The sequence below is a fragment of the Mesoplodon mirus genome (assembly GCF_964341445.2).
Source record: "Mesoplodon mirus genome assembly, chromosome: 5".
Lineage (NCBI taxonomy): Eukaryota > Metazoa > Chordata > Mammalia > Artiodactyla > Ziphiidae > Mesoplodon > Mesoplodon mirus.
In genome coordinates, this window is record NC_138980.1 from 82,230,503 (window position 1) to 82,359,507 (window position 129,005).

The 129,005-nt window shown below is 37.0% G+C and overlaps 1 protein-coding gene across 2 annotated transcripts; it reads left to right on the forward strand.

Annotated features, from left to right (window-relative positions):
• Nucleotides 1–42,392: 42,392 nt before the first annotated feature.
• CEP120 (centrosomal protein 120) lies at nt 42,393–121,543 on the forward strand. Of its 2 annotated transcripts, none has more exons than XM_082620949.1 (20): nt 42,393–42,744; nt 46,644–46,800; nt 48,663–48,777; nt 51,891–52,032; nt 61,935–62,083; nt 70,152–70,349; nt 72,006–72,233; nt 73,205–73,421; nt 74,879–75,056; nt 78,154–78,303; nt 79,056–79,238; nt 81,058–81,154; nt 81,259–81,411; nt 81,973–82,062; nt 85,933–86,025; nt 87,088–87,249; nt 90,714–90,836; nt 98,053–98,151; nt 115,690–115,835; nt 119,690–121,543. In XM_082620949.1, the coding sequence occupies exons 1-20, from the start codon at nt 42,696–42,698 to the stop codon at nt 119,922–119,924; spliced, it is 2,964 nt and encodes a 987-aa protein (XP_082477075.1). In that variant the 5' UTR covers nt 42,393–42,695; the 3' UTR covers nt 119,925–121,543. The 2 variants fall into 2 exon arrangements, with proteins under 2 accessions (XP_082477075.1, XP_082477074.1); XM_082620948.1 differs by having other exon boundaries at nt 42,606–42,744; nt 75,002–75,056.
• Nucleotides 121,544–129,005: the final 7,462 nt, after the last annotated feature.

The following is a 129,005-nucleotide window of genomic DNA, read 5'->3' on the forward strand; positions in this document are numbered from 1 at the left end:
AAAATGCTGAAATCCTTAGCCTTCATTCTCATTGCATACTTGTTTCTCTGAGCTCCTGACTCATCAACCATTTCTCATTTCCTTGGACATGATGTGCTCTTATCCATGTTCTTGGCTGAAACTCCTTCTATATATATATACACCTTTGCCTGAACAACTCCTACTTGGCTTTAAGTCTTACTTTAAATATAGGTCAGGTCCCCCATCCTATGATCTTGTAGCATCCTGTTTTCATGATAGTGCTTATCACAAATATAATTAATTTTTAGTATAGTTCTTTAATGGATCTCTTCTCCACCAAACTATGAGCTCCACGAGGTAAGAGACTGAATCTGTCATATGCTTCTTTGTATTTCCAGCACCCAGCACAGTGCCTGGCACACAGCCGATACTCAGTAAATATTTGTTAAGATGGAAGAAGGAAAGAGTGGATGAAGGTATAGGTAAGCTTGTAGGTCTTAAAATGACAAATTGAGGAAATTCTCATATCTTCTTCTCAGTAAAGTAGGAGATGAGAAAATCTGGGCATGACTAAGAATTTGAAGGTGGAAGAGAGAGTATCAGAGTTTTGAGGATAATTAGAAACTTTTTAATAATTATGGTGAAGAATTGGAGACTTGGCTAAGTAACATAAATATATTTTTTAGCAGTGTGAGGATTAAGGCTAATAGTCATGAATATATGGCAATATTAACCTGCCTAGTGTAGAATTTTCTCCAGCAGAGTGTTGGAATCTGAGTGAGCTTGGTGATGAGGTAGGATGGAAGAACAACTGGGCCAAGGAGTTTAGGATATTGGGAAGAAAATATTGAAGTGTTGGATTATAGTAGCTAAAGTGTGTAAGAAAGAAAGTTGAAGTGTTGATTTTCAGGAGAAAGATAAAGGGTCGAAGAACTGGAGATCCACCATGGCTTTTGAAAAACTGTAGTAAGAAAATAGCTCAAGAAGAAACTGGAAAAAGAGAAGCTTTGTCAGAGCATAGGATACTTGAATTAGTCATTCTGACAGTGGAATATTTTCAGTTGATTATAAGTTCCAAAGAGCGGCCATGGGGGTGTGTGGCCGAAGTGGGATGGCAGAGGTTTTGGAAGATGTGTGAGGCAGGTGTTGAACCACCAGGATATTGAATCACCCAGAATGAATGTCTAGCTTGGGGTGGAGAGGATGAGTGAGCAAGGTGCCAAAAATTTCAGAGAATGGGAGGGGAACTAACCAGGATGTAGGAAATACGGTTCTGGAAGTTACAGTAGTTGAAACTATGAAAGTATGTAAGATTGTCCAAAGGAGAGCTCAGAGCACAAGAAAATGAAAGGTTACCAATATTTACAGAGCAAAGGAAGAACACCAGGTACATTAAAAGGATGGGAAATCATGACCAGATAGGGAAGAGGAAAACCACTGTATTGAAAATAAAGAAAGTGACAGCAATTGGAGTGTGCCTAGAACAGAGCCTTGCATATATTAAAACTAAAAAAAAAGGTCAGTGGATAAGAGGATTTAAAAGAGATGATTATAATTGGGGATCAACACGTTCTTCCTGCTTATTGGTAGTTGTAGTGTAAATGTAAGGCCTCAAGTCCAATATTTAAATTTTACCCTTCTTTCAGATCTTCTGAGAAATACTCAGTTATTAGGCATTGGAAGAGAGGTCTTTTTTTTCACATTAAAGCACCTCTCATCCTTATAATTATGCATTGATTTTAAAATTTCTTAGAAGACTCCATCTCCTCTGTATAGGTTACTGATTTGTTCTGTCCTAGTCACTGTCCCCCATTTTTTTAAAGCTTAGGTTATTCTTACGGGAGCATTGCAATTCAACTGCTTTCCCATTGAGAAATAGTTTCAAATTAAAAAGACAGGGTACTACTATAAATTTGGAAAATCCACTACAGCATTATCAATATTTAGATAGATGTCTTTTGCTGGATATCTACACTTCACTCTATTGATTTTTTTTGCTGTGTGAGTGTGATCTGGCTTGGAACATGTACTATGTTGTGAAATATTTACTCTAAGATTTATGAAGTACATGCATTTTTTTCAAACTAGAAGTGGAGCAAGGTGTCAATCATTTATCACTTGAGATAATATTTCAAATTGGGTGTAATAAGGATTTTTATTTGAAAACACATGCTATATGCACTGTATAGTACTATTTTTTGGAAGCAAAAATATATCTATAAAATGCATAGAAAACAGTTATCTTTCCATTGCCAATATTTGTTGAGTGCCTGCTATGAGCCACATACTGCACTAGGATCTCTGGTTATGACATTGCCTAAGGAAGGCAGAGACAGTGCTGCTTCCAGAAGATTGCAGTCTTTAGGAAAAAGCAAACATTAAACTAATATTATAATTATGAGGACTAATATAAAGGGGGAAATACCTGGTGCTATGGGCATGTGTAATATGGGATTGGAAAGGCAGCCCAAAATGTTAGTAGATGTTATTTCTGAAAATCAAAAAGATTGTAAGTGATTTTGTTTTTTCCCTTGTTCTTTTTTCTTTACCATACTTTCTGTTTAGAATAAAACATTTATTACTAGAAAAGACGTAATGTTCACTGGGTGAAAAACGTCAAGCAAGGCAATTTTGGCTCTGCATCTTGTCTTGCAATTGTAATCAACAACTTCAGAAATTTAAAGCTTATTTCAAAACACACTAAAATGTAAACTAAGACACATTACATATTCTTTTCCTGGATTAGTCAGCTAGAGTTGTTGACTTTTATCCAATCTTGGACATCCTAATAGCATTTGGATTAAAGAATAGATTTGTGGTAAATCTAGCAAAATAAGCACTAATTAAGAAACCCAAAGATTCAAGGCCAAGTTTCATGCTCTGCTTACATAGAATCATGAATACTTTGTGCTTCAGTTCCTCCAAAGGAAGACAGCAGAGACTGAGACTGACCACCAGAGCGTGTTAAGTAGGTTGGGAATCTTATTTAAAGGTACTGCAATCTATGATCACATGTATTGTCATCAAATGACACAACTAAAGGGTAGTTAGTAGAAAATTCAGTATCAGATGGTCTCTGGTGATAATTGGAGAGAAATAACTTTCTCAACTATGTACTATAACGTTTTTATCTGGATTCCAAAATAACTTACTTAACTTTCTCAGACAAAAAAATAAAATTTAAATGAAAACACGGCAAATACCTAGAGTGGATAATGACAACTTGGTGCATGCAGGGCAGGCACTCTAAGAAGAGACTAATGACAATTAACAGTTAAAAACACAGGGGGCTTCCCTGGTGGCACAGTGGTTGACAGTCTGCCTGCCGATGCAGGGGACACGGGTTTGTACCCCGGTCCGGGAAGATCCCACATGCCGCGGAGCGGCTAGGCCCGTGAGCCATGGCCGCTGAGCCTGAGCGTCTGGAGCCTGTGCTCCACAATGGGAGAGGCCACAACAGTGAGAGGCCCGTGTACCGCAAAAAAAAAAAAAAAAAAAAAGAAAAAATATACAGACTAGGTTAGAACATCTATAAACACATGCATTACCTTTCAAAAGGGATTAGCAATTACATGCACTCAACACTAAAAATACACCAGCCATAATATAATATTTGGGATCTTGTAAGCTCTTTGAGTTCATCATTATAGACATCATTTACTGTAGGTATTTGGAAGTGCCAGAGGATAGAATGCTGGGTAGACATGCTTTTGTGATACTTACACTATAAATGTATGGTACAAACTATAAATCAGGGTGACTCCTCATTTTTCAAATAAGAGTAAATTACCACTTTAGCTTGGAAACTGTTGTATTATGTGAACTAGTTGGTTTTAAAAACTAAAAAGGGAATATTTAAAGATACATGCATATATGATATTACATTTTGAGCTTCCTTTAAGCCAAACTTCAAACTTTAAATATGCTGAATTAAGGTACTACTATAAATAGAGCATAATAGAATTGTATTTATTTGATCTTGAGAAGGATATCAGTGATCAGTGAAGGTTGGGCAAAACGGCAAGTGTTTAAGTGGAAAACAGTGTGACAGGGACTATGGCAGGGTGATGGCATTGGCAATTAGCTAATGTCAATGACACACTTAAGAAACACTGTGCAAGGAGGCTAATAAATCACAGCCAATCATCATTAATAATCCATGACAGAAGGAAAAAGAGAAAGAAAGGAGGAGAGAAAGGTAGGAGAGAGGACTCAGTAACAAGTAAATCATACTATCCTATAATTAGAATAATTTATGTTGCCACAGGACCCAGGAAAGTCTTTCTAGTAAATAGTTCAACAAATAATTAGGGGGGTTGCTAACCATTTTGTCAGAATATGAGTTTTTCACTTATTTCATTTCATTTTAACTCTGTGTGTATGTGTGTGTGTACCCTTTAAGGGCACATGGCAGTATACCAGGTAGGCGTAGTGGGATTGAGTTTCAACTTCCTATCTGTTCCAAAGGATATAATAATTCCACATGAAACAAGAGCTAATATATTGCTATCTAGTCTCTGCTGGAAATTCTTAGCTAGATAATTTCCCTATGGCGATGTGTGATAATTACCATGACTTTCAATCACCTATATATGAAGAACTGAAAACTCTTCTAATATCCACTTGATGTTTCCAGTCAATGTTATTATCTTATCAGTGATGCCAGAGTTCATCATGAAAAGTGCACCATCATAATCTTTAAGCACTGACTAGGCTATTAAACCACAATTACAATATGGTGTGTTAAGTGGGATGGTAGGGAAAGTAGACGGTGGTATTTTCAAGGTGGTGACTTTGGAAGACAAGGAAAGTTTCCTGAAGGAAGTGACCTATATTATGAGACCTAAAGAACTCATAAGAGGTAGACAGGCAAAGATAGAGGAGGAGTGAGATGGAGAACGTGATTCAAACAGAGGGATTATCACGTGCAAATCTGAAAAGAGAGGGAGCATGGCAATCTGGAAAACGGAAAGCAATTTCATCTATACTGAGTGTAGATTTTGAGATATTTTTGAGGTATGAAGTGGTGATAGGTAAGCCTGGAGAGATAAGCAGAGATCTAATTAATCATAGAGGTCTAAGACCAATGGACAGGCAGGAGAGTTTAAGCAGGGGAATGGCATGATCAAGCCTGGAGCAATTGCAGTGATCCAGCACAGGATGCCGACGAGCTTGAGAAGTAGTTCTAGTTGTATCAGATGATGGGTAAATGGAGTTGTTGAAGGGGATGGAAAGTTGGTGGAGGCAGAATTGACAATATTTAGCATTGATTTTTCTCAAATTACAAATTCCTAGAGGAATTTCTGATTATTGTTTGACCCCACATTAGGTAGCACAGAGTAAATACTCAATAAATATTTGCAGAATAAATGAATGAATGAAACAAATTCAACCAAATTTATTTTCCTTTTCAACCTAACTTGGGAGAGAAGTTTTCACCTCTGTTTATTATATCGAATTTTTTTCTCCCACATATTTGTCTCTGCTTATTACATTTTATTTGACTCCTACAGGTCTGGACAACAGGCTTTTCCCACCATTTTTAACGTTGGTGCTCCCTGGAGTGTTTGTTTTCATCAAACTGTCCTAACTGTGAAAGAGAAGTTATTTTCTCAAATTTTTATTATGACAATTTGCAGAAATATAGAAAAGTTGAAAGAATATTGCAATAAGTAACCAAATACCCACCACCTTGTTAATTATTTGCACTATTTCCCGTATTTATATATGTGTATATCTTTTTAAAGTTACAGACATCACACCTCACCCTGAAGTATTTCAGCTGCAACTTCTAAGAATAAGGATAGTTTCATGTAAATCTATGATAGCATTATTGCCCCTAAGAAAATTAATATTAATTCCCTAATATAGTCATTTTCAAATTTCTCCAATTATCCTCAAATGTCTTTTATATATATTTTTCAAATCAGGATCCAATCAGGTTTCACAGCTGTCACTGATTGTTAGGTCTCTGAAAATGAGAGCTTTTTCAGTGAAGAATAAAAGTGATAGAATTATCTAGCCTGGAACAAAAGTGCTGAGGATAACTTAACATTCAAAAGAAAGTACTGGGCAACCAGGTTTGTTTCCTAATTGGAAATGCTTTCTTTTTCTTTGGCCAGTGAGTTCAGTTGGCAGTGCATTGTATTTATGAGTCCTAGGTCAAGGGTTCACTCTCTATGTGGGTCTCCTCCCACTCCATGGGGAATCTCTGTCCATGTGATCATACATTGTACTCCATGCTCCAGGTAATCACCTGGTAAAAGATTGGACTTTTGTCACCAGCAGGAACGGAATGAGTGTATATAGATATTTAGGTGAAAGTCTATTATTCCTTTAGAGGGAAAAAAACCCTCAATAAATAATAAATTATTCATTTGGTGGGACATCTTCATATTCAAAATAGTCTGTTTGATTTAAGGTGCTTACATCATGGCATGATTTGCACGGTGCTCCCAATTGAGTTTGTGTCTGGGGACAAATGATAAGCTGAGAGAAATGCCGAACAAAGTTGGGCATTTGTCTCTTCCACTGCACCTGCCAAATCATCAAAGCATTGATAATATTAACAGCAAGTAAGTGACCCTACTTTTAAGGGCTAAGTTTTTGTCCTCCTTTAATTTCCCTTTCCCTCCCCTCCCACTTCTCTCTCTTTAATGGAAATGCCAATAGGAATTTAACAGTGGTGGACAGCCTAGTGGCACCTTAACGAAATTTGCAGGTCTGGTCCAGCATCTCTCTTCTAACTGCACAAGATTGAAAAATGATTATAATCTGCATCTTTTGCCTATATTCCAATGCAGTGTGGTATTCTAGAGTGATGACTGTCTCTTCTAAAACTGTGAAACTTCCAGTTGTTTGTTAGCTCTGTCATTCTGAAGAGGGTAAGTGAATGTTGGTTTATGTGCTCTAGTTTGTAGCAATAGAAAGGCTACTTGAATCTTTCAGTACTCCCTGTGAGCTGGATTAGAAAGGATAGATGACCAAAACAGGAACATTTGCATTCTCTGAATGACTGAGGTAGTTCCTTTATGGGCTTTATCCTTTCTTTTAAAATTTATAAATAATATATACTTTACTACATTATAAAATCTAGTTTTACGTTAAAACAAGCATCCTGATTTTTCTATGCAGATTACTTTTTAAACATAAATGTTTGTCAGGTGATATTAGTGATAATGATGGTAGCGCGGTCATAGTGGTTTTGAAAAGTTTGTGCATGAACAATGGTCCTTTGCAGTTGTACATATCAATATTTCAGGCTTCCACTGCTATCTGTAGAGCCTGGTCTTCATGGTAAGCAGCTGTGTCTACTCTTTTTTTTCGGTATGCGGGCCTCTCACTGTTGTGGCCTCTCCCGTTGCAGAGCACAGGCTCCGGACGAAGAGGCTCAGTGGCCATGGCTCATGAGCCTAGCCACTCCACAGCATGTGGGATCTTCCCGGACCGGGGCACGAACCCATGTCCCCTGCATCGGCAGGCAGACTCTCAACCACTGCGCCACCAGGGAAGCCCTGTGTCTACTCTTAATATCTTTCCTTAGCCTTTGCTTCATGGAAGCTGCCTAGTCTTCAATTGCTCCATAGCAGACTAATCCAACCTCTTGTCTTACAGTACAATTGAATGGCACCAAAAGGCTGCCATGATGCATACTTTAGGCAATCTCTATGTAAGGCATTCTTTTAACATTCCAAGGTCACTAGAGTCAAATAATACTGTACATTCTTGAAATACAGAGGTAAGTAGGGTTCCAGAACCAAGTTATTAGAAATGCTTCAAGAAATTGGCATTTTCTATTAAAGTTGATTCAGAGATAAAACTCATAAAACTGGAAACATCTCCAGATGGGAAATCACCTGGAGGTTAGATATACTTCAAGGTACATTAGCAACTGCAATCACAAATTGTATGGCAGTATGTTCATAGTAGAAAGGATTAATGGCGGAACCGGGGATTCCTCATCACGAGTGTGTGGCAGATTAGTGGGAATGAGGAGTGGGGCTTACAGGCAGCCTTTAGATTCTTGTGTACAACCTGTAGCCAACTGTACTTCTGCTAAGCTTATAGAAACAGTGGGTATATATACTTGTGCATATAAACATTATCCGTCAGGAAAATTCTTCAGAAAAATATAGTTTGCCACTCTCCAGTCCCATGAAAAACTTCATATTTTCCCCAGAGCTTTATGCCTATTAATTTCCTTCTCTATCTGCCATTCTGAACCTCAAAGAAAATGCCTTGTAGGTAACATTAAATCAGTTGATTGCCTCAACTGATATAACACTGAGCTGAGAACATTGTTAACAGTTGGTATTATGGAGAAATTTAGTACTGCTGATGGAAAGTTGTTTAAGGAAGTAGACAGATGTGGCACTATCTTACCAGCAGCAAATAGTTCAGGCTTTTATGGTACTCACATAGTGGCATGCTGAAAATCACAAAAGCATATGGAAAGCTTTACTTTGCTTAGAAAATATATTTACTGGAAGTAGTACAGGAATGTACAATTGCCCCAAAGGGAGCACTGAAAGGAGTCTCTCTCCACTGGTTGCTCAAAGAAGGCGTCAGGATTTCACTAGCAACTTTGCATAACCAAGTACGGAGAATCAGAGTCCTGGGTTGAAGCTGGGATAAGATTCGAGCCCACCCAAGCATGTCTGAGGAGCTGCTGAGCAGGACATTCCTGAGCCAATTTTCAGGAGAATTACTCATGGAAGAGTAGAAAGGGAGTAGCAAGGACAAGGGGTTTTTGTCCTCAGGTATCACTGTTCCCCCACCCAGGGCTTCAAGTGTGGAGCTTATGGGAAAATGGAAGGTAGAAGAGCATGAGGGACAGAAGTCAATTTCCTGAGGCACACAAAGGGTAAAACCTGACATCAGGAGATAGATTCCTTTCCCTTCCAGGTGGAACAGATTTTGGCTTTGGTGCAGTGGGAATCTGAAAACATCTCGAGATGGTACCTTTTGTATGGTGGGACATTAGCCTTGCAATAGGGCCAGAAGCAGGGGAGTCAAAAGATGCCCTTGGGTGGCTTAGGCCACAGCAGAAGAATGTGAGTTTTTTGTGAACTCACGAGAACCATAATTGGAAAATCCTAGAAGTAAATTGGTGAAACTTTACATAGAGACTGAATTCCTGCAATAATAGGCAGAGGAATGAACCAGTGTTCTCCCATGAATATTAGCTCATCTGTAATAATGACCATAGATAGCATTTCTTTTCAGCAGCCTACACGTCCAAAATCATTGATCTATTATTACCCCCGTTTTTTTAACATGAGAAAACTGAGGTACAAAGAAATTAAATAATTTGCCTAAGATCACACAGTGAATTAATGGTAGAGCCCCAAATCAGACCCACCTAGGCAGTCTGACTCCAGAACCCACTCTTTACCCCTGTATTACACTGTCTTGTCATAGGTCATCCCACGGGTCTAACAACAATCAGCTTACATATGTGATGTTCTATTTTATTTTAGGAACATGATCTAGCCCTTGTAAATCTAAGTAAAAATTAGAGACTGCTTATATTACTATAAATGAGTTAATATTGAAAGATTTCTAAGTATAGTTTGATTTGAAAGATAAATGGCTCTTTAACTTAGGGGTGGCTAATCAGTATATAAAAACACTGGAATTGTTTATTTCTTAATTTGAGCCCCCTAGCTAAATACTCATGAATAACTATCAAATAAGTGAAGCAAAATTAAAAATATAAAGAGGTCAGTTGAGGTAACTTGATGTATGGAATGGACATGAAGGGAGAAAAAACAAGTTCCATGTTGATTCCTTTGGCCACACTTTTTACCTCAATCACTTGAATTTCCTATGTGAGAGGTTCTGGTAGGTGACAAGAAAGGAAAGAACTTCAAAAACCTCCAGAAATGTCAATTTATAGCACAGGAACTCAGTACTCTGTAATGGCCTATATGAGAAAAGAATCTAAAAAAGAGTGGATATATGTATATGTATAACTGATTCACTTTGCTGTACACCTGAAACTAACACAACATTGTAAATCAACTATACTCCAATAAAAATTTTCAAAAAAACATCAGAAACATGCAAACACTATTTCATAGTAGTAAGCTAGTTAAGGAATGATGGTGAGAAAGTAGAATAATACCAAACGCTGGGAAATAGGAAGGGCAACCTTCCTCTCATTTAATTATTCTACCTTCAGAAAGTAGATACGTTACAACTTGACAATGGTATCTGCATCTGATGAGAGAAATTTCTGCTTGATCATTAAAACTGCTAGAGATGTTTTTTGGATGTAGTATTTTATTTTCTTTAAGTTCTCATTTTGAGAATTTAGACTAGGGGTTAAGACTTTTTTTATTCAGTCTTATCTGGGCCACTTCTGTGTGTATGTGTGTATGTGTGTGGTAAGAACACTTAACATGAGATCCATTCTCTTAACAAATTTTGAAGTGCACAATACCATATTGTTAACCATAAGGACTATGCTGTACAGCCAATCTCTAGAATTTATTTATCTAGTATAAATGAAACTTTATACCCATTGAATAATGGCTCTTCATTTCCCCAACCCTCCAGCCTCTAGCAACCACTATTATAGTTTCTGCTTCCATGAATTTGACTGCTTTAGATAACTCATGTAAGTGGAATCAGGCAGTATTTGTCCTTCTGTGACTGCCTTATATTTCACTTAATTTCCACCAGCTTCATCCACATTGTCACAAATGGCAGGATTCCCTCCTTTTTTTCTAAAGGCCAAATCATATTCCATTGTACGTATATATCACATTTTCTTTATCCATTTATCTGTCAAAAAAACATATGCTACCAGCATAAATCAGACATATAGACCAACAGAACAGACGAGAGAGCCCAGAAATAAACCCACATATATATGGTCAACTTATCCTTGACAAGGGTGCCAAGAACACACAATGGGCTACATTCTGTTTAAGTTTTATTCTAGGCTTAAGCAACAGATGCTAAAGTGAATTTACTTTTCTTTCTGGCTTCCCATGATAGACAAAAAGGAAGGGATTCAGGGCCCCAAAACATTGCGCAGGTCTAAAAGCTGCCTTAAGCTTGAGCGCCAGCTCACAGGACCTTAGACAAGGGCGGAGATCAGAAGGGGGATAAATCCCAATGACTTGAGGGTACTGATTGGTTACCATATGTGAGGTGCCAAACTTCTGAGTCTTGATATCTCACTTATAAAATGATAATAGCATTATATATTCTACTTACTATATTGTATTATTATTATATATTCTACTTACAGAGTTTTTTGATAATTAAATAAGATGATGTGTATGTGAATTCTTAGAAAACTATGAAGATCTTGTTTTTAGTAAGCAGTTATTGAAATGTATGATTTTATATTTACTTGCTATCATTTTTCATTAATAGTCTTGATTATCTTAATATAATAAGGTTCTATATTAGAGCAAAATCAGGGATTTTACAATGTATTTTAGAAAGTAAAGGTCTTACAACACAACACTCTGCACTCTTATTCAAGCCAAATGACTTTTGCTTTATATACTTTTTATTCTTTCCTATTCTTTTCTTTTCAGTGACTTGAGTTCAGGGAGTATTGGATTTATCTTTATTCTGAAGGCCATGTCACTCAATAAAATATGTGATGCAGATGAATGAAGATGCAACCAATCAGTGATCCATTAATAGTAACCAAGGTGAACACGTGAAGGAAATACGATAGAATTTTCATCAAGTGAAAAGTGTAGATTCTTAAATAAGTTTTGAGAAGACGAAGTTATGGATTATTTGTTAAATTACTAAATTAAATGTCCTCAACTCTGGCTTAATGTATTTAAGGATACAAAAATTCTTTCAGGCTACCAGGGTGCCTTTTAGTTAAACTAAAACTCTCATTTGCTAATGGTACCCTAATGACCTTTAAGCATTAATGAAAACTGCCTGATTTATGCCTGAGGCTAACTCACTCATCAAGTGAAGCCCTGCCCAGAGAACAGAGCATAAAGAGAAACAGGGTGAGGCAGCTGCAGTGGCAAGTGGGCACCTGTCCAGTGCCCCAGGAGGCAGGATATTGAAAAACACATCCGAGAGGGAAGAGGTGTGGGCCCCAATCCTGACTCTGCCACCAGCTGGCTGTGTGAGCTTGGCAGATCAACGCCTGTTCCTTCATCTTGAAATGAGCAGTGGCTCTCAACTAAGAAAAGCATACAGGTAGCATAGATGGCACACCTGAATCTTCTGAACGTATTCTAAGATGTTATCATAATGGTAGAAAGTACAAAACTTTTCAGAGAAAATTTTGTATTTTGGGCTTTGGTTTTTGCTTCTGTTTTTCCTATTATGGTGGGACCCTAGAGCTTGTAGATTTATACCACATAGAGTGTTGAGAACCAATGGAACCAGATAATTCCAGATGCATCTTCCAAACCACAGGTCTGTGATTCTAGTCAGTTGCTGGATGAGTGTGTGGAAGGAGACAAAGCTGGCCAAGAGCCAGAGTTGGTTCTGTTATCATGCCAAAGCCTGCCCCTCCAAATATGAGCTTTCAAAGAGGCCAAAACTGTTTTTGTTCTTTCAGTAAGCAGCCTGCTTATAATAAAAGGAAAGCAGACTCCAAGTTAAGAGTGTTCCACTGCCTACAAATCTAATATACACATCAAATGAATCTGCCATAGACAATTATCATTGCAAAATTAGAAATGATTGTCCCTTAGAGTTTAACCATTTATGACAGGGAACATCTTCAAGGTTACCCACTGTATTATAAAGACAACCACTCTCTTATTCTGTGTAAAATGCTAAATGCTTTTTTAAAAAATCAAATGAGATAAAATGATCATTTTCTACATCTCTTTGAGAAAGAGATCAAGACAGTACGTTCCAATTAGCATAAACAGACAATAGAGATTTTCTTTTCTACTGCAGTCTCAGATCTCTGATAGGAGACATTATGTCTGGCACAAATTATCAAAGAAGGATTAGAAGTATTTTGTAGCATGACATAAACAAAAGCTCTGAAAGCAGAAGGGAGAAGAAAACTGTAACCACCATAGTAATAATGAAACAACGTAACAGTTTGGTAACCTTTCAAAATACCCAAAATTCAGGAGTGACTCTAAACTAGTGAGTTGTTTTGCAGGATAAAATCAGAATCTGAACATTTTCTAACAGTTCTAAAGGTGGAAAGAACAGAAAACATATAATCATTATGAAAACTTACAGTGATGGAAATAATTAGAAATATAAAGGGGGAAAAGAGTCAGTATTTGAAATGACATGGCATTTTATGTATATATATATATGCCATTTTTTATTCTCTATCATAACAAATTTGCCTTTATCTCAAAGTAGACTAGGCTGGCTAATAACTTTTATCTCTAATTTATATGAAGAGGATTATGGAAGAACAAGATTTCTAGAAGTAAACCATTAGCCTATTCGTTAATGTTTTCAGAACTGAGAAGTTTTGCAATATATACTTGTTGGGAGACAATTCTTTGGAGTCTTTCATATTTCTGCACATATTGTAAGTGAGGCACTGATTGCCCTTTGTTCTGGACAATCTCAAGGATGTTTATAAAATGAACACACTTGCAAAGTGGAGAAAGTGTTGCCCTTTGGAGCAAAGGGCAGGTTTACTTACAGCCTTGAAAGATAGGGACAATATCAGCCTCCAGAGTAATGGACAGGCATGCTTAATATTTTGCATAGCAAAGATAACATCGCCCTCCAGAGCAAAACACAGGCATGATCACTGCCCATTATAAAAGATTCTGGCTCTCTAGGCTCAGGGTTCCTTTACTTTAACACACCAACTGTGGGTTACTGCCATCCCCTGGCCCTCTTCCTGTTGTCCTGTGGAGACAGGGGTCAGGGAACCAGCACAAAAATGCTGACACTTTAGCTACTGCTATTGTTGTACTTCATCTCTCATCTGGGGATCTTGTGTTTTCTGCCAGCATCCATGATACTGCTGGCAGGCTAACTTGTGAGCTAGCAGGTAGAATAAAAAATCTCAGAACCTTCACAGTTCTTGACAATACTCATATTGGTAATTACTTTGGAAACATAGTGGTCTCTTCTCTGGAGTTTTGGTAAGTAGTGAAAAAACTTCATGTATTCAGGGGCTTCCCTGGTGGCACAGTGGTTGAGAGTCCACCTGCCAATGCAGGGGACACGGGTTTGTGCCCCGGTCCGGGAAGATCCCACATGCTGCGGAGTGGCTGGGCCCGTGAGCCATGGCCGCTGAGCCTGCGTGTCCGGAGCCTGTGCTCCGCAACGGGAGAGGCCACAACAGTGAGAGGCCCACGTACCGCAAAAAAAAAAACACTTCATGTATTTAAAATTATTTTTCAGGATGTGTACTATAGAGATATGGATATGTGTATAGAATCTGACTGACCAATTCATAAGCCCTTAAGGGTACCAGTACTTGCTGATCCAGAAATTCTATATTGTCTGGGTCCTTAGAGTTGATACAGCTCAGAGGACTAACAAAACTTTTATGAGACTGAGATATAGTCCATAGTGGTGATTTGTTTATTTATATTAAAAAAAGGAACATTTCAAAGCAGATCAGAAGTTTGCCAGAAAAGAAAGGTAAATGCATCTCTCTCCCATATGCAAGTCAGTTGTAATAATCTAAGGGTTAATTAACTGTTCTCAGTGGTTAGTGTCTCGAGTCTGATACATGCATGGCCACTTTAGGTTGTTGAATATTCATACCAGTTAGTCACATTGTTCTCTCTTCTGGATAGTGCCAAATAACTACAAATTTTACCTTGAAGGATTTCCTTTTCCAGAGTCTATATAGACCACTCCTTCTCTGTGAATAGCTTTTTTCTTTCTACAGATTACAATTCAACTGGTTAGATTTCACCTCTGTGTCACAATCACTTTTTAGTAATTTAATCTCATTGAAGGTATGACCTTTGTACCTTGGCCAGACTTCATGGTTTCTACATCATCTCTGTCACACATTTACAGATAAAAAAAGGACTAGTTTTGTGAGTTGTATTTACGTGGAAAAGATAAGATGTTCTGGTGGCACTTATATGAGGAAACAATGACGCTTACTAAGCAGCCTGTGTTATATTGAAATCTCTCTTACTTTTGTTCTTCATACCAGCGAGAGAGAGAGAAACACATGAGTTCCAAAGATACAATGTCTACTTGGGAAGTACATGACAAACCATAAACAATTAAATTGATGTTCTTCAGAATTGAAAATGACATAGAATACGTGATTATATTAACAAAAAGAGTTTTGTGGCTATTAGAGTTTAATTCATAAAAGTAGATGTGTGAACTTTATAGATTTTCATTGACATGACCACGCTCCTAAGGATAAAAATGACCATGTGTTAGGGATTGGTCTTTGTATCAGTTCAGGTCCTCTCAGAAGCAGATGTCACAGTAGGATTAGACATGCAAAGAATTTACACGGGAAATGCTTATGAAGGATAAAGGAGGAAGTAGGAGTAGGTGGGGAGAGCCATCAGACCACAGTGTAGGTCTAACACCCGTGAAAGGTGAGGGGAAAGCAAAGAGGTTTGGAAAGATGTCAGACTGTAGGGACCTAAGCAAGCTTTGCATTCCAAATGGAGTCCTTGAGCAAAATTTGCCTTGTAGATGTGCCCTTCTGCTGGCAGCAGTAGGCCTGCACTAGCAAGTTCTCTGTGCTTAGTCACTGGCTGGGAGCAGCCCAGGGGAAGTGTGTCCTCAGCCCAAACCCTGAGGTGAATCCAGAGGGCTGGGCTGTCCATCAACTATGCACCCTGTAGCAGGAGATCTGAGTGGTGCATTTTCATAGCTATTGGCGTTTTCAAGTGATTTCAAAAATATAAAGGCATAATTATGAAAATACTATATACTCTGTTCAAACTACATAGTTATCAAGACATAGTGGTGTCATACTTCAGATCTTCCAAATCATCTTTCTCATACTTGGAAATTGTTGAAATGAATACAATAAATGGCAACTAAGATATCTTTAAAGGAATTTAGTACTAAGATTTTTGAAAATATAGTTTGAGACCAGAATGTTCTAATGTATCATGTGATAATATAATAGCTTGTATGTATGCACCCAATGTAATTTTTTCATGATTGAAGAATTGAAGGACATCTGGTTGCTTCCAACCAGATTATGAAAAAAGCTACTATAAATGTTCGTGTGACAATTTTTAACTCATTTGGGCAAATACCATTCAGTTTAAGTTTTTAACTCATTTGGATAAATACCAAGGAGTGTGGTTGCTGAGTCATACAGTAAGAATATGTTGAGTTTTGTACAAAACTACCAAACTGTCTTTCAAAGTGGCTGTACCACATTAATGACTTTTTTATAGGAGAGACTATTGTGTGGCCTCTTTAAAAAGCAAAATAATACCTTAGTGAAATCTTACCAACTTCCGTATTAGGGATGCAAATCTGATTTTCTCTTCAGGTAGTAGAAGTCAATAAAAAAGCAGGGAGGACAGGTAGAGGTGTTCTCTGCTCAAGACACCCCCAAACCTTTCTAGCACAAAACAAAGTTTTAATCATAAGTGGGAATTTCTGAAAAGAACTTAGTGTTTATGTCTGTTTTCATCTTAACTTCAGCTATTAATTAACATCCTACTGGCAAGTAAACTTTGAGACTCTGGCCTTAGGTAAATCTTGTATTTCCAAAACTTTGTGAACAGTATTGTTGGTAGTTTCTAAATATATATATTCACAGAAAATAACAGCAGAATGCTGTTTTTGTAGGATGCTGCATTGTAGGAAAGGTATTAATTTTCTTCTCCTAGCTTTTCAGTCAGTGAGGATGGATTTTAAATTCTTTTCCATCCTCTTAAAAAAAATCTCTACAAAGAGAAACAGATGGAGGCAGAGTCAAGATGGCGGTGTGTGAAGACGCAGAGTTAGCGTCTCCCCGCAACTAGGGTGCCTGCTGGCCACTGGTGGGGGACTCCGACACCCAAGGAGATGGGAGGAACCCCAAAGTGAACTGGCAGCTTGCAGGATCTTGGTTCATGAGCCTGGGGTCGGGCTGAAGCTCCTGCAGTGGGAGCTCTGAGTCCAAACCACTGGACTAACAGAGAACCTCAGACCCCAGGGAATATCCATCAGAGTGAGGTCTCATGGAGTTCCTCATCTCAGCACCAAGACCCAGCCCTACCAATAGCCTACAAACCCCAGTGTTGGAAGCCTCAGGCCAAACAACCAGTAAGACAGGAACGCAATCCCACTCATTAAAAAAAAAACAAAAAAATGTCACAGATGAAGGAACAAGGTAAAAACTTACAAGACCAAATAAATGAAGAGGATGTAGGCAATCTACCTGAAAAAGAATTCAGAGTAATGATAGTAAAGATGATCCAGAATCTCAGAAATAGAATGGAGGCACAGACTGGGAAAATACAAGAAATGTTTAACAAAGATCTAGAAGAACTAAAGAACAAACAAACAGAGATGAACAACACAATAACTGAAATGGAAAATACACTACAAGGAATCAATAACAGAATAACTGAGGCAGAAGAACAAATAAGTGAGCTAGAAGACAAAATGGTGGAAATAACTGCCGAGGAGCAGAATAAAGAAAAAAGAATGAAAAGAATTGAAGACAATCTCAGAGACCTCTGGGACAACACTGAACATACCAACATTCGAATCATAGGGTTCCCAGAAGAAGAAGAGAAAAAGAAAGGGTCTGAGAAAATATTTGAAGAAACTATAGTTGAAAACATCCCTAACATGGGAAAGGAAATATTCACCCAAGTCCAGGAAGCACAGAGAGTCCCATACAGGGTAAACCCTAGGAAAAACACACCAAGACACATATTAATCAAACTAACAAAAGTTAAATTTAAAGAAAAAATATTAATAGCAGCAAGGAAAAACAAAAAATAACATACAAAGGAATCCCCATGAGGTTATCAGCTGATTTTTCAACAGAAACTCTGCAGGCCAGAAGAGAGTGGAAGGATATACTTAAAGTGATGAAAGAGAAAAACCTACAACCAAGATTACACTACCCAGCAAGGATCTCATTCAGATTCAATGAAGTCAAAAGCTTTTCAGACAAGCAAAAGTTAATAGAATTCAGTGGCACCAAACCAGCTTTACAACAAATGCTAAAGAAACTTCTCTAAGTGGGAAACACAAGAGAAGAAAAAGACCCACAAAAACAAACCCAAAACAATTAAAAAAATGGTAATAGGAACATATATATCGATAATAACCTTGAATGTAAATGGGTTAAATGCCCCAAGGGAAAGACACAGACTGACTGAATGGATACAAAAACAAGACCCATATAGATGCTGTCTACAAGAGACCCACTTCAGACCTAGGGACACATACAGACTGAAAGTGAAGGGATGGAAAAAGATATTCCATGCAAATGGAAATCAAAAGAAAGCTGGAGTAGCAATACTCGTATCAGATAAAATAGACTTTAAAATAAAGACTGTTACAAGAGATAAGGAGGGACACTACATAACAATCAAGAAATCAATCCAAGAAGAAGATATAACAATTATAAATGTTTATGCACCCAGCATAGGAGCAACTCAATACATAAGGCAACTGCTAACAACGGTGAAAGGAGAAATCGACAGCAACACAATAATAGTAGGGGACTTTGGCACCCCACTTACACCAATGGACAGATCATCCAAACAGAAAATAAATAAGGAAATGCAAGCTTTAAGTGACACCATAGACCAGATAGACCTAATTGATATTTATAGAACATTCCACCCAAAAGTGGCAGAATACACTTTCTTTTCAAGTGCACATGAAACATCCTCCAGGATAGATCACATCTTGGGTCACAAATCAAGCCTCAGAAAATTTAAGAATATTGAAATTGTATCAAGCATCTTTTCCGACCACAATGCTATGAGACTGGAAATCAATTAAGGGGAAAAAAACTGTAAAAAACACAAATACATGGAGGCTAAACAGTGCGCTATTAAATAACCAAGAGATCACCGATGAAATCAAAGAAGAAATCAAAAAATACATAGAAACAAATGACAATGAAAACATGACAACCCAAAACCTATGGGACACAGCAAAAGCAGTTCTAAGAGGGAAGTTTATAGCAATACAATCCTACCTCAAGAAACAAGCAAAATCTCAAATAAAAAATCTAACCCTATACTTAAAACAACTAGAGAAAGAAGAACAAGAAAACCCAAAGTCTGTAGAAGGAAAGAAATCATAAATAAATAAATGAGCAGAAATAAATGAAACAGAAACAAAGAAAACAATAGCAAAGATGAATAAAACTAAAAGCTGCTTCCTTGAGAAGAGAAACAAAATGGATAAACCCTTAGCCAGACTCATCAAGAAAAAAAGGGAGAAGACTCAAATCTATAAAATTAGAAATGAAAAAGGGGAAATCACAACTGACACTGCAGAAATACAAAGGATTATAAAAGACTACTACAAGCAACTATATGCCAATAAAATGGGCAACCATGAAGAAATGGACAAATTCTTGGAAAGGTACAATTTTCCAAGACTGAACCAGGAAGAATTAGAAAATATAAACAGACCTATCACAAGTAATGAAATTGAAACCATAATTAAAAGTCTTCCAACAAACAAAAGTCCAGGACCAGATGGCTTCACATGTGAATCTATCAAACATTTAGAGAAGAGCTAACCCCAATCCTTGTCAAACTCTTCCAAAAAATTGCAGAGGGAGAAACACTCTCAAATTCATTCTATGAAGGCACCATCACCCTGATATAAAAACCAGAAAAAGATATCACTAAAAGGAAAATTGTAGACCAATATCACTGATGAACATAGATGCAAAAATCCTCAACAAAATACTAGCAAAGAGAATCCAACAGCACATGATTAGGATCATACACTATGATCAAGTGGGTTTTATCCCAGGGATGAACGAATGCTTCAATATACGCAAATCAATCAATGTGATACACCACATTAACAAATTAAGGAATGAAAACCATATGATCATCTCAATAGATGCTGAAAATGTTTTTGACAAAATTCAACACCCATTTATGATAAAAACTCTCCAGAAAATGGGCATAGAGAGAACCTACTTCAACATAATAAAGGTCATACATGACAAACCCACAGCAAGCATCATACTCAATGGCGAAAAACTGAAAGCATATTCACTAAGTTCAGGAACAAGACAAGGATGTCCACTCTTGCCACTCTTATTCAACATAGTTTTGGAAGGCCTAGCCACAGCAATCAGAGAAGAAAAAGAAAGAAAAGGAATACGAATTGGAAAGGAAGAAGTAAAGCTGTCACTATTTGCCAATGACATGATACTATACATAGAAAATCCTAAAGATGCCACCAGAAAACTGCTAGAACTAATCAATGAATTTGGTAAGGTTGCAGGATACAAAATTAATGCACAGAAATCTCTGGCATTCCTATACACCAACAACAAAAAATCAAAAAGAGAAATTAAGGAAACACTCTCATTTACCATTGCAACAAAAAGGATAAAATACCTAAGAATAAACCTGCCTAAGGAGGCGAAAGACTCAGAAAACTATAAAACACTGATGAAAGAAATCAAAGATGACATAAACAGATGGAGAAATATACCATGTTCTTGGATTGGAAGAATCAATATTGTGAAAATGACGATACTATCCAAAGCAATCCACAGATTCAGTGCAATCCATATCAAACTACCAATGGCATTCTTCACAGAATTAGAACAAAAAATTTTTCAATTCGTATGAAACATAAAAGACCCTGAATAGCCAAAGCAATCTTGAGAAAGAAAATGGAGTTGGAGGAATCAGGCTCTCTGACTTCAAACTATAGTACAAAACTACAGTAATCAAGACAGTATGGTACAAAAACAGAAACGTAGATCAATGGTACAAGGTAGAATGCCCAGAGATAAACCCAGGGAAATATGGGCACCTAAATTATGACAAAGGAGGCAAGAACATACAATGGCGCAAAGACAGCCTCTTCAATAAGTGGTGCTGGGAAAACTGGACAGCTACATGTAAAAGAACGAAATTAGAACACTCCCTAACACCATACACAAAAATAAACTCCAGATGGATTAAAGACCTAAATGTAAGACCAGACACTATAAAACTCTTAGAGGAAAACATAGGAAAAACATTCTTGACATAAACCACAGCAAGATCTTTTTTGACCCACTTCCTAGAGTAATGGAAATTAAAAAAAAAAAAGAACAAATGGGACTTAATTAAACTTAAAAGCTTTTGCACAGCAAAGGAAACCATAAACAAGACAAAAAGACGATCCTCAGAATGGGAGAAAATATTTGCAAATGAAACAATAGACAAAGGATTAATCTCCAAAATATACAAACAGCTCATGGAGCTCAATATCAGAAAAACAAACAACCGAGTTAAAAATGGGCAGAAGACCTAAATAGACATTTCACCAAGGAAGACATACAGTTGGCCAAAAGGCACGTGAAAAGATGCTCAACATCACTAATTATTAGAGAAATAAAAATCAAAACTACAATGAGGTATCCCCTCATGCCAGTCAGAATGGCCATTATCAAAAAACCTAGAAACAGGGTTTCCCTGGTGGCGTAGTGGTTGAGAGTCCGCCTGCTGATTCAGGGGACACGGGTTCGTGCCCCGGTCCGGGAAGATCCCACATGCCGTGGAGCGGCTGGGCCCGTGAGCCATGGCCGCTGAGCCTGCGCGTCCGGAGCCTGTGGTCCGCAACGGGAGAGGCCACGACAGTGAGAGGCCCGCATACCACAAAAAAAAAAAAAAAAAAAAAACAAACCTAGAAACAATAAATGCTAGAAAGGGTGTGGTGAAAAGGGAACCTTCCCACACTGTTGGTGGAAATGTAAATTGATACAGACACTATGGAGAACAGTATGGAGGTTCCTTAAAAAACTAAAAATAGAACTACCATGTGACCCAGCAATCCCACTACTGGGCATATCCCCTGAGAAAACCATAATTCAAAAAGAGTCATGTACCACAATGTTCATTGCAGCACTACTTACAATAGCCAGGACATGGAAGCAACCTAAGTGTCCATCAACAGATGAATGGATAAAGAAGATGTGGCACATATATACAATGGAATATTACTCAGCCATAAAAAGAAATGAAACTGAGTTATTTGTAGTGAGGTGGATGGATCTAGAGTCTGTCACACAGAGTGAAGGAAGTCAGAAAGAGAAAAACAAATACCGTATTCTAACACATATCTATGGAATCTAAAAAAAACAAAAAAATGGTACTGATGAACCTAGTTGTGGAGCAGGAATAAAGATGTAGACATAGAGAATGGACTTGAGGACACGGGGTAGGAGGGGGAAGCTGGGGCGAAGTGAGAGTAGCATCGGCATATATACACTACTGAATGTAAAATAGTTGGCTGGTGGGAAGTAGCAGCATAGCACAGGGAGATGCTCGGTGCTTTGCGATGACCTAGAGTGGTGGGATAGGGAGGCTGGGAGGGAGGCTTAAGAGGGAGGGGATATGGGGACATGTGTATGCATATGGCTGATTCTGTTTGATGTGCAACAGAAACTAACACAGTATTGTGAAGCAATTATACTCCAATAAAGACCTATTTAAAAAAAAAAAGAAACAAATGGTCTACCCCACCCAGCACATCTGTTTTACTGGTTACTCTTAGACAAAGCTTCCAACACAAAAGACGCCGATTTACTAAAAATCCTGCATAATTATAATATGCACGTTCCTCTACGAAGTGTAAAGGAACTGAAGTGTTTTCTAGTTTTATTTTAAAATACCATTGTCATCAATAAAAGAAGATTTTACTTCAAAACTGAGGAGAGATCAACTGCTTTTTCTTCAAACTATAAAAGTAAAGCATGTTCAGTGTAATAGTTTTAAGAATGTGGAAAAATATTAAGAATGTGATAAAAACCACCCCAGATTTCAACACCTAGAAACAATCACTATTAATATTTTGGGTAATATACTTCCGGGTGTCTTTCAACATATAGGCTTATAAAGTAAGGATAATTTTATATAAGTTGTTCAGTAGTCTGCTTTTTAAAATCTGTGTTATGTTCTATACTTCTTTCCATGGTAAATACAGACGTAATTAATCATCATCATTTTTTATGGTTGCATAGTATTCCATTGCATGTTTATATTATAATTTATTTTATAAATCTCTTATTTTTTTTTTTTTTTTTTTTTTTTTTTTTTTTTTTTTGCTGTATGCGGGCCTCTCACTGTTGCGGCCCCTCCCGCTGCGGAGCACAGGCTCCGGACACGCAGGCCCAGCGGCCATGGCCCACGGGCCCAGCCGCTCCGCGGCACATGGGATCCCCCCAGACCGGGGCACGAACCCGTATCCCCTGCATCGGCAGGCGGACTCCCAACCACTGCGCCACCAGGGAGGCCCAAATCTCTTATTGATTAACAATTAGCTTATTATAATTTCTTAGTTTTATATGCAAATGTTAAATACCTATAAAATATTTTTTTAGGATTTATTTTATTATCTTCTTCAGTTAAATTACTAGCAGTGTAATTATCAAGTTAAACTTTTATAGTGTATTGAGGTTGCTATATTTTGCCAAACTGCCCTCCAAAAGATTTGTACCAGCCTAACTCTTACCAACATGAAAGAGTTGGCATTTTCTCAACAACTCACCAACCATGGGCATTTGATAGGTTAAAAAAGTACTTATAGGTGAAAAATTATACTTCAATGATATGCCTACTTACATTTATTTAAATTTGAAGTGAAGCATATTTTCATTTGCTTGTTGACCATTTGTTTTTTGTTTGTTTGTTTTTTGGGTTTTTTTGAGGTATGAGGGGCTCTCACTGTTGTGGCCTCTCCCGTTGCGGAGCACAGGCTCCGGACGCGCAGGCTCAGTGGCCATGGCTCACGGGCCTAGCTGCTCCGTGGCATGTGGGATCTTCCCGGACCGGGGCACGAACCCATGTCCCCTGCATCGGCAGGCGGACTCTCAACCACTGTGCCACCAGGGAAGCCCATCTGACCATTTGTTTTAATTTTGTCCTTTGCCCATATTTCTATTAGATAATGTTTTTCTAATTGAATGAAGATCTCACTCTATATTAAACTAAGCAAAATGAGTTTATTGAATTTTTAAAGGAGCTGCTTTTCTTACATTTCAGTCCGGAAGCCTAAAATTTTATATTTTATCCCTAACTGTATAGGCAAATTACTAAAATTCTGCTAAGAAAAAAAAATGCATATCGCTAGGACAAAATGATTCAAAAGGCTTTCTTTTCTACTCTCAAAAGAGAGTTCAAATGAGAGAGAGTTGTAAAAAAGTAATTTCTAATAGTCACTTTCTGACAAATTCAGTTATTCACTAGCAGTGAAAATCAAGGCAAACCAAAGAACACAAAACTAATTTATGTATGTATATACACCACTTTCAGTGTATGGTCCCTGTGAATTCTTTTTTGCACTCTAAAATGATAGCATGTAATGTCTACTCTCTGTATCACTTACAGAAAAGAATTGGAACTCAAGAAGTACATTAGCACGAGAGCATGCTCCCTTTGTGAAAATCACAGAGCCACCTGTGTCCCCAGTTATGCTTAATTAGGTACTCCACATCACCCCCAGGAGAGCAATCCACCATAAATTAATGCTTCTACATTGTTTCCTGAGGAACATGGTAAATTCAGACATCTACTCAACTAAGTCTCCAGGTTCCACATTATTCCAGGGGCCCTAAAGAATGTGATGTACAGGCAGATGAAAGCTTTTCTTATTCGCTCTGAGCCTAGAAAATAAGTAGGTGCCATCCTCCAAGGTCTCTAGAGAAGCGTCAAAAAGTAGAGAGCAGAAGTATATCATATGTGGGTTTGTTGCCACTGGATGGATTTTTTGGTTAGTTTTTCAACCTATCAAGGATGTACTACAATGTATGCAGATTTCCTGTCTGTATAGAAGTATTGAGTAGAGATTTAGGCTTATATTCTGGGTTATCAAGAAACAGATCTACAACAAAATTTCTTAGCCTTTATTAAACGTAAAAGAACACACCTCATGGAGACAGGAAGCATCTTATTCAATCCGGCTCTGTTTTTCATCCCTTTCCAGTAGAAAAGATGAGCTGTTTACTCAGTGCGTATGCATAGGATCATTCTGCTCTTGAAAAGCAAAGGATCATTCATCCTGGTCAAGCCACAAGTAATACAAAATTAAAAATGAAACTGTGAATTTCTTCTTTCTCTAATTGTCTTTTAGAGAAAGGATGTGTGGAGGAGGTGTCAAACGTTTGTATAAAATCAGAAAAAAGAAGTGATTTGTGTGTTTGTGTAAAAGCCTGTCTTATTCATATGTTCACTCTTGGTTTTATGAGAATTTCTTATTTCCCAGTTAGATTGCAAACTCATTTTGGGCAGCGACTTTATCTCATAATTTTCTTGTATTCTCTCACAGCATATACAATGAGTACTTGCTTATAGATTACTTTACAAGGCTTTGGGAAAATGAGCTAAACATGTCTACAGTTACGTGACAGAATTTATTCATAATAAAATAGTATCTTGAAAAAGATATTATAAACTCTATAAAGAAGTCTGCAAGACAGGGTGTATCTCAAAATAATTTAAGGGCTTCCCTGGTGGCACAGTGGTTGAGAGTCCGCCTGCCGACGCAGGGGACACGGGTTCGTGCCCCGGTCCGGGAAGATCCCACATGCCGCGGAGCGGCTGGGCCCGTGAGCCATGGCCGCTGAGCCTGCGTGTCCGGAGCCTGTGCTCCGCAACGGGAGAGGCCGCAGCGGTGAGAGGCCTGTGCACCACAAAAAAAAAAAAAAAAAAAAAAATAATAATAATAATAATAATTTAAAAAGACATATTTAATAGTTTTCGTAGACTATAGTGAATCTCCACTGAAAATAGTCCATTATACATTCTTTGTGTATGTGTGTGTCTGCATGCATTCCCTACCATGGTGTAAAATCAATTTTAATCCCAGACATGATAAATAATTAAGGATAGAAACACAGCATTTTATAAGTTTGATTCCTAGGTAAAAATACGTTATTGAAAACCTTTATTTTTCCTGCAAAAACAGCAATCAAATAGAAAACTGACTATCAGCTATTTGTTCTTCTATAAAAGGCTGCCATTAGATATATCTCTAAAGCCAAACTGGAATTTCAAGTTTCCTTAGCCTCTATCTTTAACTACAACCCTTTATATTCAAAGGACCCAAGAGCGTTTATGTTCCTGAAATATACACCCACACACCTACACTTGCTTCTAGATAACAGGTGATTAAATGACATTTTACTGCATGCGTTTTTCAAACAGAAGTGTTTCATTTAGATGCTTATATAAATCAGTCATAATATGAAGTTTTCATAATTATTTGCATTCATGTCAGGATCCTATATGGACAATTAATAATGGGTAAAGATGTGGAATGCTCTGTTAAATACATAATAATTTAAAAAATATTTTAATACATTTTTATGCTGTAATAACTATTTTCAATAAATGTCTTCATTAGCCTACATAATGAATTATGAGTTAATTTTGCATAAAATATGTTGACTAGATTTGAACACCAACATTCTAAATTAAAAATAATAGACTATGATTCTTATAACTAGTATAGTATAATATGAGCATTTCCAAACATAAGTTTTGGTGGTCAGGATTTTTTTTTTTAATGGAATCTACAAGGCACACAGAAAAAAAAAGGAGGTAGTAATAATCAGTGATTTTTTATGATCTGCTTTTGCCCAAACAGTCCATTCTCTGTCAATTAAACAAACAGATTCCATGTTTCTGTTATCTTAGAATAATTATAATGATATTAGTCTTTACTAGGCACTTATGTGCCAGGTGCCATGCTAGCTCACTGAATCCTTAAAATAACACTACAAAGTAGGTATTACTATAACTACCTTACAGGTGAAGAAACGGAGGCTTAGGAAGGTTAAATAACTTGCCCAAGGTCACAGAGCTGGTGAATGGGACACCTGAGATTCAAATCTAGTTGCTCTAGCTTCATAGCCTCTGCATTTAGCTCTTATTTATTACTTCAGAAAATACTTCTTGGGCATATACTATGTGTCAGGCACTCTACCATATACCATATAGTCAACTAGAAAATTCCTGATCTCAATGGGGCTTAGCAGGAGAGACAAACAATAAAAAATTTTAAAGCCGAATGACTAAAATAATTACATTTGTGTGAAGTGCTGTAGCACAGGTATATACCTCCTGGGAATGAGGCATTGCTGAGTTAGATGGTTTTCCCTAACATAACTGGGACATCTAGTTTATGCAATAGCAACTCTTTGATATTCTGCTGTCCTGCACTGTCTCCATTCTCAAGGAGGTTGAAGTAACAGAATACAGAAGAGTCTTTAATGTGGATTACTCACAAGTCTATCAGTGGCACTATCTCTCCAACCATAAGGGAAATTAGAGGAACATATGCCTGGATGGATGATCCACATTTTATATCAGAAGTTTGCTGCCAGCATCAGGAGTCACGCCACCCCTCAAAGTGTCCAGAGTGGGTCTCAGATCCACTTGGTAGACTGGGTCAGACTTTTTAAGTTGTACACCAGGACAGATGGCTATCACTCGATGGAGACAACCCAATTACTATCCCATTTATGGCTTATTTTATGATTTTATGGAGGCCTCATTTTGGAATAAGTTCCAGTTGCATCTTTTGGCACTTCTAAGAACACTGTCAGTCACACTCATGTCTCCGTTTTTACCTGAGACTCTTTCCTCACTTGCAGTACACACCTCATGACATACCAATACACAGGATTGCTTTTAATCACTTGACTTGAATGGGTCCCTTATATATGTATTACTGGAAGTCTCCTTATCATAAGTTTCATTAGTAGCCTTAAAAATACCCATTACCACCCAAGGAAGCAAATCCAAACGTTTTCCATATGAGCTCTAGACCTTAGTACCTTTGTGATATTTCAGGAAACAAGTCAAAGCAGTTGTACACAATTCACCTCTTGAATTTTGTACCACTAGGAAGGTGTATTAATTTGCTAGGGCAGTCCTAGCAAAGTAGCACAGACTGGGTATGACGGAAGTTTGTTTCCTTACAGTTCTGGTGGCTAGAAATCCAAGATCAAGGTGTCAGTACAGTTTGTTTCTTCTAAGGCCTCTCTCCTGGCTTGTTGCTGGCTGTCATGCCTCTGTGTCTTCACGTGGTTTTGTGTGTGTGTGTGTGTGTGTATGTGTCCCAATTTTCTCTTCTTATAAAGACACCAGTTATGTTGGATTAGGGCCCACCCCTAATGACCTCATGTTAACTTAATTACCTCTTTAAAGGCCCTATCTCCAAATATAGTCACATTCTGAGGTACTGGGAATTAGGACTTCAACATGTGAACCTGGAGGGGGAGGGGGCCACAATAGAGCCCATAACAGGAGAGTTTACAAGAAATGAGAGTGAACCCAGTCCAGTCTACCATTCACTTACAGGGTATAGGGGTTTATGGTAACTCCTCAACTCCTAATAGCTCCTAAGTGTGGCCTAAGAGCAACACGGGGATCCTCTCCCTACCCCTTTACAGAGGGCAGCTTCCCCTAGCACAGTGCTTGCTAGAGAGGCATGTACACTACTGGACAGGAAGCTAGGTGGTATAAATAACATTGAATCACTTTGTGAAAGTGATTTCATTCCCTTGCAGTTCTTCTGAAGAAGTCCATGGGCAGTCTGGGTTTGTTGGTCATGTTTTTAACAATTGCTAATTCCTCCCTACCCACTCCCCACCTTCTTTTCCGTACACAAACAGAAATCAGGCCTCAGGCTCAAGAGCCTTTGGCAAGCACCAGTATCTAGCCCTAACTAAATACTGTTTTTGTTGCGTATTTGTTTTCAGTGAATTCATGAGGTCACCCACCATTGCATTTGTGGCAAGTGATTCTGTTTTCCATTTAAAATCATGATATGTGTTTTATTTAACATAAAGTAAGTTAAAAAAAGTGAGTCAGTTCAAAGAAAAATATTAATGATAGCACAGGTGGTAGGCAGATATGAAAAAACCATGAAGGTGGTCTACAAGAGAACTAAAGTCTTAGAAATGTGACTCTAACATGTAAGATAAGCAGAGATATTGGTCTTACCGACTCTTGAGTTGTTCACTAAGGGACACTCCTTAGAAAAATGGTAATTCTAGCTCCACCCTGAGCCTCCACTGCCAGTATTGTGGTCAACCCTTGCTGCCAGGGGCCTGGTCCACTTTCCAAAGTGACATTACTTCTCCACCAGAACCCAAGAGGAGACAGGGTGGGACAGAGCTACCTACCTCTTTGTGTCTCCTAGAAACTCCTCCATATCTAGCATCTACTCAATCTCTACCCACAGGACTGAGGTTCAGTCTCTGGATCCTTTCCCTTTTACTTTAGTTCCAAACTTGATGTAAAGCCCTCATCTCAATTAACGAGCAGCTAATAACAGAAGTTTCCTGCAGACACATGTAGACAAAGTATTTTTGACTTAGATTTGAAAACTTCCAGGAAATTCCAGTACATATCTGATTCATAATTCTTTCCCATGCTTGTTTCCTCTGTCACACTTTTGTTTTACAATTTGGAGTTTCATTCCTAGCTTTCTATCTGGATTTCTGGTTTAATACTAACTTTAAGACTCAGGTAGCTCATATAGGAGGCTAGGCTTATGTTTGTGTTGGACATTCTAGCTTTGTAAACATTTGTAAAATGTTTTATTTGCAAGAGTAAACTATCTGCCCACTAGAGGCTGCTTAAATGATCTATCGTGTAACTATATGATGGTTTTAGAAGAATTATTAATACATGGGGGAAGTGTTCATGGTATAATAAACAAAGAAAGCAGGTTACAAAAACAGCATTTCTGGTAAAGTACTACTTTTTAAAAGCATTATATATACATATTACAATTTATTCATCTATAATTGGAAGACTATGCTGTAATGTTATCAATGGTTCTTTAGCTAGAGGGATTATGAGGATTTAAAATTTTGTTCTTTATATGTTTCTATATGTTCTTAGTGATTTTTTTTGGACTATACTTTTTTTTGCAATTTTTAAAATTGAGGAATAGTTGATGTACAATATTATGCAAGTTTTAGATGTATAACATAGTGATTCACAATTTTTAAAGGTTATACTCCATTTATAGTTATTATAAAATATCAGCTATGTTCTCCATGTTATACAATCTATCCCTGTAGCTTATTTATTTTGTACATAGTAGTTTGTACCTCTTAATACTCTACCCCTCTCTTGCCCCTGCCTTCTTCCCTCTCCCCACTGGTAACTGCTAGTTTGTTCTCTGGATCTGTGAGTCTGTTTCTTTTTTTTTTATATTCACTGGTTTTATTTTTTGGATTCCACACCTACGTAACATCACACGGTATTTGTCTTTCTCTGTCTGACTTATTTCACTTAGCTTAATACCCTCCAAGTCCATCCTTGTTGTAGCAAATAGCAAAATTTCGTTCTTTTTTATGGCTGAGTAGTATTCCATAGTGTGTGTGTGTATATATCTATATCTATATCTCTATTTATATAGAGATGTAAGTATATATCTCATATTCTTTATCCATTCATCTCTTGATGGACAGTTGGCAATTGTAAATAATGCTGCTATAAACATTGGGGTACAAGTATCTTTTCAAATTAGTGTTTTCATTTTTTTCAGATATATACCCAGGAGTGGGATTGCTGGGTCATATGGTAGTTCTATTTTTAGTTTTTTGAGAAACCTTCATACTGTTTTCCACAGTGGCTTCACCAATTTCCATCCCTACCAACAGTCTTTGAAGTTTATATGGTCTCAATTTTCTGCATTGAATTTTTATTTTGTTTAAAATTTGAAAAAGAAATCATTAAATTTTAAATTAGCTCACATAAAAAAATTCTCCTATTCAAATGTTTCCAAGATGAAGTCTATACAATGTAAAAAGGTGAGCACTGCTGGTCAGGGCTTTTTGAGAAATTATTTTTGCCTTTTTTTTTTGAGAAAGGGATGGCAATGCTACAGTTACTCCTGAACCATCCTCTACCAAAGAGGATACAGTTTTAGGTGAGATACAGGGTCAACAAAACAGTCTTAGGTGAGATACAGGGTCAACAAAACAAAACAAGTTAGGCTGCTCTCCTTATCACTAGGTTAGGTGAAATCTGGTTATTTGCCTTTTTCTTTTTTTTTTTGAAGAGATTTTTTTTTAAAAACCCAGTAATAGCCTTTATCACAGGATTTCTGAAACCAAAACAGCAAGTGAAAAGAGGCTGACATCAGGATGAAATATGAATAACCAGCTACGTTATTTTATTCCTTTACAACCATTTATTTTGGCCCCTCACATTAAAAAGTTTTTTCTACAGCCATCGTTCTCAATAATTTTAATGTCTTCATCCATCAGATCCAACAAGGCTCCCAAGAGTAACTAATTTTCAATGGGACAAGGAAGAGAGCCTCATACAGGTGCAAATCAGAATAGGGAGGGGAATTTAACTTCAATAAAAATGGTTTTAGATGCTTGCAATATCCCCCTACTTGGATGATTACCGCTTTATATTGTTTTGTTGCCTTTAACTGAATATTTAGTTCAACATCACAGGCAATTACCTATTTAAAAAAAAGCTTTATTCTGCGAAACATTGTTAATGCTACTCCATTCTCCATTCTCCCTTCCTAACTGTATCCTATCTTGCTGTCCTGTCTCTGCAAACCATGTGCTTCAGCGAAATGTGACTTCATCTCCAGCCTCCGGGCTATGCCTGGCTGGTTTAAAGCTAATCTCAAACTCTTGCAACAGTGTCTGGTTTAGGAATAGGTTGTAGACAAGTCAACTGTGGCATTCCCCTGGCCATAGGATCGTTCAGAAATGAGCCCGAGGGACAGTGTGAGCCCATGAGATTCCAGCTGCTTAAAAAGGAATGTCCTTACTGTTAGGAGAAAGGCCCCTCAAAAAGATGCTGTTTCTCTGGAAATCATTCTGTGTTGTTACAGTCTCTCCCCAGGGAGGGATACTGACCTGAGGATGAAATAACTCAAAATGAAGAGCACAGGTGATGGACTTGTAGGGATTGCACGAACCCTGAAGCTCTCTCTACTTCTAAAGTACCAAGTACGAGCATTTCCTTATGCTATAAACCAGTTGGGGTCAAGTTTTCCACTTCTTGAAGCTGAAAGCATACTGATACTTATACAACATATGGAATATTGAAGAATTCCTCAACATATTGTTTTATAATTTTAGTGTGAACTGTTTCACGTCATAGGCTGGAATAATAGGGAAAGAGAAGCTGCTTGAGTCTCTGTAATTATCGATTTAAGTTAATCACTTTAAATAGCATTTGAAATATTAATTCTAAAAGTTTCCATTAAATACAGCATAATAATATGGCTGGTTATAAGAGATGAGGGCTTTTAACAATCACAAAATGCCAAAGATCTTAAAGCAAATCTCAGTAATAGGATTTGTGCTTAAACTGTTTTACCTATAATGTCCTTGAGATCTAATCTTAAAATATCAATGCTGATAAGAAGTGATTAAGATACATCTCTTCCTGAATAATTTATGTACCACATCATCAAGTTGAAGAATTACATTGAAGAGGGTGTTCAATAACTATTTATAGTATTACAAAAATAATCCTTATGTTTTTAAAAAGTGGTCCCTTTTCAGATAATTCATTCATTCCTTTAACTTTATTGAAATATTTAAAAATAACATAAAAAATAGAAGCAAGTGACCTTTAGAAGTGAACTTAACTTTTTCCTTCTTTGGTGAGATTTCATGTTTTGTTCCATAGCTCGGATGTCTAGGAAATCAGTAGCTTTAAGGGTATGAGGAGAGGGGGAGGTGATAAAAAACAGATGCAAGGTAATCCACATGATTGTTTTCTAGCCGAAATGTAACTGCATTGAAAATATATGTTTTTGAAGATAACTTAGGTGCCAAAATAATTGTGGAAAACTTGTGTTGTATTTTGATAGAAAATCATCTGCCCTTCAAAGATGCTTATTTTGAGGTTTCTACGTTCTCTCCATTAAACTCAGCAGTATTTATTCTGCAGACTACAGATCCATAGGCTCTTTGACATCCACCCTCCATTATTTACTTATACTTAATCTGTTGGATTCATAATTCCTACATATTATAATAGCATGTGGCCACAGAGGAAATAAAGTATTCAAGCTAGCTAAATACTGATCATCTAGATTTAAATTGATTTCTATTTTGCTGATATAAGAAAGTAGAAAAAAAAGATAGAGCTTCATCAAAAGAGAAAGTTCTCAAATTAAGGGAAATGTATTAAATTAACTCTCTTCTTTTTTTGTGTTTGGTGGTTTATGTATGAGATTTTAGAATGGAAAGCAGTATCTGATAAGGTACAAACAACTAATATGAACAGATTTGTAGGTTCTGTTTCCAAAAACCTGTAACATTTTAATCCAATGAGATTTTGTTTTGGGGGGAGGACTTGTAAACAAAATGTCCCAATGAGTGAAATTTTGACCAAAGTAAATAATGCATCTGGATGTTATTATCTTTGAATATAACCATGGTTGATTTGTGGAGAGGGAGAGAAAAAAAATGTATGGAATAATTGCCTCATTACCAGGTATCAGATTAAATTGCTTGATTTAAATGGATGTGAAGGTAATGAATACAAGGAACTGCTATGAAGTTCCACCTTTTCTTATCAAAATGATAACATTAGGCACCCATACTCATGAGAACCAGGCTGGGTAGGGAGAAAGCTAATTGATCTAGGCAGAAACCCTTCAGGGGAAAGGACGAGAAGAAAAGAAACCTGGCCACCTGTGTAAGATGAGCACTCCCTAAGCTCTACTCTGAGAAGTGGTAAGTTAGCTATTTGGATGGGCAGATAATTGGGTCCTTTGCAATGCATTTGTTATACCATTTAATACTTTTTAAATGGAAACAAATTCAAGCCCTGGAATCTCTGCTCCATTTTCCTAAAACTTAGAAGCTTACTTTAATTAAAAAAAAAATCACCAGTGAACTTGACTGAACATAGATATATGATAAATTTATTCAATTCTTCTGATTAAGTTCAGAGGTAAATTTTCCAAGATAGACGGCAATGTGAGTTTGGGTATTTGAAATTTGAAGAAACTCCTGGGAATCTTATGGTTCTATTTTGGTCAAGGTAAGAAACAGGAGAAAGTCCTTGAAAACTTCTGATTGCTACATTAAAAAAATTGAAGTATAAAAGTTTGACAAAAGTAAGCTACTAGCTAAATATAACAAAATAATATTATAGTATTTTATTTGGAAGAAATGAATATTCCAAGAAAATGTTTAACATTTTGATAAATTTATAATAGAGGATAGGTCATGTCACGTTAGGTTTAGAGTCCATCTACTGGCTAAAATCCGTTGTAGTCTTGTCCATTCATTCAACAAATATTTATTAAATGCCTACTGTGTGCCAAGCGCTATTCTAGACCCTGGGGATAGAAAGTAGAACAAACAAGATCCTGTCTCATGGAACTTAATTAATAGATTGTACTTCATTGGCATGTGTTCTACTAATATAATGACTTGTTAATTTAAACAAGGATTTGGGATGTGCTGTATCAAAACAATGTTAACATTCCTGACAAGAAAATAATAGCAAACAAGTAGTAAAATATCTTTTTAACTTCTCCCTGCTGAATAGACATCATTTTGGCATGTACACATTCCTTGATAGAGATGACAGAAACCAGTTTGTTAATAAACACTGCTGGATGGTGGCCAAAACTATAATATTCCATATCTTGATACAATGCATATGTTGTTTAGCTAAGAATTATTAGAACTGGTTGATAAACACATACTTTTTCATACTTTTTAAAATGTATTTTGAAAAATACAACTCGTTGTGTCTATAACTATCGATTTAAATTCTACAGAAGTCTAGATTTTGAAATAGTTCTTTTTTCTTATTTTAAGTATCCTTCTCACTCCCTAATGGAGTAATCCTCTTTCCTTGTCAGGCTTCTTGAGAACACTAATGAAACATAGAATTTAATATTATATCTTTTTTTCCTTTTCTTCAAATTTTCCTCTTTCCCCTCTTAACACGTGTAGAATAATCACTTTTTCAAGGGTAACTCACTCACTCTCATCCCTGACGTTCTTGCAAAATGATCTCTTTATTGTCATCTTAGCCTTTGAGCCTTTCCCAAAGCACCACTGTAGGTCTTTCTTCTCTCCTGTAGTCCAATAAATCATTTCTTTTCATATTGTTAAAAAGTTGTTGAAACTAAATGGATTACGCAGTGCTATTAATATATCAGAGAATGGTTGGTACAATCTGATCAAGAAAATTTCACAGCTACATTTCTTGAGCTGCACCGAATTATGTATTCACCTCTGTCCTCTGCACATGTACGAATTACATCTCTATTACTCTCTATAACTGATGCAGATATAATTCTATGATTGTTGTAAATTTGGCTTGTTTACTCAATAAGAGTCTGTTGAGCCTCTACTACAAATTTACTCAGCACTCTTCCAGAACTAGCAATAGGACAATGAACAAAATAGACATGTTTTCTAACTTACTGGAATTTACATTTACTGGTATTTGGAAGATGGTATATTTCTGGTTAACATTAGGATAAGCCACTCAACGTTAATGTTACAGTTTTTAGCCAAAAAAATTTTTTTTTAAATCACTGCTTTTTACTTTGTAGTCAGCTCTCATCTGGGACATTAATTATTTTTATGATAAAAAACCAATTCACAATTGTGAAAATTAACAAAGTGCACTAATATCACACTCAACTATCCTAAGAGTACCTCTCAGCTGAAAATGTCCAACAATTTAAATCTGGCGTAACTAGAATATCAAAGTCAACCTTCCTAAGAACTTCATTCACTGCATTGAGATAACGATTTCAACATATAATTAGGACGACTTTAATCTTCTCTAACCCCACGAAGTGTCATGTGGAAGTAGGATATTACTTCCCCTTGGACATTGTGTTTCCTCCTTTCACTATTGCAAACAGCTTTAAAGATGAATCTAGCTCAAGAATGTAAGTGAGGGGCTTTTCAAAGGGTCCACTAAATTACCCACTAACTGGAGAGGAGGGTTAACATGGACAGAGTCTGGGTGGGTGGAAGGCTGATCGTGTAGTCCAAAACAAACTTCTTTGAAGTGTTATGTTCTATCTTTAAAAATCATGCAAAATGTTTATTGTATCCATATAGTTTCATGCTTGTTTTAATATACAAAACATGTTTTCATTTCTCACCACTGATTAACATTGTTGACCCACAATGTGATATAGAAATTTCTACTCCAGAGTTCTGGCACAGTTCCATGTTCCAGGTCATATGTGTACCCCAGTTTGAGAATCACTAGGGTAGCTTAACAGAAGCACTCAGAGGACCTGACCTCTGATTGTTATCAAATTGTTCAAGTTATCCAACTTCAGATTTTCCTATCTGTTGAAAAGTGGTAAAAACCCTGCTTTATTCTCCATAATGTTGCTGGAAAGATCAGAAGAGTCAATAGAATATTATTATTATCATCATCACCATTATCATCATCAAATGACTGGTTTGTTCAGCAATCAGAACTTAGGTCAGGGTACAAATATGAAATGGTTCCATTTTTCTCCAGTTACTGCTTTCAACTATGCAGCATTGAGTTTCCTTCTCCCATCCCTTTATGACAGCTTAGTCAGACCCCACAGCTTTCTGATCACTTTCAGCTATTAAAATATCAGTTCAGTCCAATTTATTTCCAATTGAAAATTTTACCGCACATCTGTATGAAATCTCATCTCCTCCCGCCCTCCCTGTTTCAGTGAAGTTTCCATTTAAGTAATTTAGATTGGGAGAGGAATGGGATCAACTGTTCTATTCCCTTTCATCTCTTCTTCCTCTCTTTTCTTTCTCCAAAGAATTGGGATCAAAGATGGAGAAAGACTGCAAGTATCCCTAACTCAGCAGATACAGGTGTGGTCCTCCCTTCTCTGTTGCTCTTTCTTGGTTCAAGATCCATCCATCCCTGATGCCCTCTGAGTGGCTCCCGGCTCAATGCTGAGTTTCTCCTGGGACACATGTGTGAGTTCTTGTTATGCTCACTAGAACCTGCTTGGAAAAGTACACATTTACGCAAATAAAAAGTATTATGTTGGCAGCAGGAACACATGCAAAAATTCGGGAAGTATAATATTGTGATTTATGCAAAATCGCATGGGATAACAGTTTTGTTGTACCACTCATGAAATGGTGTGATGCAGCCTGCTAGCTGCTGACTAGGGGAGCTGCTTGTGCTAAGGCTTAGGGATGTGGGTGAGAAGTTAAGGGAGGCTTCTGTCTTCTCTGAATCTAGGCCATATGTTTAGAGCCTTTCTCTTAATTTAAGGGGGGGGGAGCTGTAATTATTTTTATGTAATTTGTTGTGGTTGGTTCACTCTAACACAGTGAGGTAGGGAATAGTGTTATATGCTTCAGGTGTACTTGTAACATCAGCATTAAATAGAACTCTTGTGCCAAGGATATCTTTTAGCACAGAAGACTCTGTTACCATTTAGTGGGGTCAGACTTCTATGGGCCAAACACTCACCCAGAAGCCTGGGGAATTTCTCCACCAGACAGCTGAGTAGGCTGGCACCAGCTCTTCCACCAGTATTGGTTTCAGTTTTTCAAAAGGGAGCTTTTTAGAGAAAAACAAACAAAAACAAACCAAAAAAACACATCAGACATTACATAATAGGTGAAGCAAAGTCCCACAATGTCACATAATGTTTCTCAATGTCAGTGTTACTGTGGTGGGTCTTTCATCCCAGCGTCTACCATCTGTTCTATCCTCTACCCTTAAAATGGACCCCTGAAAGTCTGTTGCCCCTACTATGTGGGCACTGTACTGCTGGCATAGTCTTTGCAAAGCAAAACTGAGCAGCATTTTCTATTGGCCTGCAGCCCTTTCCACAGTTCCAGGAGTGTCTCCAGCTCTTCTGTCTCGAGTAGGGGGCATTCTCCCACCTTCTACTCTACACCTTGCCTCAGAGAGAGCCACTGTGACAACATACCATGACAGAGTGGCTCAAAGCTCATCTCAGCCTAAAGTAACCCCATGAAGCTTACTCCACATAGGAGAGAGTGCCAGAAATGTTGCTTTTCTTTAGACTCTTAACTTCAATCCGAAGCTCCTTTCAACAGCAGAAATTCCATTTCAGTCATCATTGGAGCTCCCCTCATCCACGCACAAAATGTTGTGCAAAGGTGCTAAGGTTCTTACACCGAGTAAATATTGAGGAGGCCTTGAAAATTTTTGCCCTTGCTGGTCACTGCTCAGCTGTCTCTCATCCAAGCCCTTGAAGTCTAGTGAATTTGCTGATTCTATGTGAAATTAGGGGCATAAGAACCTGTGCCAAGGATGATAAATTGGGCCCTAACTCCTCACTTCCCTCCCCATTTCCGTCCCCTCCTGAGGGGTTGCCAAGAAGTGGAATGTGGGTCCCCACCACGTTCCCCTTCACTCCTCTCCTTCCCAGCCGAAGGCAACCTCTTCTCCTTTCCTTACCACTCTCTTTTCGCTGCCGGTCAGGGACAGCTATTAGAACCACCTGCATGAATTTAGGTTGGGAGTGGGGGATGAGGTGTGGTGTTGGTAACTAACCTGTGGCTGGCAGAAGTTTTGGTTTGGCTCCTGCAGTGGGTTGGTTGTTTTTTTTTTTCTTTTTCTTTAAACTGAAATTAGTTACCACCAGCATTTAAAAATTGAATCGGTTCACGTAAATATCTATAATGCTAGCTTCTGATGGAAATTTGGAAAACCTGACTTTTACTGCATGACAATACCCAGCTGGGGCAGAGAAGGGCTGTCCCTGCTTCTGCTCAGGCCAGGCCCAGCCCACTGCACTAGTTAACAGCACCTGCCTGACATGAGGAGTATCTGACTTTGGAAGGTTCCGCTGTGGTCTTTCACAAAAGGCAAGGAGAGGGGCTGTATGGGGGGATATTACCCCTAGAACATAAATATAGGCATAGGTGGGGGGGGATATAGAGGATCTGGTTATTTCTGAAGAACCAGAAAAGGAACAAATCACAAAATAATAGCAGAGTAAATTATCCCTCCGCATTCACAATAAAAATAGCTACCATATTCAGAGATTTCATCACATCCTAGGCCCTTAAAAGAGGCAACGCCATTTAATCTTCACAAAAACCATGTGAGGTGAGGACTACTAACCCTGTTTTACTGATGGGAAAACTGAGGTTCAGAGCAAAGTAATTTTGGCTAAGGCACAAGGCTGATAGGTTGAGAAACTTGGAATGCAGGTATGTTTGACTCTTTACTATGGGGCTCCATTGTGTCCACTACCATAGATATTATTGGTCCTTCTTTAAGGGATTAAAGGCACAGAAATTAATGACCAAGTTTAATGAGATCAGACCCTAGATTGGAAGTCACCTTGACACTGAGTACTAGTTACTAGGTCTATTCCTGCTCCCTCTTCTAGAAGGAGGCTATTTTCTAAGCACGTCTTGAAGGTCAGGGTGGCACCATGCTTTTACAAATAGCAGTTATTCAATAGATATGTTAGTTTTATCAGTCCTTGGAGCTTGCCTTCAATTTTACTAAGTGTGAAGTGTGAGTATGTGGGGAGGGGACAAGAAGAGGCAAGGGGCTGAGGAAGGGGAACACAGCTCATCCCTCCTGTGGTGGCCACAGAAGTGTTGATAAGAAATATAGAGACATACTACTAGGAAAGTGGTTTGCTGGAATGTAAAATAGCTACAGAAAAAGAAAAGCTTGAAATGAGTCAAAATGCTTTGTTTGGTTCTGGGAAATCCCTAGAAATAGAAAGCTACCTAATATGATAAGCTTTTAGGTTGACAAACATGATTTCAGAATCAAGGATTTAATCAAACTTGTTAGTTTGAATTTGCATGTTTACAGTGTAATGAATCTCACATTTTGTAATAGACACAAATTTTATATCTTATTAACACTTATGTATTTTGAAAGAGTATTGGTACTTTATAAACTTATAACAAAATTTTCTCTCATGAATTTAAGCTAAAATATGATGATTTATGCAAGAACTGAAGTTATTACTGCTAAATATCACATATGAGAGGAAATTAGATTGTAGAATAACAGATAAGGAGGCTCTAGAGGCTGATAGAATTATAATTCCATTTCTAGGTGGGATAAATGAGAAATTTCATGTCATTAGTTTTGCAATTGTAAAAACAAAAAAACCATGCCAACTGGTTGATGACTTTTCATTAGCTGTGATGAGGTGATTTTAGAAGTAATAGTGTTGTTTGGGGGGAAAACCCAGAGAAAGGGAACCATGTGAAAATTTTACCATGTGAAAAAGTTTCTTAGTTTAAGTCGATGATTTGTCAGATATTTTTCTCACCTGAGATTATTCTCTGGCATTCAGCAATGGTTTACAATCCAGGTTTTCAGCCCTGGTGGATATCCTAAAGCAAAACAATGAGGTATATTGATGGCAGTTCCTAGTTCTTTTACAGCTACTATTTAAGGTCTGAGATTGTTCATATAAAAAGGTAACAACTAAATGGCATTTACTACATTTAAGTCCTGAACTAAGGCATCATCTATGCTACCACTGTATAGCTGAAAGTGAGGCTAAAACAGATAAAGTGACTTGCTTAAGGTAACCCAGCATGTAAATTGGCAGAAGTAGGTCCCAAACTCTGATCTCTTTCCACTGCAGACCCTTAGTCTCATGCTCTGACCTCCCTTTTTCTAGAGTTTATGGCTAAGTAGTGTTTTACACCACTGATAACCTTGTATTTTGCTTGTTGTTGTTCATCTGTTTGCTAATATTCTTTGAGTATTGTCAATGTGGACATATTTATTAGACTGCTCAACAGAGGATATGTTAAATAACAACATTGGTATTGCATCAACAAAATTTTGACAGTGGTAAACTATAAAATTACGTGGCCAGTTTCCTCAATGAAGAGTTTCAAGGGAAAAAAAAGTGGAGGCAAGTACCTACAGATTAAAAGTGGCAAGAGATAGATCAACCAAATACATTGTGTTTTGGAACTTGTCTGGGTCCTTATTTGAGCAAACCAACTGAAAAAAATTATGAGACAATCAGGGAAATTTGAACAGTGTATATTTAATTGTATTAAGGAATTATTGTTAACTTTTAAGGCGTAATAATGCAATTGTGGTTAAGTATCTAATATTTTAAGATACTTAAAAATATCTTTTAGAGGTACATATTGAAAGAGATGAATTGATATGACCTTAGGGATTTCCTTCAAATCCCTGCTCCTCTGCAACAGATGATGATTGGTCTTTAGCTGACAATTTCTGAAGCTGCGTTCTGAGTACCTGCTGGTTCATTATATTATTCTACCTACTTTGGAGTCTGTTTGACATTTTCTGCAAGGGAATGTATTGTTCAGTGATGAACCCAAAGTAGATCACTACTTTGATTTTATTTTGCATAATGCTTTATATCAGGGAGGGCTCTGAAGGGGTCTGAAAGGGTCTTAGAAGTAGTGTGGTCTCTACATCCTCCTTTTCTTTGGGGCACAAAGCGGAGGTTGGGGTTGAGGGGGGTGAAGGAGTGGAAATTGTTCTCTCTTCCTCCTCCCTCCCACCTATCCCGCCCAAGATCCAGTTTCAAACTAGGTGCCCTCCGAAAAATTTCTAATGTTTCCTGAAGTAAAGGTTGAAGTTTGTGGGGAAGAAGGGGTAGAAAGGGGAAAATGTCGGTTTGCAGCTTTTAGATGCCTTCTTTATTCTGGACTTGACTTTGCTCATTACTTTGTCGTCAGGGGGTAGAAGAACTTATACCTTTTAATTCCCCGGCCCACGTGACAATGTTTTTGTTTTAGGGTAATTTTTACTGGACAGGAAATTCTCAGAGAGCTTACGTCACCGCCAACAGTTTACAGCAATTACCGTATTGACGCTACTTGTTTACAAAGCATGGAAACTTGAGCAGCCGCGCGAGGACAATTTTAGTTGATTTTAGAGTTCAGACTTAAATCATTATTTTTCTGTGACTTAACTTTTAAGCAGTCTTGACAATGGGGGCCTGAACAGAGCTAGTTTGTTTTTTGTTTTTTGTTTATTGTAATCTCTATTGATATATTTCCCAGGCTGTATCTAGGGCGTAAAGCAGAGAACAAATCCACTTTCGTTTCTGGGGAACTTCCGGAAGCATTTACTGCAGTTGTGCGCCTGCGCAGTTGGTTTCCACCAAATTGCCCGCTTTCCTCCGTCCGGCTAGCAGGGGGCGCTGTGAGGTAATGGCTAGTCTTCTCCTCAGGGCTCTGGAGCTTTGCGTAAAACGGTAGGAGGCGAAGCGGGCTGAGGGGCGTTCTATCCTCGACCGCCCTGGTTTCTATGACCCTTTGTCCTCCAGCCTCGCCCGGGCTGTGGGCCTGCGGGCCTGGTTGCTAGGTGGAAGCGGGGGGCGGCGGCCGCGGCGGCTACCCGGGCGTTTAAAAAGCTGCTACGCAGGCGGCAAAAAGTCCTCAGGCGGCGGACTGGCGTCTCCCTGGAAACAGGCCGGGCCGGGTGGCAGAGCGGCTTTTGAGTCGGGGCCGGGTTGCGGGTGGACTGGCGGCCCGGGGCCGGGGAGCCGGGCGCGCTGCAGGCGGACCGCAGAGCGGGGTCCGGGTGTCCCGGGCCGCAGGCGGGTGGCGGGAGCCTCGGCGTGAGTCCAGCCGGGGGTCGCGGGCTGCCAGCCACTCACCCGGGCTCCTCTTCCTCGCAGCAGACCCCGCCTGCGGGCCGCCGACCGCGACCATGGTCTCCAAGTCCGACCAACTGCTCATCGTCGTGTCCATCCTAGAAGGTGAGTGGCCCGGGGCTTGGCGTTTGCGACTGCTGCTTCCTGAATTTTAACAGAGTAGTATGGGACCGAGGCTTTGTTAACCTGAAAAACCCTGTCATCTTTGCTTGTGCCGTCCCCAGAGAGTTCTTCAGAGTTGTACACAGTGAGGTCTGTTGGCCAGTTGATTTAAAAATCCCCCAAGGGAGTATGAGAGCTCTTAGGGATAGGTGATATTTAGCGTGACTGGCCGTAGACCCAGAGAATGTTGGAAAAACGATTTCCATCAGAGGCAGCACGTCGATGACGTATATTATGAGCCGAAAGTGTGCCTGGAAAGCACGTTCTGTTCAGCAGTCTCCTGTTAGTACCATTGGTGAGAACTTTACTTTGACTCAAATACACGTTTCCTGCATTTTCAGAAGTGTTGCGATGGCTGTTCCCTTTACAGCTCTTGACGGGGTACGTAGAGGACTACAGTTGTCGAGAGGGTCTATTACACATGCCTCGAAGTTTGGTTTGTTGAATGAGTGACATTTGTTTATTTGGAGACTCACTGAGTGTCAGGCACTGTGCTGGGAATGGAAGAGTAAAATAGTCCTGGTTCTAAAAGCTAAGGGAGTAGCATGGAGAACAATAAACAATTCAAATAATTCCTCATGATGTGGAAGAGAGAATGACCACCTCTGTCTGGGGAAGCTGGGAAAGGTTTCCCAGAGGTAGTGACATTTATTTGGCTCCTACAGGATGATTAGAAATTTGTCAGGCGAAGAAAAAGGAAGGAAGGGCATTCCAGGCAAAGGGAAGAGCCAGTGGCGTGTTTAAGGTATAGAAAAACAAGGCATGTTCTTTGATTGCTTGAATTCAGTGTGGTTGGAGAGCAGGTTGCAGGAAAGTGGAGTTGATAGGTAAATTGAGGATAGGTTTTGAATAACATGACGCGAAGAGGTCATCTTGAGTGGTGAGAGGAATGGCTGGGGACCCCTGCCCTGCCGTGGGAGGTATCTTGTGGAGGCCTGGCACCATTTGGGTGGTGAGAGGAAAGAAAACATTACAAACCCAAATTTTGAGTTTTGGAAGAGAAGACTGACCAGAAGCTTTAGTGTTGGGGCAGATTTAACTGTTAGGTTACTGACTGTTTAAAGACATAGGACTGAAATCCCATTGTAATTTGGTGAACATAAGCTTTTGGACTTGGAACTGTGCCCATGCTATGAGGTAACAGAAATGTAAAGCACTCTCTCCCTTCAAGGTTGTAGGGTTCTGTCTCCTTGGGGAGATCAAATTAATGTGCAGGACATATGTTGGGATGTAATATAAATAAAATAAAAATAAATGATACGGGCTGTAAATGCACGTTTTGGAGGTGGGAGAGGATGATGGTTGAAGTGCCTTGAGTGGTAGGTAAGTTTTAGATAAGCAAGGATAGAAGAGAGTCATTCCGGGAGATTGGACAACCCAGGCCACTGTGGGATTGAGCATGGTGGGTGGAACAGTGAAGAGGTCAGCAAGGTGACCAGACCCAAGGAAGGTGAATATTCAGGAATATTGTGGTAAGAAATAAGCTTGTACAGATAGAGTGAAGAGCCCTTGGAGGATCTTGAAAGCCAAGGAATTTAGGTTTAATGTTCTAAAAAATAGGGAGCCAGTGTATATTCCTAAGTAGGAAAGAGGTTTTTTTGGCAAATGTACTTTAGTAGCAGCATGCAGGGAAGAGAACCTGGAGTCAGGAAGGTCAGTTAGGTGTTGCTACAAACATATCTGAAACTGGCCCACGGTCCTCCAAACTGTTCCTCCTCTTGTGTTTGTATTTTCATTCATTGTAACCATGCTGTTGCGTCAAGCCAAGACCTTGGGAGTCATCATCTTCCTGCATTCCCTCTCCATCCCCAACTTATAAATGGTCACTGAGTGTTGATTTTATTTTTAAAATAATAGTAGGTGCTTCATATAAACTTTTAAATGAATGAGTTTCCATTGTGGGTGTCTTGTTTTGGGGCCGTCATTATCTACCTCATCTACTGTAGTAATCTTCTCAGTAGTCTGTTTCATGAATGTTTTCTTTTCAGAAAACACTTAGTGTCCACCTTACTGTCTGGGGAAACCTTTCTGAAGTGCCAATCTAATTTTCTTAAAATCCTTCGGTGTGCTGAGGGGTAAGGTCTGTACTTAAGAGTGGCGTACATGGCCCTATATGGTAGACCTGTTGCCTATCTTTTCAGCCTCATCTCCCCTCCTGCCATATGTTCACGTGTTCCCAGTCCTTCAGCTATATTGAGCTGCTTGCAATTTCTTGACCACATTTGTAGAAATGCCCTTTATTCAAAATAAAATGATTGGGTTTCTACTATGAGCAAACTTTGGGCCATTTACTGGATTCCAAGGATGAAAATGACAGCGTTTCTGTTCTCAAGGTATTCATTGTCTTTGGGACGAGGCAGGCACCTGTTTGTTCTATTACTTATCCTCTATTTTCAAGCTTATTGGAGGTTGTAGTTAGGATAGTCTGAAAATACAGGGGTTTTTTTGACATATATGAAATTCATTTGGGAAACTTAGTGATCTTGCAGAGCAGCTGAAAATGAGGTCCAGCGAGAGGCCTCCAATTAGCACTAATTGGGAGAGCCATGCCATATGTGGTAAGACTCTTAATAGGGAGTTTCAAATGAAAACATCAGGTTGAAACTCACAGGTTTGCAATCAAGCTCTTTCTGGCCAGCTTAATTCCTTACTAAGTGGCTTGTAGCAGGGTGAGTAGCAGCAGGGATGTATTTACTTAACAGTGGTTAAAACTCCCCTAACTGAAATCCCGCTCACCAAAATCCCCCTCACCAGACCTGTAACCATGTTGGCTGTAAGATTCTTAGTGCTTCTTTCTTAGTTTTTTAGCTTTCTGTTTTCAGTGTTTTAAGTTTGTCTCTTTCCACGAGACCCTCAATTCCTCAAGAACAAGTACTCTGTTTTACTCTTTTTGCATCCCGTTTTCTGGCGTAATACCCGACTTTGAATATGCCTTCAACAAACAGTAAAGGAATGAGGTCAGGCAGTACAAATGAACAGTAATGTGTAGGTAGAATATTTTAATATTTCTTGATAATATACAACATTGTCCTTGAAAATAACATGAATGAATAAATGTGTTTATTTTCCTTTGGCTAATTTGTAAGGTATTCTTAACTGTGTTAGCAGGAAAATTAAGATGCAGGTAAATTTGTTTTTGCTAATTTATTTCTCAACTCTCCAGATGATTTAACTGTTCGGTATTAAGTACTGGTATCGTACTATCTAAAATTGGTGTAATCACATTTTTAACTCTTTAATTCAAATGTTATTAAGATCATTGCTGCTCACAGTGTGAACCAAGGACAACACCATGGACATCTCCTGGGATCTTGTTAGAAATGCAGACTCTCTGGCCCACCCCAGATCTACTGAACCAGAATCTACTTTTTTTTTTTTTTTTGCTGTACGCGGGCCTCTCACTGTTGTGGCCTCTCCCGTTGCGGAGCACAGGCTCCAGACGCGCAGGCCCAGCGGCCATGGCTCACGGGCCCAGCCGCTCCGCGGCATGTGGGATCTTCCCGGACTGGGGCACGAACCCTTGTCCCCTGCCTCGGCAGGTGGACTCCCAACCACTGCGCCACCAGGGAAGCCCCAGAATCTACATTTTAACAGGGTTCCTGGGTAATACATTGCACATTAGTGTTAGAGAAGCACTAATTTATTAATTATAGCTTTCAATTTGATACATGTTTTTTATGAATCATGAATTTGAGTGTATCTGTGAGTATGTGCTAGTGAGGTAGTTTATGGACTATACAAGTCAACCACTGTTAACATATGTCAGTTTTTAAAACACATGCTAAATGATCATATTTGATTTTTGTACACTTGTGGTTAACCTGTACGGTCTTTTTTTCTAGGTCGCCATTTCCCCAAACGTCCAAAACATATGCTTGTAGTAGAAGCAAAGTTTGATGGAGAACAGTTGGCTACTGATCCTGTGGACCATACTGACCAGCCAGAATTTGCTACTGAGTTAGCCTGGGAAATTGACAGGAAAGCACTTCATCAGCACAGGTGACTGTTATTTTCAATTTGTTTGGCTCTTTTTCAGTCTGTTATAAATAAATACATATAGATCTCTAAGTAGATAATAGTAATATTTGTTGAGTGGTTTTTTAATGTGTTAGGAAATTTGTAAGTACTTTGCAACAGTAATTCATTTAAACATCAGACTAACCCTATGAAGTAGGTATTATTTCCCCCGTATTACAGATGAGAAAACTGAGGCCTAAGAGGTTAAGTAACTTGCCTTAAGTCAGTCAGCTGGACAGTGGTAGAGCCCAGCAGCCAGTTCAACTTCAGAGCTAAGCTTTTAACCACTACACTTAGCTTAGCTTGCTTTTTTCTTTTTTTTTTTTTGCTAATGTCTGAGAGAATAAATATTCTAGAAGTGCCATCATGATGCCTAGCCACTATTAAATGTGGGTTGGAATTCACTGTAATTTTTTTTGTGTGTGTGGTACGCGGGCCTCTCACTGTTGCGGCTCTCCTGTTGAGGAGCACAGGCTCCGGATGCGCAGGCTCAGCGGCCATGGCTCACGGGCCCAGCCATTCCACGGCATGTGGGATCCTCCCGGACCGCGGCACGAACCCGTGTCCCCTGCATCGGCAGGCGGACTCTCAGCCACTGTGCCGCCAGGGAAGCCCCACTAATTTTTATTAATAAATTTATTGTATATTTTACCTGGCTTGCCAAGGGTATATAGATATATATATGTAGTAATTATATAAGGTATTCTTTCTAATTTTACACTTGATTTTAGACCTTTAAATACTTTATTGGTATATAAAACATATTTAAAATTATAGCTTCTTATTATTTCATGAACTATGATGACCAGAGCAGGCAAAAACACTAATATTTTATTTTAAAAAGAATTGAAAATATGTTTCCTCTGGGGAACATAGAATCTCTTTAATATTTGTTCTTTCTTAGTACTAAATGAAATAAAAGTACCAAGTTTAAAAAATGAAAGCAAGGAGAAATTTAATTTCTTCTATTGTTAGATTAGTCCATGGATTTATTTGAAAGGGTATCAAATTCCTAGAGGATATTAGAATTTTGTGTTTCATCTCAGTGACTTCTGGAATATCTGCTCAGACGGAGACTTGATATATTAGTGCCTGCCTTGGTGGTTGTGTATCTAATTGTGTTAGTGCAGAGTGGTACCACTCTGTATTTTGTAGACTGAGAAAATAACACAGATAAATTAAATATAGAAATGATGATCTCGTGCCAAGTGTAGGTTTCATAGTCATTCCATTAGATGACAGTGATGGCAAAATCCAATCAGCTTACTATATGAGTGAGCCAGTATAGGGGTTCCAGACTCAAAAGAAGCCATATTATACCAGTGAAGGTCATGCTTATATGACCTTATCATGTAATACATTGAATTGTTGTTAACTTAATTTTAATAATTTCTGATATTATGACATTTGCTTCTTAAGTTTATTTCATTTTTTTAGCAACAAAAAGAGCTATAAGCATATGCGCATGTGTATTTGAAGCTTTATGTGTGTGTGACAGTCTAAGACAATTTAAAATCAATCTTGAAAATTCATTTTTTGACTTTAAAAGAGTTTTGTATATTACAGAAGTTTGAGAAACATTGATCTAGATGTTAGCTTCTTTGATGAGAGAGACTAAAATTTTTGACATGTTTTGTATATTACTTTAGTTGGTGTATAGATAAGTAGACATAATTAATAGTTCATGCCAGTTGAAGAGTTTTTCAGAAAGTATAGAATAGATATAGGCTATCCAACAAAATTATAATTGTCTTGATAGTAGTAGGCTGCTTTTTCAAAGCTAATAGAAAGTTCAGTATTAAGCAAAAGCGATTTTATTTATCACATAAATTGTTATGTTGCAGGCTACAGCGTACTCCTATCAAACTCCATTGTTTTGCCTTGGATGCTACATCTTCAGCCAGGGAAACTATAGGTTACATTGTTCTAGACCTAAGAACTGCTCAAGAAACAAAGCAGGTACTGACCTTTTGATGTTTTGTTACTGATTATGTAAACAGTTGGTTATATTCAATAGATAACAGATTGATAGAAAGGACATGGAATATTGGACCTAATAGATAATGGGCTTGAGCCAATATGGTAGTTCTTAGTTCTTATGATGAACTTGATTTAGAGAATCCTGACCTTTTGGTCATTCTTTTGGCCTAGAACCATCTCTCTCAAAGAAACTTCTCTCTGAGTTCAAATCTGTGTTCAAGTTGCTATTACCTTTAACACGTTCAGCTCCTGCACTTCACCTTCAAAGGTGTGCCTCTTTTAGAGTTCCTTGCTTCAGTGGATGGTCACCACCCTCCTACCAGTTAGGCGAGCTAGAAATACAGAAGTCTTCCTTGACCCGTCCCTTTCCTGGCCTCCTTGGCCACCCTTTGCAGTTGGTTTTCCCTCCTAATCCACCTGCTATTCTGCATTTTCACACTGCCATCTCAACTTAAGCCACTATCTGTCCTTCTTACCTTGGCTGTCTTAATAGTAGCCTTCTAACTGGTTTCCCTGCCTCCCGCCCCTTGCATTCCTTATGTAGTTGTTAGAGGAAGGGAATTTCTTGAAAAACACTTGTTATGTAAATAGTACTCCCACCACAGGAAGGAAGAACAACTCAGGGTCTTGATTCCTGTGTTTTTTGTTATTGAAAATGCTTCTTATGTCTTTTAAAATATCTTAGAACCTTTTTTGTATGTTACTGACTTTAGAAATTCTAACTTTCAGTTTTTCCTAATGACTTTTCTTTGGTCCAACTTTCTTAAGAAAATAAAGTAAAAAAAAATTCTTTTATTTTAGAGTCCTCAATTGATTTGAATCTTAAATTAGGATTCTGTGAAGAAAAATTTACCTAACATTTTTGGTACTGATAGCAATGATAGAGGCATACCTTGTTTTATTGCAGTTCACTGTATTGTGCTTCACAGATACTTTTTTTTTTTTTTTTTTAAACCAATTGAAGGTTTGTGGCAACCCTATGTCAAGCAAATCTGTTGGGGCTGTTTTCCAGCAGCATTTGCTCACATTTTGATAATTCTTGTAATGTTTCAAACATTTTCATTATTATATTTGTTACAGTGATCTGTGATCAGTGATCTCTGATGTTACTATTGTAAAAAGATTATGACTCACTGAAGGCTCAGATGATGGTTAGCATTTTTAGCAATAAAGTACTTTTTAAATAAGGTATGTACATTGTTTTTTTAGGCATAATGCTACTGCACACTTAATAGACTACAGGATAGTGTAAACATAACTTTTGTATGCACCAGGAAACCAAAAAATTTGTGTGACTCACTTTATTGCAATAGCCACTTTATTGTGGTGGTCTGGAACTGAGCTTAGAATATCTCCAAGGGTATGTGTGTATTTGCAAATGAGCCAGTCAACCTGGCCCAAATTTGGAATTTTTCAAAAGAAACTGAACTGCTTTAAAAGAGGACTTGTTTCTCCTCCATCCTTAGGTACTCATCACCTCTCTGCCCCCAAGTCCTGAAAAAGGTTTTCCTTCTTTAAGCTTAGACCCTGAATACTTCTGCAGTTGCTTTGGTTAAGAAGAAGGTAAATCCTTTTAGGAGGAGGATATCTGAGTTGAGATCATGCCTCTAAATGCTTTTGGTGTTCCTTTTCCCCTTGTCTAGTCCTTTAGGGCAGTTTGTCATCGTATTGGTGAACAAAGTTAAGGAGAAATTTTGTTTTTTTTTTTTGCGGTACGCGGGCCTCTCACTGTTGTGGCCTCTCCCGTTGCGGAGCACAGGCTCCGTACGCGCAGGCTCAGTGGCCATGGCTCACGGTCCCAGCCGCTCCGCGGCATGTGGGATCTTCCCGGACTGGGGCACGAACCCGTGTCCCCTGCATCGGCAGGCGGACTCTCAACCACTGCGCCACCAGGGAAGCCCCCGAGAAATTTTTTTTAAATTATGTTAGTTTTGGGAAAACCAGATATTGTCTTGTTTAATGTCTTCTGTTTGCCAGCAGAAGAAATATTTGAAGTTGAATAGTAGAATATTTGAATTTCAAGATAAATTGATTCTCTATAAATAAACACAAACAGAAGAGCCTAGATTTATTTTTCTGAGTTAATAACAAAAATATATTAAAAATCCTGTGAACAGCTAAAAATTTTTTTTTCCAGGCTTATACTTAAAAGTAGAAAATATCTGTCATAAGAAATACAGCAACAAACTGAGTTTTTGCCTTTAAAAAAACTTGGTTGTGGATTTTTTTTAAATACCTGTGGGCTAGTTCACTCTGTTTTACTTACAAACAATTTGAATATAAAGCTGCAGTTTTTGGTTTTGATCACTATAAGCACCAGTTCCTATGCCTTTATATTACAGTGGTCAGAGTAAGAATGCTGTTTACACGTATTGAAATGGTGCCCCTTCACTAATGATACACGTGGTCTTGGGCCATGAGATTTTGATTTCGGTATTAGAATTCTTGAGGTCACCTTGCAGTTTGGGGGAGGAGGTGGCTATTCAGGTAATTTAGGACACCTCATTCTGTGAGAAACCCTTTCTATTTCAGTATCAGTCAAATACATGGTTCATAACCCAGAACTCTACCATTAGACCTTACTTAAGTATTTTGTTAGCATTTTTATTAACACTAAGCTTTTCATTTTCTGATTTGATATAAACAGAACAAAGCAGAAATGTGGCAGGCAGAAAACGTATAACAGAAAAAGTGAAAAATTAGGGGTTAGGAAATGGAAAATTGATAGTCTTTGTTGTTGTTGTTATAAGGGATGAAGTGAGATTAGGGATATGAGTGAAGATAGAAAGAAATACACGTACTGGGTTTCCTCCTCTTTAATATATTATTACCTGTTGAAACAGGAGTAGAAACAAGGAAGGCAATCTAAACTTATACTTAATTTTTTCACGAGGAAATTCAGTTAGTTACCTAAGCAGGATTAATTTCTTTTGAGGAAAATGGGGGGAAAGAAAATACTTTAAAAGAGGAGAAAGTACTGAGAAACTACAGGAAATATATTTAGAACCTTATAAAACATTTCCCACTACTGTATATTTCCTATTAACAATTAAGGAGTTTTGCTTTTGTTTTGTTTTGTTGTTACTCTCTAGGCTCCAAAATGGTACCAGTTGCTGAGTAATAAATACACCAAGTTCAAGTCTGAGATACAGATAAGCATTGCTTTGGAAACAGATACAAAGGCACCAGTGGATAGTTTTAAAGCAAAGGGAGCCCCTCCTCGAGATGGAAGAGGTTTGTACATCATCTCTAAGGTTATTCTCTGAGAAGTTATATCTGTGCACTAGAACTTGAGGAAGGGAGGGGAGGAGGTATTATAGGAAGATAAATGCAGGAGTGTAAACTGATCTTACTCTAGAGCAGCAGACACATGTTGGGACCTTGTTACACATGAACACTTGTTGCTCTTATCTCTTGTTTACAAAAATTAGAAATAGGGAAAGATTGTCTTTTCTTTATTTGATATGTGTAACAGAACAAAGCAGAATTTTATATTGTTTATAAAAATTGCTATTTAGGAAAATTTTCTTCCTAGGATGAGTGCAAGGACAGCCAAAAATGCTTATGCTGGTCGCTGTTAACTCAGCTTTAGTTTAAGAAAACCTTTTTTTTCCCTTTATTTTTTAATTAATAAACCTTTTTTGGGGAGCATTTTTTAGGTTCACAGCAAAATTGAGTGGGAAGTACTCAGTGTTCCCAGATACCCACATAAACACACAGTCCTCCCCACCACTATCAACATCTCCCACCAGAGTGGTACATTTGTTGAAATCGATGAACCCACATTGACACATCATTCTCACCCAGTGTCCATAATTATTAATATTAGGGTTTGTCCTTGGTATTGTACATTGTATAGGTTTTGACAAATGTGTAAGGACACATATCCATGATTGGAGTATCCTACAGAATAGTTTCACTGCCCTGAAGATCCTCTATGTTCTGCTTGTTCATCCCTCCCGCCCCTCTAACCCTTGGCAACTACTGATCTTTTTACTATCGCCATAGTTTTGCTTTTTTCAGAATGTTGTATTGTTGGAATCATGTAGCATGGAGCCTTTTCAGATTGGATTTTTTCACTTAGTAATATGCATTTAAGTTTCTTCTGTGTCTTTTTGTGGCATGATAGGTCATTTCTTTTTAGAGCTGAATAATATTCCACTATTTTGGATGTACCACTGTTTATTTAAACACTCAGCTACTGAAGGATATCTTGGTTACTTCCAAGTTGGGGCAGTTAGGAATAAAGCTGTTACAGACATCTCTGCAGGCTTTTGAGCAGACCTAAGTTTTCAGTTCATTTGGGTAAATACCAAGGAGCGTGATTACTGGATCCTATGGTAAAAGCATGCCTAGTTTTATAAGAAACTGCCAAACTGTAAGAGTATATGGTAAGAATATATTTAATTTTGTAAAAAACCAACAAACTGTCTTCCAAAGTGACTGTACCATTTTGCATTCCCACCAGCAATGAATAAGAGTTCTTGTTGCTCCACGTCCTTGTCAGCATTTGGTGTTGTCACTGTTTTGGATTTTGTTCATTCTAATAGATGTGTAGTGGTGTCTCATTGTTTTAATTTGCGATTCTCTAGTAATAAATGATGTTAACATCTTTTCATGTGCTTAGTTGCCATCACTATATCTTCTTAAGTGAGGTGTCTGTTCAGGGCTTTTGCCCATTTTTTAGTTGGTTGTGTGTTTTGTTTTGTTACATTTTAAGAGTTCTTTTTATATTTTGGATAACAGTCCTTTATCAAATGTCTCTTTTGCAAATACTTTTTCCAGTCTGTGACTTGTCTTCTCGTTCTTTTGACATTGTTTTTAGTAGAGCAGAAGTTTTTAAATTTTAATGAAATCCACCTCATCAGTTCTTTCATGCATTGTTCCTACAGTGTTACATCTAAAAGGTCATTATCATACCCAAGGTCATCCAGGTTTTTCCTATATTGTCTTTTTAGGATTTAATAAAGTTTTGTGCTTTACACTTTGGTCTATGATCCATTTTGAGTTCATTTTTGTGAAGGTTTTAAGGTCTGTGTCTGTATTCATTTTTTTACATGTGGATGTCCAGTTGTTCCAGCACCACTTTTTGAAAGAGTATCTTTGCTCCATTGTATTTCCTTTGCTACTTTGTCAAAGATCAGTTGACTGTATTTATGTTGGTCTATTTCTAGTCTCTCTGTTCTATTTCACTGATCTTTGTGTCTGTTTCACCAGTACCACACTGTCTTGATTACTGTAGCTTTATACTAAATCTTGAGGTTGAGTAGTATCAGTCTTCCGACTCTGTTGTTCTTCAGTGTTGAGTTGCCTGTTCTGGGTCTTTTGCTTCTCCATGTAAACTTCGGAATCGTTTTGTCCATGCCCACAAAATAATTTTCTGGGATTTTGATTGGGATTGCATTGATTGTATAGATCAAGTTGGGAAGGACTGACATCCTGACAATATTGAATTGTCCTATTAGCATAGAATATCTCTCCATTTATATAGTTCTTCTTTGCTTTTATTTATCACAGTTTTATAGTTTACCTCATATAGATCTTCTATATGCTTTGTTAGATTTATTCCTAAGTATTTAATTGTTTTGGGTGCTAATATAAATGGTATTTTATTTTACTTTTTGATGGTACATTTTTAAGAAATTTTTATTTTATATTGGAGTATATTTCATTTACAGTGTTGTGTTACTTTCAGGTGTAGAGCAAAGTGATTCAGTTATACATATACGTATATCTGTTCTTTTTCAAATTCTTTTCCCATTTAGGTTATTACAGAACATTGAGTAGAGTTCCCTGTGCTATACAGTAGGTCCTTGTTGGTTATCTATTTTAAATATAGTAGCGTATATATGTCAGTCCCAAACTCCCAATTTATCCCTCCTCCCCACCATTCCCCTTTGGTAACCATGAGTCTCTTCTCTAAGTTTGTAAGTCCCTGTTTTGTAAATAAGTTTATTTGTATCATATTTAAAAAATTTTTACATATAAGTGGTATCATAATGCAAATGGCATTATTTCATTCTTTTTAATGACTGATATTCCATTGTATACATGTACCACATCTTTTTTATCCATTCATCTGTGGATGGACATTTAGGTTGCTTCCATGTCCTGGCTATTGTAAATAGTGCTGCAGTGAACATTGGGGTACATGTGTCTTTTCAAGTTACGGTTTTCTCCAGATACGTGCCCAGGAGTGGGATTGCTGGAACATATGGTTGCTCTATTTTTACTCCATTCGTTTATTTTTGTTTTTATTCCCATTACTCTAGGAGATGGGTTGAAAAAGATATTCCTGTGATTTATGTCAAAGAGTGTTTTTCCTATGATTTCCTCTAACAGATTTATAGTATCGGTCTTACATTTAGGTTTTTACTCCATTTTGAGTTTATTTTTGTGTATGGTGTTAGAGAATGTTCTAATTTCATTCTTTTACATGTAGCTGTCCAGTTTTCCCAGCACCACTTACTAAAGAGACTGTCTTTTCTCCACTATATATTCTTGTTTCTTTTGAAGATTAATTGACCATAGGTGCATGGGTTTATTTCTGGGCTTTCTATCCTGTTCCATTGATCTATATTTCTGTTTTTGTGCCAGTACCATACTGTTTTGATTACTGTAGCTTTGTAGTATCGTCTGAAGTTGGGGAGCCTGATTCCTCCAGCTCTGTTTTTCTTTCTTAGGATTGCTTTGGCTCTTGGGATCTTTTGTGTCTCCATATAAATTTTAAAATTTTTTGTTCTAGATCTTCAAAAAATGCCATTGGTAATTTGATAGGTATTGCATTAAATCTGTAGATTGCCTTGGGTAGTATAGTCATTTTGACAATATTGATTCTTCCAATTCAAGAATATGGTATATCTTTCCATCTGTTTGTGACATCTTTGATTTGTTTCATCAGCGTCTTATAGTTTTCAGAGTACAGATCTTTGTCTTCTTAGGTAGGTTTATTCCTAGGTATTTTATTCTTTTTGATGTGATGGTAAATGGGATTGTTTCCTTAATTTCTCTTTCTGATCTTTCATTGTTAGTGTATAGAAATGCAAGAGATTTCTGTATATTAATTTTGTATCCTGCAACTTTACCTAATTCATCATTGAGCTCTAGCAGTTTTCTGGTAGCATCTTTAGGATGTTCTATGTATAGTATCATGTCATCTGCAGACAGTGACAGTTTTACTTCTTCTCTTCCAATTTGGATTACTTTTATTTCTTTTACTTCTCTGATTGCCGTGGCTAAGACTTCCAAAACTATGTTGAATAAAAGTGGTGAGATGGAATGCTTTCAGCTGTTCATGATTGTGAATGGTTAGCTGTGGGTTTGTCATATATGGCCCTTACTATGTTGAGGAAAGTTTCTTCTGTGCCCACTTTCTGGAGAGTTTTTAATCATAAATTGGTATTGAATTTTGTGAGTAGCTTTTTCTGCATCTCTTGAGATGATCATATGGTTTTTATTCTTTAGTTTGTTAATGTGGTGTATCACACTGATTGATTTGCAGATATTGAAGAATCCTTTCATCCCTGGGGTAAATCCACTTGATCGTGGTGTATGATCCTTTTAATATATTGTTGGATTTGGTTTGCCATTTTTTTGTTGAGAATTTTTGCATCTGTGTTCATCAGTGATATTGGCCTGTGTTCCTCCGTGGGTTTATCCTGCCTGGGACTCTCTGCGCTTCGTGGATTTGAATGTTTCCTTTCCCATGTTAGGGAAGTTTTCACCTATGATCTCTTCAGATGTTTTCTCGGGCCCTTTCTCTCTCTCTTCTCCTTCTGAGACCCCATGTAATAAGAATGTTGTTGCCTTTAATGTTGTTCCACGGGTCTCTTAGAATGTCCTCATATCTTTCCATTTTTTTTCCTTTATTCTGTTCCGCAGCAATATATCCACCATCTGTCTTCCAACTCACTTATCCATTCTTCTGCCTCATTTATTTTGCTATTGATTCCTTCTAGTGGATTTTTTATTTCAGTTCTTGTATCATTCATCTCTGTTTGCTTGTTCTTTAGAACTTCTAGCTCTTTATTAAACATTTCTTGTATCTTTACAGTCTCTGCCTTCATTTTTTTTTGAGATCTTGGATCCTCTTTACTATCATTACTCTGAATTCTTCTTTATGTAGATTGCATATCTCCACTTCACTTAGTAGTTCTTCTGGGGTTTTATCTTGTTCCTTCATCTGGGACATACTCCTCTGGCATCTCATTTTGTCTAACTTTCTGTGATTGCGCTTTCTGTTCCACAGACTGCAGGGTTGTAGTTCTTGCTTCTGCTTTCTGCCCACTGGTGGATGAGGCCCAACTAAGAGACTTGTGCAGGCTTCCTGGTGGGAGTGACTGCTTCCTGCCCACTTGTGGGTGGCCTGGGTCTTGACCCTCTGGTGGGTAGGCCTGTGTCAGGGTATTTGTTTAGCGGGAAGCTGTGGGCTCAGAAAGACTCAGCCTGTCTCCTGATGGGTGGGGCTGTGTTCCTACCCTGTTGGTTGTTTGGCCTCAGGTGTCCCAGCACTGGAGCCTACAGGCTGTTGGGTGGGGCCAGATCTTGGGGAGAAAATTGCAGTCTCCAGGACAGCTCACACCAATGAGTACTCCCCAGAAGTACTGCCACCAATGTCTCTGTCCCTGCAGTGAGCCATAGCTGCCCCCCGCCTTTTCTGGAGACCCTCCAGTACCAGCAGGTAGGTCTGGTCCAGGCTCCTATGAGATCACTGCTTTTTCACCTGGGTCCTGGTGTGCATGAGACCTTGTGTGCACCCTCCAAGAGTGGACTTTCTGTTTCCTCCGGTCCTGTGGATTTCCTGCGATCAAACCCCACAGGCCTTCAAAGCCAGTTTGCTCTGAGGGCTCCTCCTTCCCATGCCAGACCTCCAGGCCAGAGAGCCTGACATGGGGCTCAGAACTTTCACTCCTGTGGGAGAACCTCTGTGATATAATTATTTTCCAGTTCGTGGGTCGCCCACCCAGTGGGAATGGGATTTGATTTTACTGAGTTTGCTCCCCTCCTACCCTGTCTTTGTGGCTTCTCTGTCTTTGGATGTAGGATATCTTTTTTGGTAGGTTCCAGCATTTTTTTTTGTTGATGGTTGTTCATCAGTTAGCTGTGATTTTGGTGTTTTTTTGGGAAGAGGTGAGCTTACATCCCCTACTCTGCCATCTTGTCTCCGTGGTGGTTAATTTTCTGTAAATGGTATTTTAAATTTCAAATGCCACTTGTTTATTATTGGTCTGTAGTGAAGCGCTTGGCTTTTGCATATTAACCTTGTCTCCTGCAGCCTTGTTATAATTGCTTATTATTAGTTCCAGTAGTAGGTTTTTTTTGTTTTGTTTTTGTTTTCGGTCTTTCCATAGATGGTCATTCTACAGTTACTTGCAAACAAAGACAGTTTTGTGTCTTTCTTCCCAATCTGCATGACTTTGTTTCCTTTCTTGTGTTTCTGCATTAGCTAGGACTTACAGTGTGCTATTGAAAAGCAGTAGTGAAAGGGGACATCCTTGCCGTACTCCTGATCTTAGTGGGAAAGCTTCTCACCATTAAGTATGATGTTAGCTGTAGATTTTTTGTAAATGTTCTTTATCAGGTGAGGAGGTTACTCTCTATTTCTAGTTTGCAGAATGTTTTATCATGAATGAGTGTTGGATTTTGTCAAATGCTTTTTCTGCATGTATTGATACAATCATGTGGTTTTTCTTCTTTAGCCTGTTGACATGATGGATTACATTAATGGCTTTTTGAATGTTGAACCTGTCTTGTGTACCTTGAATAAATCCATTTGGTTGTGGTGTATAGTTCTTTTTACACATTGTGTTGATTTTATTGGCTAATACTTTGTTGAGGATTTTTACATCTATGTTTATGAGATATTGGTCTGTTGTTTTCTTCTCTTGTAAATGTCTTTGCTTGGATTTCATATTAGGATAATGCTAGTCTCATAATGAGTTAGGAAGTATTCCCTCTGCTTCTGTCTTGTGGGAAAAAAAATTGTAGAGCATTGGTATAATTTCTTCCTTGAATATTAGGTAGAATTCACCAGTGAATCCATCTGGATCTGGTGTTTTCTGTTCTCTAAAGTTATTAATTCAATTTCATTAAGTGATATAGGCCTATTCAGATTGTTTCTTCTTGTGTGTGTTTTAGCAGATTGTGTTTTTGAAAGGAATTGTCCATTTCATCTAGGTTATCAAACTTGTGGGCGTAGAGTTGTTCATAGCATTCCTTTATTAAACTTTTAATGTCCATGGGAATCTGTAGTGATGTCCCCTTTTTCATTTCTGTTAATAGTAATTTGTGTCTTCTTTATTTTCTTAGGCTGGCTAGATGCTTATTGATTTTATTGATCTTTTCAAAGAACCAGGTTTTGATTTTGTTAAATTTTTTCTCCATTGATTTCCTGTTTTCAATTTCATTGATTTTTGCTCTAGTTTTTATTGTTTCTCTTCTTTTGCTAACTTTGGATTTAATTTGCTCCTCTTTTTCTGTTTTCCTAAGATTGAAGTGTAGATTATGGATTTTTTTTTTGCCTTTTAGTGTGCCTTGTATTTTTTTTTTTTTTTTTTTTTTGCGGTACGCGGGCCTCTCACTGCTGTGGCCTCTCCCGTTGTGGAGCACAGGCTCCGGACGCGCAGGCTCAGCGGCCGTGGCTCACGGGCCCAGCCGCTCCGCGGCATGTGGGATCCTCCTGGACCGGGGCACGAACCCGCGTCCCCTGCATCGGCAGGCAGACTCTCAACCACTGCGCCACCAGGGAAGCCCTATAATTTTTTATTGAAAGATAGACATGATATACTGGGTAAAGGAAAAAAATAGACTTTTAGTAATATAGCGGTAAGGGGGAGGGGAAGCATTCTATAGTCTTGTGATTAGGTTTCAGTCTTGGTGAGGCTGTGTCCCCTGTACTGTTTGGGCTTGTCTGGTACTAGATTTTGGTTATGCATCTTTGGCAGGCCTATTAAGATGCTCTGTTCTCGTTGCATCTTATCAGGTGGCGCACTATTCTGATTTAGTCTCATTACTGATTCTGTTCACTTGATTACTTGATTATGGTGGTGTGTGTCTGTGTTCTCAACTATAAACTTTTGTTTTCTTTTGTACTTAATAAATATTTTGTGGGGAAGAATTAGAAAATTAGAAAAATATTTATTCTTCATTATACCTTCAATTTATTCACTTATTTGTATTGTCTAAGTATGGACTTGACAGTTTTCTCTTTATTTAGCGGGTTATAATCTTTAACCATCATTATTTGTTCCAGATTTGGGCATTGAGAACCCCTTCAAGCTTCTTCTGTTTCCTTTTTACGATCTCAATAATCCTTTGAGCTTTTTTATTTAAAAAAAAAGTTTGTTTGTTTGTTTGTTTATTTATTTATTTATTTATTTATTTGGCTGTGTTGTGTCTTAGTTGCAGCACGTGGGATCTTCGTTGTGGCATGCAGGATTTTTTGTTGTGGCTCGCAGGCTTCTCTCTAGTTGTGGTGCGGGCTATTAGCATGCGCAGGCTCAGTAGTTGCGGCACATGGGCTCTCTAGTTGTGGTGCACGAGCTCTAGAGTGTGCGGACTCAGTAGCTATGGTGTGCAGGTTTAGTTGCCCCGCAGCATGTGGGATCTTAGTTGCCTGATCAGAGATCCAACCCGCGTCCCCTGCTTTGGAAGGCGGATTCTTAACCACTGGACCACCAGGGAAGTCTCTGAGCTTTTTTTTTTTTTCTTTCCTGATATAAGAAGATGGTCCAGGTTCATCAAATAATTTTCCTATCTCAGCCCTGGATTCAGCCATTACTTTAAGGAGCCCTGTTTATTTTTAGAAAAGAATGATGTTTACAAGTGAAGATCCAGCTGCTAGGTGTGCTCTTGGGGTGTTGTTCCCATGCATGTATACATACACACATATATATGGAGACACATGGATATATATACACAAACACACGTATATATACATATATACTTCATATATCGATATGCCCATATATATACTGATCAACACATATTCACATTGACACGTTCAATCCTTTTAATCCTACACCACAAGATTTATCCAAGTGTTCTCCCTTTCTGATAATGCGAGACCTGTCATAGTTAGTATTTTGACCTCTTAAGCTCTGCTGACCTTACTATTTAATGGCTACCTTTATTAAAGTACTTAATTGTCAGGTACTGTGCTAAGTGCTTTTGTTATCTAATTTGATCTTCTCAACAACACTGTAAAAGCTTTGCAGAAGGAGAAATGGAGACTAAAGGAGATCATATAATTTTCCCATACAACCACTGAATGACCAAACTAGGGTTGGAACTTTGGTCTATGTGAATGTAGTGTCTATACTCCTAACCATTAAACTATTTTTAGCTAGTGCTACTGTAAGCACATTTCTTTTGGCTTAACTCCTGAAGGAGTCGAGGATTACTGGTTTACAGGGTATGCATATATAAAATTTTGATAAGCCCTGATATATTACCCTCCAAAAGGTTGTACTAGTCTGTACCTACCAACATGGAGAGTGCCAACTTGCTGGCAATCTCCCTGACACTGAATATTGTCTATTATTTTAGTTTTGTGTAGTTTTGTTTTTTTCCTTAATCAGTTTTGAAAAATCCTTGTCCCTCTCCAGTCTCTTCATAACGAAGCCTATTTGATTATATCTGTTCTCTCCTCAAAATTGTTTTATTGTTTTCTCTTATTCTTAGAAAACTATCCAAATGTTTCAGCATGGCGTTCAAGGAGGCTCTTTATGGTATGGCCTCTCCCAACTTTCTGTACCTGAGTCCTCAGTCTGTGATCCAGCACGCCACATCTATTTTAGTTCTCTAACCACTTCCTCTTGCTTCTGAGTCTTTGTATATATTGTTTCTTCTGCCTAGAACACCGTTTTCCACTCCCTCATTCTCTGTCTAGTCACCTTGCTCTTTTTGGCCAAGTTTTACTTATTTTTCAGTTCGCAGTTTAGATTCACTTCCTTTGGGCAACCTGTGATACCTTTTCTACGTGGTTTATTAAATTGAAATCAAAGGAAACCTTACTGAGATATTAACTGTATCTGTGAAAACTGCCAAGTAAATTAAAAAGTATAACCAGCTTTCAAAATCTTATAATGGTTTATGGCAAACTACAATGTAGTTTAATTGTGTTTTTTTCCATAAAGTACCTGCCAGCCTGTCTGGACTTGATGCAAAGGACATTGTGGTGGTGCTGAATGAGGAGGGAGGCTATCATCAGATCGGACCAGCAGAGCATTGTACTGACTTCTTCATGATGTCCGTGACCATAGCATTCGCCACCCAGTTGGAGCAGGTGAGATGAATGATTCATGAAGAACTTGAAAACATTTTATTTTTAATATCTGTCTTTTAGGTATTAAAAAGACTTGCAAGTAGACTTACAAAAATAATTTAGAAAAATGTTTTCTTTCATATCAGAAAGCATTTTTGTTTTAGGAAAAGAATAAATTGGGATGATCTTGGTAGTAAGAGAATAAATTAAATCTCTTAGAATTTAGAGGAAAGACCATAAATAAGCATTGTTTCACATTGTATTCTGTGACATTATAAAGACTGTTATGAAATGATTTTTTTCTAAGTGTTAAATACTTTACTTTTTGGAGGAATATACAATGTTGGGAACATTGTCTCAGTCAGACCTTAATAGCTATCAGGTCTGGGATTAGATTTTACCTTATTTACACACTAACAAATTAGCCTAAATGCTGCCAGAAGACAGAAGATTCTTGGGTCAGAGAGAAAGGAGTGTACTGCTCTTAGCACAGCAAGCAACATGAATATCAGCATATTTTTTTCAGTTCCCCCTATCCCAAGTCCCATGGAGGTGACATAGAGGGGCTCAGGTGGTTGCTCCACACTCATTGGGAGTGTGTCACAGCTGAGGAACACAGAACTTAGGGAATGTACGACTTTTACTGTAAGTAGTCTAGGTCTTTGTCTGGGAAGACACGTTACTTTATCAAAGTTACGAGCTGCATAAACAACGCTGGGAGATGGCCTGGATAAGAGTGGTCAGGGCCTTGCATTCTTGTTACACTCAGCAAGAATGTGCAGGGATGCTCAGGGCCTGTGGCCGATTGCTTCCTCCCAGCAATGGCTCAACACAAAAGTAGCTGTTATTTCATTGTCCTTTTCAGGATCGAGTCCAGTTTTTTTGACATTGTCCATTTTTTTGACATTATGTTGATCTATAGCACCTGAAATAAATTAATACTTTAAAAAATAGAGGATATGGCTTATGACTTTAAAATTATCAGACTATTCACTTTCTTAGAGGTTTACATTTCCCAGATAATCTGCATTCATAAGTGAAATATGAGTTAGTGACCACACTAAATCTTAGTAAGATCTGTCAGGTAAAGATTTTTCTCAGGAAATGTGTTTAGCTCTGTCACACTGAATTCATGCCCACTACAAAAAGTACTTTTTATATATACGTATTCTTTGAGCTTTACTCTTTCTCTCCCAATTTGGTACTGTCATTTTCTCATTGACACTATATATATGTGATTTTGTCTCTCTCCATCAATTTTCTTTTTTTCCTCTCTTCATAAAGCTCTGCTTGTGGATTGCCCCGGCTTAATGTGCCACCCTGGTTGGGGAGGAAGCTAGATGTCCACTGTCTGTTCATTAACCACATCAGAACACACATTAGATAGTGAGTCTACTGTGTTTTTACTGTGTTATTAAATACCTGCAAAGTATTTTAAATTGCTACTTTATTTTTAAAAATATTTTTTCAACTCCCTAGGAAGGCATAATTTTACTTGTGTTATGTTTTGTGAAATAGGTATGTGTTCACTACTTTGTTAATGTTGTACTTAATCCTAGCACAACTTTAGGGGATTATTATTTTCATTTTTGAGGTGAGGAAACCAAGTTTTGAGAAAGTTTTTTAGCTAGTAAATATCCTAGGCATTTCTGGCCATATGGTCACTCTTCACATTCTCTTGTTCCCATATTTTGCTCTGTTGCCTCTGAAGGGGTTTTGGAGTAAGATCAATTTGAGTTGGAATCTAATTCTCACTACTTACTGGCTTCTTTAACTTAGGCAACTTACTTAACCTTTCTCAGGCTTGAATTTTCTCAGTTGTATGGCGGCAGTAGTACCAGCCTTGTGGGTGTGCATGAGGAATGAGATACAACTAATGTGCTTAACGCTATATTTATATAGTGAAAGCTTGTGGTAATTGACCTACTGAATCCACAACTAAAACTAATACAGTTCTTGGTAACACAAAGCAACTTTTTAGGACAAGCCACTCAGTTAGTTAAAAATAAAAAAACAGATTGATGTCTGGCAAGCTATTTGCTATCTCTGATAAAAATTAAGCCAAGTAGTTTCCTCAAAAGATTAAACAGAATTACCATAGAACCCAGCAATTTCACTACTGGGTATATATCAAAAGAATTGAAAACAAGGTATTCAAATAAAAACTTGTACATAAATGTTCATAGCAGCACTATTTACAGTATCCCAGAATATCACAGAAATAACCCAGATGTCCATCTATGGATGAATAGATTAACAAAATAAATAAATACACACACACGCACATACACACACACACACACACACTCACTCTGGAGTATTATTTAACTATAAAAGAAATGAAGTACTGATACATGCTACAACAAGGATGAATGTTGTAAACATGCTGAGTGAAATAAGCCAGACACAAAAGGTCACATACTGTATGAGTCCATTTATATAAAATATCCAGATGGGCAGACCCATAAAGACAAAACGCAGATTTGTGGTCACCAGTGGAGGGAGAAGTTATGGGGGAGCAGAATGGGAGTGGCTGCTCAGTGGTTCTGGTGTTTCTGTTTGGGGTGATAAAAAAGTTCTGGAACTAGGTAGCGGTGATGGTTGCACAACATTGTGAATGTACTTAATGTTACCGACCTGTACAGTTTTTAATGGTTAAAATGATAAATTTTCTGTTATGTGTATCTTACGATAATTTTTTAAAACACAAAAAATTAAGCCCAATAATTTATTCATCCCTTGATACTGCTTAGTATTACTTGTTTGCTTTTTTCACTCTTTATGGACAAGCCAAGGATTTTTAAAAATAGCAGTTTAGTTTTTTTCTTCTCAAGCTAGTCAAAGGTAGTGTGAGAAAGCATCTAGTGATAAACAAACATACCTTTCAGATGCAAATAAGTGACTTAGAACATTGATACTGTAAAGTAGTAGAATGCAGGAATGAAATTAGAGTAAGAATACTGGATTGTGATAATTTTGCTTCCTTTTTAAATATTGAAATTAGGGCAAAAAACCTGTTTCTAAATCCAAGGATGATAAAGGATTTTTAAAAGCATCTCTTCTCTTAGTGGGAATTACTCAGAATTAAATGTGCTATGAAATATAAAAGTGCTATCATTATTTCTTAAAATTTTTATTGCTTTCTGACTATGGAAGAAAGTAAAAGAAAATAAAAGTCTCTTTTAATTAAACTCCTCAGAAATAATCACCCATAAGGGCAGTATATTCTTTTCCTCAGATATTTTCCCATTCACATAATAGCTGACTATGTGCTAGGCAGACTTGTATTATCTCTTTTAATCCTTCCAAGAACCCTAAGAGAAATGGAGGTACAGAGTGATTAAGTACTTGTCTAAAGTCTCATAGCAAGCCATTGGTGGAGCCAAAGTTGAGGGTCGGGGCTTACTCCAGAATTTGTGCTCTCGGCAACTAAAAGTGTATAGGTGCTGGCTCTCAATAAATATAAATCTACATGATTAAAATCTACATGATTAAAATCTAATCAAACAAATACATTTTAAAGTATAGGATTAAAGTAATAACTTGCTGGGCTTTCCTGGTGGCACAGTGGTTGAGAGTCTGCCTGCCAGTGCAGGGGACATGTGTTCGTGCCCCGGTCCAGGAGGATCCCACATGCCACAGAGCGGCTGGGCCCGTGAGCCATGGCTGCTGAGCCTGCGCGTCTGGAGCCTGTGCTCTGCGACGGGAGAGGCCACAGCAGTGAGAGGCCCGCGTACCGCAAAAAAAAAAAAAGTAATAACTTGCTTTGTATATAAAATATATTTAATATAAAATAAATAACTTTATTGACTATTTACTGTGTGCTCAGTACTGGGTTGTTTTAATCTAAGTGGTTAGTACTTTTATTTTCAAACTTAACAGACTTACAAACTGTCCTGTTAAGTTTTTTTGACTTAAAAATATTTTAGGTAACTTTCATGTCACTGTATCATCATTTAGGAGCCATATTGTTTGATAGCTATAATATTTTTAAGCCATCTCCTGTTGCAGAACATGTCAATTACTTATAGTTTGTTACTTTCAACAATGTGCTAGCAAACATTAAAGGTCCGTTAGAAGGTATTTTGCATTTTATGGGACAAGGATCCCATGTCTTCATGTCACATGGCCAGGAAACTACCAGCTTTGAGAAGTAACACTCCTAGTATGGAAGACACCCCTTTTTTTTTTAAATTTTATATTATAAAGCAACTATAGTTGCTTTACAATGTTGTGTTAGTATCAGGTGTACAGCAAAATGATTCAGTTATACATACATATATATATATATATATATATATATTTAAGTTACTACAGAATATTGAGCAGAGTTCCCTGTGCTATTCAGCAGGTCCTTATTGGTTATCTGTTTTAAATATAGTACTGCGTATATGTCAATCCCAAACTCCCAATTTATCCCTTCCCCCCACCTTTCCCCTTTGCTAACCATAAGTTTATTTTCCATGTCTGCAGATCTGTTTCTGTTTTGTAAATAAGTTCATTTATATCATTTTTTCCCCACATATAAGTGATATCATATGATATTTGTATTTCTCTGTCTGACTTACTTCACTCAGTACGATAATCTCTAGGTCCATCCATGTTGCTGCAAATGGCATTGTTTCATTTTTTTTAATGGCTGAGTAATATTACATCGTATATGTGTACCACATCTTCTTTATCCATTCATCTGTCGATGGACATTTAGGTTGTTTCCATGCCTTGGCTATTGTAAACAGCACTGCAGTGAACATTGGGGTGCATGTATCCTTTCAAACCATGGTTTTCTCTGGATATATGCCCAGGACTGGGATTGCTAGATCGTATGGTTGCTCTATTTTTAGTTTTTTAAGGAAACTCCCTATTGTTACCCTCTGAGCGTATTTGTGTGTGGATGATTTACTACCTTTACTTTATGTTTGCTTTTACTGGTGAGCCTTCCCATTTGTAATTTTCTTGTTTCTAGTTGTGTCCTTTTCTTTTCTACCTAGAGAAGTTCCTTTAGGATTTGTTGTAAAGCTGGTTTGGTGGTGCTGAATTCTCTTAGCTTTTGCATGTCTGTAAAGTTTTTGATTTCTCTATCAAATCTGAACAAGAGCCCTGCTGGGTAGAATATTCTTGGTTGTAGGTTTTGCCCTTTCATCACTTGAAATACATTGTGCCACTCCCTTCTGGCCTGCAGAGTTTCTGCTGAAAAATCAGCTGATAACTTTATGGGGATTCCCTTGTATGTTATTTGTTGCTTTTAATATTTTCTCTTTGTCTTTAATTATTGTCAGTTTGATTAATGTCTGCATGTTCCTCCTTGGGTTTGTCCTGCCTGGGACTCTCTGCACATCTTGGATTTGGGTGACTATTTCTTTTCCCCTGTTAGGGAAGTTTTCAGTTATTATCTCTTCAAATATTTTCTCAGGTCCTTTCTCTCTTTTTCTGAGACCCCTATACAGTGAGTCCCCTACATACGAATGAGTTCTGTTCTGAGAGTGCGTTTGTAAGTCCTATTTGTTCATAAGTCCAATGAAGTTAGCCTAGGTACCCAACTAACACAATCAGCTGTATAGTACTGTACTGTAATAGGTTTATAGTACTTTTCACACAAATAATACATAAAAAACACAAAACATGAAGAAAACTTTTTTTTTTTTTTTTTGCGGTACTCAGGCCTCTCACTGCTGTGGCCTCTCCCGTCGCAGAGCACAGGCTCCGGACACGCAGGCCCAGCGGCCATGGCTCACGGGCCCAGCCGCTCTGTGGCATGTGGGATCCTCCCAGACCAGGGCACGAACCTGCGTCCCCTGCATCAGCAGGCAGACTCTCAACCACTGCGCCACCAGGGAAGCCCCGAAGAAAACATTTTTAATCTTACAGTATAGTACCTTGAAATGTATGGTAGTACAGTACAACAGCTGGCATACAGGGGCTGGCATCAAGTGAACAGGCAAGAAGAGTTACTGACTGGAGGAGGGAGAGGAGGTGGGAGATGGTAAATCTGAAGGACTATCAGCAATAGATGGAGGTTAAGCTGCAGTTTCACTCATACCTGACATTGATGGCACAGGTTCTGGTTCCTTGCTGGAACCAGATGCATGTTTGCATCTCTGGAAGTTCACAACTTGAAAGTTCGTATGTAAGGGACTTACTGCATTGTGAATGTTGGCGCTCTTAATGTTGTCCCAGAGGCCTCTGAGAGTGTCCTCACTTCTTTTCATTCTTTTTTCTTTATTCTGCTCTGTGGTTGTGATTTTCACCATTCTTTCTTCCAGGTCACTTATCTGTTCTTCTTCCTTGTTTATTCTGCTATTGATATCTACTAGTGTATTTTTCTTTTCAGTTATTTTATTGTTCATCTCTGTTAGTTTGTTCTTCAGATCTTCTAGCTCTTTGTTAAACATTTTTTGTGTCTTCTCAATCTGTGGTTCCATTCTTTTTCCAAGACCTTGGATCATCTTTCCTATCGTTACTCTGAATTCTTTTTTGTGTAGATTGCCTATCTCCACTTCACTTACTTGTTCTTTTGGGGTTTTATCTTGTTCCTTTGTCTGGGACATATTCCTCTGTCATGTCATTTTGTCTGTGTTTCTGTGATTGCGGTTTCCATTCTGCAGACTGCAGGGTTGTAATTCTTATGGCTTCTGCTCTCTGCCCCCTGATGGATGAGGCTGGTCTTAGTGGCTTGTGCAGGCTTCCTGGTGGGAAGGACTGGTTCCTACCTACTGGTGGGTGGACTTGGGTGTTGTCCCTCTGGTGTGCAGGGCCATGTCAAGGGGTGTGTTTATCAGGAAGTTGTGGGCTCAGGAAAGCTTTAAGCAGCCTGTCTGCTGATGGGTGGGGCTGTGTTGGTTGCTTGGCCTGAGGCATCCCAGTACTGGAGCCTACAGGCTGTTGGATGGGGCCAGGTCTTGGTGAGAAAATGGTGGCTTCTAGTAGGGCTCATGCCAATGGGTACTCCCCAGAAATACAACCACCAGTGTCTTTATCTCAGTAGTGAGCTACAGCCAACCCCTGCCTCTACAGGAGACCCTCCAACACCAGCAATTAGGTCTGGCCCAGGTTCTTATGAGGTCACTGCTCTTTCCCCTGGTTCCTGGTGCACACAAGAACTTGCGTGCACTCTCCAAGAGAGATGTTTCTGTTTCCCCTGGTCCTGTGGATTTCCTGCGATCAAATCCCTCTGGCCTTCAACTCCAGATGCCTTGCAGGCTCTGCCTCCCGATTCCAGACCCCCAGGCTGGGGATTGTGATATGGGGCTCAAAACTTTCATTCCAGTGGGTGAACCTCTGAGATATAATTATTTTGCAGTTTGTGGGTTGCCCACCCAGCAGGTATGGGATTTGACTTTATCATGATTGTGCCCCTCCTACCATCTCCTTGTGGCTTCTTGTTTGTCTTTGGATGTAGGATATCTTTTTTGGTAGGTTCCATTTTTTTTTTTTTTTTGTCGATGGTTGTTCAACAGTTAGTTGTGATTTTGGGTGTTTTCTTGAGATGAGGTGAGATCATGTCCTCCTCCGCCATCTTGTTCCACCCCCAGTAAACATTTCATTTGTGAAGGGCTCCATTTTCCCCCTGCAGCAGCTCCTTACAGTGGGCGGAAGACAGCCTTTTGTAACTTAATTTATAGGTCTCCAAGTTTTATAAGTGTAGCTACAAAGCTTTTTTTTTTCCCATCAAAAGAAATTATAGTAAATAGCTTGGATTAGGATTTCTTAAAAACCTTCTCTCATTTACGGAGAGGATGGTGGAGTAAGGATATGTGGAAATAAGGAAAGCTCAGTGTAAAATATTTGACCACTTTCTTCTAAAAGAACTTTTATGGAGTTTTCATTGACTAGTTGAATGAAACATAAGCTTTAAAACAACATTAATGTATAAAAATATTTTAGTCTCTGTGCTTGTGTAAGATAAACCTTTAAAAATTAAACTAGTGGTTTGGTAGTAATTTGGCAGAGATTTAGAAATTTTGAGTTACTAATTTAAGGCTTGAAATAAAAAAATAATTTTAGCAAATATTTTTGGAGTTTGTTAGACATCTTTAAGGATGTTTAGTGGTTTATTATGTAATAATTATTATTTTCCTTAAATATTTAGTTAATTCCATGTACCATGAAACTTCCAGAAAGACGGCCTGAGTTTTTCTTTTACTATTCTTTACTGGGAAATGATGTTACAAATGAACCCTTCAATGATTTGATCAACCCAGACTTTGAGCCAGAGAGAGCATCTGTTCGAATACGTAGCAGTATAGAAATTCTTCGTGTTTACCTGGCTCTTCAGTCTAAACTACAGGTAGGTATGGCAGAAAATTGTTTCCTATGAGATGATTTTTTAAGCATTAAAGAGGTACCCAAACTCTGTCTTATTTCTGAAGTGGATATCATCTTTCTGGCACATCTTTTAATTTTTTAGGAATTATCCTGACTTGTACAGTCACAGCATGACAGTTACTTCAGAATTTTAGGAGATATACCGCCTTACTTTGTTACTGTGGAAAGAGGTAGATCAGTTATCGGTCATTTATCATAAAAAGTTATACCTGGAGCTTAAAGCTGCGGGCAGGAGGCAGGTTTTATTATTGTTAGTGGAGATTAGCTGTCACCACACAGATCACACTCTAGATTTCAGAATTTATACACCTTATTGCTATTAAAATCAAAGAGATAAAACAACTTTCTAAAACCTGTTCTTCTATTTGGTAGTTTTGTAAACCAATTTTAAATTGGACTTCATTTAAAAGTGAACCTTACCTAGTCCAAAATTGCTTTTCTGTTTGTTATGATTAATCTTAATCAGACTGAAATGGGTGGTGAAGTAGGGTGGGGTAGTCATTTTTTTTTATAGTAAAGTGATCATTCATTAGACTTTGCTTGCGTTTTGAGTGGATAGTGAAAAGAGGCATTAAGAAATTTTAGTGGAACTAAATTTTAGAGGTGGTTCTGCTAAATGCAAGGTATTTAGAAAGTTGAAGCTTATATAAAATGAAATGCAGGAAAAAAGCACTTTGAATTTTATCTTATAAAATTCCTTACCAAAACTGTTGACTTATTTATTAGTTTGATTCTCATGGACAATTTAAGTCATAAAAATCCTTTCTCTCCAGCCCATTAAAAGTATCACACCTAATAACATTAGGACTGTTATAGGTCATTGCTGATAGTAGAATTTAAAGTATTTTTACTTAATGACTGCATATTGTTCATATGAATACTAGGTTTGCTGTGTGGCTTCAATGTAGTAAGGGAAAAGAATAGTTATGTGACACATATCTGGAGCAGACTTTTTTTTTTGGTCATTGCAAAAGGTGGTAATGTTGAAGTTTTGATTAGCTATCAGTGATTAATGGTACATTCCACCACCCCAGAGGTATTCTCTTTTACCTTTCACTGTTAAGCAGTCTGTTTTATATATAAAGTTTGAAAAGCAAGAAAAAAGAGAAAGAAATATTCATGGTGTTTTATGGATGAATAAAACAGAATTATTTGAGTTTCTTTAATTTCCAAATAGGGCTGGACCCACTCACTTATTTTTTAAGAACTGTGTTTAATGTTATAATGGAAATAGAAAAGATGCTTGATGTATTTGTTTTCTGTTTAAATTCATATATTCATGATATAATTTGCATATGTAAGATAGCATAGTACAATATTAAAGTAACCATAGCTCACCAAAGAGACAGAAAAGAGAACGTGATAACATAGGAGTGTACAGTACTGAAAGGAAAAATGAAAAGAATTAATAACTTTATTATTGAGTTCTGGGTAAATTTTGTGCTTTAGCAACAGTTTTTAACAATCATGTGTGAGTATCTTAGCCACTGCAGGTCAATAAGATAATCTGCATTCTGTTTTCCTTCTATGGATCATTTTATAACTTTTTGTTAAGTTTGTGTGTTTAGAATAAAGGAGAAAATATAAAGCCTGATGTTGATTTTCCCTGTCATATTAGATCCACCTCTGCTGTGGAGACCAGTCACTTGGAAGTACAGAAATACCCTTAACCGGACTACTGAAAAAGGGTAGTACAGAAATCAACCATCGCCCAGTCACAGTTGAAGGTGCTTTTACTCTTGACCCTCCAAACCGAGCCAAACAAAAGCTTGCACCTGTTCCTGTGGATCTAGCCCCCACTGTGGGAGTGTCTGTGGCTCTGCAGAGAGAAGGCTTAGATGCCCAGGCAAGTAGTGACCCTCCTTCCCCTCCTCTAGCTTCTTCGATGTAGTTCATGATTAGTCACAAAAGTTGAGCTTCAGAAGCATTACACCACATATGAAAGTATTTATTACTCTTAGGTAGTGGCCTTCATTATATGATAACCTCCTCTCCAAAAAGACCCTTCTGAAAAGTGCTATGGCTTCTGCCGCATTTCATAGGTGACACTGTCCAGAGCCCTTCAGTCCAGTCTTTTCATGTAGTGAAAACCATTCCCCACACCCCCAGCTCGTAGTCAGTAACTGTGGCAGAAGAGGGACTACGGTAGAAGAGAATATTTTTAGACCCAGTTTCCAGTAATTTGCGTTAATGGATCCTTTTTGGTTGACTCAGCCTTAGCTAAGATAAGGTTTTTGGCTCAGTGTTTTATAGTCCTCATACTGTCTGTAGGCAATAGAGACATTTATTTGAATATATATGTTTTTTGATTATATATAGCCCCAGAATCAACTTTAGTGTCATGTTCTTTTAAAGAACTGATTTTTATGTAGGCTGTGAACTGAAGTGAGAGTTTAAAAAGACATATATGCGTGTATTTTTAGAGGATAGTGGAGCAAAGGAAGAAAATCATACTAGACTTCTGGGTTTTTGGTTTTTTGTTTGTTTTTTAGTAATACAGACCTCTTTTGTATTGCTTTGGTAGGAATAACCATTCCCAAGGACATCTATGCCTGACTTCTTTTATTGAATATCCCTTCTTATGCATTAGGATGCATTTTGATACGGAGCTCTGGATATCATATTTCCTTCCTGTTCATCTTCCTTTTTCTGGTCCTAGATGCTATAAGAAAATTTGCAAATTATGAAGAGAAGTAGACTAGGAATATCCAAACTGGGAAAGGAAGCTAATATTTTTTAAAAACAACATCACGATTTTTGCTTAATTATGAAGGAAAGTTCTTTGCATATTATAGTTTATTTAAAAATTGTTTTTAGTCTTTAATTGAATTAAAGACCCAGAATGAACATGAGCCACACCATTCAAAGAAGACAGTTTTCACCCCCACAAAGGAGAAGACACACAGTGGGCCCAAGTCTCCACGCGTGTCCCCTGTTCCACCTCACAGTCAGTCACCTCCAACAAGAGACGACGCAACAGAAAGTGAAGTGGAAAGCTTACAGTATGATAAGGACACAAAACCCAATCCAAAGGGTAAGGTATTCTTTTCACAGATCTATCTTTTAGGTATAGATTTTTCAGCCATCTAATAAATGACTGTGCGAGTTTTCATGGGTGCTAAGTAAAAATTGAGTTTTTTAAAGAGTCAATGTAAAAAAAATAATCAGATTAAAGTAATTGCAATTTACTTAACTTCATAGTAGAATTTGCTAAAAGGTAAGATAATTTTTCATTTATTTTCATACTAGAAATAGTAGCTTATTCAAAAGAAATTAAAGAATATAGTTCTTTCGAATAGATTATTAGCAAACTCTTCAGTATCTCAATTTCACTGGAATTTTAGAGAAAAGAGATACTAACTGCCTCTTATAGTAAACTCAAAATAATCATTTTTGATCCTAAAGTTGAGACAGTCTGAGAATGCATATTTATCTTGTCTTATAAAATTTTTCCATCTGTTATGTAAGAATCTACAGTTAAATTTAGTAGTATAAGTTGTAAGAGCAGTGGTGGATTAGGAGTTAGAAGTTTGGGTGCAAGTTATAGGTCTGTCACTGAGTAGCCCTAGGACTTGGGCCATTCATTAAACACCTCTGGTGTATAATAGGATTGGACTAGATACCTCTGTCTTTTCAAGTTTTAGTGTTTTTGTTTGTTTTTAATTTTTGTTGGAGTAGAGTTGATTTACAAAGGTGTGTTAGTTTCAGGTGTACAGCAAAGTGAATCAGTTATTCATATACATATATCCACTCTTTTTTAGAGTCTTTTCCCATACAGGCCATAACATAGTATTGAGTAGAGTTCCCTGTGCTTTACAGTAGGTCCTTATTAGTTATCTATTTTATATATAGTAGTGTGTCTATGTCAATCCCAATCTCCCAGTTTATCCCTTCCCCTCCCCTTTCCCCCTTGGTGACCATAAGTTTGTTTTCTACATCTGTGACTGTATTTCTGTTTTGTAAATAAATTCATTTGTACAATTCTTTTAGATTCCACATACAAGCAATATCATATGATATTTGTCTTTCTCTGTCAAGTTTTAGTTTTTTGTTAGACATAGTCTAACAAACTACTTTTTAAACCCTAACCAAACTACTTTTTAAAAAGTGATGTAATTATATCTGCAATAAGTCTCAAATACAACCGTTCAAATACTAAGCTATATTCACCTGTCTCTTAGAAATATTAGTGCCTGCCAGGCTGCTATCATACATTACTGCATCGGTACTGTATGCTTTTGTGTTTTGCAATATATGTTGAGAGTGAGAGTAAGCTCTTTTTTTTGCACAGTTCTATAATGGGAATTAAAGCCTACATAATATTGGACAAGTCACTTTAAGAAGTTTATGCCTCAATTCATATGTTTATAAAATCAGATAGTCAAGTCTTTGCTTGAAGGTAAATGAGATGATATCTTTAAATTATCTGAATAACTTAAGAGAAATTGTTAGCAAATAGAATTTTTTTTTTAATTTTTATGTTCATTTTAGCTGTCGGTTCTTCTGAACCAGCTTTACTGGCCCAGCCAGTGACTACATCCATTGCTTCAGGAACAGCTTCAGGACAGAAAATTGCTGTTCCTGCAACATCACATCATTTTTGCTTTTCAATAGACTTAAGGAGTATCCGTGATTTGGAAGTTGGTTTTCCAGTCAACTGTATATTAAGGTATGATTTGATTTTGTTTCAAAATATTTTCTGAGGAGAAATGCCTTTCCTCTGTTTGGGGTTTGCAGAGGAGAAATGTCACCAAAGAAGTTATGACATTTGTTAAATCAGTGGACTAAAAGGATGTAAGGCTATTATGTCCTAATGACTTTGAACTTAATCAAAGGTGGCATTGGTAGTATGAGAGGTAACAGTCTTGCTAATAATTGTAGGTATTGATAATAATTTGTTAATGTTCCTTTTTAAAATATAGTGACTCTTGAACTTAAAGTGTATTGTTTCCAGAAAAGGTGCCATAGGTCAAAATAATGGGAGTATAGTATCTGATTTTTCTATAAAACTGTGTTATAATGGGAGGTTATAGTCTTAATATCTACCTTTTATACCTATGAATCTAAAGACCATACCTAATGAACTGGAAGTGTCCACACTGTTCAATTTAGCTAATTGAAATATATGTTTCAGTCAGTTAAATGGCTTTTACATAATGGCTTGTTTTTTTGTTTTTTTTAATTATTTATTTTGGGCTGCGTTGGGTCTTCGTTGCTGAGCTTGGGCTTTCTCTAGTGGCAAGCAGGGGCTACTCTTTGTTGCGGTGCATGGGCTTCTCATTGTGGTGGCTTCTCTTGTTGTGGAGCACAGGCTCTAGGTGTGCGGGCTTCAGTAGTTGTGGCATGAGGGGTCCAGTAGTTGTGGCTCGCGGGCTCTAGCACAGGCTCAGTAGTTGTGGCACATGGGCTTAGTTGCTCCACGGCATGTGGTATCTTCCTGGACCAGGGATCGAACCCATGTCCCATGCATTGGCAGGCGGGAAGTCCAGGACCAGGGAAGTCCCCATAATGGCTTGTTTTTAATAATATTACATTTCCATAGACCTTTGTGGCTAATATATATATAAAATGTAATATAATTATGTGTTTTAGTTCGGAGTCTTTAGGTCCTCATAAATTACTTTGGAATAAGCATTAGCATTTGTAATAAAATTTTTGGTCTTTATGTGATTAAAATGAGAAAATCAGAAAATCTTTCCATCATCTTGGATTGCCATTCCCAGGAATGTCAGCAACTTCTCATTGCTTCCTGCTGTTATTTGAGGCATGTCTGCCTTTCAAATGCATAAATCAACTCCTACTTGTATCTAATTTTTCAGTTGTTTGATTCCTTATCAAGTTGTTTCCAAAGTCCTCTGAGCTTTGGTGTGAATAATGGACCGAATCAAAGGGACCCAGCACTGAGTTCACACAGTGAAGTCATAGAATGGAAGTCTGTCCTCACAACTTAAGTTCTGCATTTTACCTCATGTTAGAGGCTGAGAATCATGACTAAAATGTTGTTTTTTTTAAAAATTGAAAGCCAGGAAAAAGTTTTCTGCTGTAGACATAGCTTTTCTCACAGGGTTTATATAACAAAGAACTGTTCCTTTTTCTCTCCTGCTGCTACTGGGGAAACTGATCTTAGGACACTTAGAGATGATGTTGGCCAGAAGCACAGGGATGATCTGAGATTGTATGCTGTGAGGGAGGAGCCTTGAACAAGCCCAGTTAGAAAGCACATATTAGTTTTTGTGTTTCCTGCTTGCCATAGGGCCATTTGTTTAATCATTAAGTGCCTACATTATGCCAACAGTTTGTCCGGTATTAGGGCATGGGGCATATAAACAAAGAGCTCAATCTAGTGAAGAAGACAGAGTCAGAAATACGTCAGTACATGAGGGAGGCTACTAGTTCACTTGACAAAGAAAAGGGAAAGAATATACTACCCTGAGGAAACAGGTATGATCCACTTAATACTCTATAGAAATCACTTGAGGACTACTGCTTCTGTCTTTGATTCATTTTAAAGCTTTTTTTTTTAATGTTGGGCATTTTATGTTTGATAGATTTTATGTTATCATGCTCTGCGTTGATATGAAATTGTAGTGTACAATTGTCTAATGGAATTTGTGAGATAACTGATACTAGAAAAAGTTTAATGTGTTTGCTTTTTTTTTCCGCCTTTTAAATCACTACATCTGTAGTAGGGGGTTAAATTTCTAGGGGATGAGCTCTCTGAGATGACGTAAATTCAGTTTATGTAATTGTGTAGGAATTGAGTTTATGAGCAGGATTATTCTTGTAGGAAAAGCAATTTCTACTAGTAGAGTTTAAAGTCTAGTTTTATTAATGAATAACAAATTATAAAATGAAATTTAAGTGAGCATTACAATATCTCTATTTGGCTTTACGTACAAAATAAGTTCAGCAATAGTCAGACATTCTTCTATTTAATCTGGTGTGACTTTTATGATGAAAGAAAGAAATAGTGTTATGTCACTCTTTGATTCATCTGTAGTACATTTGAGTTGCTTTCATGCTTGATTCTCAGTTCAGAGACAAAATACTATGAATGCATCCTTTTGGAGTTGACTAAGGGTTTTTTTAGCTTGTACAAAATCAGGACATTATTATATAAAGAAAAATAGGTTTAGAAATTAAATTTAGCAAGCATTTCTTGACAGTTTACTATATGATGGAAACTGTTCTGGGAGCACAAAGATGAAAAAGATAAGACCCATGCCCTCAGGAACTCTTCCTCCCCCCCACATTTTAGTATTTATTTTTTTTATAAAAATATTTTTGACATATAACATTGTATGAATGTAATGTGTACATGTTAATTTGCTACATTTATATACCTCAGGGAGCTCTTAACAGATGGCAGCTCTGTCTTTGTTTAGTGGAGTCATTTTCACTTCTGAATCTTTGTCTTATTTGAAGTGTATCAAAGTGACTGTCTCTTTCTTATTTGGTGTATTGCCTTAAAAATACCAGTGTATACTCCTCCTTCCCCACAGGATCATTGGAAGATTACTTGTAAAGGAACTTTGGAAACCAGTGCTGTGCAAATAATGCATTTTCTCTATAATTTCTGTGATTTTTATATCAACACTGAAAATATTTGTATAATTTTAAAGTTGGTGATAGGAGTAAAACCATAATGTATTTGTACCATTTATCTATGAAAAAATTTTTATTTAATACTCACTTTACACTTTTTTTTTAAACAGACTATAAATCCCATTTGTAAACTATAGGATTTTGTTTTTCTTAAATTCTAGGTACTCATATCCTTTCTTCGGAAGTGCAGCTCCTATTATGACTAATCCTCCTATAGAAGTTCGGAAAAACATGGAAGTTTTTCTTCCCCAATCTTACTGCGCATTTGATTTTGCAACTATGCCTCATCAGCTGCAGGATACCTTCCTAAGGTAATGTATACATGGTGTGTATGATATTTTCTCAAATCAACTCTTGAAAATTTGTATCATATGAACAAGAGGAATTCCTGTATTTTTACATCCATAGCTGCTTATGCATTTGCGAATCTAGAAACAAATTTAAAATCTGTGACACTTGTGGTTCCACTATAAAGTTTTATGTGGTTACGAGGGCTCTTTTTAGATTTTCATATCTTGTTTGCCTGAGTTGGGATATTAGAACTTTCTTAAAATAATATATGAATAATGAAGGAACTTTGAAAAGTAATCTTGCTTTTTCCTAATATAATATGTGACGATAAATAAACTGTTTAGTTTTTATTATTGATTCACTTAATGACTGTAATGCATTATTTGCTTTTTCTGTTTTTTCATCTATATAAAATGGAAATGTTGATCCAGCTATCTGAAATGGATTTGTGACGAAAAATGAGATCTGTCTTTTTACTTTATCAGAGTATCACAATTTGAAAAGAATTTTAAAAGAAAGAATGAAGAGTAACTAAACGTTATGTAACCATTTGTGGGAATAGTAGTGTTCGGAAGGGTTTTCTTCATTGCACAGGAAGAGGTGTAAAAAAAATGTAATAGTATTTTCTGTTTGTTACCTGTGGAATTGAGCCTTTACATTCCAGGTAGCAAAAACATCTTTGGCTACATTAAAGGAATTCAAAAATTTTAGTCCAGAAAAGCCTTAGTTCAGAGTTGATAGGTATGAACATATGTTTCTCTTTTCCTTTTAGGATTCCATTGCTGGTTGAACTATGGCACAAGGATAAAATGAGTAAAGATTTACTTCTGGGAATTGCCAGAATCCAACTTTCTAACATCTTGTCTTCAGAAAAAACTCGCTTTTTAGGTTCTAATGGTGAACAGTGTTGGCGACAAACTTTCAGTGAAAGCGTGCCTATTATAGCAGCACAAGGGTAATGCATTTCCTAGAGCTGGTCTTAGCTTTGCTTTTTATTCTGTTTAGCTAGCTACAACCTTATCCTTTCATGTCATTTTTTTTTCTGATCTTTTTTCTTTGACCTATGGGGGTTATATCCCAGTTTGCTCTTTAGCTTTCTGATACCTACTATATCCTCACAGAGTGAATCTGTGCTACCATAATACTGTAATACTTAGAGTGTTGAGTGTGTATTTCTCTCTACTCTCTTTAGACTGATAATTTTAAGTTCAGGATCAGTTTGTTTTTTTGTGTGTTTTTTTTTTAGCTTAGTAACTCAGGGTCAAATTTATAATGTATTTTTACATTATTTTGAATTTTTCTACTTGAAAAATATTTAAACTTTTGCCTCAAATATAGTTGGAGTATGTTGCAAATGTTCGACACTTTAGAAAAATGAATATTCTTTTTTTGCCCTGAAATTCACTGCCACAGTGAAAAACTTGAGTTCACATATTTTACACAAAATTATTCAACAAATGTTATCTTTTTATATTTAACAATAGAAATTTAAATTGACTTTAACCTTACATATCACATGCCTTTATTTTTAAAGCATAGTAAGAATGTAGAAGAAAATCAGGCCCAGTAAAAAGCTGAGATGTAGAAGTATTATTGGAATTTCTTCCCTTACTTTTCCTCATCCATGCCACTTCCAGAGAGTGAAGGGTTTAGTAAACCTTTATTCACTTGGAGATCTGGGAACAGGTTTTTAGAGAATCAGTTATTCTGGTTAACTGAAAATTCTTTTAAAAATCAGCATTCTTTTCTCTTATTGTAAGTAGAATATAATGAAAATAATCATTACTTGTTGGAAGTTATTTTAATGCTGATTGCTTTGAATAACTTTTATCGCCCTGCTCTGTAGACAGACGTTTTAAGAGATTTACCTAAGTGAAAACTTCAGAGATGATAGCACTTCATTTTATTTTATTCATTTCTTCTGAAATCTGAGATTAGAAGAAGAAAATGTAAAAGTTGATTAAGAGTTCTAATCGTGTGGGATCCATTCATTAAAGTTTTGTTTGATTTAAACAAAGCCACATTTTTTTGTTGCCAGAATTTTATTTTCCTCTAACATTTTGTCCTTTTATTTAATGGTAAATGCTGCATTCAGGTTCTGTGATACAGAAAGGTATTCGTTATAATAAAAATAACATAATTATCCCACTTCTAGGATTTAATCCTGAAGCAGTGCTCATATCCAGTAAAAGATTTATGAACAAGGCTGTTCATTCCAGGAAAAGTAGAAAAAGAGTCCAGAATAATCTATATATAATTGGGTAGGGGAATTGTTAAGTTTTTAAAATTTTACTACATAAATTCATTAGTGTGTTTTACAGGCATTAAAAATTATATTTTTTAATGTTTGTTATTACACAGGAGGAAAATGCAGGAGGATAAATGGGGAAAAAAAGGACAAAACTATGATTTTAATGTGCATGACTACATGTGTACCTACATATCTAAAAAAGAGGAAGGAAATGAATTTTAGCAGTGATTATTTGTGGGCAGTGAGATGTAAAATTTCCTCTTTTATACTGTTCAGTTTTTTCAAATCTGTAACTGTTGTAGGTCATTTTGTAGTGAATGTAAGTATGTACTTAATACTGTGTTTGTGATCATATAATATCACATATATAGGTCTTGAAGTCTGCAGAAGCTGCTGCACTTTGAGCAGCAAGTGTCAGGTGCAAGACATGCTGTCTACTCAGTGCTCTAGCATTGGGGAAGTAAAAGGAAATAATATAAAAGTGTTTCCATGAGTTTTAAAATATTTCTGATTTCATTTGTAGGTCAAATAACAGGATAGTAGATCTTTCTTACACAGTGACTTTAGAAGATTATGGACTAGTGAAAATGCGTGAGATTTTTGTGTCTGATTCATCTCAGGTATATGTCATTGAATCTTATGAAATTATTCTTTAAAACAGACCTAATGTGTATATATGCATGAGTGTGTTTGTTTCAGTATGCTTCTTTCATTCATATCTTAGGGTTTATCTGCTGTACAACAAAAGCCATCTTCTGTTCCTCCAGCACCTTGTCCTTCAGAAATCCAGACAGAGCCTCGTGAAACCTTAGAGTACAAAGCAGCACTTGAGCTAGAAATGTGGAAAGAGATGCAGGAAGACATTTTTGAAAATCAGGTTACTTTTTAAATGTTACTTAAAAATTTTTTTTTGTCTATTTAGTATATTTTCCCTTCTCCATAGTAGGCTTTTCTCTCTTTTCCATGGGTACTCTGTCTAGTCCCTTTGAATTCAAGAATGGCTTACTCTTTAAAAAAATGAAGAATTAAAAAATACTCAAAATGTGACAGCTTCACAGAAGCCACTCAGAAAGGTTTCTCCTAAACTTTCTCCATGATTTGTGGGCAAAATTAGCACTGAAGGTTAGAATTCAGAGGTTAAGGACTTGAAGGTTTCTTTTAATATCAAGATCTCATTTAGCATACCCTCCTGGAAGCTGGAATCATCAGTTGTTAAACAAGAGAGGTAGAAAACAGCTATTAACTTTATACTGTCCTGAATTATACTCATATGGGTATTACTCACCTCAGGCATCCTCTGTTTTGTTTTAAATAAAATGGAATGTCTGAAAGAAATATATCAGTGATCAGTATTAATTTTTTAACTGAAAACAGCTGGTTTATTTATTTGAAATATTTAGGGTTTCTCTTTTTTACTTTATTTTTCTTCCTTTGGCAGCTAAAGCAGAAAGAACTGGCTCATATGCAAGCTCTTGCAGAGGAATGGAAGAAAAGGGACCGAGAGAGGGAATCACTAGTAAAGAAAAAGGTAATGACTTTTATAAAACTTGAAGGAGGAAAGAGAATATTAATGATAGTATCTTCTATATACATTAAAGAAAATCTCTGGAAGGAATAACTAATTATAGTGGTTATATATTGGCCTGGATAAAGTGAATGAATGGGTCAGGGATAGGAAGAAGGGTTTTCACTGTAAGTTGTTTTGTACTCCTTAGATTTTGAACCCTGCAAATGTGTTACCTGTTCAAAAAGTGAATAACTATAGAAAGTGAATACTTTAGAGAAGAAGCCTATCTCTGTATTTAAAAAGAAAATAGAACATTTAAGTTTATATAAATATTACATTATAATCTATTAGTTAATAAAAAGGACCAAAAACTCTTAAGCTGTTTTAAAAGATTGAATCATGAAATGTTATAAATTACATCTTTTAAAATGATAAATGTGAGACCATCTGATCTTATTCCAGAAAGCCAAAATTTAATATTTATCTATTTATACTCAAGGTATTGAGTAAAACAACCCTGAAAATTAGACTTGTCTCAAATATTCCAAATTCAAGTCTGTAAAAATACTCTCATATTAGTGGTTAATGAAATGGCTATAAATGGGAGAAGACAGTGGCAGGGTAGTTTGCTACACTAGATCAAGAGACAGGACAGGGTATGGACTAGAAAATTCTTTAAAGTTTTTTCAGGTCTCTGACTTTCGGCCATTTATATTTAATTATTGACGTGCTTGGGTTTAAATCTACTATCTTGCTCTTGGTTTTCAATTTGTCCCATACATTCTTTGTTTTCTCTGTTTTCCTGCTTTCTTTTGCATTCATTGAATTTTTCTTTTTTTTATGATTCCATTTTATTTCTACGGTTGCCTTATTAGCAATATCTTTTTTTTTTTTTAGTGATTGCTGTAGGGCTTATGGTATGCATCTTTAACTTATCACAGTAAGCCTTCAGATGATACAGCACATTTAGCTTTTAAGACAAGTTAATCTTTGAGCCATTTTTTAATGTGACTAATGAGTTTTTCATTGTTGATGCTTATATGTAAAAGCAAAATATATGATGAAAGTAACACAAAGTATGGAAGTGAGGAAATGGACAAACGCTGTTGTAAAGTTCTCATACTATTTTACCAGTTTAAGCAGTCACAATCTCTTTCCTAGATAACTACATTTACTTCTTTATTTTATTTTTATTTTATTTATATATATTTTTATTATTATTATTTTCAGCCGCACCGTGCGGCATGTGGGATCTTCCCCGCCAGGGATCGAACCTGTGCCCCTTGCATTGGGACTGCGGAGTCTCTGCGTTTACTTCTTAACTTGGTATCCTGTCCTCCATTACTGACCCCTGTAGCTTGCGATATCAGCCAAGAGTAGAGGAAGTCAGATTATGTACTCTTCCTCCTTAAAACACATCATACTCCTCATCACATTTAGAATAAAACTCAAAGTTCTTACCAGGACCTACAAGGCCTTTTGTGATCTGTCCCCTCGCTTCCTCTGTGACCTCATCTTCTGTCAGCCTTCTGTTCACACAGTCTGTTCTAACCATCTTGGCCTCTGTGTATTTCCTCAAACATGCTAAGCCACCTCTCTCCTTAGGATCTGTAGACTGCTTTTCTTTCAGAGATACTTTCTGGTTTCTGCTCAGAGTAATGTGAGCAAGGCCTTCTGTGACCACTGTATCCAAAATACTGCTCTCTTCCCCTGCCCCCAGACACTAACTGTCCCCTCATTCTGCTTTATTTTCTTCATAGCATTTACCTACTATTACATTAAATATCCACTTCTTTGTTTATAGTTTGTCTTCCCTCAGAGTATAGATTCCACATTACTTTGTTTTGCCCAGCATCTGCTACGTATACAATAAATATTTGTTTAAATTAAAAGGCTAGGGCTTCCCTGGTGGTGCAGTGGTTGAGAGTCCGCCTGCTGATGCAGGGGACACGGGTTCGTGCCCCAGCCCGGGAAGATCCCACATGTCGCAGAGCGGCTGGGCCCATGAGCCATGGCCACTGAGCCTGTGCGTCCGGAGCCTGTACTCTGCAACGGGGGAGACCACAACAGTGAGAGGGCTGTGTATGGCAAAAAAAAAAAAAAAAAGGGATAATGAATGATTTCAGGTGTTATACAGTTTTGAGTTTGAGATTTATGGGGACTATTGGCATGTTCAGCAGGTATTTGGATTTACAGGTCTGCAACTCTGGAGGCGGGGGTTGACTTTGCAATATAAATTTGGGAGTTCTTCGTATCTGTGATATTACGTAGATAAGACTTTTGGGTTGCCAGAGGACGAACATATGGTTTGAATACTTCCTCCCCATCCTGTTTACCTGTCTTTCTATAAGGCTTTTTTACATGTGGCACTCAGAATTTGACACACTTATATTAGTGATTTGGTTAAGAATTTAAAGGTGAACCAAAAATCAGTGGTAGAGTTAACAGAACTAATAAATAAATGATCTTGCTTGGTTGGTATGTTGGGCTAAATCATCAAAATAAAGTTTAATAAAGAAAAATGTCAAATTTTGTAGTCAGAGTGAAACATTCACTTGGACAACGGGTGTAGTTATTCCAAGTTTAAAAACAAAGACCTTGGGGATTTTCTTTGACATAACAAACAGTGTGACTAGGATCCTCGGGTAGCAAATGCAGTTTTAGATGGAGTTAAAATTAGGAGACATTTGTTGACCTGTCTTTGGCAGTGCACATTCTTTAGTATCTGAACTAGTGAGATCACATCTGGGTACCGTTGCGGAGCACAGGCTCCGGACGCGCAGGCTCAGCGGCCATGGCTCACGGGCCCAGCCGCTCCGCGGCATGTGGGATCTTCCCAGACCGGGGCACGAACCTGTGTCCCCTGCATCGGCAGGCGGACTCTCAACCACTGCGCCACCAGGGAAGCCCCCTGGGTACCATATTTTTGAAAGGACTTAGTTTAGAATGTAGACTCCAGATTAAATCCAGGATATTAGAGGGTGTGGAAACAACAACATGTGAATAATAGTTGACCCTTGTGCTTATCTCGGAGAAAAAAAGACTAGGAGGATGTATGATGGCTATCACTGGAGTCAAATATGTGAAGATACTTTTTTTTTTTTTCTTCCCAGGGGATAGAAACAGGATTAAAGGGTGGGCTTCTAAGGAGCACCAAACCCAGGCTTGTAAAGAGAAAATCAGGTTGGGGCCTGGGACCTGGAGACTCGTTGGTGAGGAGGACAGAAAATTTGGTTCAGAAAGTCCTAGTAAATATGATCAGTCTGAACTAAAAGATAGAAAACCATGAGAGAGGATGCTGTACAGGTCAGGCAGGTAGACCTCTTATCCTTAATGGGACTCACATCCTTAAAGACAGAGCAGAGCTTGTACAAATTGGGGTACTAAGCTAAGGTCCCAAGCAGGAACTGTAACTTCAGAAGCAATTAAGAACTCAGTTATTTAAACTGTAATAAAGGACTAGATCTCAACAATAGGAGGACTGGCTTGAAACTGATTGGTGATAGCTGGCCTATCACCAGTATTAGCTCCAGAGAAAGAGCATAAGTGACTAAGAGGGCTTCAGAAAAATACTGGTATATTGAGCAAGGCAGATTTTTAAGGAGCTAGGTTTTTACGAAAACACAAGATTTTACTGGCAGTCTAACTTACCACCCAGTGGGAGAAGGGCTTCCTCAGGAGAGACTGAATAGTATTAGAGATACCCAAGCAGAAGCTAGATTGGCTTCCTTCCTTAGAGTATAGTGGAAAGAATTTCTGCTTTGAATTGGTATATGTAATTCATGATTTTCCTAGTCTCAGATCCTGTTTCAGTAAAATCATAATATATGCATTTTTGAATTTGTGTTTTGAATTTGGGGAAAAGATAAGGTAACTTTTATTATATTTTAGGTCGCTGAATATACTATTCTTGAAGGAAAACTTCAAAAAACCCTAGTTGACTTGGAGAAGCGAGAGCAGCAGCTGGCCATTGCAGAATCAGAGGTACTGTATTTCATCTATCATGTCTTTATTTCACAGAATCCATATATTAAGTGCATACCATTCATTTGTTTTTCCTTTGTACTGTATAAAGTATATTTCATGGAAATAGTCTTTCAGACCTAATGGAGAAAACTGCTATTCAACTAGGTGAAGCATGTTTTATATGTTAGAAGGTGAGGAATTAGGTAGAAAACTGTTTGTTATTTGAAATGGTTAACTATTATTCAGTCAGCTTTGGCTGACTTCTGTAATAGTGGAGATTTTTGGTTACCTTTGCAATTACGTGGAAGGAATGGATAGTTGCACTACCTAGAGAAAAGAGAAAATGTAGTGTAGGCTCAGGGACCTAGAATCATGATTTTGTATTTCACTAAGAAGGGAATATACCTGCTTCTTGCCTATTGAAGATTAGATCCCAAGAAAGGATAAACTTACGTTAGTACCATGCCTAGTTAGCATTTTTGTTAGGTCTTATTAAATTGTACCCTAACTACTTTTTTAAATTACCATAAAGTTCACCTCAAATTATTAGAATTTCTTCCTTGTGAAATTTATATGCCCCTTCCTTACCCAAATGTTTCTTAACATTTTCTCAGCATATCACCCTAGCCTTATCTTTACACATTTTTGGCAATTTCTAAATTGATTTAGATTGTTAAACCTAAACATAATGTGTATTTGTTCCTAATACTAACGCTTTGTTATCTTTTATGTGATTAGGTAAAAAATAAGTTCCTAAAGATGTAAAGAAACTTGGGCATATTTGCTTACATAATAAAATGGGTTTATTCAAATAGGGGTTTTAAGCATTTAGGGCCTTTTCAATTGAATTTATGCATCATATATGGATTTGGGGGTATACTTTGTATTTAGGAGTAAATGATGATTGAAAATTTATAATTTCAATACACTTAAACATTAACTCTCTAATACCTGAAAATGATATAAAAATCACTTCATAAAATATTCTGAACATTTGACCATATATAAGGATAATAGAATATTGACTAGTATAATGCAGCTAGTAATAGGTCAGCCTCTTAAAGATGTACCTGTTTTAAGCTTCAGAGAGAAAGAAGGGAACTGAAATCAGAACGTGAACGGAACCTGCAAGAACTCCAGGACTCCATCCGTAGGGCCAAAGAAGATTGTGTTCACCAAGTAGAACTAGAAAGGTTGAAGATGAAGCAACTAGAAGAGGATAAACACCGACTTCAGCAACAGGTTGGATGAAAATACCTGTCATCTCTTTAAACTTAGAGTTTATTTGCATTCTAGAAATAATAGAAATCGTTCACTAAGGAGTTATAAAAATTCCCAGTAATTTGGAATATTAATCACATTTACTACACTGAGATTCAAATGTAAGTTGGATCTTCTTTTCCTGAAAGCTGAGGACTATATTGGAATAATCTTGCTTCCCTTATAATTATTTGTATGAGATTGTGCTATATTTTAGTTAACTCTCATCTTAAAATTTTTTGCTCCTTTGAGCAAATGTAGATACTCTTCATATATCACTGCACCAAGTTCAGTTAAGAACCAAATTTCATGAGAGAATTGTCTGTGCTCCTTTCCATTTTCTCACCTCTCAACCCATCCGCCTCAGCTTTCCATCCCCATTGCCCCAGCCAGCCAGTTGTCAGAGAAGCCACCAGTGGCTCAGTCACTATATTCAGTGGGCGTTTTTCATTTCTCATCTTACTCAAACTTATTGACAGCATCAACACTATTGTTCTTGTTATATATTCTCTTCTCTCAACTTCTATAACACCACTCTTCTTGTTTTTCTCTACTTTTCTGGCCATGCCTCAGGTCTGTTGCAGGTTTATTTTCCTTTATCTAGCCATTAAATGTTGGACTTCCTCCAAGCTCCAGACTTAACACTCTGCTAAACAACCTTATTCGTGCCTGTGGTTTCAGAGACAATCTGTATCTCTGGGACTTGTGCATTTATATCTCAAACCTTTCCTTTGCACTCTCAACCCTTTATCTCATTGCCTTTTAGACATCTCTACTTGGGTGTCTTAAAGGCATTTAAAACCCACCATGATCCTCCTATCCATACTTGACCTTGCTGTAAGTATTCTTTACGTCAGTAATGGACCCCTGTAACCTGTTCTTCCTGTCGCAGCCTGAGTGATATTTTTGAAATTTGGAATCAAGACACCCTCCTCTAAAACTGTTCAGGGTTGTCTTAATGCTCATAGAATAAAGATCAGAATTATTACCTTGCCCTACCAGCCTTTGCATAGTTTGGACCCAGCCTACCTCTCTCACCTCATCTCCCACTCTTTCACCTTTTCTGTGTGCTCTCCAGCCACACTCGTCCTCTTCAGGTCCTCAGGCATACCATGCATGCTTCACCCTTAGGATCTTTGTGTGTGCTGCTTTTTCTTGGCCTAGTGAACTATACTAATCCCTCAGTTTCCAGCTGAGGCATCACTTTCCCAGAGAAATCTTCCCTGACCCCTGCTGTCCAAGTCTAGGTCAAGTTTTTGTTATATGTTTTCTTGGGGTATTATTCTCTTATTCTATTTCTTTATGATATGTTATAGCAGTTTGTCTTTATTTTCATTAGTGTGATAATTTGATCAGTGTCAGATTATTAGTTCCATAAAACTGTTTTGGTTTCTGTCTGTATGCCTGGAGCCCAGCCAGTCTTCAGCACGTAATAGGGGCTTAATAAATATTTGCTGGAAAAAGGAAGGCTCAGGCTGTTAAAAATGAAGCTTATCTGTCTTGAAACATTTCAGTGTAGATTAGATATGTATGATGAATGCCTCTGAAGTCTTTAGTAAATCCTGGCATGAAGAATAGTTTCCATAGCAGTTCAGGGTCAGTTAAGATCATATTATTTAGGTGGTTATAAATACAATTTTGATTGTAATTGTGGTGGTCTCACGTAAATTTATGAAAGATAAAGTTGTAAAAGTGGGCAATTGTGATGGGATTCGCCAGTAATGCTTCTCTTCTACCACTTATCAGGGAGATTCAGCCATCTAGAACAAAGACTTCTAACATGTATTAGAATCACCGGGAGAGCTCATGAAAAAATCCACGTCTCTACCCTGTCCCAGACTGGTATAATTAGCTTACAATGTTGTGGGAAGAACCTTGGCGGGAAGAACTGGTATTTTGGAAAAAATTCCCCGGGGCACTTCTAAAACATAAGCTAAGACCTGGGGAAAAAACTGTGGTGGGCAGCAGAAGTTTCTGGGATGCCCAAATTGCTAAGTCCATGACTAAACATTAACCCTTTTATATATAAGAAAACTTTTTAGGCCCTTACTCTGAACCAGGTTACATATACTATACACACAATTCTAACTGGACAGGTAGAAGGGACAGATAGATACACTATCACTGCAAGGTGATGAAGATAAAGTATATATATTCAAATATGTGATGAAGATAAAGTATATATATTCAAATATGTAAAGGCATTTATCAGAACTGAAAAAAATCAATGTAGTTTATAGACCACTTAGCAAAGGAAAAAGAACCCACTATGCCTAGTAGCTTGATTAGTAATTCTTAATAGTAGATTGATAATGTCCTGAATGGTAAAAAAAATGCCAAATATTAAGTTTATTAGTTTTTGTTTAAAACAAAAATGTGACAGAGATTCTTTAGAGAGGTTTCTGTTCAACTTTAAACATAAAATTTACATGTTCAAAGAGGTGAACTTCAGTTATATGGAAAATTTCCATGTGTGGAATACTCATTACCTAAAGATGCTAGATAAATCCTAATTAGAATTATTGATAATTATTAGCATAAAACAAGACTTTATTATTGGTAATTTAAGTTCCATTTTTCCCACCAATTTTCTCAGTATTTCGCATTTAGTTAAGTCTTAGTCTTAAAGAGATAATTGGGTTATCTAAAGATGGCTAGTCATATTGGTGTATGTTTTCAGAAAGCATCTTTAAACAGTGCTTCTTTGCATTTGGTTAGAAAAATCCCACATTTTAAAAGAATACCTTTATATCTTTTTTTCTTTTTCTTGGAAGTTTTGAAACTGTTCTAAGGGAAATTACAGTGTTTAGTCAAGGCAGTCTCTTTTTTTTTTTTTTTTTTTTAATTTAAGGAACTATTCACTAGAGCATCATTCTAGGGGATGAAAAGATCTGAATTCTCTTCATGCGTCTCCTAGTGACTAGCTCACTAGCTCTTTGGCACTGCCTCAGTAATTTAGCTCTTCGATCCTCAATTTTCTTACCTATAAATATGAAGGGACTGGGCCAAATAATCTGTAAGTTGTAATAGTATTGGATTTATGAACTACATACAGTATCAAATTATAGGGACAATAAACAATACTGCATTAAAATTACTTTCATCGATAATCAGGTGTATCTATAATGCTCAATTTACATGTTGCATTTTTAAAAATTATTTTCAGTATTTTTATAAACTGACTTTTCCATTTGCCATTCAAAATTTAACAAAAATGTTCTCAAGATACTGGTTTTATAAGAATTTCATACTCCTATAAAGTTTTTGTATATTGTTAATCAGTTGATTTACTGAATTTTTAAGATTACTAGAGATCTTAATTTTCTTCATTATACTTTATGTATTTTCTAAATTTTCTAATATAAACATGCCTTAAAGTAAGAAAAAAATGACACTGAACTTTGCATACTGCTGTTTTAAAGTGGCTATAATTTTTTTTAATACAGCTCAATGATGCTGAAAATAAGTATAAGATTTTGGAAAAAGAGTTCCATCAGTTCAAGGATCAGCAAAGCAGCAAACCAGAAATTCGGCTACAGTCTGAAATAAATCTTCTCACTTTGGAAAAGGTACCCATGTCAATTTATGGCAATTTAACTAGCCTTAATGATAAATTTATAAAATAAAAAATGATACTTGCATACACAATGTAATAACATTTAACTGTAGTATTCTGATATCAAATAAGAACATATCAGAGAATTTGAGGCACATGACATTGTCAGTACTTGAATCTCATAGCTTTTATCAGTTATAGCCTATACTACAGTCCTTGGTTACAGACAACAGAACTGAGTGAGTAACTCTTGGACTAAAGGAATTCACAAACCTGTCAAGAAAGCTAAAAAACCTGGGGGAAGCAAGTCATGGGCCCATCCTGTCATAAAACAGTCTACTCAGGATGCTACTGTTGGTGCCATGACTGCCACGTCCCTGGATTCTGTCTCCCCTGAGTCTAGCGTTAGGCTGTTGAACTCTCAGTTTTGCAGTAGCCATTGTGAATACCCTGTCTCCGTACTAATGCCCTTTAGATTCACTGTCTCAGATAGGAGCACGCATTTAAATCACAGGCCTGTACTCTACTCTTAGTTTGGAAGAAGGGATAGCCATCCTATTTTGCTTTCTGCGGTTGGAAGCCAGGTCCTGACTCTCATTTATATTGGGATTCCCCACAGACAGAATGTTCAAGTTCTGCGCATTACAAAATGTGTAATACCCAACAGACAATCTAAGTTTGACAATATGAGCTCTTGCATTTTAAAGTTTGATAAATTTTAGGCATTATTAAAAAGGTATAGCATACTTAAGAAAATAACTGAGTTAATAATAAACAGGAAAATAAGCTTTAGAAGCTTAAGGATTTGTCATGGCAGCCATTGCCTGTCTGTTCCCACTCAGCATTGTATTGAAGGCTTCCTTGCCCTGTCTCTTCTGTAGATTCAGCCACTAGGGGACACTAACAGAAGATTGGTAGATAGGAGTTGGGAAGATGCCAGAGTAGTTCTTTCTTCTCTCTCTTTCTGCCTCTCTACTTCCCTTATTTTCCCTGGCAGTAGTTACATCTTTTTATGGTTCCATCTCCCACCAGGCATCCCTTCTCCAGCTTCCTTTAGGCAGTCTCCACTGTGGTTCTAGCCCACTGGACATCCCCAGTTTGTGGGTTGCTTGTATTAAGAACTACTAGTTCCTGGTACCTTTTTGTAGTCCCTCCTACCTAGGAGAGGTGGGGGCTTCTTGCTGCTGATCACTGGGTTGCCTCACCATATCCTCTTTGGCCTTTCTGCTCTTCCTTTATCAGTTGAAGCAGTTTCCTGTATTAAATTACTTCTGATTTCTAGATTCCTGGCAGGATGCTGATTGATAGAGTTGGTTTTTCATTATCCAGCGAAGATATATGCTATTTATGATACCATGCTAAATGCCATTATGAATGATTCAAAAATGTTCAGGATACCGTCAAGTAAATAACAGGTTACAGAAGAAGACAAGGAACATACCCAAATAATTATAGCAAAAGGCAAACGAGCAGATATCGTCTAACTTTCTCTTACTAAATGCCATGAGTCCAAAGGGAAAACAAAGTCAACTTCTGAAATCAACACACTAAGTATAAAGAAGGAATGACGTTGGATATGGAGCCTAAGAATAGGTGAAACTTTTAAATAGGTAAATATGTGGGTGAGTTTATTCCAAAAAGAAGTACTGAACAAAAGTATAAAAAAGATTTAAAAATCTATTGCATATTTGGATAGCTGCTTGACTAGAACCTAGAGTCTAATCATTATAGTAGTATGGTTTACCCTTGAACAACATGAGTTTGAACTGTGAGGTTCCACTTATACACAGATTTTTTTCAGAAAATACATTCTACAGTACCACATGACCTGTGGTCGGTTGATTCCTCAGATGCAGTACCACATATTCAGAGGGCAAACTGTAAAGTTATAGGCATTTTTTTGACAGCATGGAGGATTAGCATGCATACCCGTGCATTGTGCAAATGTCAGCTGTAGTTTTAAAATAAATGTAGGCCTGATAAGAGAATGCTGGAAATAAAGGTAATTTTCAGCCATATGAGGGAAGACCTTAGATGCTTGCTTAAAGAATTCATATTTCATCTGGTAAGAAAAGTCAAAGATTACTCTCAAATTTATAAGATTGGCTTAATGGATATTAATAGAAATGAAGATTTTCGATGAACTTTTTTGGAGAGATGGGAGTTGTAGAGAATTCAGATTTTAGACATACTACATTTGAGATGCTAATGCAGTAATCTAAGTGAAGGAGTTAACTAAGTGGTTAAAAAATAAGAAAATACAGTAGGGAGAGAAAAGGGCTAGACAAACAGATTTGAGAGTCATTTGAATAAAGTAACAGCTTACAAGTATATGCAATTGCTTAAGGAGTGTTTAGGAAGGCTAATTGATGATAAAACTTAGGGGGACGTTCAGCTTTGAGAACAATCAAGAGTTGGGGAAGGAGGCTAGTGAGATTTAGAGAAGTAATAAAAACAGTCTAGTGCTGTGCCCAAAAGGAAAGGGGAGTTTAAAGAATGAGGAAGTGAAAGTAATCTCTCATGATGGGCAAGTCAAGAGGGGTTGAGGAAAGACCATGTGTTTGGCAGTTAAGAGGTCACTGCTTTTTAAGAAGCCAAACTGCAGAAGGTTATAGAAAGTTTGGCTTTGAAAAGAAAACAAGAAAAGGGCTTCCCTGGTGGTGCAGTGGTTAAGAATCCACCTGCCAATGCAGGGGACATGGGTTTGAGCCCTGGTCCGGGAAGATCCCACATGCCGAGGAGCAGCTAAGCCCGTGAGCCACAACTACTGAGCCTGTGTGCTGCAACTACTGAAGCCTGCACACCTAGAGCCCGTGCTCCGCAACGAGAAGCCACCGCAGTGAGAAGCCCGCGCACCGCAACGAAGAGTAGCCCGCGCTCACCACAGCTAGAGAAAGCCCACGCACAGCAACGACGACCCAACGCAGCCAAAAATTTAAAAAAAAATAATAAAATAATAAATTTCAAAAAACCCCAGAAGACAAGAAAAAATGTACCCCAAGGGCCTAAAGCTCTTGAGAAAAGCTTATTTAGAGGTAGGAAAATCAGAGAATATTTTTAGATTAAGGACAAGAAATTAACAGCAAGGAGAAATTGAAGCTTTAAGAGAGGAGGGGATGGTTGGAGCATAGATATAAAATTTAGCCCTTGATATGACTATTCAAGAGGCAGAAGTGCATATAGAAAATTTGGAGACAAGAATAAGAGTGGTTAAAAAAAATTGAGTTGAAAAGGGTATTGTATTAACTGCTTTCTTCTAGCATTTCTGAATTCATTAAATGTTTCTGCAGCTTGTCAAATGCCATGCTATTTTTGGTTCCTCTTCTTACCCCGATATCTATTTAATTGCAAAGTCTTGTTGATTCTGCTTCTTACATATCTGGACAATCTTTTCATTCTCCATTTTTGGCCTTCTCATTTCTCTACCAGTGACCTTGAATTTGAATCAAACTGGACATTTCCCACCCCTTTTGATTAAACCAAATATTAAAGTATTTCTGTTTTTATATTATGAATTATGTGGCCTGCCAGAGATATTTGAAGTATTCAGACAATATCTCATCAGTTCTCACAAGTTCTCTTAAGTAGGTGTCAAGAGTATTTCCATTTTATCTTGGGGAAATTCAGGGCCAAATATCTCAAAATTGGAACAGAGGGCTTATCATATTCATCTTTTCTGAATATATACTAGATAATATCACCATAGAAATAATTGTAAGTGATTTTAAAAAATTTCTTCCAATTACACTTCTACCAAAAGGATAAAAATCACCAAACATATTACAAATATAAACAGCACCATGAACTTGTTAAGGGAAAAAAAAAATGTAACGGAAGCGCCTTTATATCAGACCTAATGAATTCATCCACTGTTTTTAAATGCCTAGCAAAACAAGGCTTCTCAGCTCTTTTGAACATTCTTTGTAAGTTTTTCTGGAGCCAGAAGAGGGCAGAATCTTATTTCTTAAGCAACAGAGATAAAAGCATAAAAAGGAAGACTTAAGTGAAAAAGTACCTGATTTAGTCTACAACTTCTGGTTATGTCTGATTGAGAGCTTTTTTCTTTTCTGTTTACTTATCTCTTCAGTATAACACAAATATTTCCGTTTTCACTGAAATGGTCTAAAAATAAGTTAACATTAAGATACAGTTTTACCAAATGCAATTCTTGATTCCCTTAAGAAGTGAATAATAGTTTGATGTGCTTTTAGCTAGGAAATGACTTTTAGATGACTTAAAAACAATTGGAACTTTTAAAAAATAAAATAGGGAAAGCATTATAATTTAGTAATGCATACAGAAGATTAAGACAGAAACTAAATTTGTGTATTTAAGAACATTTAGTGAGTATCTACTGTGTCTTAGGACAAAGGGAAAAATGAGAGAAAAGAAAAGAGTAAAAGTATGTTATCCTTTGGGGACCTCACTTTTTTTTTTTTTTTTTTTGATGTGGACCATTTTTTAAGTCTTTATTGAATTTGTTACAATATTGCTTTTGTTTTATGTTTTGGTTTTTGGGTTGCGAGGCATGTGGGATCTTAGCTCCCCGACCAGGGATCGAACCCACACCCCCTGCATTGGAAGGTGAAGTCTTAACCACTAGACTGTCAGGGAAGTCCCTGGGACCTCACTTCTAGAAGAGTTTGTAATATAATTGGGGAGATGACTCAGAGAACCTTAAATGACCATATATAATCGAATACCAGGGAATGTGATAGGAACTCTTTGCAATTCAGAAAGAAGTCATTTGGTGTTCAGAATATAGTAGTTTTAAGACAGCTCCATGGAGAGGTAGAACTTGAGCTGAATCTGAAGTTTTAAATAAGCAATGAAGAAAAAGAATCGACAGGCTCAGGAAGTAACTTGGACAAGGTGAATGTAGGGGAGACAAACCCAGTGGTTGGAGTAGAGGGTTTCCTGTTGAGGAATACCAAGAAAGTAGTATAACAAGTAGGATGGAAATTATATCTCGGAGTGCTTTAACACCTAGGCAGAGGAGTTTAGGCTCAGTCCTGTAGGCAAGTAGCAGCTGTTGTAGATTTTTTAGTAGAGAGTAAATTGATGTAATAGCGATTTGCAGGATTTGTAGATAGAATACGTTTGAGGCTGAGCAGACAAGAGATGAGATAAGCCTGAGCTTAGGGAATGGTAGAAAGAACATAAAAAAATAAAACTGGAAAATAATTTCAAGGGAGAAACCTATAGTTTTTTGTGACACATTGGAACTGGGGAATAGGAAATCAGAGGCAAAGACAATGCCATGCCTCCAGTAGAGAATTAGAGTTGTGGGTATATCAAGGATAGAAACAGGGAGATTGAGAATCAGTGAGTCTGTGCTTGGTCTTCACTAGCCTCTGAATTGATTCTAGGTCCTGAGCCAAGTTTTAATTTGAGTCTATAACTTGGCTTATGATTTAAGTCAAAAAAGCCTTCCCAAAGTCTCAGATCTACCCACAAAAAGGGCTCTTAACTCGAGGTCTTTGAATGCCCTGAAATTGTGTCAGAATTTTGGCTGTGTACCTTTTTTTGGGAATTGGGTCCATATATTTCTTTAGAATCACAGAGCCATCTGTATCCTTAAAAAAAGTTAGGAATCACTGATTTGGTAGTTTGGGATGAATTAGAAAAATGATGTGTAATGTCTCAGATTTGTTAGCTACAGTTTTTGTATGTTAAGAATAAAGACATGTGTTTTGATTATATATGCATTTTAACTCAGTGTGAACTACTGTGTGAATATCAATGCAAATGTGAGTTATTTTGATAATCATGGCAAAACTGATAAAACCTCCCCAGCTTTTTCTGATGGAGTCAGTTCAGTGGGTATAAATGATCTCTCTAGGTTGTCCTAACCCTCATTCTGAGGCTCGTCCAGGATACTGTACCTTCTCCAAGACCCAGGGACGTGATCACTTTTATAATTGAATACTATTCTTTTATCACACAGTTATAAACAGATTTTTCTTTTCCTCTGAGATATGTCCTCTTGTTAAAATTACCAACTAATATGTATAAGTCTTTAGAGCATAAGTGGAAGAGATCATCTTTGATAATCTCAGAGTATTATTCAACTTAAGATGTATGAGTATAGTTGTGAAATGTCAACACATTTAAATCCAAGCACTAGGGATTTGTAAAGCAGAAAAGACCTTGACTCCATGAAGTCATATATTACTTCAGAGAACATTCTGGTCTTTTGTGAAGGGATTTTGGCAATCTGCTTTTCCTTTCATTTTATTTCCTTATGAGCTTTCTGAAGTTTGAATTTTTGGATAGTGTCTTCGATTTTATTTTCCTGCAAAACATTAGGAGTTGTGTGTATGGGAAAAACTAGACTTGATATAAAAAATTAGACCAGTTTAGATTAACAGTATTTTACTGTAATTCATCCATATTATTACCTTATCACTTAAATAGTAAAACTGTCTGTTGGCTACATGAATTTGTTTGGTACTTGGTTTGAAACTTTGAGAGAGTACATTCCAAAACCTAGCCAAGTTGGCTTCAATTCATACACAACAGATTGCCTGCTGCAAGTATAAATAACCGTATTTTAAAAATCAAATCTATTTCGTGCTTTTCTTTATATATTTGAGGAAAAATAGAAAATAAAAGTTAGATGAGTGTTTTTAGGAGCATTATTTTTCTTACTCTTGGGTTTATTTTAACATTCTTAAAATATTTTTGACTTTGTACTCTTAGTAAACTGCCTTCTGATAAAACAGTTCACTGTTTTCATCATTCTATGATTTTTGCCAAAATAGAGTTATAAAAGTATCTCTACAAGCTCTCTTCAATGTAAGACAAAATTCCACATAATGATAGGTCTCCAAAAGGAATAAGTTGGTTTCAAGGTTGAGAGTGTCAGCTAAATGGAATGCTAACAACTGCTTTTTGTTATATATATTAAAAAAAAATGTATTTTTCACTCTGTGATCTTTATGTAATATATATGTTTTAAATACATTTATAGTAACTGTCTGGAGGTTAAGACTGATTCAGTTCCTTTTAGTATAGGCTGTTAGGCAGTAAAAATACAACTATATTTTAAACAAGAAAATGTTCATGTGCCATAATATTTACAGTAAATTATATAACAGTTTTAGATGATGTCGTATGTTACACTATATAAACTCTTTTCTTAAGCCAGAGTCTTTGTATATATTATCTTTCAGTTATTGTACACAGTGGTATAGTGTTTCACTTGATATGATTTTAATCACTGTTAGGTTGAACTTGAAAGAAAGTTGGAATCTACAGTTAAGTCTAAGCTGCATTACAAGCAGCAGTGGGGACGAGCTTTGAAAGAACTTGCCAGACTTAAACAGGTATGTAGTTTATAGCTAATGATGGATTATTCTTTTTATGTCTTTCTCCCTTGATTTTTTTTACAAGTTTGCATATTTGGCAATATCTGTTAGGTTCAGATGTCTGTATTTAAATGTCCAGTTCTGTATTTGAGATTAGGCCCCACGCCCCTTTTTTTAATGTGTAAGATCCTCCTTTATAAAAACTAAAACTTCTAGGTCCTTTTTCTTTTCCTTTTCTTTTTTTTAAAGCCAACTATCCTCTTCCCCACAGCAAGTTGGGAATAATTTCTACTTTCACTTTAAAAACTACCATTCTTTTTCTCCTTTTACTTTCACTTATAAAACTACCATCCTTTTCTCCTTAGTATTAATTTCCTTCTATTGGGAGTGCCTTTGGGGGGAGAATTTTAAGAACATATTTTAAAAGTCATTCCTAGGAAGACAGTAATTTATTCATTTAAAAAAAGGGATCATGGGATTTTTGCATAATTTTACAAGAATTTAAAAGTGAGAGTAGTTTCCTAAATTCTTTACATTACTTTTTTTTTTCCCTTCCTGGTACCAGGTAACAAATGCTGTTAGCTTCCTGAGGAATTAACCTTAATTTTGGTTATAATTTTTTCAAATTATTAAGATCAAATAAAATATGAGCAAGATTTTTTTTTTTTTTTTGAATCTCATCTAAACTTTTAAGGATCATTAGTGGTTAGTTTATTCTAAGTTTTGCTTTTCTGAAATGTGTCCATTATATGCTGAATGAAATTTTGGTACGTAGGGTCTCTCAGATTTGTATTTTTTTTTTTAAGGTGTCTCCCAAACCATCAAATGTCATTAAACATCTTTGTGGTATTGTACTAAATGCTTACCACCTTCATAGAAGAGTATGTACTAGACTGCCTGAGAATAAATAGTGCAGTTTGCCTTAACATAGCTTTTAGATGAATTGAGATTGTAAGCATAAGTATAAAATAATATTACACACACTGAATATGTTTTATAGATGCTCACAAGACTAAGGATAGATGAATGAATAATCATATATAGTACTGAGGGCCTCCTGTGTTCAAGGCACTGTCCTAGATTTATAGATATAAGTAAAACATAGATCTTTGCCTCAGGGAGCTTGCAGTTTAGAAATAGGGAAGAAAACTATAAATATAACATTTACTGCCAAATAGTAAGAGCCCTGAAAAGACCTGTACAGAGTACTCAGGAGGGGAAGTATGTCTATTTAATAGAACTTAGAACTTAGGAAAGGTGTCATAGAAGATGAGATATTTGAGATGGATCTCTGGAGAATTGGTTGTGATTTAGGAAAGCTGTGGGGAAAATGTTGCATATACAATGAATAGAATGATTATAGCGAGGCACAAAGTCAGAAAGCATAGACTCTCCATGGAGAACAGAGGAGGCCCCATTTTAGAGGTCATTTCAGGAAATAAGGACTAGGTAGCAGTGGGAACATGACAAGGAGATTATTTTAAAAGACATGGTTTTGGTAGATTCTATACAGTACACTATACCTAATCAGAATGCAGAGTGGAAAGTCAAAGATGATGTCAAGGGTTCAAGCCTTAGTGTCTGGAAAGAGAGTTTTCCAGGATTGGAATGATGGTTATTAAGACAAGAAGCTGATTGAGGCATGGGGAGGAGACAGGACTTGCAGATTTGAACATTTTAATTTTTACAGAAAGAAATTCAGCAAGCATTTAGAAATATGGACTGATGTTGGGAGGATGATTGAGCTTAATAACATGAAGGAATCCTTTTGCAGAGGTGATAATTGAAGATGCAGCAGATAGAACTTAGAATTCTTATGTTTAAGGAGGAAGGAAAGCTGATAAGTGCTTGGTATTATGCTAAGCCCTTCATACGTTTTCATTTGATCCTAACCAAGATCCCTATAGAGCAGGTAATATTTCCATTTTATAGATGAAAGAAACAGATTTAGAGACATTAAGTAAGTTGCACACGATCACACAGGTACTAAGTGATAGAGCAAGGATTAGACTCATTTGACTGGAGTGCAGTCTCAGGCTCTTCCTGCTTTATAATGTTATGGTTTAATTCCATAGAAGCCACATAATGAAAGAATTTCAAATAGAACAAAGTGAGCTGTGGAAGACATTAGGGATTTCTGACAGAGTGAGTATTGAAGCAGAAGTCATGATTTGGCCTATCATAAGCAAGGAAAATGACATCACTGACAGATAGACTAGCTCTGGTAATGAGAATTAAAGTGACTTTGAAAGAGAATAAGCTAATATAAAGTCATGATGGCAAGATATTTAAGTTACATTTAGTACTACAGGGAGGAGTCCCTGTGGAATTGTGAGCAAGGAAATAATGTGGTGAGAGTGGCTATTAAAAATAATAGGATACAAATTCTACTGGAGGCAGCATACATAGCAGTTTAGAACATGGCCTTGGAGTCAAGAGAGCTGTATTGAATCTTGGCTATACTTCTTAACTACCTCTGTGACTTGGGGAATATAATTTCTCTGATTAGTCTCCTCATTTGGAAAATGAAAAATCTTACCTCACAGGTTGTTCTGAGAATTAAATGAGTGGTCTGTAAAGCATTTAACACAGTGTTTCGTACATAGTGTATGCTCAATAAATGGTAACTGTTGTTAAAAGGATATGAGCCATAAAGCTATTGTGTAGTATTCTTGGTTTCAGTCATTGGGGACCTAATCAGATGGTAGCTTTGGAGTATTGATGAATAGACCAAATATTAGAAGGATTTACGACTGAGTAGCTGAAAAATGACAGACACCAACTAAAAATTGAAAATTTTTAGGTCTCCAAGATAGGAGAATGTTGTTGTTATATAATAGTAGCAGTGGGGAAGTGAGGTTCAATATAGTTTGAGTAATAACAGTACTTTGTAATTTGGATGGTAGATTTAATATAGATGTTCTGTAGAAACTGACATACGGGGAAAAACCTATGTTAGGGCTAATTGTGCAGATATGCAATACTGTCAGTCAGTAGGTGAACTTCCTAAAGTTAGGTGTAAAGAGATGAGAGTGCATTGAGTCTGAAGAAACATCTATAGTTGTTTTATTTGTTCATTTTTCATTCATCAAGTACTTATTGAGAGCCTACTGTGCACCTTGCACAGTGGTAGATGCTCTAGATACAGCAGGTCTCTCCCCACAGCAAACTTAAAGGGCTGATATTTAACAAGAACATGGCAGGGTGGTAAGAAATGCAAATGAAGTTAGCATAAATAATAGAAAATAAGTATTAGAAAAACAAGAGGACAGTGGGTTATCATTGTATTTTGTCATTCAAAGCTGAGGGAGAAATGGTTCAAAAACGGTGTTTCAACTATCAGTATTAGAAAAAGGAATCCAAACTGGAAAAGTAAAACTGTCACTGTTTGCAGATGACATGATACTATACATAGAAAATCCTAAAGATGCTACCAGAAGACTGCTAGAGCTCATCAATGAATTCGGTAACACTGCAGGATACAAAATTAGTGCACAGAAATCTCTTGCATTTCTATACACCAACACCAAAAGATCAGAAAGAGAAATTAAGGAAACAATCCCGTTTACCATCACATTAAATAACTAGGAATAAACCTACCTAAAGACCTGTACTCTGAAAAGTATAAGACGTTGATGAAAGAAATTGAAGATGACACAAACAGTTGGAAAGATATACCATGTTCTTGAATTGGAAGAATCAATATTGTGAAAATGACTATACTGCCCAAGGCAATCTACAGATTCAGTGCAATCCCTATCAAATTAGTAATGGCATTTTTCACAGAACTAGAACAAAACTTTAAAAAATTTCTGTGGAAACACAAAAGACCCCAAATAGCCAAAGCAATCTTGAGAAAGAAAAACGGAGCTGGAGAAATCATGCTCCCTGACTTCAGACTGTATTACAAAGTTACAATCATCAAAACAGTATGGTATGGGCTTCCCTGGTGGCGCAGGGGTTAAGAGTCCGCCTGCCAATGCAGGGGACACAGGTTCGAGCCCTGGTCCGGGAAGATCCCACATGCCATGGAGCAACTGAGCCCGTGCACCAAAACTACTGAGCCTGTGCTCTAGAGCCCGTGAGCCACAACTGCTGAGCCCGCGCATTTAGAGCCCACGCTCTGCAACAAGAGGAGCCACCACAATAAAAAGCCCACACACTGCAATGAAGACCCAGTGCAGCCAAAAATAAATTAACTAATTAAAAATAACACAGTATGGTATTGGCACAAAGACAGAAATATAGATCAAAGGAACAGGATAGAAAGCCCAGAGATAAACCCACGCACCCATGGTCACCTAATCTATGACAAAGGAGGCAAGAATATACAGTGGAGAAAAGACAGTCTCTTCAATAAGTGGTGCTGGGAAAACTGGACAGCTACATGTAAAAGAATGAAATTAGAACACTCCCTAACACCATACACAAAAATAAACTCAAAATGGATTAAACACCTAAATGTAAGGCCAGGTACTGTAAAACTCTTAAAGGAAAACATAGGCAGAACACTCTGACATAAATCACAGCACTATCTTTTTGGATCCACCTCCTAGAGTAATGAAAATGAAAACAAAAATAAACAAATGGGACCTAATCAAACTTAAAAGCTTTTGCACAGCAAAGGAAGCCATAAACAAAATGAAAAGACAACCCACAGAATGAGAGAAAATATTTGCAAACAAAGCAACCGACAAGGGATTAATCTCCAGAATTTACAAACAGCTCATGCAGCTCAATATGAAAAAAACAAACAACCCAATCAAAAACTGGGCAGAAGATCTAAATAGTTCTCCAGTGAAGACATACAGATAGCCAAAAAGTACATGAAAAGAGGCTTAGCATCACTAGTTATTAGAGAAATGCAAATCAAATCTACAGTGAGATATCACCTCATACCGGTCAGAATGGCCATCATCAAAAAGTCTACAAATAGTAAATGCTGGAGAGGGTGTGGAGGAAAGGGAACCCTACACCTTTGGTGGGAACGTAAATTGGCACAGCCATTATGGAAAACAGTATGGAGATTCCTTAAAAAACTAAAAATGGAGCTACCATATGATCCAGCAATCCCACTCCTGGGCATATATCTGGAGGAAACCATAATTTGAAAAGATACACGCACCGAGTGTTCATTGCAGCACTATTTACAATAGCCAGGACATGGAAGCAACCTAAATGTCCATTGACAGAGGAAAGGATAAAGAAGATGTGGTACATATGTACAATGGAATATTACTCAGCCATAAAAAAGAATGAAATAATGCCATTTGCAGTAACATGGATGGACCTGAAGATTATCATTCTATATGAAGTAAGTCAGAGAAAGACAAATACCATATGATATCACTTACATGTGGAATCTTAAAAAAAATGATACAAATGAACTTATTTACAAAACAGAAACAGATGCACAGACATAGAAGACACACTTATGATTACCAAAAGGGAAATGTTGGGGGGAGGGATAAATTAGGAGTTTGGGATTGACTTATACACACTACTATATATAAAATAGATGATCAGCAAGAATATAAGCACAGGATTGTATAGCACAGGGAACTCTACTGAATACTATGTAACAACCTAAATGGGAAGAGAATTTGAAAAAGAATGGACATTATTATATGTATAACTGAATCACTTGGTTGTACACCTGAAACTAACACAACATTGTAAATCAACTGTACTCCAGTATAAAACATTTAAAAAAATAATATTAGTATTAGATATGAAATCATTTCAAGTTTTAAAATGGAGAGTAGATTGGGAGGAAGTGGAAGACAGTGCCTACCACTGAAGAAATTTATGCAACTTACGAAGGATAAGATCTAATGCAGTGGTAATTACAAGGCATTACCAAAGTTAGTAATGAAAAGATGGAAGCCTGTGAGCTGTTGATAGGGCATTTCTTCTGGAGAAATGAGTGATTAATTATCAGAGCATAATTTCATTATAATTGTTATGTTTCTTATTAAGAAATATCCATGCAAAAATTTATTACTTTGAGTAAATTGATTTTTAAGTTATGTTCATATGTGTATGTTGACAGATGACATTGTTTTCACTGTTTGAGGTGGTTTTTCAAATGTAAGAAAATAATCTTCTGAACAAAACCCCCCCAGTTCATGGACTGAGACTCTTAAAAAAAGGTTCAGTTTAAAAGGCTCCCACCCAAGCACCCCTCCTTCCTAACATATGCATTCTCATACACTTTTGCTATCTTCTGGATTTTTCCTTTAATTCATTGTTTTCTATTTACTCTTTTTTCCTAAGTTTTTTCTACCTTCTTGCTTAAAAAGCATTGGCAATGTAATTTTAACTATTTGTGCCTAATAACAGAGGATATCACAAAAGTTCAGATGCCTCTTTTAAGTTACTGTTAAGTGAATTAAGAACAAAAGAAAACATAGTGTTAAATTCCTGGTTCAACTCCAGACTTCTACTTCATGAAAGAAAATAGTCTCATTCTTTGAGTGCAGTAATCTTCACTGCAGACCACTTCTATTCCTTATCCCAGAGACTTTCTGCTTTAGAAACAACACTGTAAACATATTTCAAGGTCACTAGGAATCACTGATGTTCTACAGACCACATTTGAAATGCAACACTTTAAGAAGAAATTTAATAGACCTTGCGATTACCATAGTGAATTGTGTTCTGCCACTGTTTTTGGAAGATTAAAATTAATACCTTTATCAAATAGGCACAATTTATATGTGAAAGTTACTTCAATTTTTTTCTAAAGCTTTTTATTAAAAACACATTGTATTTGAATATAAAATTGGAATCCTCTATCTGCTTTTGTTCAGAGGATTGTTTGTGCAACTTCTTGTTTAAATTGGATTAGTACCATGTTAATTTTACATTGCCTCTGGTGAATAGCCACGGGGCTATAATCTCTGCCAGTAATTTGTCACAGCAAAATCCTCTGGAGGGCCATACAAAACATTTGTGTAGTACGGATTAGACGGCGAAAGCCATATCTTAGATTGTTAATAAATGTTAATGACAAAACCCAGCTGGTAAAGCTTGGAAATAAGACCTAATGCTCCGTGCCTGTTGCCAAAAGAATGTTTAAACAGAGATTTCCATTACTCAAAGGTGACCCAGTATAGTCAATTTGTGAATTTAAAAAATCATAATCTTCCAATTATTTGGAAAAAAAACCTTTTCTTCTGATTCACAAGCATAAAAGCCTGTGTTTCCATGTTGTAAACTTTTTTGTACTTGGGTAAGTGGGTAGGCAACAGCTGTAATATATAAATAAGTGTAACATAAAATGGGTCCTAACTTAGAAGACAAGGAAACGATATCCATACAGTCTGGATTTGCTACCTTTGGTATGATGTATAACACTGACTTTAAAGAGTTCTGGTTGTTAGACATTTAAGGGGTAATTTAGTTTCTTTTTTTCCCATCTCCAAGTTAAGATTGTTACTTTACTGTGTTCTAAGTACCATATTTATTTTAAAACATTTCTTGACACCTTAGAATATAGTTATGGAGGAAGAATAATAGCCACTACTTTTTAAAAATAAATGAATTATTGTTAAAAGGTATGAATTTGTTGTTCTGGGAAATTTAACATTTTTATCATGTCTCATACATTAAAACTAGGTAGGTTTGTTCACAGGACAGGAAACAGAACTAAGATTTTGGGTAGGATGTGAGTCCCTTACCATATTTGTGCACAGTAGATCTGTTTAAAACTAAGCTGATATATTTAGTTAAAACAACACAGACTTCATTGGCTGACATCAGCACTATCTTGTCCAGCCTCCTGCTTATCCACTCAGAGTAATTAATTTGATTAATTTACAAGTAATTTAGCCAAGGATGGGATGTAAATCTTTGTTTAAGAAAACAGTTGGAGGTCCAAGTCTTGGTTAAAAACTGTGTCTTGAAACCATCCAGGCCCTCCTACTGACTTGTCAGCTCTGGGTTATTTTCAGAAAACTTGACTTGAGCTCCTTAGTTTAGCTGTAAGTTTTTTCCCACAGACTTACATGGTATGTGTGAGTGGGAGAGTAAGTAGTGGCCACGTTTTAGCCGCTGTTTAGTCTAGTTTATGCATGTTTACATCTCCTCTCTGGATTTATAGGCAGCCAAGGCAAAATAAAGATTATACTCACTTGATTGAGGAGCCTTTAACCCAGAGCACCTGGCAGCAGAGAGGATTTCTTCCTCTAACCTCTAATTTTTGTGTGTGCATGTGTGATTATTATTAATGATGTATACTTGATTAAAAATTCAAGGCATTTAAAGGATTTTCTTATGTTTAAGAATTAAAATGTTTCAAGTTTTATAAAGTTAGTTTTACAAAATAACCTAAAATTAAATAATTGACCATTTTTTTCCTGTTTGCAATTATATTTGCTTAGTGTAAAAGAAATCCAAATTTTGAAGCATCATAACATAGAAAAATAATAGTCACTGGTAACCTTATCACCTCCTCAGCCATAGATAACAATTTGGTGTATCCTTGTCTGGATTTCTTTTCCTTTATTTTTTAATAATTACTCTTTAAATGAAATATATCATACATTCCAAAGAGGGGGGAAAAAAGAAGATTCTTCTGCACTTCAACCCCCACCTTCTAGTGTAAGAAACAGCATTATCAGTGCTCCTTGTGCCTTTTCTAACCTGCATCCTCTCCACAGGTAACTACTTAGCTGAATTTGGTATTTATTGTTCCTTTGCTTTTCTTTATAAGCTTACAAGGTATGAAAAATAATAGTAAACAACAGTTTACTTTTGTATGTTTTTAAACTTTATATACATGGAAATATTCTCTGAATCATTCTTCTGTGACTACCTTGTGTGATTCAAAATTTAACTATTTTGATGCAGTAGCTAAAGTTTATTTTTTATTGCTTTATAAAACTTAAACATGAATATTCTAAGTTTTCTCATAATAAGACAACAGTGAAATATTTTATACATTTATACATTAAAATTTTTCTCTAGTGTTTATATCTAAAAATAGAACTTCTGGTCATAGGGTTCATTCATTTCTTCTGCTTCACTAAATGTTGTGAAATTACTTTCCAAAGTGGTTGTACAAATCTGCAGTTCCCAAGAATGGTGTATAATTGTTGTTATTCTTCACAACATGTCTAACACTTGGCTGTTACCAGATGTATTAATTTTTTCCAGTTTGGTGGGTCTGAAATCATATCACTCTGTGGCTTAAATTTTCATTTCCCTGATTATTGACTTTGAGCATCTTTTCATTTGTTTATTAGACTTGCATGTGGAATGTCTTATTGTCTTTTGCTCAAAAGAAATAAATCAACAGATTTTGGAATCACCAGACACAAAGTTAGAGGTAACTACTAGAAAATAGGTGATATGATGGAGAAATGTATTAGAGAAGTAGAACCTTTTCAATCGTATAGACATTCTGGAACTGAAAAGTATCACAAATGAATTGTAAGATTCAATAGATGAATTAACAGCAGAACCTAGGATATGTGAACTGAAAATAAACCAATAAAAAGTATCCAAACTGGAACAGAGAAAAGGATGGAAAATACAACAAATAACATAAGTGACATACAGGATAGGGTATATGAGACTGACTACTTTTTGTGTAGCCATAGACCCCTGTCTTAGTCTGTTTGGGCTGCTGTAACCTGGGCTGCTGTAACCAAATAGCACAGACTAGATGGTTTTAAACAACAGAAATTTGTTTCTCACATTTCTGAAGGCTGGAAGCCTGAGATCAAAGTGTACACATGGGCAAGTCCTGTGTCTGGAGAGGTCCCACTTCCCAGTTCATAAATGGCCATCTTTCCACTGTCTTCACATAATAGAAGAATTAGAGAACTCTACTGGGTCTCTTTTATAAATAATTTAAAATAGTCAAACTACTAGAGCTCGTTAATGAATTTGGTAAAGTGGCAGGATACAAAATTAATACACAGAAATCTCTTGCATTCCTATACACTAACAATGAAAGATCAGAAGAGAAATTAAGGAAACAATCCCATTTACCATCGCATCAAAAAGAATAAAATACCCAGGAATAAACCTACCTAAGGAGGCAAAAGACCTGTACGCAGAAAACTGTAAGATACAGATGAAAGAAATCAAAGATGACACAAAGAGATGGAAAGATATACCATGTTCTTGGATCGGAAGAATCAATATTGTCAAAATGACTATACTACCCAAGGCAATCTACAGATTCAGTGCAACCCCTGTCAAATTACCAATAGCATTTTTCACCGAATTAGAACCAAAAAATTTACAATTTCTGCAGAAACACAAAAGACCCCAAATAGCCAAAGTAATCTTGAGAAAGAAAAACGGAGCTGGGGGAATCAGATTCCCTGACTTCAGACTATACTACAAAGCTATAGTCATCAAAACGGTATGGTACTGGCACAAAGACAAATATAGATGAATGGAACAGGATAGAAAGTCCAGAGATAAACCCATGCACCCATGGTCACCTAATTTATGACAAAGGAGGCAAGAATATACAATGGAGAAAAGACAGTCTCTTCAATAAGTGGTGCTGGGAAGACTGGGCAGCTGCATGTAAAAGAATGAAATTAGAACATTCTCTAACACCATACACAAAAATAAACTCAAAATGGATTAAACACCTAAATGTAAGACCAGACACTATAAAACTCTTAGAGGAAAACATAGGCAGAAACTCTCTGACATAACTGGCAGCAGTATCTTTTCAGATCCACCACCTAGAGGAATGAAAATGAAAACAAAAATAAACAAATGGGACCTAATCAAACTTAAAAGCTTTTGCACAGCAAAGGAAACCATAAATAAAAGGAAAAGACAACCCACAGAATGGGAGAAAATATTTGCAAATGAAGCTACTGACAAGGGATTAATCTCCAGAATTTACAAACAGCTCATGCAGCTCAATATGAAAAAAACAAACAACCCAATCAAAAAATGGGCAGAAGATCTGAATAGACAGTTCTCCAAGGAAGAAATACACATGGCCAAAAAGTACATGAAAAGAGGCTCAACATCACTAGTTATTAGAGAAATGCAAATCAAAACTACAATGAGGCATCACCTCACACTGGTCAGAATGGCCATCATAAAAATGTCTACAAACAATAAATGCTGGAGAGGGTGTAGAGATAGAGAAAAGGGAACCCTCCTACTGGAGAGGGTGTAGAGATAGAGAAAAGGGAACCCTCCTACACTGTTGGTTGCAATGTAAATTGGTACAACCACTATAGAAAACAGTATGGAGGTTACTTAAAAAACAGCTACCATGTGATCCAGCAACCCCACTCTTGGGCATATATCTGGAGAAAACCATAATTCGAAAAGATACATGCACTGAGTGTTCATTGCAGCACTATTTACAATAGCCAGGACACATGGAAGCAACCCAAATGTCCATTGACAGAGGAAAGGATAAAGAAGATGTGGTACGTATGTGCAATGGAATATTACTCAGCCATAAAAAATGAAATAATGCCATTTGCAGCAACATGAATGGACCTAGAGATTGTCATACTGAGTGAAGTAAGAGAAAGAATTTCTAAGATCATATGATATCACTTATATGTGGAATCTAAAAAAATGGTACAAATGAACTTATTTACAAAACAGAAATAGAGTCATAGTTATAGAAAACAAACATGGTTGCCAGGGGGAAAGGGGGAAGGAGGGGTAAGTTAGAAGTTTGGGATTGACATATACACACTACTATATATAAAATAGTTAACAAATAAGAACCTACTGTATAGAACAGGGAAGTCTACTCAGTACTCTGTAATGACCTATATGGGAAAAGAATCTAAAAACGAGTGGATATATGTATATGTATAGCTGATTCACTTTGCTGTAGAGCAGAAACTAACACAACATTGTAAATCAACTGTAGTCCAATAAAAATTAACTAAAAAAAAAAAAAAAATAGCCCCAAAACAAAGAAAATATTTAAAGCCATGGAGGAAGAGGGAAACGTTTCCTTCACAGGAGCAACAATGAGGTTGGCAGATGAACTTTCAGCAGTAGCAAAGGAATTCATAAAACAGTGGAATAACATCCTTAAAGTACTGAAAGGAAGTAAGTAATGGCCCACCTAAATTCAGTATCCAGTGAAAATGTACTTCATTATTGAAAGCAACATAAGACTTTCAGACTAACAAAAATTGGGAGAAAACAATAATCACAGTATTTGTTGGGTTTAAAATATATAGAGAATTAAAATTCATGGCAAATAATAGTACAAAAGATATGAAGGGATAAGTAGAGTTAAAATGCTTAAAGTATGTTGCATTGTCTGTGAAGTTGTAAAGGTCCTAATTTCTATGTAAAAGAAGAGCAAAAATAAGCTGATAGAAGGGAAAAATAGAATGACATAAAATATTAGATTAATCTAAAAAAGGACAAAAGGAGAGAAGCAGAACATAAAATAGATGGCAGAAGTAGAAAATAGTAATATGTAAAGATTTAAACCCATATATATCACCCATTTCTTTAAATATAAATGGACTGAATACCATTATTAAAGACATATTCAACTAAAACCTGAATTAAAAAAACAACAGTATGTGCCTTAAATATAAGGATGCTTTAACTATAAGAGTACAAAATGGTTGAATTTAAAAAGAGGGGAAATTGTATATTACATTAATATTAACCCACAGAGCTTAGACTCTAGGGCAAGAGGCATTACTGTAGATTAAGAGAGTTTTCATAATCATAAAAGGGTCAGTCACCTAGAAGTTGACAACAATTCTACATTGAGTGTTCCTGGTAACAGCCACAAATTTATATAAAGCAAAAATTAATAGAACTAAAAGGAGAAATGGACAAACGCATAATAATGGTAGATTTTACCGTAACTCTCCTGGGAACTGATAGAGCAAACTAACAATGGATAATAAGATTTAGAAGATTTAGATGACCTAACCATTGTTATATGTAGAATACTTCATCAAAAAAGTCCCAGGGGGTTTCCCTGGTGGCGCAGTGGTTGAGAATCTGCCTGCTAATGCAGAGGACACGGGTTCAAGCCCTGGTCTGGGAGGATCCCACATGCCGCGGAGCAACTAGGCCCGTGAGCCACAACTACTGAGCCTGCGCGTCTGGAGCCTGTGCTCTGCAACAAGAGAGGCCGCGATAGTGAGAGGCCCATGAACCACGATGAAGAGTGGCCCCTGCTTGCCACAACTAGAGAAAGCCCTCTCACAGAAATGAAGACCCAACACAGCCATAAATAAATAAATAGATAGATAGCCAAGCATTTGAAGCCCTTTAAAAAAAAAAACAAGTCCCAGGATACACATCATTTTCTAGTGCACTGGAACATTTAGCTAAATTGCTCATATGCTGAATCGAACAGCAATTCTAAACAAATTTCAGAGGATTGTAATTCAGAATATGTTCTCTGAGCACAATGAGATTAAGCTAGAAATTAGTAATAAAAAGATAATAAGTATCCCCCATGATTGAAATAGTACACTTCTTATAACCCATGGCTAAATTGGAGACCACAAATGAAATTAGAAAATGTTTTGAACTAAATAATTAAAACATGTCAAGACATGAGCTTTAATGAAAATTGTGCTTAAGGAGATTTATAGCGTCAGGTTCACTTGAAAAATATCAATAAGAAAAGCATGAAATCTGTTCTCTAAATATCCCTTTCAAACAGTAAGCAATTAGGAGGAAGGAAGTAATCAAAATGAGTAAAAATTGATGAAATATGGGGAAAATGTACAGCAAAATCAACAAAGTTGTCAAAGAGTGTTCAAGGACCAAAACAATAGGCAGTAACTCCCAATATCAAGGTTTAAAAAAAATGGGACAGGGCTACAGATCCACAGACATTTAAGGAGATAAAAGAATGGTATGAAATTTTTATGTGAATATGAGACACAGAACTCAAAACCAATACAAAAAGAAACAGATAATAGAAGTAGTCATGTAGCTATTAGAGAAATTTAATATGTAATGAAAAACCTTCACCAAAAGAAGGCTCCAGACCTAAATGGCTTCACGTTTCAATTTTAGTAAACATTTTAGAAAGACCACTAATCTTACACAAACTGTTTCAGAAACTATGAAGAGAGAATACTTCTCACTTTTTAAAAAAATGAGACCAGCATTATCTTGATCCTAAAATCTGACAAGGACATTATAAGAAAATTAATTGGCCAATCTCATGAACATAGATATAAAACTTGTAAGCATCACAACTAAGTTTATTTATTAAACAAAGGAGAAGTTGACTATTTACCCCCTTAAAAAATAAAGGAGGACTTCCCTGGTGGCACAGTGGTCAAGAATCCGCCTGCCAATGCAGGGAGCACGGGTTCGAGCCCTGGTCCGGGAAGATCCCACATGCCACAGAGTAACTAAGCCCGTGTGCCACAACTACTGAGCCTGCGGTCTAGAGCCCGTGAGCCACAACTACTGAGCCCATGTGCTGCAACTACTGAAGCCCGTGCGCCTAGAGCCTGAGCTACGAAACTCGGAGAAGCTACTGCAGTGAGAAGCCCACTCACCACAACTAGAGAAAGCCCTCACGCAGCAATGAAGACCCAACAACAAAGACCCAATGCAGCCAAAAATAAATATATTTATAAAGGAAAAAATAAAGGAGAAGAAATCAAATGCTCCTATCAAAAATGCAGAAAAAGTCAATACCCATTCATAGTAACAATTCTTAGCAAACTAAGAATGTAGGGGAAATTTCTTAATCTAATAAAACCTACCAAAAAATATTTCTTAAAGGTTTTCCTCTGAAATCAGGAATGAGAGAAAAATGCCCTCTATTATCATTTCTTAATATTGTACTAGAGGTTCTATCCAGTGTAACAGGCCGAGAGAGAAAGGGTCTATCATCTGGAAAGGAAAAAGTAAAACTGTTGTCATTTGCAGATGACAGTTGTTATGTACATAGAAAACCAGAAAGTATCTACAGATGACCTATTAGAATTAATAAGTGAGTTTAGCAAGTTTACTGGAAACAAAATGAGTATGTAAATATCAATTTAAATTCTCTATACCAGAGACAGAGAACAGAAGTTTTAAAACTCTGCCATTTGCAGTAGCATTTAAAAACTTGAAACTCCTAGGTGCACATTCAAAGAAAGATGCTACTCAGTATATAGAGAAGTATAAAATATTGTTAAACAAAATTTAAAAAGACCTGAATAATTGGAGAGGTAAACTGTGTTCACTGTTTGAAGAATTAATATTGTAAAGATAATGGTTTTGGCCAAATTGATTTGTAGATTCAGCATAATCATAAGCAGTTCCAGCAGGCCTTGTTTTTTCAACCCTAGAAATTGATATTTATATGAAAATACACAAGTCAAGAATAACTAAGAATTTTGAAGACAGAAGACATACTATCAAATATCCAGAGTTACTGTTACAAAAGTTATAGTAATTAAGACAGTGAAGTTTAACGGAAGGATAGAGAATCCAGAAACAACTCATACATCAAAGGACAGAGGTGATGTATAACAGGTGGCACTGCCAAGCAGTGGGGGAAAAGTTGTTTTCCAGTAAATGTTGCTAAGTCAATTGGAGCTCTGTATGCAGAGAAGAAGAAACTTGATCTCACCATACACAAAACCAATTGCATATGAGCTTTTGATAAATGAAGCTTCAAGAAGGTAATGTAAACTAGTGTCTTCAAAACAGGCACTTAGGGACTTCCCTGGTGGCACAGTGGATAAGACCCCACGCTACCAATGCAGGGGGCCTGGGCTCGATCCCTGGTCAGGGAACTAGATCCCACATGCGTGCTGCAACTAAGACCCCATACAACCAAATAAATAAATAAAAACAAGAAACAAAAAACTGAGGCAGACAAAAAGAAAGATAAATTTGGACCATATTAGAATTAAGTAAACAACACCATTAAAGTAAAAGGTAAGACAAAGACTAGTGGAAAATATTTACAATTTAAATAATTGACAAAGGATTTATCTAGTATATGTAAAGAACCACACACATATCAATGAGGAAGGATGGACTGCCAAGTAGAGCAAAGGGCCAAATGGTTGAACAGGAACTTTACAGAATAACAATGCCATTAAAAATATTAAAACACGTTCAACCTCATTAGTATTTGAAAAAATACAGAATAAAATCATGAGATACCACTACATAAGTTATCAGAATGGTTTAAATGAAAAAGAAAAAGAAAAAACTGACATTACCCAGTTTTGGCAAGAGTATAGAGCACTGGAATGCTTCCATGGGAGTGTAAATTAGTACCGCTACTGTAAAAACAGACCATATTTACTAACATTGAAATTCTTATACCCAATGACCCAGCAGTTTGAATTGCAGGTATATACTCAGTAGAAATGCATACAGAAGTCCATGAATGTACAATAATGTTCACATCAGCTTTATAATACAAAACTGGAAACTAACGCAAATGCCCCTCGGCAGTGGAATGAAAAGACTGTATATTCATCCAATAGAATGCTAAGTAGTACTGTGAATCATCAACTACACATAATACGAACGGATCTGAAAAAATGGTTAGCGAAAGAAGCCAGACATAAACTTACACTGTACAGTTCCACGTACACAAAGTTCAAAGCAATGAAAACTTATTCATGGTGTTAGAAATTAGTCCTATCTTTGGTGAAGGATGAGTGGTCAGTGACTTGGGCAGGAACACAGAGGGGCTTCTGGGGTTATGATAATCTCCTGTTTCTTGTTCTGGATGGTGGTTATGGGAGTAGTTCACTTTGTAAAATTTGACCAAAGTGCACCTTTATGATTTGGTAGTTTTGTTATTACTCAGTAAATGTTTCTTTTTTAAAAAAGATGATGTTACCTATTGATCCAAGCTTTCCCATTTAGGGGTTCTGTTCTAAAGAAAGAAAAGCACTTGTGGTCCCTAAGGAAATATAGAGAGAGATTCATGAGCTAACTATGTTAGATGACAGGATGTCTTACTGCAGCATTCCAAAATGTCTGTTATTGAGAGGGTGGTTGACTAAATCATGGAATATCCATTGTGTGGAATGTCACACATTTATATAAAAGAAATTTTATCATGTGCATAGATTTCTATGTAAGCCTTGAGAAAAGAGTGGAAAGGCATATTATTTCTTGAGGGAGGAGTGGAGTTACTAGTTCAGAGCCAGTTATTGAATCTTTCTTGGTTCCTCTGTATAATTTGTATGTTGTATAATTAACTTGTATAATTTACCATTCCTTTATATAATTGTAATTTCTTAGATAACTGTGTATAACTAACCATTTCTTAAATACTACTCTTAACCATTGGTCCTGTGGCAACTCGTTGTGTTGACAGCAGACTCTTTCTTGCCTCTAACTACTATTAGATCTTACGACATTTAGCTAACCTCAGTCACTGATTGGGCCATGAGTGGTTATGGCTTATAACAAGAAGGGAATCACGGAACAGTTTGTAAAGAGAACCTGGGCTTTCTATATAATAGAATCTGCAGTGTGTGGCTCTATCATGGGTGCTGTCAAGGAGGATTATAATCATAAGTCAAAGTCATATAAATATATTTATTCCTAACATTAGAGATCTGGCTTGTTTCTTTCAAGCGGGAGCAAGAAAGTCAAATGGCTCGTCTTAAAAAACAGCAAGAAGAGTTGGAACAGATGAGACTACGTTACTTGGCTGCTGAGGAAAAAGATACAGTAAACACCGAGAGACAAGAATTGTTGGATATAAGAAATGAACTGAACAGGTATAGTAACTAAAAAGTACTTTTTTTCATACAAAAACAAAAGTTCAAATAGGACAACTTTTTATTTAGTCATTGGTCTAGGGAAAGTACAACATCAGGTCTTTCAAGAATAAGGTACATTATATATAAAAGGTAGTTGAGTTACACAATAGAAAATCTTTGCCAAAGACCATTACTCGTAACATTTTTTTTGCCATGAACATAGCCGTATTTAGCTTTTTTGTTTCCACTCATAGCATTAGTACTTTACATTTTATTCCTGTGTGACTGTTTTAGGATTATTGCTACTATTTCAAGGTAATTGAGTATACTGAATTTTTAATTACATAAAGTAAAAGAAATTTCAAATACTGTTATATTCTTAATGTAAGTAATACAGAATATAGCTCTTAATTATTGCCCTGTGTATCAGCAGCTATTTTAAATGCCTTATACGCCTATCTCCACTATTTTTAATCCTCGAAGCAACTTTTTGAGGAAGATATTATCCCCATTTCGAGATGAAGAAACCAAGGATTAAAGAGATTTAAGTACCCTTTCCAAGGTCACACAGCTAGTAAATCAGGGAGCCAGAGTTCATATCTGATTCCAGAGGTTGTATTTTTAACTCCTCTGCAACAATGGGCTTCTCTATAGTGTCATGTTCATCTTAGTTACAATTTCAAGTATTTCATGTTAGAAAAGTAATCATTAGGAAGCAGTATTAGAACAAATTACTGTCTTTTTGAGGGGAGTGTACAGGAAGATTTTCTAGCTTAGTTTAGCAAGAGACTAGTATTTTTGTTGCAGCGAAGCATACTGTCTTAGCTCAGGCTGGCATAACAAAATACCATAGACTGGGTGGCTTAAACAGCAGAAATTTATTTTCCCACAGTTCTGGAGGCTAAAAGTTCAAGATCAAAGTGCCAGCATGGTTAGTTTCTGGTGAGGACTCTCTTCCTGACTTGTTAGACAGCTGCCTTACCACTGTGTCCTCACAAACTCTACTGTGTCTCTTCTAAAAAGTGTATAAATCTCATCATGACACCCCCGCTCATGACCTCATCTAAACCTAATCATCTCCCAAAGGTTCCATCTCCAAATACCATCATATTGTGGGCTGGGGCTTTAAACATATGAATTTTGGGAGGACACAATGTATACATAGGACATACATTTGACAGAATATCCCATGATATATCCCTATATAAATCGGGAAAATTCAGTCACTATATTAGGTGGGTTTGGAGCTGAATTACACCACTGCATTTAGAATATTAATGTATAAATATCAGTTGGAAAAGGTCAAGGTCTATAATGCATGCTACAGGGCTCAATTCACACTATTATTCTCTTTTTATTCAGCAAATATTTATTTGGTATCTACTATGTCATAGGTTTGGAAGATGTTACAAATTAATTTTAACATGTGCTTTGCCTTGCAAAATTTTGCTATTATATATAGCAATTTGTTTTAGTTTAGCAAATACATACTAAGCACCTACTGTTTGCTGAGCACTGTTTTGGTGGTTTAAACGAAGATAGCTATTTGCTGATAGGTCATATAAAATTAAAATTTATTATTAATGTCTTAATAAATTAAGATTTAGGGAGAGCTGAAACCAACAAGATTAAATACGTTAGAAACAAAAGCAGAGTTCTCTGTATAAATTATAAGAAAAATCTCTTAAGTGATGGGCAAGACATAATAAAACAGTTGATGTGAGAAAGCCTAGGAGGGTTTAAGTGACTACTACTAACAATGTGACTTGGCTGCCAAAGAGCCAGTGCAGTTAGGGACATTCATAGAAGGAGTGCTCAATACACACTGTGGTAAAACCACCTCTGGGTTCTTACCAGTGTGCAACAGACTTTAAGGGAAATCAGCTACCTAGAGAGCTGCCAAAGGAATGTGACCAAAAAGTGGTTAGGAGAGTGAGGGATATTAATTTGTAGAGAAGTCTTGGGCAGAGTATTAGAAAGCTCTCTTCAGATATCTGGAGGGCTACCATGTTAAAAATAATTCAGTAGGATTTCCTCTTGAACAGAATCATAGCCAGTTATTGGGAAGTATAAAGGCGCATACTGAGTTCAATATAAGAAGGAACTTTCTAACAGAGCAATTCTGAAAGCAGTAGGTTCCTAGTGACACAAAGCTGGGTGAGTGGAGTCCATACATAGTGTTTGTCAGGGGAGTAAAGTTTCCTTTGATAACTTTATGGACTTCTTCAGCCACAGGGTTCTAAAACCCTGATGTGATCATGAATGCTGATTGCATTTTAGTAAAGACTTGATAGGGATAGTCTCTCAGTTGTGTAAAAATTTCATTTGTCCTTCATGCATAAACAGATGAACAGGGAAATGGTTGAACTTCCTGGTACATAGTTTGGCACTGTGTGTCATTAATCTCCCAAGAGGACCTCTTCCTCCAAGAGAGCTGTAAGAGTTAGAGTAGGGGAAACAACTATTCAGAAATCTTCTCTTACTCATCCCCATGTGTTGCTCAGTTTTACGAGTGTCCCATTAATCACTTGATTTCCACCCCAGTCCCAAAGCACAGGGCCCTCACTATTTAGGGTTTTTTTCTTAGAACAGATAGAGGTATTTGGTGTCCTTTTTGGACTGTATACCTCAGTTTCTTGTTCTTTTGTGAGGGATCTTAGGAGTCAGTTCAGGTTTCAGAGAAGTATATGAACAAACAAAACTGTACACTCCCAATGCTCCTGCACCCTTTCCGGGGCCCAGTGCTCCTTGTCTGTCGGGGCAGGACACTCTCCTCCCAGGCTCTTCCTCCCTCTCCGCCCCACGCCATGTGTAATTTGAGAAGTGGATTTGGTTCTCATTGGCTTACTTACGGTGAAGACCATCTAGAAGCAGGGGCTTAGACTCAATTGCTTTTTTATCTTATTTATAAAGACAAAGGTTAGGAGTAGTTGCAAATTAAATATTTTCGTAGCCAGTTACGTAGAGTATAAAGTTATGTCTTAGTTGTGGATTCCAAATTAAATTAAAACCTACTCTGTGTCCAAACTTAGTATACTTACTAAGTGATAATGTAATGCCAAATATACTCCCCATTTTCAAGGTAAAGTGATTGATGATATTCCATTGTAAAGATCCAAATCCCAGGCTGGCACCTGCTCCCCTTTCTTCATCTCTTAGATAAGATCATCATGAATATAACTTGAAGCTATCCATACAGACTCTTAAAATGTACATGCCCTTTGAACCAGGCATTCACATCTATAGAATATCACTTTCTATGAATACTTAGTAATATAAGCTCCATAATAATGGGAACTTTTCTTCTTGATTCAACTGCAGTATCCCCCAAACCTAGCACTGTTTAGTAAGAGTAAATATTTGTGGGATGAATTTAGAAGAAAATTTCATGTTCAAAAAACATAACAAAGGTTTAATAACAACCTAAAGGTCAATAATAATGATATAGGAAGATATTCATTATATTAATAAGTGATACATATAACGTACAGAATTGCATATATAGTTTTCTAAAAAGTTAGCAATACTGTGTTTAAAATACATGCATTTTTTTAATTGAGAATACAGAAAATTATTACTCAGATTGGTTATCTCTGGTTAATAAGATGGTGATGATTTTCTTTTCTACACATTCCCCAAATTTCTACAGTTTTCATGTATTTTATAATTAGGAAAACAAGTATTGTTTTTAAAACTGTCTTTTATAAGTGTGCGAACTCCGGCCAACCAAGTGGTTTTTGTTTTCTTCCTGAAAATATTACTAAAAAATGTACTTTACCACTAAATCATTTTGTTTTTAAGTGGTGTTGTTAACTGAAAACCAAAAGAGTGTTTGTCGCTTGCTAGAGTGGCATGTGTTCTTGACTTCTCAGGTTAAGGCAACAAGAACAAAAACAGTACCAGGATTCCAGAGAGATTGCGAGCGGAAAAACGGATGGCCCACACGGCAGTGCACTGGAAGAAGGTTTGGATGATTATTTGACTCGCCTCATAGAAGAAAGGGATACTTTGATGAGGACGGGTGTGTATAATCATGAGGATCGAATAATAAGTGAACTTGACCGACAGATTGGAGAGATTTTGGCAAAAAACAATGCCAGTAATTAATAACATTTGGAAAACCTTTACAGAGACTCCAGGTCTCAATTTTAATTTAATAGTAAAGCCCTCAAAAGAAGGGGAAATGGATGTTTTACAATGCAATTTTCAGTTTTTTATAAGCAAGATTTTGTATGTTGTTGTATAGTATTTATTCGATTTTATTTACTTTATGCTACCTCTCCCACTCTGGTTTATTTGTAATTGCATTTTATAGTCTCATTTTTAATGACTTTTCAGTGTTTCTCATAATTTATAATTTCATGGCTAACTTTCAGAACGGCTTTTCACTAAATTTATTCTCAGAGAAATGACTGTAGTAATTTCCAGTTACATAATTTTTTATGTTGAGCCAAAAGAGTATATGTTGCACTTTAAAAATGCTGTCCTGTTCATCTGAATAGAGGTATCTTAAAAGTTGAGACCACTTGTAAATGCAACTAGTTTTATTTAATTCATTTTAGATGAGCTGTCTTTTTTAACTTGTAACATTTGCAGGTGACAAGTTAGAAAACAGAAAGCAGGATCAGTGCAAAGAAGCCATTTGTGATCTATTGAGTGACAAATTAGTCATTTATTTAAATGAAGTTAATACAGATTAAACTTGTTTCAACAGCTATTGAATTTTCAAATTTTTAGTATACTCTTAACTTTTAAGAATATGAAGTAATAGCTTAGTAAGTTTTCTCTGTCAGTCTCCTGCTCAAGATTGCATTGTTTTCTTTTGTTAAAAATAGAGATTTCATTTTCCAATAATAGTAATACTAGTTGTTAATGTAAACCCTCTGTAATAAAACATGGAAACAGACGCATAAACGCTTTAGCTAAGAAAGTAGAGTGAAAACCTACTATTTTTGACTCCCCCTGAGTTTAATCAGTCATTTACAAAAGAACATGAGATTAAGTCATTGGATTTATGTAGTGTCATGTCAGTATAAATTTTTAAGAATTCCTTTGTATTCTTCAGAGCCAACATTTGCCCTCAAAGCAACACTTTCCACTTCCTTTTACAGGGTACTAAAAAGGTTTGACTAGCAAATTCACAGATTAGGTGAGCTTTGAAATATATGTAGTTTAAAATTTCTTATTCCGAAATAAATTTTAAGTATATACTCTAGGAAATATATACTATTTACTGATAACTTCTACAAAAGCAGAAGAGGCTATTTGGTGACACTAAATTTTCTGTTGTTTTCAAGGTGGCATATTTCTTGTTTGGGAAATTAAAGTCCCTACATGCTTTATATGTTTTTTCCTCCCCCCTTGTTAACAAGTGTTAATCTGAAAACAACCCAAGAGTAAATAGAGAAATTACTGAGAGAATAATGAATATGTGAATTATAGCAAGAATGTGAAGTATTAATTATGGCTAGACATTTTCTCTCATTGATTTTTGTGCCACATGAATGGAACAGAAGTATTCTTTTTATTTGGGAAGGTCTTGGGTAAATATTGTGACTGTGCCTTCAGTTGCACCGTGTGCTGCATGTGACTGTTTTCAAACACTAGAGGGGGCCTTAGATTTAAAGAAACAAAAAGGACATTTCTAAAATGGATGTGTGGTTTGCCTTCTCTAAAGTAATCCTTTGGCTATGTATTTTATCAAATAAAAATGATACTTGTATGCATCTTTGAGCTTCTGAGCAGTCTGTTATTTTTTTGTTAAATGGATTGGGCAAGTGCTTGGCACTTCCTGTATCAAGTTACTTTGTATTTTTGGTTTTTAAGTGCTTACATTGCAGATAGATACTTTTATATGTTCTAAAATTGGGAGAGTCTGAAGTTTTAACACCTTTTTGTGGTCCTGTAGCAACAGACGTTTCATTTGTAAGTGGCATTTACTGTATTTATACTGATTGCTGTTACTAAATTATCATCGGTGCCTGGGAGTTGAGTTATGACCATAGTAGAGAGATGAGTGAATGAGCAAGTGAGTAGGTGAGTGAATAAGAAGTTTCCTCAGTACTATATGTAACAGCGACCTTTCATCAGGTATTTTCATGTGAAACAAAGTTTACCTTTAAAATGTTTGTGATTCCTTTTCATGGAGAAAGCCTAGTTTCTATGTGTAAGGCTAGCACATACTGCACGGGAGGTGTATTACTACGTCTTCCAGGTATGTGTGGTGCCATGTCTGTATAAATTGGAAGAGTTCCTTTACAGGTATATCCCAGTGATTTCTATATAGACTTGGGATCCTGTTGCTTCCAGCAGGTGTGGAAGTTTTGAGTATGATTTAAGGCTGTATTAAGGCACTGCATGAACAACTTAAGATTACATCAGGCAAGTCTGATCAGATGACTTTCTCGTCCACTTACTGCTCTGTCCAGATACGTCCCAGCCCGAATCTGAGTCCTCAGATCGCCCCAGTACATATTGCTTGTCCTCAGCCACCTCAGAATGGACTGATTGACCTGGTTCTTAAGAGTCTATAAAAAGGGTCCCCTGGTAGCTATGGAGGGACTTTGAAAATTTGGCCTCTCACTACCATTGTGTCTGGCTTGACTGAATACCTGACTTGACTTTTTTATTGATATAATTCAGATACCATAGGATTCACCATTTGAAGTATGCACTTCCGTGATTCTTAGTATATTCACACGGTTGTGCAGCCATCACTGCTATCTAATACTGAAACGTTCTCACCATCCCCTAAAGAAGTACCACACTCATTAGCAATCATTCCCCCTTTACCCCTCTCCCCAGCCCTTGACAGCCACTTATCTACTTTCTGTCTCTGTGGATTTGCCTATTCTGGACATTTCATATAAATGAAATTCCAAATTTGATACTAAAATTGGAAACCTTAAGTATTTTTCTATGCCCAGTTTCTATGGTATATAGCATTTTATCAGATGTTAAATTAAATGAAACAGATGCAGAAGGCCCAAATAAGGGTAGAACATTTATCAATCAGTTAGTATAGCTCAGCTGTTCTATCATCCATTACCTCGTAAAGCAGTGACCTAAAATAGTGAATGGTAGATAATGTTCTGCCGTAACACCTCTGAGCAGTCCTCTGATGCTGGAAATGGATTATTGATACAGGGCATGTATCGTGCCACTGGTATCCTATCAAAACTGCACACTTTCCCACCTGATTTCTAGAGTGGGGATAAAGAGAAGCATGGTTAACTAGAATAGAAGGTCCATGAGGACAGAGGTTAGGTCTGTCTTACTTTCTGCCATTTGCCAGGGCTAAAATAGTGGCTTCCCCAGGTAGGTACTCAATAGTTGCTGCATTCATGAAGAAAAAATTGTGTGTGGTCTGCCAGTCAAAATAGACATAAAAATTAATGACTGAGGTACTGGGAGAATGCGCTTTCCTGGCCTCACTGACCCGGCTCTGTTGAAACTGAGGGATTTGTTTGTTGGATTGTTTGGCTTTTTAAAAGTATGCTTGGGGCTTCCCTGGTGGCGCAGTGGTTGAGAGTCCTGCCGATGCAGGGGACACGGGTTCGTGCCCCGGTCCGGGAAGATCCCACGTGCCGCGGAGCGGCTGGGCCCGTGAGCCATGGCCGCTGAGCCTGCGCGTCCGGAGCCTGTGCTCCGCAACAGGAGAGGCCACAACAGTGAGAGGCCCGTGTACCGCAAAAAAAAGGAAAAAAAAAGTATGCTTCAATTGCATTGAGACAGAAGGTACAATAGAGGTTATCTGGGGGAGGGGGTGCAGGAATTCGGGAGTTACTGCTGAATAGGTACAGAGTTTCTGTTGAGGATGATGATAGTGGAAATGGTTGCATTGTGAATATATGTAACGCCACTGAATTGTACGCTTAAAATTGTTAAAATTTTGTGTTATGTATATTTTACTACAATTAAAAAAAAAAGTTTGCTTCAAATCTGCCTACCCAGTGTTTAAATACTAAAGGGGTTTTACACATGAGCCTCCTGGCAAGCCATTTTTAAAGATAGTATCTTTTCATTCCTTGATTGTAGGAGTGGATCAGATATTGCATTATACGTTTGTAGTGCCTTTGTTGGCAAATTCTGAAAGTAGTGAAAATTAATGGCTACTTTTTCATCCCAACCTCTGAAGGTAAAATTGGAGCGTCCTTGAAACTGGGAATTGTAATCCCTTCATGTATTATAAAATTAAGGTCTTATTATCCTTTTAAAAAAGAATAATGACAAAATCAACACAAAACAAAACAGTACTGGTTATTTAATTTAGCAGGTAGTCCAGAACATGGACGTAAATTTGAGTGATAATTTTTCACAGTGGATTACTAGTTCCCTAAATTAGGCTTAATATCTTTTCGATTGAGGTAGCCTTATTGTTGGTTGGTGGTCTTATTAATTGAGGAAATGGTTTGTGTGGGAGTGCTGAATAAAGTCTGGGTGGATAATTTTTAACATGGTATGACTTGAAAATTCAAATCCGTCTTTGATATTTGTGTTTTGGCAACTGGGACAAAGGCCTCGGAACCCAGACTTTCCAGCATGCACTTCTTCTGCCACCTGCCCTAGAACACAATCTATGTATCTTCCTATCTGATGGGCCCTCGGCTTCTGTGACTTGGCAGACAAAGACATAACTCCTCCATCTTGGTGTAAATGTGGAAGTACAGACGGAAATGTTTAAGCACCTAAATTTTTCACTGAAACCAAAAGAACTAGAGTGCTCACTGATTTTGTTATATAACCTCTATTTGGCATCAAATTAGAACCCACTATTGTTAGGAATGTAACTGTAGAAGGGCTGCTATATACTTAAATCTCATTTTATTTGCTTCTCTGGGGGTTGTCTTCATGTTTTCATTAGAAATGTTTTTACAGATGTAGGCTCTTCAGATATAAAGTTGCTGAAATAGAGACTCAGAAGTTTAGCTTTCAAATTGAAGGGGGGTGGAAATCTGTTTAGAAAGATTAATTTATAGATAAATAATTTACTGACTCTGATACGTTAATGTACAATAATCCCTAGAGGCTTTTAAAGATGTAGTCATTATATTCTTAGGGTTTCTAAGAATGTTAAACCTGTCATTCATAATAGGAGAGAACTAAAATGGGGTCCATTTATAATTTCTTCTTGGAAACATTTCATCCACAAATTCACAGACAAATATTTTTTCTTTTCCAAATAGCTTATCTAATAGTTGGACAGCACAACCCTTTTCTTGATTAACATGTTAACTAGTCAAAAGCATGCAGATCCATTGGATGAGTGCTGAATTTTCCTCAGTATTTTAGATTAAAACTTGGCCAGGGCAAATGAAATATTATTGCAAAATCCTACTTTGACATTATTGTAAATTTTAGTGAATGCCAACCCAATAGTGAGAGAGTCTATGCCTAGTAGATTTGCTCAGTTTTTTAGCAAGTTCTCATATTAATGAATAGATGGAGCACGGTTAAAAGCATTAAAGAACTCATTTCATTTCTATGACTTCTTTCTGTAATCTGAAAAATTGAGAAAGATTTGGTTACTAAAATTTCCATCTGTTTTCTTGAGAGAAATTCTGAATTTCAAGCAAGGCTATTATTGCATTACTTGAATTCAGTTCAGATTGTGTGCAAAGATGCCCTGAAAATGGGATGTCAAATCAAGAACTTGAGATATTAATATTCAGCACATATCTTGAGTCATCCTGTTTAGATTGGATGAGATAGTATAGCAGACTGGTGTAGTGCCCGGTTGTTGCCTCAAGGAAGGAACTTTGAATTCCTGATTTAGCTTCATTGTTGGCAGATGAGATTAATGGTATTCTCTTGAAGGTTTCTGGCAGAAGTTTATTTAGGTAACCAACTGAAATTTGTAAAATTTGCACAAAGAGAATAAAGGTAGCAAATAAGAAAGTTTTATAAATAGTCTTCAGAAGTGATTTAGCCCACAGACTTTTTTCACCAATAAAAACTGTAATAGCCAGCCCACATTTGGCCTACCACCTCTCTCCCTGTTATCAATCCACACTTCTTTCTCTCATCTCCCTATGAACATGCAAGTGTTTACCAGGAACAAATGACACCCAAAATTTGTCTGTAAAAGATTCTTTATAAACCCCCCAAAAAAGAAAAGGAAGAAATAAAGAAGGAGAAAGAAAAACGGGGGAAAGAAAGAGTGGAAAGAAGAGCTCACACCTCAGTTTTCCTCTGGTATACCTTTTCTTTTTCTTCCTAAGGTCTATAAAATTGTCAGGTGGGTTCACTGGTTCATTACTCTTTACCCCTTATATTATCACTTGAACCTCAGTGTCACTGTTCAGATCTATCTGAATATGTCTGTGAATCCAGCAGTATACATACACATGAGAAGTAATTGTCCATCTAGTATATTCTGGCATGAATCTAAACTTAAAATTTGGAGCACATGTGCAGTATTCATTTCAATGCTTCCTTCAGTGTGTGTACATATTTAGCAATTGCTAGTGGCATGCTGTTCTACCAAGTGGAAGAGAATAATCTGCCTGTTCCACAGAGATCAAACAAATTATAGATTTATATAGATTTATTATATATTATATATATATATACCCATACACACTCTATGTAAGTGCTTTATGTAGTATACAGTTCTACATACAGTTGATTATTGAACAATGCATGTGTTAGCAGTGCCAACCCTGGCAGTCAAAAGTCCACCTGTAACTTTAGGACGGCCCTCCTACCTGTGGTTCTGCATCTGAAGATTCAACCACAGATCACATAGTTCTCTAGTATATATTTGTATAAGTGGACCTATACAGTTCAAACCCGTGTTGTTCAAGGGTCAACTGTAGTTATATATAAAGTATTACTATTGTTCTTCCTAGTATGTTATCTTGGAAAGAGATTATACCCTTCGTGGTTATCAGTAAAAACTACAGGTGACAGTGCAACCCCAATCCCTTCATGTAATCAACAGCAAAGAATGACCAAAATAGCATTTCTGCATTTTCCTTCTCCTCGTCCTTTATCTACACTCACTGTTCTGTTTCTGATAGATTCTGTTACTATAAAGTAGAGTAAGCAAAAAAGTTTCCAGTCACAGCTTTATTAGTAGAAGCTTTGCTCATGCATGTTATTTTATCTCAAGACTTTTTTCTCAGATTTTGTAAGAGTATTTGGATACTAAATTTGATATTAAAAGTAGTATCAAACTTGTTTGAACCAGAGGAACAATTTTTGTCATAAGCTACATCAGAGTAGTTGCTAGTCACACTAGAACTTCAGAGGTAGGTATAGGGGGAGAATGAGAAAAACAACAACAACAACAAACCAGTATGTTTATAAGCCTGTGCTCCCAAAGCTTAGCTAGCAAAGGGGGGTGTGTATGTAGGCAAACTCAGCTGTAATCTAAGATGGCCTTAAAATCCATAGTGTCCAAAGCATTTCCATAGAATGTGTCAATAGCCAATTCTGGGTACGAGTGACAATAGCAGTCAAGTGAGAAGAAGCATTTGTCAAAATCCAACATCCATTCCTGATAAACACTCCCAGCAAACTAAGAATATAAGGGAACTTCTTCAATCTGATAAAGGACATCTACAGGACCCTATAGCTAACATACTTAATAGTAAAAGAGTGAGTGCTTTCCCAAAAGATCAAGAACAAAACAGTATCTGCTCTCACTATCTCTGTTCAAGACTGTATGAAAGGTTCATAGCCAGTGAAATAAGGCAGAAAAGAACCAGGCAATGGAGTAGGAGATACCAGCCTTCATTCCTCAAGAAAATATTACAAGTATGCAGCTATTCATGAATGGAAACACCCCTGGGAGGACTCAAGAGTCCAATTAAGAGCCTATAGCAACACAGGGGAACCAAACGAGAATAACTGCACAACAAAGATCTCCGGGGAGATCAGCATAGCTGAGGTGTCCAGAGACAGCTAGGAACCAAAAAATACAAAAGATGAAGGCTATCAGTATCAGCCACATGGCAAATGCCATCACATTCCCCATGGCATGCTCTGTGGAGAATCCCAACAGCCTTTGCCACTGAGGAGCTCAACAGCCCCCATGACAGTATGGACTACTCCATTGTGTTTGTTCATATGAATCCCAATGGCCTGCTCCACAGAGAATACAAGCAGATTTCACTACTGAGGTAAGCAACAACCATTGCCATCATGGACCCCTCAGAGAGGAGATACTACAACCCCCAAGAAAGAGTCTGTGGTGTCCTGGGACCAAGGATGCCACCCCTCCCACCAAGCCCCATACTTACCCCAGACCCCAGAGCCACAGCTGCTCTGCATGTCCCAAAATTTCAGACCCTGACTGTGCGTGTGCTCTTTGTGTGCCTGTTCTGTGTGTACCCACATCTTGGGCACTGGAGTCAACACCACTGGGGGATAGGCAGTGCCCCAGATTCTGGAGTTACTGTCTCTACAAATTCACCCACTCTCCAGCTCCCAGCTCCTTGGCTGCTCAGCTTGCACCAACATCTCAGATACCAGAGCAACCACCACTGTGGGCAGCCAGTGCCCCAATCCCTGGAGCCGCTGTTGCTCTCTACCTCCAGAGTCCAACTTCATAGCTGTTCCATGGTGCCTATGCATCAGACACCAATGCCAACTCTACACAATGGCACTCATGAGCTGGATATGGATCCAAAAGGTATACTCTTTGCCATGACAACCCCAGCAGGAGAAGAAAGATCAGGAGTTCCCTGGAAGACTTTACCACCAAAGACCACATCAGACCCCACCACTGCTTCAGACAGTCATGGCCCTGGCCAATGAAGACCCCAGCAATCTTTGTGAACAGTGATCTCAGCTGATGGAGCTGCATGGAGCAGCACCACCAGGACTTACCTGGAGCCAGAACTACCACACCCCACTCAGCCACTGCCCTTGTACCACATGCTGATGATCTTTTCCCACCAAAACCTGTCCATAAATTCTGGAAGAGGTTACTATTCCATCAAATGCAGAGACATCACACAAGCCTACAATAAAGGTGAAAAATCAGGGAAACATGACACAACCAAAGAAACAATAATTTTCCAGTAATCAACTCCAAAGAAATAAAAACTATGAATTGACAGAGAATTCAAGATAATTGGTTTAAGGAAGACTAGTGAGCTATAAGAGAATACATATAGACAATTAAATTAGGAAAACAATACATAAACCAAATGAGAAGCTCAACAGAGAGAGAGAGATCAT

Coding starts and splice junctions, on each gene's coding strand:
- CEP120 (XM_082620949.1), top strand. CDS start 42,696: ATGGTCTCCAAGTCCGACCAACTGCTCATCGTCGTGTCCATCCTAGAA. Junction 79,239..81,057: donor CCTATTATAGCAGCACAAGG/GTAATGCATTTC, acceptor TTTCATTTGTAG/GTCAAATAACAGGATAGTAG. Junction 82,063..85,932: donor AATCACTAGTAAAGAAAAAG/GTAATGACTTTT, acceptor ATTATATTTTAG/GTCGCTGAATATACTATTCT.